Source organism: Podarcis raffonei, chromosome 2, assembly GCF_027172205.1.
Source record: "Podarcis raffonei isolate rPodRaf1 chromosome 2, rPodRaf1.pri, whole genome shotgun sequence".
In the NCBI taxonomy this organism is placed as follows: Eukaryota; Metazoa; Chordata; class Lepidosauria; order Squamata; family Lacertidae; genus Podarcis; species Podarcis raffonei.
The window spans coordinates 85,742,711-85,858,837 of NC_070603.1; the positions used below are offsets into that span (position 1 = coordinate 85,742,711).

The 116,127-nt window shown below is 42.9% G+C and overlaps 1 protein-coding gene across 10 annotated transcripts; it reads left to right on the top strand.

The window, feature by feature from the left end:
• The first annotated feature begins 12,301 nt into the window (after window positions 1–12,301).
• Window positions 12,302–100,127, top strand: MGLL (monoglyceride lipase). Of its 10 annotated transcripts, none has more exons than XM_053377985.1 (9): window positions 19,909–20,438; window positions 21,038–21,176; window positions 44,056–44,162; window positions 78,751–78,887; window positions 83,532–83,642; window positions 86,299–86,388; window positions 93,696–93,911; window positions 95,204–95,248; window positions 95,784–100,127. In XM_053377985.1, the coding sequence occupies exons 1-9, from the start codon at window positions 20,429–20,431 to the stop codon at window positions 95,865–95,867; spliced, it is 939 nt and encodes a 312-aa protein (XP_053233960.1). In that variant the 5' UTR covers window positions 19,909–20,428; the 3' UTR covers window positions 95,868–100,127. The 10 variants fall into 10 exon arrangements, with proteins under 10 accessions (XP_053233962.1, XP_053233966.1, XP_053233961.1 ...); XM_053377984.1 differs by lacking the exon at window positions 19,909–20,438 and adding an exon at window positions 20,766–20,881; XM_053377987.1 differs by lacking the exon at window positions 19,909–20,438 and adding an exon at window positions 12,302–12,335 and having other exon boundaries at window positions 95,204–100,127.
• The last annotated feature ends 16,000 nt before the right edge of the window (window positions 100,128–116,127 follow it).

Consider the following 116,127-nt stretch of genomic DNA (forward strand, 5'->3'; position numbering starts at 1 on the left):
CAGAGGGGGAGTCTTCTGATGAGGAAGACGCACATGCTGGCCCCAGTGGGTCAAGAGGAGCACCCCAGTTTGTGCCCAGGCGGTCATCGCGGGCTACAAAGGGAATTCCACCTGAGAGGTTTCAGGTCACAAATGCGTGGGTTGGTTTCGCACAGTGCGAACCTGAGGTTTGTGAGGTTCAACAGGTGCCTAACAACGATGCCAGGAAGGGGCGGAAGGCAATGGGGAAGGTGTTGAACGCTCAGAAGTCCTCTCAGAACGTGATTCGAGAGGGGGTGTTAGGAGAGGCTCAGAACTTACAGGGTTAAGAGTTCTGAGTGATGACGCCTCACATTCTGAGGGCGGGCATAGAACACGGAAGGGGTGTGGTTTTCTCTGTGTTCTTTCAGTCTGCGTGTTTGCTCCGTTGAGCAAGCAAGATGGGTGAACTGTCTCCAGGCAGGAGATTTATAGCTGTTGTGTTTTGCTAAGGAATAAAGACTTTAAAGATAAGGAGACTGCTGTGTTTCAGCCTGAGTTATTACCACACGATAGAACGTTCCTGCTTCTGCTGCTGCTGTGTTTACTCTGCTGAGTCAAAGGTCCCGGGGGGAAGAGCAGAGCTGCGAAGGGAAGTGTGCCGGACCCCCCGGACGAAACTTGACCCCGAACAGGACTATCCAAAAAGCCGGCAGAGAGGAATTGAGAGAGAATTAAGAGCCTCGGACGTGAGATCCCGAGGCTGAGAGTAGATTGAGTGATGGACGATTATTGGGGATTGGAACCGGGAAAGGGGGGGTGGAGTTTGGGAATCCAAAGGGTGCATAATTATAACTTGTTTTGCTTTTATTTTGTTTTGTTATCTGTATGAGAATTGAGGAAATCGTGGAAGGGAATTTAGGTCGACTTTAGAAAAAGGCTTTAAGAATAAGCACAGATGTATAATTATTGATGTTTATAAGTTAAAATTGGTTTTTTTAAAATGAATGAAATATAAAAAGGTTAAAAATTGGGGACAAGAACTTGTTGAACCAACAATTTGAACTGGAATACAAGAAGGGGAGGTGTGGGGAAGTCAGGGAAATATGTCATTGAAAATAAGGACTTTGAATTTTATGTGTTTTTAAATTTTTTTGTTTTGTTTTTGTTTGTTTGTTTGTTTGTTTTTGATTTTTTGATGTATTATAATGGAAAAATCTTAATAAATATCATTTTTTTTAAAAAAAGAAAAATCCCACCGAAAGCAAAAAAAAAATAAAAAATAACTGGGGAGGAGCAAAGGAACCTGAACACATTCACACAAAGAAATGGTTTGATTTAGCATGATATAGAAACCAGTCCATACACAAGGTTGTGTAGACGCTGCACGTTTAAAGTGTGCCACCCCCAAGAATCCTGGGAATTGCAGTTTGTTAAGGGGGATGGGAATTGTAGCTCTGTGAGGCATAAACTGCAATTCCCAGCATTCTTGCGGGGTGTGTGGGTGTGTGCTTTAAACGTTTTTGAATGTATGGTATGTAGGAGAAACTGTGCTATAACCTTAAGAACTCTGCCAGGGAGTTGCATAAAGCTTTGTTTAATAAACTTCAGTGAGGAGCCTTAGTAAAGGTTCCACAGACAATGGCAGCTTCCCTCTCAGCTGCTTTGCTTATGTAACTTTGTACTGACCACAGTACAAAGTGGTGTCTTCAGAATAGGAAAATGTTGGCATGGGGATCAATTTATGACTGAAGATTAAAGAGCTATTCTTAACTGAAGATTAAGCTTTAAAGATCAGCTCTGAGTAAGAAGGAAAACTGAAAAGTTCTTTAGACTTGTGGAATTAGCTATGCAGACATGAAATTTAATTTTTCTCCCTTGGTTCTCAGAGGTTCAGATCAAGAAGACATCCAATGAGATTAAGGAACCAAATGCACGAAGAGGTTTTAATTTACACCATCCAGATCACTTTTGTTGTACCACTGAAAAGGACTTTCCATATCTAAATTTTGACCTATTTTTAACTAGCAATTTAAAAAATAATATAGAATGAGGTACTTACACTTTTTCTTTAAAAGGATAAGCAATTCTCATAATATTGAAACATATACTTTTATTTCTTTTTACCATTGATTCACTGTAAACATTTCTCAGAACTGAAATCTGTTTCTTTATCAAGATTTACCATTCTAACTAGGCTTGTTATCTTAACGGACTCTCAATAACTCTTTAGTTGTTTTAGCTCACTGTGTGTCTTGTGTTTTCCTTTTACACAAACACAAAATGAGGGAACGAAAAGGAAAAGGGAAAATATTTGCAGATTTGTCTTTCCCCATGACAAATTTATATGTCTTCTTTCATTTAAATAAATAAAAATTAAAGGTAAGTACCTTTTTTCTTGCAAGAAACTGGATTGATTGATTGATTGATTGATTGATTTGCTAGAAACTAGAAACAATCAAGACTGGGAAATCAAGGGAAATTTAGAGTACCGGTGTTTAAAGAAGTATTTTTGGCACACTCAAGGGCTTATGCCAGGCTTCCTCAAACTGTTAATGAACCAGTGCTTACATTCTTACTTTACTCGATATATTTGCTTAATCATGCTTCCTTTGGGTGTGAGATGTATTTGGAGATGCTCTTGGAAAGTCTGGGATCATGCTCAGGCATGCTGAGACTTGGTAGTTGGTTGGACCCTAAATTTTCAGATCCAACACTTGACTCATTTCAGATACAACATATGTTCCATTAAAAGTTCTCTTTGAAAAGATACAGGATCACCTTCAGGCATTTTGGGAGCTAATGGATGGACACTGAGTTTTCACATCCAATTTTGGCATTGCTTCAGAAGCAATTTGCAATATAACACTGTCTCAAAACAAACATAACTGATCTGTAGAAAACACAACCTGAAGAAAGAGACAGTGCACATATTTTTGTAAACAAAGAAAATGTTTAATAAAAATTATTTTTAAAAACTTCTGGAAAACAGCCTAGACTCAGAAACTGGGAACTGTAGCTTGTTAAGGGGGCTGGGAATTGTAGCTCTGTGACAACTACAGTTGTCCAGATTCTTTGGGGAAGTAAACTGCTTTACAAATATGGTGATTAGGTAAAGGTAAAGGTACCCCTGCCTGTACGGGCCAGTCTTGACAGACTCTGGGGTTGTGCGCCCATCTCACTTAAGAGGCCGGGGGCCAGCGCTGTCCGGAGACACTTCCGGGTCACGTGGCCAGCGTGACAAAGCTGCATCTGGCGAGCCAGCGCAGCACACGGAAACGCCGTTTACCTTCCCGCTAGTAAGCGGTCCCTATTTATCTACTTGCACCCGAGGGTGCTTTCGAACTGCTAGGTTGGCAGGTGCTGGGACCGTTGCAGACCTTTAAGAATATTACTGTGGAAATTCAAAGCTTTCTTCTCACTTAGCAAGAGTAGTAGCAGCACAATATACATTTTTGTGGCTATGTAAATATGGTGATTACATAGCCACAAAAATGTATATTGTGCTGCTACTACTCTTGCTAAGTGAGAAGAAAGCTTTGAATTTCCACAGTAATATTCTTAAAGGTCTGCAACCATTCTTAACTCAGTCCTCCCCAGTGCTAGTCACTTCTTACCAGGACAGTGTTCCTAGGGTCTTCAAAGATTTGAGACCCGTAAGCACGTAGTAGCATAAAATTTGCAAATGGTAACCAATGAAGTTGCAGGCCCACGTTACTCCCTTTGGAAATCAGCTATGCACCTCTCAACATTTACAAACTATGTAATATGGGCAAGTTTCAGCCACATTTTCACTATTGTTGAGGGTTTGTCATCTTTATATTATGCAGATGTTGCCTTAGCAGACGAAAAGTCCCACTTCCTGGCTGGGAGAAACAGAAGGGACATAATTATGTTATGATGAGCTGGAAAAGAACGCATAGAAAAATTGGAATGCAAAGCATGATGGATGGTGCTTTTGTCAATTGGGAAGGCAGCATGAGAGAGCCAGCCTGCACAATAATAAAACTTCCTCCACAATTCTGTCCACTTTGGCTGCTGAAATGCGGCAACGTGCCATCCAGCAAAGAATTACAGTTTCTTTCTCTCTCTCTCTTTTGTTATATTAGTTATGTGGGGCTTATAAAGTAGGTTATGTTGACATCATCACCAGTAATAAAAAAGAAGACAAAGCATTAAAAAGGCACTTTTCTGAAAGGCTGGGCTATAAATACTTGAGAGAATTTATATTTATCCATATGAATTTGATATTACAAAGATAATCTGCTTCCTTTGTGGACAAGTGAATAGTATGCTATCCCTGGAGTCTAGGGGGTTTAATTCAAGATCTTCCTTGGTGGCATGACAACCCTTGCTCCCTTGACAAAGCTACTGCCATTTTCAAGTTCCTAAGCTCCATTTTGGGAGACCACAGATAATACACAGTTAGTTAATTAGTCCTGCTTATTTATTTTGCTTGTTAACCTATCTTTAGAACATACAGAAATTATGGGTGCATTTTAATGCGTAATGCTAATTGATGTGACAAAGTTATATTAGAATATTATCAGAAATAATAAATAAAACACTGAAAATATTGCGTAACTGCGGCATGCAACAAAATTATCATTTTTGGTCGGCCCCATGGAGCTTGTCGACTCTCATGCACTGCACACCCTATATGGCTGCCACAGGGTCTTGCATAGGAGACACTTAGCCAGGGTATTGCTGCCATAGCATATGAAGGGCTCAGAAGCCATGCAGTCAGTGCCATACTGATATGCCTTGAAAGAATTACTAGAGAAGATGTATGTGTGGAGCCCTGGTGGGAAATTACACCCAAGCTAAGCAATGGATTCACGTTTGGGGAAGTGGTCGAGTATCTGCTTTGCATGCCAAAGCTCCCAGATTCAATTCCCAGCATCTCAAGTTGTGGCTCAAAGAGACTTCCTGTCTCAAACTTTGGACAGACATTGCCAGTCAGTTTAGACAATACTGAGCTTGATAAACCAACAATTTGACTTAGTATATGGTTGCTTCCTATGTTGCTAATAATAATTGGTTTTGCTTCTTTTTATGCTACACTTTTTCTATCCCCCCTCCCCCAATAAAATGTTAATTATTTATTTATGTGCTATCATCAGTTACTACCTACCCGCCCTTCACCATAATGGTCCAGGGCAAGTTACAACAATGTAGAAACACAATATAAAAATTGGTTTGAACAATTTTCAATCAGAAGTCAAGCAGCTGGGTCTTTCAAAATAGGTGCCAATGGACAAGGCAAAGAGGTGCATTTTCAGCATACTCTTATGTAGTTGGCGCAGTATTGTGCCTAAATATTCTATTTATTCATTGGCATTTTCACCTCACCTTTGCTCAAAAGGTGCTCTGCATAAAAGTATGCATTTTATTTTCGTGTCAACCTGTAAGTAAACTAGATCACCAAGTAGGCGCCATGGCCCAGGGGAGATATAACCCAACCTCCACATAAGCTTTGTGCAAGCAGATCAGGGTGACTGTTGAATAAACAGGTTGTCTGGAGGGGTCATTACACTCTTTAGCTTATTCACTAAATTGCCCATAGGCTTCAGAATGTAGAATGAAAACCTGGTGACATATTGCAGCTTCTCCTGCAGGGGAAAAAGCCTTTAAAATCCCCAAAGTTTTCCTCCCACAACTATCTCAACAGCAGGGAAGGCTGGGGCAGCCTGAAACGGGGGGGGGGGGGAGCTGGACCCTCCCCTTCTCAACTCAACAGAGCAGGAATAGCTCTTTGCTGGAGAGAAGGAGTTGTGCCATTGTCTCACTGCTCCCCCACCCCCCAATCTTCCGGTGTTTATCTGGGGCGGATTAGCTGCCGGAAGATGGAAAGAAAGCCCAGCCAAAAGGAAGACAATGGCTTGGCTTTTTCTGTGAAACTAGCATGGATGTTCAACAAAACTCTTGTGGGCCTGCCACGCTGCCAATGGCTGGGTCCTTTCAGCTAAAAACATACACAAAATTCAGTGTTGTTTTATCTGCTTATGGAATTAGACGGATCAGTGTTCTTGCCAGTCCTGGAACTACGTAGTGCAGGCCAGGTTACAAATGTAAATGAACAGAAATATGTTTTGAAAAACCGCTGTGGCTAATGAAATGATTGACAGCCTCTCCGGTATTCACAGGGCTCCCACCATGGCAACTGGGGAAATGTCATCAAAGAACAGATCTGTTGAACATGTTGTCTGTATCCACAATGAGGAGATTAAGATCTCCCTCCAGGCACTTCATTTAAGTCCTCCTCTGCTCCAGGAAACGGGTGCTGCTCCCTCTCACAGCAGTTGTGACAGCGGGACAGAGAGGACTGTGACAGTGACATCAGAGGCGAGTCAAAACCCGTTGATGGGGAAGGAAACAATCAAAGGCACATGACAGAGCAGGTTTCTAAGAAGCAAAGGTTGTTCAAAGGTGTCAGTGGATACCCTTGGCAAATGAAGTCATCATTACTCTGCCCTCTAGTGCTCAAAACTACAGTAAGTATCTGCCTTGTTTCCCTATGCTGTACTAAATGCTCTGTAGTGCATCTATATTCTTTTGAAAGTGGTACATACAGGATTCCCATGCAAATTCAGTTGGGGGCGGGAGGAAATGCAAAGCATATTACCATAATTTTCTGTGTATAAGACGCCCCCTATTTTTTTAACCCAAAATTAAGAAATTAAGTTGTTTAGCTTTTTGGGGGGTGGGTGGGAGGTCGCTTCCACCAATCGCTCACCCGCCTGCCCACCACTGCCGATTGCTTGCCACAGCCACTGCCGATCACACACCTTGCCGAAGCCGCCAGTTGTCTTCCCACTTGCCGCCACAAACAACCCACCCGTCCACTTGCCACAGCCGCCATTCGCCTGCTCAATTGCCGCAGCCACAGCCAGTCGCCAGCAGGCCTTGCCGCAGCCACCAATCACCTGCCCAATTGCCGCTGCCAATCTCCTGCCATTAATCGCACGTCCCCCCTCTGCATTCACTATCTGTGTATAAGATGACACCCAATTTTTGCCTTTTTTTTAAAGCAAAAAACATTGTCTTATACACAGAAAAATACAGTGTATCTTGTTGCCCCAGTGTGGTTCCGGCTTCTAAAATATTTATAAATATAAATATAAATATTTAAATGAACATATTTATTTATATTAGAACATTTAGAATGTAATATCAAAGATTCTTCAGAAGTTTACTTTGAATACAACCGACCAATAAGTCCTCCCATACAACCTTCATTGAAAGGAGTGGAAGCTACATAAGAGCACATGTTCAACATTGCATAGTTCCTATTATTATTATTATTATTATTATTATTATTATTATTATTATTAACCAACCTTCATCTGAAAATCACAGGGCGGTTCCCCTCGTAAAAATACAAAATGAGAACACAAAATACATAATAAAGGAAACACAAACCAAGAACCCTCCCCCCTTCAACACATTTAAAGACCATATAATGTTAATCAGCCAAAGTTCTGGTTATAGAGAAATGCCTAAATATATGCAATGAAGGTGCCAGGTGAGCCTCCCAGGTGAGCTTATTTCACAAGCAGGGAGCCATTGAAGAAAAGGCCCATTCTTGTGTTTCCACCCCCTGGATCTCTTGTGTAGGAGGCACACAAAAAAGGGCCTTAGATGATGGGTCCAGGGCTGTTCATATGGAGACAGGTGGTCCTCGTGGTATTGTGGTCCTGAATTGGGATTATGCAATTAAATGGGGATTATGCAAGCAAATTTGGCAGTTAGAGCCACTCCCATTCATTTCGATGGAGCATGCACACAAGGCCTTTCCGGCGGATGGTGTCCTTTAATACAACAAAATATAATATTGGATGGGGGAGATATGAGAGACCATTGGCAAAGCTTTAACAGTAAGGAAAAAAGGAAATCTATTTATTACAACATATCAATGCTAAAAATAAAAAAGAAAGAAAGAATTAGGAAGCTGTGAGAATGCCTTGTGGGCATAGTTTGTTTGTTTTTAATGCTCACGCGAAGGGTTCCATTGTGGCATACTGGCATGAGGCACGGAAAAGGCTTGACTGTATGTTTCATGCAGTGTATCTGGACAGTGATGCCAATATTTTGTCTCTTATTCCCCTTCTGTTCCTGGCAGTCACAGTGCAAAAAGGAATTGGTTAGATATCAGTACTGGCCACCCAATCTGCACAACCAACTTTCTGACTTCACAGGGGATGGAAATTATGTCTGCTTTGGAGGAGATGCTTTCCATGTGTTCCCCATGTAGACATGTCATTAGACCCCCAGTAAGAGCTTTACCATTAGCTTTATTGTCTTTAGGGTCAGCTACACCCTGGTAGAGATTCCCTGCTACATGTGTTTCTTGCTTAAGGATAAGGATTTGCTTATTCACTGTATGCTGTAGCCAAGGACCACCCAGCATCTGTTTAAGATAAATGTCACATTCACCTTTGTCAAGGACCACCCAACTATAGATAAATGCTGCCTATGCTCACGATTCTTAAAGTGTTAACTAGCTTAAGTTATGAGGTGCAAGTAGACTTTTTCAAGGCCAGATGCTTTTCAAGGATCCTCTGTCTAGGCCAAGCACTAGAGTGCCTGTTTTGCTCTGTAGCCATTCATATCTGTTGATTTATAGTAATGATAGGATCCGAGAGCAGCTCCTATTTCTCTATATTGTTTTCTTCTCTAGGAATTTATAGTAAAGGTAAAGGGACCCGTGACCGACTCTGGGGTTGCGGCGCTCATCTCGCTTTTTTGGCCGAGGGAGCCGGCGTACAGCTTCCGGGTCATGTGGCCAGCATGACTAAGCCCCTTCTGGCAAACCAGAGCAGCGCATGGAAACACCGTTTACCTTTCCGCCGGAGCAGTACCTATTTATCTACTTGCACTTTGACGTGCTTTCGAACTGCTAGGTTGGCAGGAGCAGGGACCGAGCAACGGGAGCTCACCCCTTCGCAGGGATTCAAACCACCGACCTTCTGGTCAGCAAGTCCTAGGCTCTGTGGTTTAACCCACAGCGCCACCCGTGTCCCTCCCTAGGAATAATATAATATAATATAATATAATATAATATAATATAATAATATAAAATATAATATAATATAATATAATATAATAATATAAAATATAATATAATATAATATCCCAGAGACCTTTCTTTGCTAGAATCCAGAGCATCTCATGGACATTCATGGATTCCACACTTTGTGTAGCCTTGGGTCTTGAACAAGAGTGAGAGTTGGCAAGAGTGAGAAGTAGCAATGACACAAAGAGCCCCTCCAAACACCCTTTCTATTGTGCTTTCCCGATGATTTGTGATTACGATGGTAGTGGGGCAGTTATATGTTTATGCCTGCAAAAGTTTTGCAGCAATTATACTACTTCATTTCCAATCAGTGCATTTAAGTTCCTGTTTACATCTTGCATGTTTTTATACCACAAATGATCCAGATTATTTTTTTTGACCAGCTTTTCTTGTGCTGTAGTGCAAGAGTGTCCTTCCAGATGGCAATAATGTGGTAACATTGGCAAATCATTGCAGAACTAATAAAGCCAAATGATGTGTCCATTATAAACCCACCACTAATGCACTGTCATTGCACTGTTGACATGTTGCAGAATATACAGTAACCACAAAAAGCACCAGTCTAGTGTGGCCCAAAATCCAACACAGTGGTTTTCAGTGCTTTTCAACATTATCTTCTGGGGCCAAAGCATCTGACGCACACACAAAAATGTATTTGTGAATCTGCAGGGTTGATATTTTTCTGGCCTGTACCCATGCTTTGTGCTACAGCTCCTGGCATCCATCCTTGGGTATCAAGAATCATATCTCTTCCAGTAACCTGGTCCTCTCCTTAATGTCCAATCTCTCCCAGGAGACTGGTAAATGACTTCTCTGCCATTTATAAGCAGGTCACCTGGATCATGTGAGCATTTTGGATGTCCCTTTCTCAAGCCACTTTGCATGTTATTGGAGCGCTCTGTGTGTGGGATTTCCCACACACATGCAAATTCCTCCTGTTCATGCTTCATATCCCCGTTTCCTTTGTCTGCTGCTCTTCCTAGCAGTTTCCTGCTACCTTAACTTAGAGACATGGCTCGTTCTTAATGTTTCTTTGTCCTATCCATATTTCCCAGATTTGACATTAATACTGCTTCTTGCATAATTTTTTTCCTACACATTGCCATTGTCATCATCAGTGAAGCAGATCTTCATGCGCCTATTCAGCAGAATTGCAAATGGCTTGGCACATGCATCTGATTAAATCTTCTTCACAAATCAAATTACCCTTCTGCAATTAAAGAGGTTGCTGCAGTGAAGTGGAGCAGAAGGATCTTATAAATTCTATTTACCTGTGGATGCCAAAATGAAGTAATCCTTTGCAAATCCTGCTGTGAATGTGTAGCGGCAGGCACAACACTGTCTTCTCACCCCCCCCCCTTTATGGTCTTTCTCTCTCTCATCAGTCTGTACTTCCCCCACTCATTTCTACTTCTTTCCTCCATTGTTCTCACACCACCTACTATATACCCTGCTCTAATTATATGCAGTTGATTTCTTTCCTCTATTAAAAGGAAACTACCCCCACCCACCCCAAACACCCCTGGCATCACTTACCCTCTTAACAACATACCAGCTTGGGTTCATTGCATTCATGCAGATATAGTGGGAGTGAGATGTGCCGTTTGTACGCTTGAAGGGTTTGATTCTACACGATGCGGCGCAGCCAGTACAGTTTCTTCCAGCAAAGCACTTAAGCACCTGCCTAACACACACAGAAGACGCGAGTGGTCCCATTTGCATTATACATTCCTTTTAAGTAAATGGCAATGTTGGGTACTTAGCTGGGTTAGGCAGGAGTTCTCTCATATTCAAGTAAGATCACGCTCACAGCAAGCCAAGCTCCTTTGATACACACATTACTTTGTCTACAGTTACTCTCTGAATTTGAGAAGGCAGCCACCAAGCCTGATGTATACAGAATCGTACTCTACCTTCCCCTGTTTTTGCTTTTGGTTAATCCAAATAAATAGCATCTCCAAGTTCCAAGCTCACAATCGCTAAAAGCATTTATAATCAGATAGCAGTAATGTGCATTTTATGTGATTGATTGGTTTTTATTTTTAGCTTATCTTTCCTGCAAGGAACAACTTAGGATGGTGGGCATGGTCCCCTCCCCACGGCTTGTTATGGGGATTAAATGAGGAAGAGGAGAACCATATATTCCACCATAGGCTCCTTGGAGAAAAGGGTGGGAGATAAATGCAGTGAAACAAGCAAGCAAGCAAACAAACAAATGTTACATTCACAACAATCCTGTGTGGCAGGTTAGGCTGAGAGAGAGTGACTGACCCAAAACTACCCAGGCAGCTTGCATTGAGAAAATAGAAATAGAAAGAGTTGGGAGTACTGTGTCCCGTTCTAAGTGTCACATATTAAGGATTTTGACAAACTGGAGCAAGTCCGTGTTAGATATTCGTCATAAAATCATAGAATCATAGAGTTGGAAGGTACCATGAAGGTCATCTAGTTCAGCCCTTTGCAATGCAGGAATCTTTTGTCCAACGTGGGGCTCAAACCCAAGACCCTGAGATTAAGAGTTTCATACTTTACCAATTGACATATTCCTTACACAAACTTGAAAATAAATATTTACTTGTCAGGTTGGCAGCAGTTGAACAACAAATATTCTCATATATTCTCATATATGAATACAATGTGTTTCTCTTCCCTGAGTCCAAGAGAGGGTTTAGTCCTTTTGTTTTCAAAACTCCTTCATAGCAGTGCGTGAGTTATTTATCCACAACTTGACTGTCCTCACAAACTCCTTCAGAAAGTGTCTGCTTGAAGTCACCACACTCCCACATGCTCAAAGAATGAACTAATGGAATAACCAGCCAACTGCCAACTGCCACCTCCTTTCCCCAGTAGCATTTATTCTTTGTGAAATACATTTACAATGCAAATGCAATACAGTTACTAACAGTCCAGAGGAAGGTAGCCAGGATAATGATGGGTTTATACACAGGCTTTACTAAGTTGAGAACCTTGGCACTGAGAACACAAAAGAAGTCGCTTGAAACGCTGTGCCATTGTTACAGACTCGCCCACCTTCAAGCATTCATCCCCCTCCTGGGATGTCCCTGGAATAGCCCCCCCCCGCTTCTTATCACTTCCCATTGTCTCCCTGCCCCTGCCCCCGCCCCCTGCCCTAGTGTGTGCCCGGAGGATGGCGACGGGAAACAGTCGAAAGAGGTGGGCTTGTTAGGGGGAGACTTGATAGCTGTCTTCAAGAACATAAGAACAGGCCTGCCGGATCTAGTCCAGCATCCTTTTCTCTCAGTGGCCAACCAGAAAAACAACTAAACAATTGCATCATAAGGTAAACAAGCAAAATTACAACATGAATTAAGCACAAGTCATCGTCTTTAGCTAGGATAGAGGTGACTAGCCTTTTGGGGGCCAAGGGTCACATTGACTCATGGAGGACTCTCTGGGAGTTGCACATCTACATGGGTTTTTGAAAGCGCACATTTTTGGGGGGTGGGAAGAAAAAGCTTTTGGAAGAACAGACTCGCAGCGAGGGATCTGTGGGAGTAGACAGTTGTTATTTTAAAGGATAACTTTCGGGAGCCCTTCAGGAACCTCCCAAAATACTTTTAGTATCACAGTGGGGTTACTGTGAGGGCACTCAGGAAAGAAAGAAAAATGGACAAAGGGCTTGGCATCACGGGGGGTGGGGCATGGAAACAGTCATTTTTTTCCCTTAGCTTCATTAGAAAACAACAAATTTGAGGGTGGCTTGGGAACCATAAAAACTTTGGGGGCAAATGTGGGCCATGGGTTAGCCACCCCTATGCTAGGGCTTCAAAGATGGAGAGATGAATATACCTAATGTTGGTTGCCAATTCATCTTTTCAATATGAATATTGAGGGCTATCACACCTGAAGTAGTTTTGAGCAGGCATCCTGTGATGTACCATTAGAAAATATTTGCAATACCCAAATATAGCAGTATATCCCATAGGCAGAAATGGAAGGGATTCAAAGTGGGGGAAAGAAAGGGCTCCAACCCTTCATTACATGACAGGGAAATTAGAAGTTCTTGTAATTGTCTCATGAGTAAGCCTGTGTGTGGTATGTGTCCAGGAAATAGGCAAAAAGTATTTATTCCTTGTACATATCTCAGAGGCCAATGTGGCTACTTTTATTTCTTACTTCCTGTTTTGTGGAAGATGAGAAAGAGAAGGTAATTTTATTCGCGTAGCAAGTATAGCCACTCCCCCCCCCCCAGTTCCCCGGTGTAATGTAACATTGCCAGAAAGGGGAATGACATTTCCATTATGACTCAATGGAAACTGTCATGTGGTGAACTCCCTTTGGGGAACCAAACCTTTATGTATACCAACAAGCAAACATGACCCTGCTAGAACAATTATATGTAAACATGCCATTTGTTCAAGGCTGCAATTGAAAATGTTGCTGGCTTTAGCATGTGTGCTTCCGCAAAGTCCTTAGCGAGATGCAGCAATGGGGTCACCTGCCTCTGGCTGTTCCCATACAGGCAGAACTGCTTGGAATTCTCAGCAAGCAGCCACGGCTGACCGGGACATCTATATTTTGACATGACCTTGCACAGTTGGGATCCCTTTCTCCTTCACTATGGAATTTCCTCAGGTGGCCATTCTTATTTCAGGATCTAAACCAGGATGCAGGCCGCCAGCCAGCTGCTGCTCATTAATTTCTCCTATGGTTGTGTCAGAGTACAAGAGGTGTGTCTGCAATGGCATTAATCCAAACTATGCAGAGGGTGATTCTGCATTCCTTGCATACCCAGGGCTATCGAGGAAGAAATGGGAAATAGGTATCATAGGATTGGAGAGTTGGAAGGGCCCCCGAGAATCATCTGGTGCAACCCCCTGCAATTCAGGAATAGGCAAGTGGCCTGTAAACAGATCGAACCCGAGACCTTGGCATTTTATTAGAACATGGGCTAACCTAGGGTGCAGGAAGCTGCCATTGTTCCATTTAGTTCGGCCTTGTCTGCATTAACTGGCAGTGGATCGCCAGGGTTTCAGGCACAGATTTTTCCTAGCCTTGCCTGGAGACCCCGAGGAATGAACCTGGGACTGTCTGCATGCAAAGCATGGGTTCTACTACTGAGCTATGGCCCTTGATCCTACCCTGGGAGGGTTTTTGTACATATTGGCATGCATTACATTTTCATTTTAGCACCGCAGGTACTTTATCCATCCGAAACATACAGTAAGCAAGTAACAACTTCTGTTTAAATGTAAGTCTCATTCAGGGCCCTCTCCACTTCTATTGGTGTGCTGTCTTTTTACTTCCTGCATTTTTCAGCAACGGAGCTGATCGCATGGCAGCTTTGATGCTGGTGCATGTGGCACATTCTTTACAGCCTGTATTGTACTACACACAGAAGACCCATACCTCTTTATACCACTGCCGGTTGCAATCCCGGCTGAACAGGGTTATGCACACAGCAGGAGTCATGGTATAATTCTGGGGCAAAAAGGACACCTGCTTTTGCAAGGTATCTGCTGTGGTTGCTTCTCGTGATGCTGGTTTAGTGCCCCAGCTACTGAACTGAAGAGTCTGACATCTGCATTCATGTGCCATTGAACCACACCTTTACTGCCCATTTGCCCAGGATCCAGACTTTGCCTTCCATAGTTGGATATAAAGGCTCCTTCCCTGTTCCAGTGCTGTAGTCTCCAGCACCACCTCCCACACTTTTCAGGTCGGTTCCCTGATCCTCTGGAACTGTGTGAGAGGGCACTAGTTGGCCGGTGGAGGCTCCAACTAGAGGAGGGAATTGGCAAAAGCACTGGGAGCAGAACTCTGCTCAGGTGATGCTCTCAGTGGCAGGAATGAAGTCTGAAACCAACCCCCAGCTTGGCGAGATCTTTTTAGAGCTCTCTGCAATCTCATTTTTGTTTTTACCACCCTGAATTTGCTTTCACAGGAACTACTGATTAACACACATTGTAACCCAAAAGTTCATTGCACGTTTTACATAAATCCGAAAGGTGATTTGACACTTCCTGAATCTTTTAAATAGCACATCACGCAATTACAGCTGGTTGACAAATAAGTCATTTTAATTTATTCGTTTTATTAAAGACATTTTATACTTAAAAGTTTAAAAGGCTCTTTCCCCCATTGCCTGCTGTTTGGAGGCCTCCATTCTGCTTATTGAAGAAATTCATGGACTCCGAAGATGTTACAATATGTGGAAGTCTGTAATTCTGCTTTTTACTATTTGAAGTTTTAATAAAATCATTTTATGTGATTTCATATAAGCTATAAAAGGAGGAAAATCTGCTTTGGATTTCTTTTTTATTATTAATGTGGTTTGAGAGTAGTTTTTCAATTTGTTGTTGTTGTTGTTGGCATTTTCATTTCCTCTCCTTGGCTTTTGTTCCATATTTGAAATTTACCTGGGCACAATGCCTAGTTTTTCAGATACTGTTTACTGTAATTCTTAAGGTGCTAGAGGCTATTGGACATTGATAGGCATCTGAAAGAAAAAAATATATATAATTGGCTGCATTATGAGGATGAGACTGAAAAGGTTTGACTACCCATTTTCCCAGTAGGTTGCATAGAATGTGCTCTAAATAAAATATTCAGAGGAAAGTATGAAACATAATAAAAAATTGTACCTGATTTTATTTTATTTTATAGCTCATGATTGCACTACTTCAACAAGCATCAGGGGATCTTTAGAGGTGCCAGTCCCATCTTATATTTAATCCAGAGACATGCCTGTGTGATTGCCCTCCCATGGTTACTTCAGCATCAGAGTAGCTTCAGTTAATCTTGACCTTGGCAGTTGTGTATTCCAGAAGTCCATAAATGGAACCAAACCAAAACATCCTTACATAATTTTGGGGATGTTCAGAAGGGGTTGGCCTTTACAATTACTTTGGAAGGCTCTCCAAAGAATGCCCCCACTGGAATGTTGATGGCATGTTACTCTGTTGATGTTTCATCTGTATAGAAAGTTATACTAAACAGAATGTAACTGAACTGTGTTTAGACAGCATGTCTTGGCAGAATCATATAAGAAAAAGCAAAGGCTGGCTGAATGCGTGCCAATAAACTACAGTTGAATCATGACAAGATGGAGGTGCTGTGGGCATGTCCTGGCTATGTCCAGGGAGATGGTGTTCAGCCTATTTTATATGAGGTTGCACTCCCCTGACACAGCAAGTTAGCAGTTTAGAAGTGCTCCTGAATCCTCATTTTAATAATGCACATAAGCCTGAAGGATTCTTTACAGCCCAACAGCTTGCTTCTATCATTTCCTTGCTTGTTTTGTGTGAATAATGCTATCCATCTCCTTTGCTTTATATATATTTCTTCTGCAGAACCAACCAATACATAATAAGGCTCTGATCAGCTTTGCTAGTATATCCCTTTGTTTTGAAAATGTGAGCAGCGACATTTTGTATTTGTGAAGCATCCTTGAAAACAGACAAGACATTCTGTGGCATCTCACAGCATTGATTAGCTTTCTGGATTACAGGAAATGGCATAATATGAAGGCAACATTTCAAAATCCCAATAGTCTGTTGGGATTTGGAAAATCTGGCACATGCTCTGAAAGATTCACTTGTTTGACTTGTTTGTTACCATGCCATTAGATCTTCAGTCACTTGAGAGAATGTAGATTTCATGAGCCAGAAGTGTTCAGATCCAGCTGGAGCCTTGGGATTTTAGCAGTTCAAAAATCACTGAAATAATGCAGCAGTTTTGAAGCAAAGAGAGAGCCTGCCTAGGCCTCATAAGAAGGCAGTAGACTATTTTAAGGGCACAATCTAACAGAAACTGAACCCTTTATATACCACTGTTTTTCATGGGAGAGTTTTAAACATGCACATGAAGTCCTCATTAAATCAAAAAGTAATTTTGGCTCTTAAGTCAAAGTTAATTGCCATAAATAACTTTTCACTCAATTTGTTTGTAACAAAGTTGGCCTACATTTTTATTATAGTTATCTGACCACAACTCATAAAAGATGCTCATTGTATTCTACAAGGACTTCACTTTCTAGGATGAAAAGCAATCCTTTAGAGAAAATGGCATCTCCCATTGCATCTGTTATTCTAGGCCAGACTTTGCCAACCTGGTGCCCTCCAGGTATTCTGGATTAAAACTCTCATAAGCCCCAGCTAGCCAGATGGTTGGGGCTGGTGGGAGCTGTAGTCCTAAACATCTATATCTAGATAAATATATGCGATTATATGTTCTGATGTTGAAGTTTGTGATTTGAATGTATATTTATATATTAATCACATTTGTGTGCCACCATATAACATAAAAATTTCTGAGTGACTATCTGTGCTTTTTAATTTTTTAGTGGACTCAAGAGACCATTAATAGTAGCAGCATATATAAGCAGACTTTGTACAGTGTATTCTACATAGATCAACTCAATAATTCTGAATGGTATCTCAGAACAAGCATATGAAGCTACTTTCATGTAGCTGGATATTTGGTCCTTTAACTACCTATGACAACTGGCTGCTGTTTGTCCTTTTGTATGCCATGCATAACTTAATAATAATAATAATAATAATAATAATAATAATTAAACACATTAGAGCCGTGGGGCTGAGGTCATCTAATGAGTTTATCGCTGAGACAGCATTTGAACAGGAGACTTTCCAAAGCTTACACTCATACTCCATACAATTCTGACTGTATCCTCCACAGTCAGGCCCATGTATTCAGAATGCAAAACAAAATCCCTATTATTATTTATGCTTGGCACTATTAATAGTAACACTCATAACTGCAATTCACAATAAATTACAGCTGTGTACCTAAGGTCCAGGAGCTACTCTCAGATTTAGTGCTCAAAATTACAGAGATTGTTGGTGGTGGTGGATTAATAAACCATAAACCGCAAACAATCTACCACCAATTTTACTCAAACCACACACCTTCAAAAATCAGCGGCTGAGAGAGGGTGCCACAAAATGTATTGGGGGGGGCTCTGTAAATCAGTGCTGGTGCTCCTTCCCCTTGTTTAGAATAACTAGTCAGGGATGCATCTAGGCAATGGGTAGGCAACCTAAGGCCCTGGGGGCCAGATCTGGCCCAATTGCCTTCTAAATCAGGCCCACGGACGTTCTGGGAATCAGAGTGTTTTTACATGAGTAGAATGTGTGCTTTTATTTAAAATGCATCTCTGGGTTATTTGTGGGGCATAGGAATCTGTTTATTTTTTCCCCTTCAAAATATAGTCCGGCCCCCCACAAGGTCTGAGAGACAGTGGACTGGCCCCCTGCTGAAAAAGTTTGCTGACCCCTGGTCTAGGCAATTTTAAACTTTGGTCTTATGACCACCACCCCACACCCCTTTTCAATAGCAGTATAATGTGGTGACTCAATGCCATGAGCCAAGTGTGCTGTATTCCAGGCCCTCACCTGCTCATTCCCCTAAATGGGGCCAGATCTATTATGAAACTAATGAACTAATCTTCAGGGTCCCTAATCCTGGAGGGGCGAATAAAGAAGCAACTTTATCCACGCATGTATATAACATTTCCCTAATTTTCGTCTTCCTCATAACTTGAAAACTATAAAGGCATTGGGGGGGGATTCACACGTTACTTTTTCATGTGAGCCAACCCAGTGCAGCAATTTTAATCGAAATCTGAAATGTAGTAGTAAAGTTGTTTTTTTAAAAAAAACAAAACACACACGTGGTGATCTGTCCTGGAGCAACCCCCGTGAAGATGATAACAATGGTTACCCAGGCCTTGTTGCTGGTTGCGAAGAGGACCCCCTAACAGTTCAAGTTGCAGTCCCCCCCAAAAGCTTCAGGGTCCGCCACTGAGCGGGGCCCAGGCCTTCTGCCCTCAGAACCCCCGCCAAGTGGCACCACCTGCCCACTGGCAGCTTTACCCCTCGGGCGGAGGCGTTTGGCAGGTATGCGGAGGTGGAGGCCTCCTTAGTTCCTCCTCGAAAGGCGCCACCAAGGAGGAATAACACCGCGCTGCCCTCCTTGATACCCAACAAGGCGATGCCCTCAGATTCTGGGTTCGGCGCGGGGGAGGAGGAAGAAGGGCTCCGCCCAGGCGCCCCAGGGGAGTCACCCGGCCCCAGGCGTGGCAAGCAAGCCAGGTCTCCCGCTCGTGGCCACCAGTGGGAAGATCTCTCGCAGCAAGGCGCGGGGGAGGTGGGGAAGAGGTCCTTCTGCCGCCGCCGCTCCTCCTCCTCCCCCTCCTGTGCGCCCGCCTGCCCTACCAGAAAGGGAAGGCGTTTATTTCCTCGGCCTTAGAATAAATCCCTCGGGCGCCTCGGCCGCTTTGTAAGGTCTACCTGCCTGCGAACGGAGCGAGCGGCTCCGCGCCTGGCACCATCCCCGGCAAGCAGCCCAGCGCGTCTCGGCACCTGGTGACGAAGCCCTCTCCTCTCGCCCGCCCGCCACAATCCCCGCCTCCACCGCCGCCGCTGGGAAAGGCAAGGCGCGCGCCTCGGCGGAGTTGCGGATCGCGTCCTCTCGCGGCGGGCGCCTGCTTGGATCCGAATCTGCTCCTTGCTCGCTGCTGCCGCTCCGCAACACGGGCTTATTCAGAAAGCGGGTCTCCCCGTTGCCTTTCCTGAAGCCCTAAAACACACAGAGGGCGTGCGGTCGGGGGGAAGGTTGATTGCTTTTCAAATGCAGTAACCCGGTGGCTTTAATCCCCGGGTGTTTGGAAGCAGATCTTGCGGAAAGGAATAGGCAGCAGGGACCCCAGGTATTTTCCAACCGGGGTCGCAGCAGTAAAGACATCTCTCTCCTCCCCCTTCCATCTCTTCCCTTGACCTCGTATTGGCAGCAAAGTTTGAAAGCAACCTGCAGCCTGCCCCGCCTGGGAACTTTCAGTTTAACCGGTCCATGGCTGAATGTTCAAGGTGCCTTTGATGTTTGTGTACGAGCGCGTGTGCGAGTGGGGAGAGAGAGAGAGCAGCTTCTGAGAAGCGGACTGTTGCTGGCTTGCTTGCTTGCTTGCTTCCTCCCCCCACCCCGGCTACACTTTATCACCCACCTTCTTCCTCCCACCAGCCCACACGCGCGATTTGCTTAAGAACGGCGCGGGGTGGGGGAGTGTTGAAATTAGCAAGAAGTGGTAAATTGATTAAGACCAGTTTCCTCCTGCGAGAGAGCGCGCGCGAGAGCACTTGCAAAGAGGAGCGCGGGAGGGGGAAGAGCTAGAGCGAGAACCGATCGCAGGCAGCCCAGCCCCTGTAGAGCACAGGAGCTTGCAAAGGAGGGGTGGGAAGTGAGCATTGCTGCTGGTAGCGGCTCAGTTAGCTGCCGTTTGCAACGGTGAAGAATTGATCTAGCCACTAGCGGGGTGCTGGGTGTTAGGCGGGGTGTTCCTGCGGCTCCTCGGCGACGTGCAAAGCGCTCTCCTTGATTGCATTTGACTTGCAATGCCGGCAAACCGTGCACAGGATGAAATCAGGTTTGTTACGACGTTCTGTATGGGGTTTTCTTTTACCCTCCCTTCCCTCACATGTCAGAAAGGATCATAGCAACAAGGCAGTGTCAGTCACCTCATTACAGTGTCTCTTGTGCCGTTCTTTGGAGATATGTGTGTTGTTTTTTTAAAAAAGAGATGATGAATCTTTTATGCAGCTGGCTTCTTGTATCCATACAGGAGCTTCACAATTTGCACTTGATTGCAGCTAAAATCTTTTTTGTGTGTGTAAGATCCGCTTCCCTAAACTGATGGAAAATAAACACAGATGGGAGATGAGGAGTGGGGGGGACTACAAGCCATAATGAGGCAGTGTGGTTGGGTGCTCTTTCTCCTTTCTACCCTTTGAGCATTTTCTTCCTGCAAAAAGAAAATGTGAGCCTTCAATCTGCAGAGCAGTTGCATGGAGCAGAAGAAATCCAGCCTAGGTTTGTGCATCTTTGGAAAGTGTAAGAGGTTTACTTGAATAGTGCAAGTTGATCTGTGGATTACTCTCTTCCCTGTATTCATGGATTCCTTTGCATGCAGACTCTTTCCAACAATTATGCTTAAAAGTGTCTATTTCCTCTTTCCACACCTTGTAGGTCACTCTTCTAGAATGCCAGAGGAAAGTTCCCCACGGAAGACTCCCCAGAATGTCCCATATCGGGACCTTCCTCATCTGGTCAACGCTGATGGGCAGTACCTTTTCTGCAGATACTGGAAGCCATCCACCCCACCAAGGTGAGCACTGCAAAGGGGAGCGTTTCTTGTGTGTGAATAAATAAGACACCTTTCATTCAGCTTCACTCCTGTTTGTTCTGCTGTACAGAGAGTAGCACAAAGAATGTGTTCTTTGCCAAACAGATCCTTGCCCCAAGCAACTTCACTTCAAAGGCTGTAACACTCTTGATCCTTCAGTATTTGTGATGGAGTAATGTTGCATGTTGAAATATTGCACTAATATAACTATTGGTAAGCCCATCTTGAGTAAGGCATTGCATGCTGTTGCGGTAAGAGAGGAGCTGTCTATTAATCATTCATCCTCCTACTCATTAGAATAGGCCTTAAAAGCAACTCACATGAGTAAGGCTTGGAAGATTGGGACAGTTCTGTTTCTTAACCCAGTGAAACCAAATGCCATGAGAAAAATCAACATGTAAATAAATATGTTAATCAAACACTGTTGCGTTTCAGAGCTGTGTGAAGGTTCAGGTTGCACAGTCCTTACCATTATTTTAGGGCAAGTAAGTAAAAACTTCAGAGCCAAGTTAAAATGGTTATACATCTCAGTTCAATGGCAAGGGTGCCCACATGTTGCACGATTATTTACTTTTCCTAATGGTAGCTGTGTACTGAGATGACTCTTTAGCTTGGCCATAGGGTTCTACTGGAACTCAAGAGCCCTGAAGATAGGTTCAAATAACAGTCAAAATTACCAAATAATCAGTCATTTAGATAATCCCCTTTTCATAATCCCCTGCAGAATAAGGACTTATTGGATATGGTTCTTCAGGAAACATGAATATTGCACTCTAGATGGACTTATGTGGATTTTCCTCATTTTTTGTTATTTCTGTCCTTTTTCTCTACTGAAGCTGGCTTGTTGAATATAAATGCCAGCTCTAGCAATGGAGGAGAGTTACATATAGAAGAGTGAGACTATTGTTCTGCTCTTTGTCTTTTCTGCAGGCCAACAGGATAAGCTCTGTTTATTTTTACATTGCAAGGCAAGAAATCATATTTGGAAAATGGTTACCCAAGGAACAGTAGGGAATTCAGCTTTCCTGTCTCAGTGGATTCTGTAGTTACCCAACTACAGTAGTTAAGCTTTGCATGATGCGACACCTGGCTGAAGACAGGAACATAAAACTTCCATAAAAAGTCCATACTAGACTATGAACTTGTCTCCAGCAGCACTTCTAGAAAATGGGAAGAGCAGCAATGGGGCAAGCACGAAGTAATTGATCTAGGTGATCTTTCCCTTTAGCTTTTAAAGCTATGAAGATCATTGGCTAGTGTTTTCCTGTGAGCCTAAGAGAGAGGTTACAAGGCTCAGTGGACTATTGATCTGACTGTGGACGTTTTATGTTCCTCCTGCCTTCAGTTATTTAGCATATAAAACTTGTGAACTGCTGAAGTTTGGGGATACTAAAACAGTTCTTTGAATAAAAAGGACTCTCCTGATTCTTCTTATAAGCTGCTATCTTTAGCGCATTGTGTCCCATATCATTCATGAAAAGCATCCATTAGCGTAATTTTGTCATCATTCAAGGCCTACCTTAAGCGTTCAACCTTTCACCTAGAAACAAAACCTGTAGAATCCTTGTGCTTTGTTGTTTACAGCATACAGAAGCCATCCTCAGAAATGGTACTTCATTTCAAATGAATTGCTTCAGCAGCTTGCACCTGGGTTTGTTTTGTTTTTGTTTTTGCAACTTGTAAGTCAAGGATGTGTTCATTTTAGAGGCTCTATCCTGAGTCCTCCCAGGGTCAGTGGACAAACCTTACAAGATTTGGAGTTGTCTGTAAAGCATCTACCTTGGCCAGACTTTAACTACATGATCCATGTGGCAGCTCTGCCAAACCTGAGGGTAACTTACTGGCACTGCTTGCCACAGGAGTTCTGGCATCATCCTTAAAGATTTCCTCTACTGAACAAATTGAGAATCAAAACAAGCTGCTTCTGTGAAACCAGCCTGTCACGTATTATAATGCTAATTAATCATTAACTGCCCACAGTGTTCTTCAGTGAGTTGCAGAATTGCGTTCCCCTTTCATGTTTAATTTCTTAGCAAATTAGTGGTGCTCACATGAGTCTTTGATCAAGAAATGAAAGGATGGCAAAGCAGTGAAAGTTAGAACTTGGCATTTCGTTCCTCCTGGTAGCTTGGTGTCTGCACACACCAAGTGGTTAATTGAGAGCAAGATTGCCCTAGTTTTGTGACAACAAAGTAAACAGGATCAGGGCTGCTCACTTACAAGTGGCTCTTAAGTGTGTGGAGCTGTTTATTTTTAGCCTCTGATGTATTGTGAGTTATGTGTGAGAGAGGGGGAAATTGTAGGTTGCTGAATAATAATTTATCAGCCACATCCGACTTTCATGGGACAATCTTGAAATACTAGGATACTTGGAGAAAATGCATTCCTGGACACTTTCCAAAGCATCCTTTAATTCCCTGCTTCTTCTTTAGAAGGACTACGGCTTTTGTCTAATTATTAATGATAAATTATAATAATACTGAGGAAGACCGTTATATTTTGTGACTCTTTTTTGTTTTGTTTTGTTTTACCTTGATCCTATTGAGTATAGCGTTGGACTAAGCGTTCATAAGAAAACACTCTAGAACTTGCTAGGTAGGTTTCAGGCATTTTTCTGTGACATAGCAACTTTTGAATCTTTAAAGCGGCAATTGCTTCACACATACATATCCCCTTGTGAATATAAAAAGAGAAAGCCACCACATGTAAACTTCCCCAACTTGACACACATGCATAGAAACATTAAGTCTCATGAAGTTTAGGATAGAATTCCATGTAGTGTTACGGCAAGTGTTCCATTGGTGCAAGGATTTTGCACGCTCTCCCTCTTTCCCCTCTTGCCTTCCTCAAATCTGCTTCTGGGGGTTCCCCAAACCTCTGGAGTAAAGGGAAGAAAGGAGAGGAAGGGAAGTGATACTCTGGTGCAAGTGAATAATGTCTGAATCTGTGTGGAATTGTGTTTCATCCAGTTGGTCCACATGCCTGTGGCCTGTCTTGAGTGAAATGCTGACTTACCTATATCTCCCCATCTCCCACTATATTCAGTATACAAACCCAGGAGCCAACAATCACAGTGAAAAATTCAATTTTGCTTTGAAGGTGGTGATCACCAGGCTGGAGGCTCTAAGGTAGACTAGAAGTTTTCACTTAGGATGTGGGGTGGTTTTTTGCTTTCACTGCTCAGGTATCTCAACAGGGCGATGCAGATGTGTCTTTCCAATTGCAGAAGCTGTTCAACTTGTTGAACTTGATCTGTGGAAAAATATGTCAAAATCCATTTGAAATGTTATGTTGCAGTCTTTTTGATGTGTAATCTGGGTTGGGTTAATTTAGTCTTGTTGTTTCATTTCTAATAATGAGAGAACAATAATGAAACAAACACTGTTTGTTTTAATTAAAGCAGCACACAAATCACTCGCAGGAAAGTAGGTACAATTACCCAATATAATTGAAGCTATAGCTACACAGTGAAAGAACAAGTTCGAGGTAGTTCAGCAATGTTTGGAAGTTCAGGTAATCATTAATGCAGGAAAATTGTAAACTCTTCCTAGGGGCGGCTGGGTTGAGGGGAGAAAAAGCACATTCCCCTACTATAGGTTTTCAATATTAGTTAAGCCAAGTCTTTCCAATAAAGGCTAGAAAACCCCTGCTTGCCACATGTAGAGAATATACACCTCACATTACAATAAAATACCCTCTTCTCCCCTCCCTCGTTCATCTTGTTGCATTTGGTTTTCTGGTCTTCCAGAAAATCAGTCAATTCAGTTAAGCACTTCATAAATAGCTACATTTTTTGGTGACTGTTTATGACTGCATAAACCATCTGAGTCTCCTGAGTTAAAAATTATGCTTACTTTTTTTGAGAATATGGGCCAGCCACTTTTCCTGTTTAATGTCCTAAAGCAAATCATATACAGTACCATTTTTTGGTTTTTTAAAATGTCTTTGGAAATGGTTTTCCCTTTGAACACAAGCACACACCATTTAAGGTAGAGGCCTGCTCTGGGCCTTAGCTTCAGGTGTAGTAGTAGAGCAACTGAGCAACTTTCAATTTCTTCTGTCAAACATGGAAACCAACAGGCATTGGGGAGAATCATTGTGTAAGGGCTCATTTGGTCATTCTAAAGAAGCAAAGGCCAATATCTTTTTTTGTCCTAAGCTTTTGAAGGATTGTAGTTGACAGCTATTGATATTTGGAAGCATTCCCCTTTTTGCCATTATTTCCATTGTTTTCTTGTTCACCCTGAACCCTTAATTCTTCTAAGTGGGTTAGGCTTCTTTTACTATTTATTATTGCCTATTCAAGTTTCTAGCCCCTAAGTGTTAGTTATGTAGGTTTAGGGAGAGCACTGTTTAATCCTCCTGTGTTCTGACGTTGCTGTCTTACACTGTTTTGCTTGCTGAGTAATAAGAATAATAATTTCATTATTTATATGCCACACATCTGACTAGGTTGCCCCAGCCACTCTGGGTGGCTCCCAACAAAATATTAAAAACACAATAAAACATCTAATTGATATACGGCATTTTATTGTACATGTGTGTGTGTGTGTTTCATAGAATGATTTGTTTGTGTTTGCATGTGTGTTTAATCTCTTTGGGGGACTTTGGTTTAAAAAGCAGTATATAAATAAATGGTAATAAATGTTGAATGGTTTATTTAAATGTAAAGGTTCATCATTGTTTCACCCGATGTGTGTGTCTTTAAGGGGCCAGAGTAAGATAACGAGACCCAGCTTTACAGCTGTGAAACGTAGCAGGTGCTGCTGAGTTGTATTTGATTAAGGTATGACAGCATTTGGGTGTAGTATATAAGGAGCAGCACCTAGCTCTCCCATTACCCTGGGGGATGGGTTGGTGGTTGGGTCTGGTTTGGTTGTTAATGTACTTAGTGTAAAAGGAGTTTTTGTTTTTCTTATTAAAACCTTGTTTAAGTTATTTTTGAGTCCTTTACTTTTTAATGCATGGTCTCCCCAGCAAGCTTTCTGCAGCGCTACCATCCTGTAAACAGCCAACATCTTTGGTTATGGGCCCAGCTGCTGAGTGGATGACTGCATATTTTTGGACTCTGAGAAAGGTTTGAAAACTCCTTCTCCTGTTAGCGTAGTTCTGTGGGTCTGGAAGAGTTCCAGAATGGTTGACCGGGTTCCTGAAGCTGAGAAGGCTCTGGTCTTCCCACAGCTAACAGATGAGAACTATAGTTTATGGTCTTTTCGGGTGGAGGCGCTTTTGACCTCTAGAGAAGTATGGACCTATGTAACTGATGACCCTCCTGACCCTGTGACTAATGCTTGGTCGAAAGGAGATGCAAAAGCCAGGGCGATAATTAATTTGGCAGTCAGCGACCAGCAAGTAGTCTATATAAGAAATAAGAAAACTGCCAAAGAAATGTGGGACAGTCTTGCAGCAGTGCATGTTAGAAAAGAGTCAGCATCTGCATTGACGTTTTTCAAGCAGTTGTACCAGACGAAGTTGCAGCCTGGTGGTGATTTGGCAGCACACTTGAGACGTCTGGAGGCAATACGCGGCGAATTAATTCGAAGGGACATGGACATACCTGATATTCAGTATGTTTTTATCATTCTTTGTTCCCTTAATGAGGACTTTGATGGTATAGCTAGCCAGATATCTGCTGTTCCACCAGCACAATTAACTGTGGAAGGGGTAACGGCAAGATTAATGGGCGAGTTGGACAGAAGGGAGGCTTGTGCCATAAGCACTCCTATTTCCAGAAGTAATGAGGAACGCCATATGCAAACCTGTGGTGATACAACTGCATTTAAAGCTGCCAAGCGTTGTTGGTTCTGCAATAAACAAGGACATTTTGCAAAGGACTGCAGATCCAAAAGAAAGCAAAGTACTCCCAAGCCTGTTTCTGTTCGTCAGTCACGGTTGTCAGCCCAGCAGCCGACATCGTATAGTAGAGACAGAAACGAGCCGCGAGTTTTCCATGCTAGGACAACAGATCGTAGAAGACTTAAACGTGCCAAGTGGAAGTCTTTTGTTGTGGACTCAGGAGCATCTCAGCATATTTGCAACGATCGAAGCTTGTTTATTTCTTTCGAAGAGGAAATTGGTAATGTACATTTAGCCAATTCACAAGTCTTGCAGTCGCTTGGCAGGGGTACTGTTAAACTTGACTCTTTAAACATTACAATAGCGAACTGCATTTACTGCCCGTCAGTGGACAATTTATTGTCAGTAAGGTGCTTTGCTCGTCAAGGCATAACTGTGCGTTTCTTAAAGTCAATGTGTGAGTTTTTCGATGGGAACAAATGTCTATTATATGCCCGGGAATCTGATGGTTTATATAGACTGTATTTTCGCACCTACTCCCAATCGCCTATAAATTGCAGAGCAGCACAGTCAAGCCAGGGGTTGAGGAATGTAAGGCCTCATTCCGGGTGTGTCCATGAGGCGCACAGAATTCTGGGACACCTGAATTTTGCTGATGTAATTAAGACAAAGAATATTGTTAATGGCCTCAACTTAAAACCATGTAAATTCTTTATGCAATGTCTATCCTGTTGCAAGAATAAGATTAAGGTTGCACGCAAGGGTAGGTGCTCAGATAGGAAAGTAACTGAGCCATTTGAGCGTGTACATTGTGATTTAGTTGGGCCACTCCCACCATCATTAGGAGGTTCTAAGTGCTGGCTTACTCTGATAGACCAGTATAGTAGATATTGTTGGACTTATGCAATAGCTGAGAAGTCCCAAGCATTTGAAAAGTACAAAGTTTTTTGCAACTGGGTAAAAACGCACTTTAACAAACCAATTAAGAACCTATTTTCTGACCGGGGCGGGGAATTTGTTTCTGAGGATTTTGAGAAATTCCTGGAAGCGCAGGGGACTACTCATGAGTTATCTTGCCCCCGAAGTCCCTGGCAAAATGGGCTTGTTGAAGTTGTGCAGCGTGACCTACAGGCAGGGGTTAAAACGTATCTGCACGATGCTAATCTGCCCAAAGACTTTTGGGCTGAAGCGCTTAATGCGTTTTGTTATGTTAGAAATCGCAGTTATCATTCTGGTTTAGATGTCACCCCCTATGAGAAGCTATTTAAAAAACGCCCTAATCTGAAATACCTACGCATTTGGGGTTCAGATGTAATTATGCATTATCCCGCTAAGCAGAAATTGGGTGAACGTAGTGTCCAGGGAAAATTAATGGGCTACCAGCAGGGGGCGTACAGAATTTACATACCAGCAACTGGCAAATTTCATATTACCAGAAGCATAATACAAACTGTAAATTGGAATGGAGTTGCTGTCTTCCAAGATACTGATGGTATAGATAATACTGAGGAAGAAGAGGAAGAAGCAGCAGCAGCAGGAAATGGTGCTTCTGAATTAATGGAAAAAGACAAAAAGTCTGTTGAATCTCATTTGTTTGATGATTTAAAGTTAAAGGGACCCAAGGGGAGGTTAGATTCTCTTGAGTTTTCTGACCGTGAGCTTAGCCTACAGGCATCTCTTCAATCTGACAATGATTTACAACCTGAAACTAGTGGTTCACTTAGTCCCATTAAGTCTGAGGAGTCTGACTCTCCTTCTGGACTAAGACGTTCAGATAGAAAGAGACAGAAGCCACAACGTTTTGCATATGAACATTTTAATACTGTGTATGCCAATAAGGCAGTTTTTGAGACAAAAAGCTACAGTGATGTTCAGAAATTACCTTAAACACACCAAACATTATAGGTTGCAGTTTACAACATGGATTGACAAAGGTTTTGAATTTTTCTGCGATGCATCTCATGCAGTGGAACAAAATAATTGCAGGGGTGTGTCTGGTATGGTGTTTTAACGGTTGTCCATTTGAATGGAAGTCCCAGACACAAACCATTATTTGTCTCTCCACAACAGAGAGTGAATTATGTGCATGCGTTCAGGCCACTCGTGATGTAGAATGGTATCTGCAAGTATTTGCAGACCTACAGATGCAAGTAACACTAACAGTAAAAGTTTACCTTGATTCCCAGAGCGGACTTGCTATCCTGTGTTCAGAGACCAATACGCAGCGCACTAGAGTCTTACGGTTACGTTTACAGTTTGTAAAGAAACTAATTGCTGACGAAATGATTGTATTTGAATATGTTCCAGGTGACAATCAAATTGCGGACATTTTTACTAAAGCACTTCCAAAGGTTACACATGAAAGACATGTACAAAGTATGCTTTATGTTTTTGTTCCACAATGATGAACCGCAGGGGAAATGTTGAATGGTTTATTTAAATGTAAAGGTTCATCATTGTTTCACCCGATGTGTGTGTCTTTAAGGGGCCAGAGTAAGATAACGAGACCCAGCTTTACAGCTGTGAAACGTAGCAGGTGCTGCTGAGTTGTATTTGATTAAGGTATGACAGCATTTGGGTGTAGTATATAAGGAGCAGCACCTAGCTCTCCCATTACCCTGGGGGATGGGTTGGTGGTTGGGTCTGGTTTGGTTGTTAATGTACTTAGTGTAAAAGGAGTTTTTGTTTTTCTTATTAAAACCTTGTTTAAGTTATTTTTGAGTCCTTTCTTTTTAATGCATGGTCTCCCCAGCAAGCTTTCTGCAGCGCTACCATACTGTAAACAGCCAACAATAACAACATAATCATTCTGTACCCAGAGAAGGAGGAGTGTGCTATTGATACTTTGAAGGCCGTGCATTGCACTTAGGGCAGTGCCTGAACTCACCTGGTGAAATGTCCATCAAGAGAGCCTACCCCTTTCTTATGTAACTTGCTTATGTTATTAGAGAAAGGGGTCTTTTTAAACATACAATCTTTGAGTAAACTACTGTCTGCCTGATGTCTCTGCGGGTAAAGGAGCAATTTCTGGTTCACCTACAGATCTCTTGTAAAGATAACTGTCTTTCCTTCAGACCTAAAGCCAGGGGTGGTGGCAGCATTTAGGAGAGTAGGATTGGCTCCTAGCCCAACATGTCCCAATGAGTTCAGTGGGACTTGCTCCCTATTAAGTGTAGATAGGGTTGCTATCTGAGTGTCCCTTGTCTCCTACCATCTATTAATTGATGATGAGATAATGATGCTTGTGTTGGATCAATGCCAGTGTTAGTGAAGCCTTGAAAGTAGGGGGATACAAAAGGTTTTTAGCATCTGGAAAGACCAAGGTGTTTACGTATGCTGTTATTTATTATTCAGTCCAGCTAGATTTCTTCCTAATGTGTTTAATCTGAAATAGTATACTATGTAAATTGTTGTGTTAGGCCTGCTGAAGATATTGCAGAGAAGTAGTTATGTGTTTTAGGAGTAGTACATAATTGCAGGCAGGAGGAGACTTAGCACTGGCAAATCAGCACCCCATCCCATCTATATCTCAATGTCATGAGTAGCTTTCAGTCTTTCTTCTTTCCCAGGGAGTCATCTTATCTATTCAGTTCCTCTTAGTGTTACTGCATTCCTCTGCACCATGGCGACTGCCTTGTTAATTTTCAGTGGGACACCCTTTATGATTTTTTCTCTCGACTCAACGATGGAAAAAACCAAGCTTCAAAATAAGAAGATGTTTTTTAAAAAATACAGAAGTCCTGCTTCTCATCTCGCTGTTGATGCTCAAACAGGCCTCATTAGTGCGATAATTTTTTTCCAGTTGCCACAAGAATGCTCCATAAAAACAAATCTGTCTTTGTTTTGCAGTGGGAAAACCCATGAAAGAAGGCAAACAAGCTGGTCCATGAATCATGGTTAATGACACCATGAAGATGACTTGGAACACAGGTCTCTAGCATGACAGACACTGGGAGGTGGGGGAATCCGTGCAGGCAGTCTCCACTTACGGATGCTTCTGCAGGGGCTGTCTTCATGATCACAGAAATCCCCCCATGACCAAACAGTCAGTCATATTATAATTGTTTTGTCTAGAACCATGATCAGATGGTAGCAGTTTCATTTTTTAAATTACCTTCCGCACTTCCCCCCAAAAATGCCCCTGCAGATGGTATTATGTAATGATATGGCATCAATCACATTGGGCCCTTGTAAGGAAGAAAATAATGCTAATGAGTTGCTGACTGAAGCAGTGGCAATTTTGTTGTTGTTAAGGAAAGAATAGAAAAGTGATACTAGACTAGAATCTTCTTCCTTCTTTTCTAATGCTAACCAACCACCACCCCAACATAATAGTAGTAGTAGTAGTAGTAGTAGTAGTAGTGTAAGGTAAAGGGACCGCTGACAATTAGGTCCAGTTGTGACCGACTCTGGGGTTGCGGTGCTCATCTCATTTTATTGGCTGAGTGAGCCGGTGTACAGCTTCCGGGTCATGTGGCCAGCATGACTAAGCCGCTTCTGGCGAACCAGAGCAGCGCACGGAAACGCCGTTTACCTTCCCACCGGAGCGGTACCTATTTATCTACTTGCACTTTGACGTGCTTTTGAAATGCTAGGTTGGCAGGAGCAGGGACCGAGCAACGGGAGCTCACCCCGTCACGGGGATTCGAACCGCCGGCCTTCTGATCAGCAAGTCCTAGGCTCAGTGGTTTAACCCACAGCACCACCCGCGTCCCGTAGTAGTAGTAGTAGTAGTAGTAGTAGTAGTCAAATTTCTATACCACCCTTCGTCTGAGGATCACAGAGCAGTTCACAATAATAAAAAACAACAACAAAGCTGCTTATGCAAGCTGCTGCCATTCAGTGTAGACAGTACTGAGCTGGCTGGACCAATGGGCTGACTCAGTACAAGGCAGCTTCCTAGGTTCCTAATGGAAAACTGGTTAGAAACAAAAAAAGATGCAGCCCTTTTTTGCTCTGCCTTTCACTCTGCAAGAATGCTAAACAAGCATCTGGTGGAAATTCTGACCTGGTGCCAGCTTATTTGCTTTATTCATTTATTATTTGCTTAGGTTGCCCTATAACAAAGCTGTCATAGTGCCTAGCAAGAAATAAAACATTTTAAAATTAATCAGCAATGAAACTGATGTAAAGCTTGGTCCTCCCCACCCTATATGCTAGGTATTCGTTAAAATAAAATAGAACTAAAGGCTTGCTGAACATCATGCGTAGTGTGGCCCTTAGATTTGTGTCCCCATGGAGAACGCTGGCAAAGGGACGTCATACAAGTGGAGGGACAAAGGGCTGGGAATAGGTCCGACTTTCTGCTGCCTTTTCTGTATCCACCCACTGTGAGTGTTTGTAGTTCTCAGCTTGTCTCTTTACTAATAAGGAAAGCAGCAATCCTTTGTGGGCACAGTGTTACAGGGGTTGAACAGGGAAGATGGAGGTGACTATATATAGTGTAGGTTTTCAGATGCACATACCTTTTCCTTTTTTTAAAGGGCCAAATCCCAAATAAAAGATACAAGCTAGCCGCTGATTTCCCAGCAAGGGGAAAACGAACAGCCCACATACAAAGAGAGCTGAACTTCAGTAAATTTTCCTCTAGGAAGGTTTTCTGCCAAGTGACTCCAAATGTTACTTCCACTTCTCAGCTGGAAATTACTGCATGATGATACTGATCAAGTAATGGAAGGAAATGTACCACATTTTAAGTATAGGCCAAGAGCTCACTCTTGCTTTGGGTTTGTCCTAACACTTGTAGTAAATCCATTTGTAGAAAGATTTTGCACTCCGTTAATGCGTATAGATGGTGACGGCCAGATAAGGAGAAGGTGCCAGATGAAAACAAATTGCATGGTTTAAAGATAAGAATGATTAGTAACCTCTTTTAAAGAAAGTCCCTGAACTAGCGAAATACTATATATATCTTAAGTCCTCCCCTCCCCCCCGCTCCCGGGTTTGGAGGGTCCAAGGGTGCAAAATATTGTCCTTTCTAAAAATGGAGAGCAAATGTAATTTTCTGGTCTGTCAGTGCTTTTAGCCTGTTTGTGGGCTGCAGGGGAATATTTTAATAACGTTTCCTCCGTTGTTATTCAGTGCAAGGTTTTAGACTTGTCTGTCAAACATGCGCAGAGACATAGTTTCTTTGTTGTGCCAGGCCAGAGGGAGAAAAAGGTATTGGGGAAGCGGTAAGTAATTAAACTTTGGAGAGATCAGTATCTCATTGACCTAGTGGTACATATGGAATAGTTAAACTTCAAATTAAGAATTCTGCTTCATGCTGTCCATTTATAAACAATAAATGACAGGTCGGCATTAAATTTAGTAGGGCCATGCATTTAAAAATCCTTTGGATTGTAAACAAGCATGTTTTTATCTTTACTGTGAGAGCCTCCAGGCACAGAGGGTAACATGCTTACCTGTGATGGGTGCTGTGCCATTGCACTCTGGGCGGCTCGCAGCATATATCAGAAAATAATAATAATAATAATAATAATAATAATAATAATAGGTTTCCCCAGCCACTCTGGGCAGCTTCCAACAAAACACTAAAATACAGTAACCTATTGAACATTAAAAGCTTCGCTAAACAGGGCTGCCTTCAGATGTCTTCTAAAAGTTTGGTAGTTATTTTTCTCTTTGACATCTGGTGGGAGGGCATTCCACAGGGTGGGCGCCACTACCGAGAAGCCCCTCTGCCTGGTTCCCTGTAACCTCACTTCTCGCATTGAGGGAACCGCCAGAAGGCCCTCGGTGCTTGACCTCAGTGTCCAGGCTGGACAATGGGGGTGGAGACACTCCTTTAAGTATACTGAACCAAGGCTGTTTAGGGATTTAAATGTCAGCACTAACACTTTGAATTGTGCTCGGAAACACACTGAGAGCCAATGAAGAACCTTTAGGACCGGTGTTATATGGTCCCGGTGTCTACTCCCAGTCACCAGTCTAGCTGCTGCATTCTGGATTAGTTGTAGTTTCTGGGTCACCTTCAACGGTAGCCCCACGTAAAGCACATTGCAGTAGTCCAAGCGGGAGATAACCAGAGCATGCACCACTCTGGCGAGACAGTCTGTGGGCAGGTAGGGTCTCAGCCTGCATACCAGATGGCGCTGGTAGACTGCTGCCCTGGACACAGAACTGACCTGCGCCTCCATGGACAGCTGTGAGTCCAAAATGACTCGGAGGCTGCGCACATGGTCCTTCAGGGGCACAGTTAGCCTGTTCAGAACCAGGGAGTCCCCCACATCTGCCCACCCCATCCCCCCAAAACAGTACTTCCGTCTTGTCAGGATTCAACCTCAGTCTGTTTTATGACTTCATTATGAAAATGTTGCCCTCAAATGTGAAAAATAGAGTTATACATGGTGGCCACAATTTAAAGCTACACGGGCCACATGACAAGGTCTGGCGGGCCGGATTCGGCCCGCGGGCCTTGTGTTTGACACCCGTGATCTAGTTCAACACCCTGGAACCAAGCAGAACCATCCCTTCTCAGATCAGCGTGTTCAATCCACAGTATGCTGCAGGCAGAGACAGAAGTGTCACAGAAAGCTTCTTCCAGAAGCTTTCGACAGTGGAATTTGCTGCCAAGGAGTGTGGTGGGGTCTCCTTCCTTGGAGGTCTTTAAGCAGAGGCTTGACAACCATATGTCAGGAGTGCTCTGATGGTGTTTCCTGCTTGGCAGGGGGTTGGATTCGATGGCCCTTGTGGTCTCTTCCAACTCTATGATTCTATGATTCAGAGCATGTGGCTGCAGAATACTCAACTAGTGAGCCCAGTCAGGTACAAGTAAAATTCCCCTCCCAACATTTTGCTGTACCACCTTCTTCTTCTTCTTCTTCTTCTTCTTCTTCTTCTTCTTCTTCTTCTTCTTCTTCTTCTCCCACTTCAGCTTCTGCCATTTCCTGCACACACTTGCTTCTCTGTTGTCCTTCCTTGTGTTTAAGGGAGACCCTAGAAAGCCTAAGAACAACAGTGTTGGATTAGACTGAGGACGCATCTAGTGCATCCTGGCTGTAAGCCAATCCTTGTGGCATCACATTTAGCCTTGGTGGGACTAGTAAAAACAAGCAGAAATTATACCATGATTGCAGATGGAAAGCTGTACATGCATGGACAAAGGCCATGCAGTAGGAAGGTTTTGGGAAGGGCAGTAGCTCAGTGGTGGAGTTCAGGCTTTGCATGCAAAGTTTCCTGGGATCAGTCCCTTGCATCTCCAAGCTGGACTGCTGAAGAGCAGCTCACAGAACTGAACTATTTAGACCAATGCTCTGACCAGGTATAAGGTAGTTTTCCACATCTACACTGTATGATGGGTGTGGGGACCCCTTGGCCCGCCACATGTTGCAGAACTACAACTCCCATCAGCCCCTGCAAGCATGGCCACTCACCAGGGATGATGGAGGCTGTAGTTCAGCAACATTTGGAGGGCCGAAGGTTTGCTGCTGTACAATAGACATGGCATAAGTATAACGGCTACAGTCCATATAGCAGGAGCAGGGAACCTGGTGCTCTACAGATGTCGTTGGACTACTGTCCCATCATCTCTGACCGCTCTGCCGACTGTGGCTTGTGAGAATTGGAGTCCAACAGCATCTGGAGGTTCCCCATCCACAGTACCTGCCATAGAATCATAGAATTGTAGTGTTGGAAGGAACCACGTGGGTAATATAGTCCAACCCCCTGTCATGTAGGGTTAGGCAGTGAGCATGTACTTTTAATTTATGTCAGTAAGATGTACACGAGGGACGCGGGTGGCGCTGTGGGTTAAACCACTGAGCCTAGGACTTGCCGATCAGAAGGTCAGCGGTTCGAATCCCCGCGACGGGGTGAGCTCTGGTTGCTCGGTCCCAGCTCCTGCCAACCTAGCAGTTTGAAAGCACATCAAAGTGCAAGTAGATAAATAGGTACCGCTCCGGTACCGCTCCGGCGGGAAGGTAAACGGCGTTTCTGTGTGCTGCTCTGGTTTGCCAGAAGCGGCTTAGTCATGCTGGCCACGTGACCCAGAAGCTGTACGCCGGCTCCCTCCGCCAATAAAGCGAGATGAGCGCCGCAACCCCAGAGTTGGTCATGGCTGGACCTAATGGTCAGGGGTCCCTTTACCTTTACCTTAAGATGTACACATGCAGAAAATTCACAACTAAGCGTGTTTCCCCCCTGAAATTTTAATGATGCTGTGTGTGCATTCTTGCACATATTTCCCATTTTAAATTACTGGGATATATATGCATATAACTGCGGTAGTATAATCATTTCTATTACTTACATAATTACTATCATTTTCACCATTTGCATCCTCAGTGTAAAGAAGCTGTAGGATACAGCACAGGCAGGGTTAAAATTAGAGGAGTTCATAGGATGTTGAGGCTTCTGCGCAGTGCCTTTTTAAATGTGCTATAATTTTTCTGCCTTCGATGAAAGAGAACCCCATAAAGCACAGCTCTCCTATAAACGAATAACAGCTTGAGGCTTATGCGAGAGTCGTTATTTTGGCATTGTTGTAGGTGTGCATGTATGTTTTGGTTCAGCAGTTGCCAGCTATGCTACAAATGAGGATTGATTTCCTTTTCTGTTTTCAGTTTGGGTGCAGAAATGAATTCCAATGTTCCCTGATTTTTGATCACATATTTGGGGACTTCTCCCATCTCACTGGCTGCTTGGTCTAGCTTAGTTCTATCCATCTACTGGATACTCTTAGTGCTCTTAGTTTCCCCCCTAGAATAATGAACATAGGGTAAAAGGTTACAGGATTGTTTGTGTAACCTCAGTGCAGTGCTCCATGTCAAGAACCAGTTTAAGATAATACAGTGTTCATCTGTTTGTTTGTTCAATTTGCATTCCTCCCTCCATCAGTTCCATTGATCCAAGGGTGCGTTAAATCTTAACACACTGTAAAACAACAAAACAATTATAAGATTGCAGCTCACCATTGCTAGTAGACAGTGGAGTGTTTACTCAGTTCCCCCTGCTGTGCCCAAAAACCTGGGCCAAAAAGGTGTGTTTTTTGGCAGTGCCGAAAATCAGCAACAATTATTTCTGCCTGATCTCAAGGTGGAGGGGATACCATGACTGAAGTGTTGCCTCAGACATGGTCTTCTCTTGTGCCGTTATGCCATGGGCCTCCCCTCGCAGTAGGTCAGAAGTGACCGCGAGACATCCAGCTCAGGAAATCCATTTTCTTTTGGACACTTAACTCTCTCTTTTTCTGCCTGATATGCATGCAGCCATTGTTAACCCTTAAAAAGAAATCTGTGCTGAAGATCTGAGATAATTTCAAGTAAATAGTGATACATACAGTACATACACAATGATACCACTAGCAGTTTGAACCTAAATACAGTTATGTAAAAATAAAGTCCTACTGAATTTGACAAAAATTATTTTTCTTACAAAAGATGTTAAAAAATCTACTTTTGGTATGGATGGGTGGGTGTATGTATGTGGTGCCTTGTATGTATGTACCGTGGTACCTTGTTTTACGAACTTAATCCATTCCGGAAGTTTGTTCTTAAACTAAAGCGTTCTTAAACCAAGGTGTGCTTTTCCATAGCAGCAGGGGGACTCAATTTACAAATGGAACACACTCAACAGGAAGCGGCACATGTTCTGCTTCCAAGGCAAAGTTCACAAACCAAAACACCTACTTCCAGGTTGGCCACGTTCTTAATCCAAGTTGTTCAACAGCTAAGCTGTTCTTAAACCCAAGGTACCACTATATATATTTATTTAACAGGATTTCCATACTGTTCAATCATCAAAGCCTCTAAGCAGTTTACAGAAATTTTTAAGCGTTTTACATAATTTAGGTATCTTTAAAAATATTACTCTGCTGTGGATAGCCCAATTTATTTGTCAGCTTTTAAGGATTGTTGATCAGACGAGTTAACTGTAAGTCAGCTGTGGACTTACATAGCATCTAGCATAAGCAAGAATAGCTGCCAAATCCGTTGCACCCTTTAAAACAACATGAAACCATGACTCAGCCCTTAAAGCACATGTTCTTCTAACAGTTGACTTAGCAGAATTGTTGTATGTTGTATTTCAGGGTTCTTTTTTTATGTTATTTTTCACGTGTCAGTATATGAGTCTTTTAAAAGAGGCCCCGTGAAACATGTGTACTCTGTATCCATGGGGCCTCTTTTTAAAGGACTCGCCCTGTATATGTATGTCTGTGAAATATGGAAGGCTGAATGAAAGGAACATGCTTTTAAGACCCCAGGCTTATGCTTCTCTCTGACACTAAAACAGCAGAGTATTTCCTCATGTCATACCCCCTTTCTCAGCAGAGTCACAGAATGTAGCTGGGCAGTCACTGCTGAAATACAGGTTTTTCATACACTGACGTGCTTATTCTCTATGCAGTTTAAAAATGCACAACTGCCTTTCTCTTTGGAAAGAAATCAATACTTGAAATTTGATTCATGTCACATAGGACTTCAAGATTGTGATTCAGCTGTATGTGATACCACTGTGGGAAACATTCAGTATTTATGGTCACATACATTGCTAGTTTATGTAGTGCTAAAACTGTTTTATGGCCCCAGATACCACTAGTTCAAATTTCCTAAGCTGTTCATACTGCTTTAAGTTAGCTCTGGAAAACTCAAGACTTGGAGAAATACGAATGCAGAGGTAGGAAAAAAAATGATCTTCAGTAGTCCCATACTCAAGAGATATTTTGAACCTTGCACTCTGCTATGGACAATTGAACCTCTTTATTCAATAAGATTTAGCTTAAGCTGTAGCTGGGTACAGGATGGCTGCCTGAATATGTCATGTCTTAATTGGAAGCATGCCACTTTTTCCAGCCGCAAGTAATTTTGAAGCCTGCCCCACATCCCTTTACCAGTTTTTCAGAATCTCAGATGTTTATGCCTCTGTCCTTCTGCACTCTCTCACTCCAGTAGACAGATAGTGCTTTATTGACTATATGGTGCCTTTCACAGTGAGCAGAGTTTGAAATGCATAGTCCAGCTATTTGGAGCTGAGCAGCTCTCTGATGTGGGCAATCGGGAATGCTGAATAGCATCATATCACCCATTTTCTTTAACAAATCATTACTGGGAAATTTAGGTTTGTGGCTATTGTTTAGGATAGCTTGTAATTTGAGCCTGAGCTCCAATTCAGATGTTGACATAGTAATCTGGTTGGTACTGCAGAACTGTTCCCTTGTAGCTGGTTCCCACATAACATAAGAATGTGTAGATACTTCCCACAACAGTGTCACCCCTCCATCCTTGCTGATGTAGAAGGTGCTCACATGCCTCAGTGGGACAATGTGATCAAACTATGCATTTATTGGCTTGGGAGCCAATAGGAAGTGAGCATTTCTGTGCTCACAATCTTGCCTTAAAGATAAATGTATGAATTGGGTCCAGATTGGCTTCTGCAGAGAACCCACACTCTCGCAAGTTAAAATGTGAGTTTGCTTCAGAATCAATCCCCAGTTTTTATTAGCTCATTTCCACACACCCCCAACATCATTTTTCTGTAGGGATTTAAATTTCAAGTGTTCACTCTGCGTATGTCAGCAATGCTATTTTAGAACTGGTCTAGTTATTGCGCTGAAACCTTTCAAGTAAAAGAGGTTCTGTAATTTTCCTCACACACCCTAACATATTCATAAGCTTAAATGATAAGCGCTCTGGCCTAGCACGCCCCCCTCCCACCAACAGACTAGCTCATTAACTTCCCTGTTCTGGGCATGGATTGTGCACATATATTAAGGATTGTTATAAAGGGATCAAAAGGAAAGCAATAATTATTATTATGCATGCATATCAGTCTATGCTGTGGCTGGAGGATAGTTGCTATTAGCTATGAAATTTAAATGAAACCTCCAGAAACAGAGGCAGTATATCTTTGTATACCAGTTACTGGGGGCAAACATTTGGTGAGTGGCGAGGAAAGGGACTGTTGCCTTCATGTCCCACTTTTAAGCTTCTCAGAGGAATTTGACAAGCCACTGTTGGAAACCGGAGTTTTGGCTGAAACAATGGTTGACCACTGTATTTTGTAGTATTTTCCTGTGCCAGGAATGTACAGCATTGGTGTGGATATTCTTTGGGCAGTGAGACCAGTCCACGCTGTAAACAGCTTCTACATCTACACATTACAGCAGCTGTGTGTGGAGCTGTGTTTTCAGCAGCCTCTACGTAGTTGTTAACCAGCCCTCATTTCGAAATGAAAGGAGGCACTGAATTCCATCCTGCATTCATCACAATTAGTGCTGTTTCTGTTCTGCTACAGTTCGGCTCTCGCTAAAACCTATACTGTTCATCTCTCTGTCTGCTGTGGCCGAAACTAGCATAAGTAATTATGTAATTAATTTTATTGGTGTGGGAGGGGGAAATGAAGGGGGGAAAGGAGAACTATTTCCGTAACGTTTATGGACTAAAAAAATGATAGCAAATCCTGCTTTGTATTTGCTTGTGTTGTTTCCATACCTGACTTCAGATGAAAGTGCAAATGGTGGCAATTTCGCTTCCCATTGGAATACTTCAGCATGCATACTCTTGTCTTAGGAAGAGTAATTAAGGTGAATTAAGCATCTTTATTATTTCTTCTGGAGAATATTTGAATTATCCCTGATAAATAGGGTGGTATATAAATTCAAATAATGATGATGATGATGATATAGTTTCTACACAATCCAGTTCTTCCTACAGAATCCTGTGGGCAACAGTGATGAAAAAGGTGAATGCCATGCTAGGGATCATTAGGAAATGGACTGCCAGTAAATCTGCCAATATCATAATGCAGTTATGCAAATCTCTGGTGTGACTGCATTTAGAATACTGTGCATAGTTCTGATTGCCTCTGCTCGGAAAGGATATTGTAGAATAAGAAAAGGCTCAGAAAAGCGCAATCAAATTGATCAAGAGAGAGGCAGCAACTCTCCTCTGAGAAAGTATTGCAGCATTTGGGGGTTTTTTAGTTTAGAGAAAAGGCAACTAAGAAGGGGACATGATAGAGGTGTATAAAATCATATGTGGTGTGGTAAAAGGGCATTGAGAAAAGCTTTTCTTCCACTCAGAATCCTTGAATGTTGGAATATTCAGGACAAACAAAATAAATTACTTCTTCACACAGTGGATAGTTAAACTATGGAATTTGCTTCCACAAGGGGTAGTGATGGTCACCAAGGTTTTAAATGAGGATTCGACAAATTCATGGAGGATAGAGCTATCAATGACTGCAAGCCATAATTACTATGTTCTACCTCCATGGTCAAAAGCAGCATGTCACTGAATGCCAGTTGCTGGGGATGCAGGTGGATAGAGTTCTGTTGCATTCACATCCTTTTTTCAGACTCTCCATAGGAACCTGCTTGGCCACTGTGAGAACAGGATGCTGGACTAGGTGGGCCTTAGGCCTGATCCAGCAAGGCTGTTCTTACGTAACTCACTTAGGTTTGTCTAAGTTCACCACCTAACTAAGGATCCGTGTTCATATTTTGGATAACCTGATAGAATTTTTAAAACCTGCTCTCTTTCCGTTTAGGAACTTTTCTGCCTGGTTCCCTGTGTGAAATGTTAATTCTCATAGGAAAGTGGCAAGTTACAAGCCAAGTATAAGTGCACTTGGCAAAGCTTTAAGACAGCCAATTTTTTTATTGCTCCCTTCTCCTTGGCCTGTAGCAGTGGGTTGAGCTGCCAACCATCTCTCTTAGTTCTGGGGGGGGGGGGAATACCTGTTGATTTTGCCAGATCTGTTGCAAGAGGGCCAAGAACAAGCCCAGCCGGCTCCTTACGCACCTCCAGTGATTTGGCAATCTGAAAATTGCACCACAAGGTGACTCTCCCTTCTTTCACCTCATTAGTATTACAGAAAATGCTCAAGGTAGAGTATTATTAGTGGTGGTGATGGAGAGAGATAGAAAACTCACAATTATACCATTGTGGGGATCCTTTCTCACATTAAGCCAAGCACCACTTAATTGCATTGCTAATACTACAGCCATGGTGTGTTATATAAAACACCTGTGTGATGTTAGTCACGTTGCTAGGTTCAGCAGAACGCCGTCCTACTCACTTGCTCAAACTTAGGCATGTTGTTGGCATATCAGTCATAAATCTATTTACTCCATTCGATTCAATGGAATTTGTTTCCAAGCCAGCATGCTTAAAACTGCAGTCTTTAGGATTTGCTGACTCCTGGGCACGTTTGTTGTTTTAATCCAGTTTATAGAAATTGCAGGTCATTCATGCAAAGTCAGTTTTCAGGCTGTGCAGAAAGCTATTTTGGCTCTGTTACTTATATGAGGTTTTTTTAAAAAAAAATGTGCAAGAGAAGCCTTTCATGCTGCCTGTGCTGGTTTCTTCTTGGAACGTGTCAATTTCAGAGTTTCTTGCTAACAGAGTTGTAAGCATCTGGAGATGAAAATAACTCTGCAAAAGAAGCACTGTGGTTAGTGGGGTCTTGCAGTGTCCAAAAGATGGATGTGTTTCTTTGGCCGTTCTGTAGGCCTGAGCCATCATGGTGAACACAGCCCAGCCTGAGAGGAGCTTAGCAACTGCCTGTTGTCATTTTTTAAAGTCTCGGGCATGCCTAACAAAAAACTCAGGAGCCACCAAATGTGGCTAGTGGTCTGCATTCAGTTTGGTGGGTAACAAACTGTGCAGGCCTGCTTTATAGTGTTTACATTTTTCCAGATGTTTCGAATGGATGGAGTGCTACTGTACTGTAGCGACCAATGAAAAGAGAAAATTCAGTTTGTGATCAGTTAGCTCTCATGAGTCATGAAGCAGTTGTGTGGCTACTCAGGGAGATTTTAACATAAGGTTACCAGATTTTTTTCAATGACTCCGGGGACGCTTTTCAACTTCAATGGATTTTGTATGGGGACTGATATCCGGGGACTGTCCCTGGGAAACGGGGACGTCTTGTAACCTTATTTTAACAACCATTAGCAATACACTAATATCCCCTGTGGGGGCAAGATACCCAAGAGGGTGGTGCTTTTGAATACTTTGGGATGAAACAGATTTCTTAGATCCACTTCGATCTGGATTCAGGCCCGAGTGTGGTACTAAAGCTGCTTTGGTTGCACCAGTGGGTTAACTCAGTTGGGAGAAAGATGGGGGAACACAACCCTGTTGATTCGCCCTGCCCTCTCAGTGGCTTTTGATACTGTGAACCATGGTATTTTGCTTGTCCTCTTAGCAATTTTTTGATAACAGTGTCCATAGTATCATCCTGGACTGGTTCTGTGGCTAACATGGGCATGGTAACAGAGTGATTCCGTTCCTACCTGTGGGGTTGGTTTCAGAAAGAAGCAGCATGGTTCTGTCTTACCTACCACCTACCACTTCATGCTTTTTAATACAGCAGTTTTGGCAGACCATCAGAGGGTTTGGAGTGTACCGAACTCAGTGTACATTCAGCTCTGTTTCTCTGTCATTGGAGGCAGGTAAGGCTGGGCAAGTGCTGAACCAATGTTCAGTAGTTGGCTGGATGAGGGCCAATAAACCTGAGGGGCTGCACTTAAAAGGATATGGGCAGGATTCAGCTAATTAATCCTGTCAGCGGAAGCCCACGCAAATACTTCTTGTGCAATAGGACATCCCCCTCTTTCCCCAGGTGATCTCAAGAAACACCCAGAAATTGACTCAGAGTGGGTCAGGAGAACCCCTGGAACAGCATGTTGGGGGAGCTGAGGGGGATCTTTCCATCCAGCAAACAGAAATGTAATAACAGAACGATCAGCTTAGTTCCATTCCATCCTGTTTCTCCAATTATCACATGCCATGTTATCAGTTGCATTTATATTATGTATACTTTTAATTTGTAAACTGTCTTGAGATGGATTGTAATAGGTACTATTAATATTTTTATAAATGAATAAAAAAATCAGGAGGTAGGAGGGGAGCCCCTGATTATGGTCTCAGTAAATGGATGGGCTGGTATAGAAGAAGGCAGTCTGGTAAATATCTGGGTCCCAGGGCTTTAAATGCTTCAAAACAGCATTTGCAAATAACAATACCGAAGCTTTTAAATCTTGCTCTTTTAAACACAGCTTGTTTGCTTTTATATTCCCTGGTTTCTAAATTGACATATTCTACTTTGATGCTCCATTTAGGGGCCTGGTGTTCGTTGCTCACGGTGCTGGAGAACACTGCTGTCGCTATGATGACTTGGCCCAGATGTTGACGGGAATCAACTTTTTTGTATTTGCCCATGACCATGGTGAGTGCCATTGAAAGAACAGTGTGTGGTTGAGATAGCAAAAGGGATGAAGTCAAATACTCTTCGGTGTTTAGAAACAGAGACCGTGAATTAATTCTAAGCAATGGTAAGACAGCTGATGTGGCTTCACCCATCTGCATTATTTTGTCTGAGTGCCAAATGAATGTGTAATGAAGTTGCTTACATCCAAAATGTTGAGATAATCAAATATGAGGATTGATTGGAATGCTGTTTACATTGTAACCTTTACTTGAGATTGTGTGTGTGGGAGGGATGGTGAAATACAGAGAACGTGTTCTAGTAACATTGGTGCTCTAGGAATGTGGTTCCAGAGTATGAAGGCACATGAGGTGACTGAAACTAGGGAGCTCTGGGTCTGGTCAGTGCCTGACCAGGTAACCAACTGGGAACCACATGAACAGTGCCTTGGGTTCCATGACAGAAGAAAGATGAGATATAAACACAATAACAAAGTTTTGGTGTATGACACACTTGGGTTCTTTAGCTTAGATATGAAGGTTTCAGTTCTTGTTGCATTTGCCCTTCATTCTCGTTGCCCCTGCTATACCATAATTCTAACTATTCTGGGAATTATGGAGACATCTGTGGAAGGAAAATGTTTATGTTTTTGTCATAAGGACATGCACAAAGCCATGCTGGATCATACCGAAGTTCCACCTAATTCAGCATCCTGTTTTTCATAGCCAGCAATCAGAGTCATCTTCTGGGAATCTCACAAGCAGGGCATCTCCCTGGTTTTTCTCTCCAGTAACTATAATTCAGAGGCATATTGCTTCTGGGCCTTGGAGATTCCATAGCATTGTCATGGCTAATAACCATTGATAGAACTATCCTTGCTTGGATCTGTCCTCCATGAAATAGACCTATCCTTGTCCTAAAAATGCATTGTAGCCCTCAGTTGCATAAAAGCCTTTCTGAGTAGCTTAGCTGGGGTGGGAAGGGAACTTTGAAGAAACAGAAGGATCTGTCTCCAGAGAAGAAGTGGGCCTTCTTCAGGCCTACTTTGTTTTTACTAGAACCCCAAGATCTACCTATAAGATTCAGGGTAAAGCACAGCACAGGGTGTCTGTCTTCACACATTTTGAGCCTAAAATTTTCTTTTTAGTACAGAAATGAGCTCATAATCCTGTCACACACAAGTCCACATCTGGTTGGCTTTCTTCATTTCAGCAGTGCAGTTTAGGCGTTGGTGGAGAACAACTTCATTGTTTCCATTGTTAAACAGTTTAGAGTCAGAGACCTTTGCCAATCTACACTCAGATCTGCCAGAAGATCCTGCTTTCCTGTCTGTCCCCACTTGCTATGAAGCCATCTTGTCTTCAAGAAAACAAAACAAAACTTTATATAACTTTTAGATGTTTTTCTCCTTCCTCCCACCCCGCCCCAAATGACAATATTATTAAGGATTTTCTTCTACACACCCAAATTTTGCTTCCTTCCAAAGGCAGAACAAAGTTCTTCCATTTGACTTGTTAATTAGAACAGGCAATTGAGGACAAGTGGGTTGGAGCCAACATCTGTAGTGTGCTGTCCCATTTTAAATTCACACAAGAAGAGTGACCCTGCTTCACTTTGCTCCATTTGCTCCATTCTCTCCACCCTCCCAGTGCTTGATTTTTTCCTGACAGATCCCACTGTTTTCTGGGAAAATTCTCATCTGTTTCTGCAGATTTAAGGAAGGCACGTGGATTGCCATGTCCCCATGTTTGTCTTCCCAAGAAACCCCAATTATTTCATTAGGCAGCCTTATGCTGAAGCCATGCAGCTTGAGCAATTAAGTTCATAATTCCCCCTAATGACCATCTGGGAGTGTGCACTTGAGCTGCATCCAGGGTTGAATATATCTCTTCTCCCCCCCACCCAACCCATGTTAATGACACTTAATGGTGGCTATTATGCTTTGAAAGGTGCACACATTCTGTTTCCTGATCCATCAGGAACCTACAGGGAGAAATGCCTTGCGAAGCATTTGTTTGGGCTCTGCCACTCTTTTGTCTCTCACTAGAAGAAGAGCAAGGCGTGAGGGCTGCATTGTAGGGTTTTGCTGCTGCATATATTGCCCATTCATCTCTTCAGTCACGAGGACTTGAAACTTGCTTGGTTTTGTTTTTATTCTCTGGTATTTGCAAGACTCTGACGATATTCAGTCAATCATACAAAGAGATTTTTTGAAGCCCCAGAGCTCTTCATGGAGACCAGAAATGGACAGTGACTGAGGGCCAAAGTCAAAAACACACACAGAGAGATCAATGTAGCCCAGCCACAACCCCCAAGAAAACTGCAAACAAGCTAGGAAATGAAATGTTTTTAAAAGGAACTTCTCAGCTGTTGCACAACTGAATATATAACATTTTAAAGCCACAAAAAAAAGTACCTTCTTGTGGAACCAAATGGAGGGGAGGGGCAATGGCACACACCTGGCCTCCTGTGTCTTTTCAGCAAGGAGGGGTGGTGGAGAGGTTGGCATTGTGCGAATACACTGGCAGCTAATCTGGTGAGCCCCCTGGTGTGTCCACAGTGCTGACCTCCCCATTTACTTGCCCCTCTTCTTTCTGGTATGCTGCAGTGATGATGCTGCTGGAAGGTGAAGTGTGTACCTCCTGCCCCGCTGGCTGCCTGCCTTGATACATGAAGCATTGACAAATAGGTACGCTAATGTATGACAAACACCAATGTATAGCAAATACTAGTTAATCTATAACAAATACCAAACATGTTTTGACCAAGCATATAAGCATTTCTCTCTTTGTCCATTTTTCATACATCAAGGTGTGTACATGTTTGCATTATAAAGCTTAATATACCAGTATTTAGTTGCACGGTATTTGAGAAGTTCTTTTTTATACAGTTCATTTCCCAACTTGAGGGCCAAACTCCACATTATGCTAAAAGTATTTTTTAAAACTAACATGTTTAGAAAAGACTCAGCCATGGGGGTGAATTGGAACCATGGCATAGCTGGGATAGGGCTCGGCTCTTCTCCTTGCAGTTTTCCTGTCAAAAGTCACTACCCCCCCCCCAAGGGTGTAACACCTGTGGGAACAAATAGGAGCTTTGGGGTGTGATTTCCAGCCCAGGAAAAACAGCAACATGAAAACCCTCTGCACCATGTTGTTGTTGTAAAGAAAGTAATGTGGCCAGTTTTATGATATACCGTATCGGCCTGAATATAAGCCGCACTTTCCCCCCAAATTCTGACCGTGAAAAGTTAAAGTGCGGCTTATATTCACGACCTTACGGTATGCAGCCAGGAGCGCAGGGCAAACAGCGCCAGGAGCACGGTGAAGCAGCGCCTGCCCCATGCGTAATTCCCCATCCCCTCCCCCAAGGTTGGGAAGGGAGAGAGCAAGGAAGGGGAAAGGCCGCGGCAACACAATGCTGCTCTTCCCCCCCCCCCCAAAGTATGCAGCCAGGAGCAGCGAGGAAGGGAGTGGCTTATATTCGGGTATTTTTTTCTTTTCCCCCATCAATTTTAAAGCTGCGGCTTATATTTGGGTGCGGCTTATATTTGGGCCATTACGGTCCGAAGGACTGTAAATCAGCTTTTATGTTATTGTACTGGAAGTTCTGTATTGTTGTTTGTGTGTGTCCTTCCTTTTCATTGGCTGTATTTTTTAGATTCATTTCAAAATAGAATTACACAAAATGTATTTTTTGGCCCTGGCCTTGTTCAGTCTATTAATGGAGACAACTCCTGTAAATAATAATAATAATATCATCTTGAATTGGATCTCAGTGAAACTGATGCTGAGGTATCTGGCCTAGTTTGTCAGGAGCTGGCAACAGCCACCTGTCAAAACTCCTTGTTTCACTATGCAGTAACTCATTGTATGCCCATGCTAACATCATACATTGTTCAGCTGTTCACATCATGCCCAGTAGGTTATCAGAAGGTGAAGAAAGTTTTTATAATGAGAGATCCAAAATCTGTTCTTGGAATATAGTCCTTGGTAGGCCTTTTGTGATGTTAGATAAAAGGGCACTGTAGGGATGGACTTCCAACTTTTTCGCGCCTGCACCATTATTGTAGCTGGAAAGAAGAGCTGCTGAGTTGCTTGTCAGGCCAAGCGCGCCTTTAGGGGAAGGGCTGTAAGTCAGTGGCAGAACATATACTTTGTACTCAAAATACCCCATGTTCAATCCCAGCATCTCCAGGAATGACTGGGAGGAGATGCAACAACTGGAGGATGTGGGACCAGTTGTTCCATGTCTTTGGGAAGGTGTTGAAATATGTCTGCATACCCGTATTCTGGGCTGGGACCATAACAATTGTAAGTGTCTTACCATGTTGACTGGGCCTGTTGGGTGTATCACTACATGATTGGCTACATCCACGTAGGTTACAAATGTTTTGGCTCCTGTGGAGTTCTGCTGTGTGAAACCAATTTCATGCCTTCTGAATGGGAACTGTAGACATGCTTGCACCCAGGCCATTTGCTTGAGTGCCAGGTCTTCAGAAGCCTTCATCCTTTGAGTTTGGGGCTGCAGTTAGGACTTGTGAGGCCTCTACATTTTATGCTTTTGGTTCTTCACCTTCTTCAGTTTGAGACACATACATCTCCAGGATGTATAGTCTATGTTTAAACCCCAAAGAGATGAGTGCTTCAGAGGAAATGGCACATCTGGAAACTGGGGAGGGTGGAAAATAGAAGTAAAGAGGCTTCTGTGGCACTGCGTGATGAGGGCTGTGCTCCCTCCGTATCCCTTGAATGTCTTTTATGCTGGAGAATAATGAATAGCTTTTTTAGCCACAGATGCTTTAAAAACACACACTCAAAAATCCCTTTGAGTTTCCAAAATAATCCATTAACAGTTTGCACCTGGTAAAGCTATTCCATTCAGTTAGTTTATGTGAGTCAGAACACATTATCAAGGCATTAGAGTCTTGGAGATGTTTTTGGATGTGTCACCAAAGCCTTCTGTGTAGTAACATCCCTCCCACCCCCCACAATTGAAAAGTCATGCAGAGGAAAGTGGATCAAGATTGCTTCATTTTGTCACGTATGTGCTTCACTGTATTTTTAGATTTATTTTAAAACACACAGATACAACTAGGAGGCACCGCTGTTTTCTTCACTTATGCAGTATTTTATAATGTGCTTTCCCAATATCTGGGTTTCTTTTGAGGTTCACTGCAGTTGGCAAAGTTAATGTTGCTTGGATGACATTGTTCCTCACTTCCATATGTTCAAATATTTGGATTTATTTGAAGTTGAGCCTTAAGTCTGAATTTATTCATTGTTTCTTTTCTACATTCTTGCAGTCCTTACATCACAGATCTAGTCTCTTAATGTTCTTTCACAGTTTGAGGGATGGTTTTATACAAAGGTGTGTAAGTGGTGCATTTCATGAGAGGAACAAGAGGAAGGGGGGGAGTAGGGGCCATTTTGAGTTAGAGGTCGGAGGGACAAGGGTTAAGCTGTTCATCTCAAGCTCAAGGCCTCCTGAGACTGCTTTTGGTCTGATTATTAATCACTCTGAAAGATAAGGGTGATTTGGGAGGAACCTCAAATGCTTTGATTGAGGCGGTTTTCTGCTGTATACTCATGGGGGTGGTAGAGGGTTGATGAAGGACCCCGGGTGAGAGATAGGGAAATGCTGGTGTCCTAGGGTGAGAGGTTGGGAGGAGAAAGGAAATATATCAGGTGAGAGCTGGAGGGAGCTACTCTCTTCTCTGGGAGGTAAGGGCTAAAAAGTCCTTTTAAGAGAGGACTCCATACAGTATTCTGCTTATTTTATTCATATTTTTTTAGCCACTATTTTATTGTATTATGAAAAACTTTAATAGGAATCTCATTACGAAACAACAAGATGTATATGCCCAGGAAACGATGCATATTAACTATGTGTCCTTTCTTGTTTGTCCACTGTGGGCAGTTCTTATCAATTTTGACCGGATAATTGATTTCAGTAACCTTGTAGCCTACTTCACAACTTTGAAAACTTCAAAATTGGCAACAAGCGTTTTAAAAACAAATAATGTGGTTTTCTCTCAGCTATCGGCAGCTGCTCCTTGATGACAGCCACACGGAAGTTAGCGTTGTGAAAGGCCCAGCATCTGTTTGGCTTTTAATAATAGCAAGTAATCAATAATGAAACATAACCAGATGCTTCTTAGCTCCTTCCCATGAAGGGGCCTGGCCATGGAGTGTTAAAATGCCAGAAGTTTCCATCAAGTGGGAAGATGCTGTCGTATGTCTCTATCCCTAAAAGCTCTCTTTAGAGCAGGAACTCCTTAGACCAAGAGACCAAATGTGGCTGTCCAGGCCTCTTTTTTTCCTGGCCTTTGGGATTCTCCTCATGTTTCACCTCTTCCCCCAGACCACAACCCTCACTGGCCCTTCTTTGCTCCCTCCTTGATAATTTTTGCCTAATGACTCCTGGCTGAAGGAGAGAAAGGGCTTTGTGAGAGTGTGTGTAGAAACTAGCCTACTGTACAAAGTGCAAATTTTACATTTGTTGTTCTGCCCACTTTTGCCTCTGCCCACTGCCATGTGGCCCCTCAAAGGTTGCCCAAGGGAATGGGGTCCTTGGGCTGAAAAAGATTCCTCATCCTTGGTTTAGAAGTTGATCCTGAGGTGCTTCATTTATTCAAGGCTGAGCAAAAAATAGATGGGGCAGGCTGGGCTTTGCAGCATTGCATATTCCTTTACAATACTGAGGACCAAAAGATAAATGTTGTTTTCCATTCACTTGGAAGGTCAGATCAAAGGAAAAAGGAAAGGCTGTTTCTTTCCTATTATTCAGAAGTTTTTTAAGATGTTTGCGACTGAAGTGCACATTTCTTTCCTCCAGAGAGTCCCCATTCTAACCATGGCGTTTTGCATTCCCCAGGAAAGAGCCCTGTCATTAACAAAAGCTTTACTGTTCCATTCTGTTTCATGAAAAGCAGGAGCAGTAGGAATTGTACATTTTAAAATATTTGGGATTCTTCTGCAGGGGCAGGGTTTTGATCTTGAAGCCTTTCAAGGTCCATTGTTGCAGAAAGCAGAGAAACCTTTTAGTGGTGTGTGCTGGTGTGCAGCATTTGAAAGGGATGATTTACAAGAAGAAGTTGAAATGGAGTACGTTTGTTCTTGTTGGGGGTGAGGGGAAGGAAAGAAGTATGGCTAGATATGCAGTTACTGAAGAGTTTTTGGAGAGATTTGTTTCTGGTATGGTTAGGTTGGTTTGTGGCAAAAAAAAAGGAAAGGAAAGCGGGGGAAAGAAGATAATTGTGTCCAAAAATATTATAGGAAAGACATTGTCTAGTACAGGCACCCCCAACCTGCGGCCCTCCAGATGTTTTGGCCTACAACTCCCATCATCCCTAGCTAACAGGACCAGTAGTCAGCGATAATGGGAATTGTAGTCCAAAACATCTGGAGGGCCAAAGGTTGGGGATGCCTGGTCTAGTAGTTTCCCAGTAGAGTTGGTTCCCCGCTGTCCAGAACTCATTCATCCAAGAAGGCATTCATTAAAGCACACTGGGGTTTTTTTTAATCCAGGAGTAATTCATCCCAAATAAACATTTTCCTCTGGTTCTCTTTGTACATGCTAAGTGTGAGGTGCTCTATCTGCCTCAAGTTCCTTGAGAATTGTAATGGTGGGCGAGGAATGAGCACATTGGGCAACTGTGCCATTGAATGAAGGCAACCTCTTAGCATTAAAATCAAATAAACAAAGAGTACAACAGAATGAACATTGTGGTCAATAGCTTTGTGCCCCAATTGGCTCCTTGCGTCTTTATGGACAAACCCTTTCAGCTAAATCCCCCATGCAAACAGAAGTGTAGTAAGGCATGAATCTTTCTAGAGGTCTAGTTAGCATAGCTGTGTTGCTTGTACATAATAAAATATATAGAATACATTGAGATGATGTCTATTCCTTCCATTGTTGACCACAGAAATCCATGTGCTCATTCAGTCATTGCAGCCCTACTACTTATGTGAACTTCTTAAGGTCACATAACTTCTTAACAGACTGAAGACCTGTCTAGTGCACCATTCTGTTCCCACAGTGGCCAACTTTTGGAAAGCCCACAAGCAAGATACAAGTAGAATAGTCCTCTCTTGCTGTGATAGCTCTCTTGATTCTGGAGGTAACCATCATGACTAGTAACTACTGATAGGTTCATCTTCCATGAATGTATCTAATCCTCTTTCAAAGCTGCCCAATTTGGGGTCAGTCAGCACAAAGTGACTTTGTGAATTCCATAGTTTAACTATGTGTTGTGTAAAGAAGTACTTCCATTTGCCTGTCCTAAATCCCAAATTTTCAGTTTTATTGAGCAGTAGTTTTAATTCTTGGCTTAGCTCAGGAAAATCTGAGCATCTCCAGCTTCATAGACCTTGCTTGGTTTTGTATATACTACCAGCAGCAGCTGCTGTTCTTATATCTTGCAAGCTCGAATTGAATTGCATTGCACAGAACCCATTAAGGAAACCAGACCTTTGGTCCTTTGGATTAGATCTTGCAAACGCCATCATAAAAAGGTGAAGATACAAAATTACCATTCAAATTAGATGTGCTCTGACCTTCCTCTACATCTTTTTACGATCTTTGGGGCTAGATGGGGATGCTAAGACATGGCTAAAGCCTTGTTTCATGCCCTGCATCACAGCAGGATAGATTAATGAAGTACTGTAATAATGTTATCCTCAGTTCCTACAGCTATTAGGAATTCAGAACAGGGAGCTCCCAAACCTAAGCTGTAGTAATTAGAATATTTTACCAGCAAAGAAAGCTTTTAGATAGGTAATTTCACAAGCATCTTGGTTGTTTTATGGGAGCTCTGGAAGCTGTGATGACCTATTGGGAATTCTCACCCGCATCTCATCTACCTTCATGAAGAAGCAGGGGATAGGAGGAGAAGCAATTATAAACATTCCCCTTCTTCTGAGGCAGATGACAGAGCAGGGGATCAGAAATAATTTCAACCACCAATCTACTATATCACCGGGGGGGACATAATCCCCATCCCCACCCTAATCAATCTTCTTTTAACTTCTGAAATGGGATAGGGCCATTAAACTGCCAATGATTATGTTTTTTCCTCCCCACCTCAACCCTTTTAAAGTCTTCATTTTCACCTTCCAGCCAAAGCATTTCAAAGGACACGTATTTATGTTGCATTGCACTGTATAATACATTTCCTGCCAAGAAGAGCTAAAGACAGAAGGTCCCTCTACAATAACCAGGAACAAAATCCCATGAAAGGCTAGCAGATGACTCTACAGATTGCGCATAACTTGGTTGTGGTTTTCCAAACAGTTTCACAAATTCAAGCACTCAAGTTATGATCACTCAGCAAAGCTCTGATACCTACTCGAGCTTGGGTGTTAAATCTAAAGAGAGAGAGCGGTATTCAGCTGCCACAGAAATTCCCACTTATGCAGCTGGACTCACCCCCCCCCACCTCCCACCACACCACCCCCAAATCTGCTCTAGGCAGTTGTGGGAACCCCTAGAACAGATTTAGCAGGCAAAGGGGGAGGGGTCCATTGTGGAAGCAGAAATCCTTGCGACAGGCAAAATGCCTGGTTTCATGCCCAGCTTTTGCACCCCAGTTGGAGGTAACTCTTTGTTACTCCTACGTGCAGGGTTGCTACCAGAAAGTAGTACAGTACTTCAAGATTGTTGCTTGGCTTCGTGGCTTTAGGGCTGTTGGGTTCCACAAAGCTCCATTCTTCCCCCAAGCTATTTAAGATCTATATGAAACTATTGAGCACTGCCATCTGGAGATTTGGAGCATGGCACCATCAGTTCTACCCAGTGCTTTTTCCCCTCTAAAAAAATGTTTCAGGGTACTCTCATTTTGACTCAAGAAAATCAGCATTTTTCAGTTCAAATCAGGAAAAATAAATACAGTAAATGGACAAAAGTACAAAAGTTCACAAAATGTTTAGGGTATGCGTACCCCTGCATACCCTCGGAAAAAAGCACTGGTTCTACCTCTCCATTTCTTCAGAATCCAGAGAGGCTTTGAAGATGTTGGACAGGTGTCTGGAGGCTGTGATGGATTGGATGGGGCACAATAAACTGAGGCCGAATCCCGATAAGATGGAAGTACTGTGGTTGATTGGTTTCCGGATCTGGGAAATAGATGCACAACCTGTTCTGGGAGGGGGTGTACTTCCCCTGAAGGAACAGCTTCATAGTTTGGGAGTATTCCTGTATTCTAATTTGTCACTGGAGTATCAAATGGCTTCTTTGACTAGGAGTGCTTATGCCCACCTTAGGTGGATTCTCCAGCTATGGCCATTCCTGGGAGTAGACTAACCTGGCCTCAGTTGTCCATGTTCTGGTGACCTCCTGTTTGGATTCCTGCAATACGCTGTATGTATCGCTGCCCTTGAAGATGATCTGGAGGCTGCAGCTAGTGCAAGATATGGCTGCTAGGTTGGTAAATGGGGCAGCCCAATGGACCATGTGTCACCAGCCCTGAAAGCACTGCACTGGCTGCTAGTGAGCCTTAATTCAAGGTGTTAGTACTAGCATACAAAGCCCTAAGTGGCTTGGGACCCAAGTACCTAAAATACCTAAAAAGGCGCTGTCAGGGGCTCAGGAGCAGAAGCACAGGGGAGAGAGCAAGTAGAGAGCGAAGGAGAGGAATCCGAGGGGAGCGTAGGGGAGTACGACAGCGACCCGAGAGATTCCATGAGCTTCTCCAGCGAATCAGAAGATTCCCAGAAGGGGGCGCCTATGGTAAGGGCAAGGGGGGTCCCAGGGGGGACGCACCAGAAGCAAGGGGCCAGCGGGGAGTCCCAAGGGAGCAGCGGAGGATCAGGACCAGCCCCCCCACCAGAGCGCAGTGGGGGGGAAGAGTCACATGAGTCAGGACCAGCCTCTCCTCCAGCGGGGAGAGAAAATGAGTCAGGGTTGACCACGCCCCCATCGGAAAGTGGGGAAACGGAGGGGAGGTCAGGTCCAGCTAGCCTCCCCGAAGGAGGGAGCAGTGACACAAGTGTAACGGTCAGGAGGAAAATGGGAGGCTGTGCGCGCGCGCCAAGTTCAAATGTGCAGGAGCGCGGGACAGCAGAAAACCCGGATTGGGAGCCAGGTCCTAAAGCCCGAAGGAGGGAGGGGGAAGAGTCAGGGGACTCAGCGTCAGAAGAGTCTAGGAAGGGTGAGACCCCGACTAGCAGGCGGACCCAGAGGAGGAAGGAACAGAGGAAGAGGTGGAGTAAGGCTAGAGTCTTAAACTGGTGTCAGGGGGGAGGAGATTCAGACGGAGCTTCGGCGGTCTAAGGTTAGAGACGTAGCGTTGCACGCTGCGCGTGCGGAAGTGAAACTGAACTTCAACAAAGACTTTTATACTAAAGAGCGAAGCAGCGTTGGTCTTCTGTGAGCTGGGACCTCAGGCAGCGCTGACAGGCGCCTTCCCCAGTATCAACCATCCCAGATCCTGTAATCAGCAGGTGAGGTGTACTTGGTGGTGCCACCACTGACGTGGACCTGTGACAGGGGCTTTTCAGTGGTGTTTCCTCGTTTGTGGAATGTCCTCCCTGGTGAGTTGAGCCTAACCTCCTCAGTATTAACTTTCAGGAAGAGCTTGAAAACACTGCTGTTTACCCAGGCATTTGATGTCTGAAGGACACTGTTCCTGGCAACCCTGAGATCACTGCATGAGATGATGTTTTGACTGTAACTGTTTTACACTTTCCAACTGTAACTGTTTTTAAGAGTGCTTTTTAAAAGTTGCTTCATTGAGAGGGTGTGATATTAATTAATTAATTAAGGCTACATTGAATACAACCCAGATTGTAAGGGAAGGGATAGCTAAATTGGCCTCACTTCTGTCCAGCCCAATGCAGAATAGATTTGTGGACCCAATAAAACTGCAGGTAATACAAAATAAGAACTTCTAACGATGTCCCTGCGTCCTTTTAAACATTAAGTGCCTTGATTTCAAAATTCAGTCTGCTGCTCAAAAGGCAGCCAGCAGGAAGAGCGTGGTGTGGCTGAGGGCCAAGCTACACATGACTTTAGTTGTGCAGGTCTCCTTTTAAGTGCATGACTCTTGGTTTATTTACATGAATTGCCAGCACAATGACCCTGATCTGTTTTGGGACCCTAGCATGAAAGTCCTTTGTCCTTGCTATGGACTTAGTCCAGGTTGGGCCTCCCACAGTTTTGATTTGCATAGAGAAAAAAGCTCCTACTGAATCAAATTGAGGTCCCCCCCCTTAAGTGCAAATTGGAGGTGCAAAGGGCCTGTTTGGGATCAGTTCCACAAAGGAGGTAAAGAGTTAAAGCCCACCCACCCCATCCAGGTGTACCAGTCTGGATCAGGACCCTCACTCTGGTAATTTTTGTGAAAGTAAAATAAACCCCCTGCACTTAAAAAGCAGCTACATCGCTCAGGTGATACGGAGTTATGGTCCTGAATTTGCTACAGCAGCTGAAATGAAGAGGCCAATTGGTATGGAATGCAGTTGGAACGACTTTTCTCGGTCAACATGGATGGGAGCAGCCTTCAAATGTAAGGCTGGGGGAGAGCCAGCATGAGATATATTTTGATCAAGACACAACATTTAAACGAAGAAGACTTTGTTGGCAGTTTGTCAAGAGCCCCAGGCTGTACCTCGCAAACTTCAAAAGGAGACCCTTTGGGCTTTTCCTTTCGAGAATGTCAAGCAGATGACAGCCACCCTTGTCTTTGGAGTGCCTCTTTGTGATTCCACAGTGGTGTGCCTCTGTCCTGAGTCCGGGTATTTTCCCATCCCCTTTTTTTTTTTCAGTTACAGGGAAGTTGAATGTTGTTGGTTCTTCACTTTGCCCAGCGAAAGAAGCTGCATTAGTCTTGGAGGCAAAATCACCTGCAGTTTCTTCCGCTCTGAAAGATGCACCCTACACAGACAAGTGTGCCTTTTTCTCACTGTGTGTAATGCTCCCAGGAGGCTCAGCGGAGCAACATTGTCAAGCCAAGAAACAGCTGGACCACACAGAACTAAAAATAAAAAGACAATGAAGCTGCACATACAGCCTGTGCAGCTGACTGTGGAATGAATTCTCCAAAGACATTGAAGCTAGGAGTATTGACTTACTCGGCATGTCTTAGCTCCCCTCCATTATTTTTGGCACCAAGCTGAGTATTTAGTCCAAGTTCCCAGCTGTAACTACTGGATCAAGCAAGCCTTTTTATCCTCTCACCTAACTTAGAGAATGTATGGATTTCTGACATACTCCCACCTACCATTTGACATTTCATAGATAAAAATAGGAATAATCCTAGAACATGTAAAAGATGGATGCAGAAGACTGATGGCCTAGGAAGAAAGAGTCAGTATTTGGATGTCATTCATTCCACATTTTCAAATGGACTAACATAGTTACAAAAGGTCTGGAAGAAAGTTCATAATCAGATTGTGCACCTTGAATTTGTATGCTAGTTTTTTGATTTATTTAAAGGGGGGGGGATGCGGAGAAAAGCACACAAAATGCATATGTTAAGGAGGAAATGCATGCAAAAAAATCTAAAGCAAAGTGCATGCAGATCCTGCTAACCACATGCTTGCTATCCATAAATTCAGTCATCTGCAGGTAAAGAATTATGCCAGATCCTTGTTAAACACTCTGCAGATTCAGATATCCAAACCACCAACCTCCATAATTCCTTGTTCGTTTGTGCTTCGCTGGTCAGTGACATCCATTTTTAGGGAAAAACCACAGAGAGAGGGAGTGGGGAGCAAGTCCCACATTAGAAATATTTCCATAGGAAATAATGGAAATCGTGGGCTCGTTATATGAACAATTTCCAGTGAACACCTTGTGTTTAGTAAGCGGGACCTGTGTGTGCTAACAAAAACTCCTACATTTAAAATTCACCTCCTCCCCATGGTTAAAAAAACCCCAAAGAAAATGGGATGGAACGGATTTAGGATTGAAGGCATATGGAGCTGAAATAGGCTGAACCATCCATCCTCGGTTCTGAGCGCATCTATCAGTGTGCCTTCATGCTTGGACTAATTCTTCTCCCTAAAAGGAGTCCTATTGAGCAATTCTGGTTTGGAAGTGATATATGGGCAATATTCCAAAATGAGAAAAGAGCTCCTGTAATACTTATTGCTTTCAAAATAAATGTAATCAAATAGAATGGCACATCTATCATTCAAAGCAAATACATTTTGATCAGCACAAACACTTTATTATGCCAGCAGGGTAAAAAAAGGAGCAAGCACCTCAAGAAATTCAAGAACAAGAAGATGGAAAACTATCTAATTTATTCTGTTGTTATAAAATAATTGAAACAATAACATTGGCTATCCCCAGGATGCTGACATGAGCAAATCATTGCTGACATGAGCAAATGGGGTCTGTTGGAATGGATGTGTCCACATTAAAGTTAGGTCCAAAGCTTCTTTTTACTGCTGCAACTGCTATATACTGGGAAGCGTCTGGAAAGGTTGTTTCAAACTCAGGTCCTGCAGATTAGATTTTTGCTGAGGGTTGCAGTCTGTTTCAGATTGGTGCCATCCCTCTCTTCCTGCATTTTGGAATACACAAAGAAGGAACTGTAGTTTGGGCATGGTAGGACATGGTGGGCTTCTTAACACAGAAGTGCCCAAGATTGCTAAATCAGGGTTCATAAACAGGTGTGCAACTTTTCTATTTGAATTTATTGTTTGGGTAGATGGAATCCCAGTGTGCCTTGAACTTGCACCCTTGCTTCTTATTTCAAGTCACCATGTGCTTGCTGTTAATTTTGCTTACTGCTGCATTGTTGGCACAATCAGGTATCTCAAAGTGAAAAAGAAATGTGTCCAGAGTGCCCTAATTAATCTGGGAATATTTTTTTTTTTTTTTTTGCAATTGACTCACATCAGTCTTTGGTTAAATTCCTGGAATGTGTTGAGAAAACAAGTTAGTACATTAGGTAATATCATCAGTTTTTCCCTAAAATAATAGTGTACGTAAGCCCACTGCGATTTGTCTTAATTTAGATTATATCATGGAAGTATCATTCAAATTATCTTCAGGTGCATGCCATGTTTGTATGTGTATGGTGTCTCTCTCTCTCTCTCTCTCTCTCTCTCTCTCTCTCTCTCTCTCTCTCTGTGTGTGTGTGTCTGTGTGTCTGTGTGTGTGTGTGTGTGTGCAAGCAAGGCATTTAAGTCCTTGGGCTGTATTCCCCATAGGAGCAGGCTGGCCTTTTTGTTCTCCAAAGACTTGCAGAAAAATTTATCCCATTCCATATAAACTCTCCTTTGTGTAAGTTGGGATATAATGGGGCTGCCATACATATCCGGGGTCATCAATCAGAAATAGTCTATGAGTGAGATTTCCAAAAATTGCAAAATTGTCTGAGATGTTATATGTTGGAAGTGTTTATTAATTTGCAAATTTCCTTTTAAAAATGGCAAAAAAGCTCAATAACTTATGTGTCTGGATTTTCAATTTTTGAAATATGGTAACCCTAGATCTGATCAACCCATGTGTTTATTAGATTGGTAACATTTTTCATTGACTATACATTAATCCACACATGCTCATTGGTTACTTCTCCGGCCACATCTGTAAGATCAGTACTCAAGTTTCCAGGTAAAGTTTCTTTAAAAAGGAGTTGTCCCAAACTGGGAGGGAGAGGCACATAAAATGTACTGGTCTGTTCCTTCGCAATCTCCGATCATGTGACCAAGTTGAAGTTACAGTGCAGTGTTGAAGTTCTGATCCCACAGTAACACATGTGCAAGTCCTCACATGACCATCAAGTGTGTGAAGTGTCCCTTCACTCACAATAGTATTCAAATTTTGCCACAAGAGTAATGGAGCAGTGGTTGAAATAACTCTGTAAACACGCCCAAGCAAAAGGGAAAGTAGGTTTACTGGCCATCGTTCACTATTTTTTCCTGACCCTGCTCTTGTCCTTATTTTTAGAGGTGAAGGGATTAAAAAACAACAACTAAGGAAGGAGAAGGATTACAGGGGCTCCTGCTGAAGCCTTTAAGATGCCAAAGAGAGAAGCTTTGTTTTTCTTTTTGACACTCAGTCCTGACAAGTCCCAGTCAATGCCTACTCTGGGAGAAAGGATCTCCCTAGGGACAGCTCACCTCCCACATTAAGACCTGCTGCTTCACCAAGAGCCCCAAGGGATACACTTGCCTCAAGGAATTTTTATTCTTTTCTCTTTTTTTGCTATTCTTTTAATTCAGTCTCCAGTCACTTCTGTTTCACAGAACAGCCAAGAGTGGGTCTGCTGTGAAGCTGGCTTGCTTCAACCACAGCAGTAGAGGAAAGAAATGACAGGTTGTTAGTCCTGGCTAGGCTCCTAGTGTATTTTATAATTATTCTGCAGGCATGCGTATAGGGGGAAGTGGATTATTCTATGAGGTAAACTCATCATCAGCTGTTCTGTTGGCTCTTGCATTACAGCACCCTTAAGGTGTTGTTTCAGACACCAGTAAATCTGGAATGGAAACAAAAATGAGGCGGGGTGGGGAGGTTTTGGAAGGCATAAAGCTTTTCTGCGGCTGATCTGTGAACACAGTTCCCTAGCTGCCAGTGTCAAAGTCAAGAGGGATACATAGGGATGTAAGAGACTGCTGATGGTAACAGAAATGAACCCTCCCCATTTTATCCTCACAGCAACTCTGTGAGGTAGGTTAGACTGAGAGTTAGTGGCTGGCCCCAGGATACCAAGTGCGCTTTGTGACTGAATGGGTATTTGAACCCTGGTCTCCCTGGTCTTAGTGTAATACTCTATAAACAATACATCACACTCACTCTCTACCTAATTTGTACTTCCTTAATCGAAGCCAAATTGCAGCTAGACTTAGAAATTCACACTTCTCCAAATCTCATGAAGTGATTTTCTGCATAAAAATGCAGTTGTGGGGGGGGGGTGTACAAAACATAATATATATGGGGAAATTGCTTGCTGAAATGCATATATTAGGAAAAAATGCATACAAAAAGACATGTATTAGGAGAAATCAGCACAAAAAATGCATATGGCTTTGTGTGACTTTTTAAAAGGAAAAAAAATCAACTCGATGTAGAAAGGGGGTTAACTGAACTTAAAGTTGGAAAAATTGGGAAACTGAAAGAAACTGAAATCCACCGATTTATCCATCCCTTCTCTGGATATACACATTTGACAGTGCAATCCTACCTTCTGGTTGTGGCAGTCTGGTGAAAGCAACCTGAGACATAGCAACCATGTTCTGCTCCTGGGGGTGTGGCCTCTCCCACTTTGCAGACTGGTGGATGTGGGATTTTTAAGAGTAAAAATAAGTTGATGTTTTAATGTGCATGATGTGGGTTGGTGTGACACCATGCTGTAGATTTGGGACATTTTTATAAAAAACCTAACCAAAACACACCTGTCGTCTGTATGTAGCATGCATATTTTCTTCAGTACTGGCTTGCTAACCAAATCCCTGATTATAGGGATGATCTGCCTATCTCCTGACTGCGTTTATTCTAGTCGGTTTCACCTTTGCTTGACTGTATCGAACAATGTTATTGTAATCAAGGCTGTCCCAGAGTTGTGCTTGCCGAATCCTAGTAAAACATTGCAACCTAGCATAGTTCTTTGGAAGATGATCAGCACTTTGTAAAATGCTTGCAAAGGAGGTCAGCTATCTTGCACAGTATGTGAATTGCAAATTACTATGGTTACGATCCGGAAAGTTAAGCAGTTTTACATTCTATTTCAGTGGATTTATTTTACATCCATAGGCTTGAAAAAGTGCTTAACTGTGGATGAATTGCACCCTAGGCAGCCACTGCCATCATTACTGCTGCTTACTGCCCTGGGAATCTGTTGAAGGGTAGAGTACAATATTGTAAACAAATATACTGCTTTGAAACATTTCTATTCCACCTTTGGAGATTTATATATATCTATTATAGCCAAGGTAGCTCACACACAAAAAAAATACCTTACAAATGCTTTGCTTAGATCCAGTGAGAGTCATTCAAGGTCCTTAGTAAATGTTTTCTAGAATTTGAACAGCTAATATCAAGACTCCTTATCAGTTGAATCCTTTGCCTCTCTACTCAAAAGTAACTGCCATTGAGTTCAGTGGGCTCACTCACAGGTAAGTGTGTATAGAATTGCAGCCTTTATTTATCTGTTTGTAGAACATTTATATACCTTTCTTAATGCATATCCTAGGGTGGTTCACAATAAAAAAAAATGCACTGTATTTTATTTTAATTGTGAAACTACCACTGCATATGTACGAAGCAAAATACAAAAGACATGAAAAGCACTTAAAAATGAGAAAGTGAGCTACACAGCAGCTTTTAAAAAACGTTAAAAACATTTAAAGCCGGGGAAATAGAAAATCTTTTTGCCTGGCACCTAAAATATAACAGAAAAGGCACCAACCATGCTTCTTTATAACCAGGTTGCCACAGTTTAAAATGCCCTCTCCTTGGTTAACGCCATAACACTTCCACAATAAACAGGTATGGTTGTGAGATCTTCATTGCTTTGAGGAGGGAAGCGGAGGAACCCTCCCTTTCTTTCACTTGGGGGGCATTTGTTAATATAGTGCTGGGGGATCAAAGGAGCTCCCCAAATAAGTGCCCACAGATCCTTGTGGCTCCTGGCTTTAGGATCAGTGTCTCTTGAATGCTTGCTGCCGTGCTCCTCAGAAATGAACCACGCACGTTCACCGATCAATTGCCTTTCCTTCTTGTATGTGGCATTGGTAAGCTGATACCTTTTGTTTGGCAACAGAAGTAGGTCAAGTTAAAGTTTCACTTTACTGGCTGCATAGCTCATTCTTCGATACCTAAGCAACGGTGCTTTCCTGCGCCTTCTGTAGGTGAAGCACAATCTTCTCAATTCCAATTTAATAAAACATGTTGCTTTGAAAGCATGTGTCTTCTTTTGCAGAAGCATGTCAGGTGCGTTTGCTGCAGCCAGAGGCTGAGTTTAAATTCAGCAGCCTTCATTTGATTGTTTGCAGAAAGCTCAGGTATTCCTCAGGAAGCTGTCTTATACTGAGTCAGGTCCATTGGTCTAAGTAGCTCTGGACTGCCTACACTGACTGGCAGCCACTCTAGAGTTTCGAGCAGGAGCTCCTTCCCACTTAACATCATTGTGAATCACAAATTTCCCTGTTGCACTGATGCAAAATGGTTTTGACAGGCAGGGCAAAGCAGAAACAGAGCTCGTGGTGATACTTTTAATAGGTTGTCAATCATTCACACCGGAGAGCGCTTCCCACAGGAAAAAGAAAATTTGACTTTCATCCATGCTGGGGTCACTTGGAGCAACTCTACTGAAGTGCTACCAGGAGTAGAAGCTGGCTCGTTTATCAAATGTCAGTAGATCCACGTTGGTAAAGCACAGTTTACCCCCCACAGAACTACAATTCCTAGCACCCTTCACAAGTAACAGTTCCCATGATTCTTTTTTGGGGGGGAGGGGTGTGTTTTATATGTATGATGTGGGTGTGACTTAATTTGCAAGGGTGGACAGGAGGACATTCATTACATGGGATGACTCCCACAATTTCTATTTTTTCCATGAGAACAGGGAAGTGACCACAACTAATTTGTGTGAGCTTTAAGTTGTAAAGGCCTGCTGCAGAAAGTGAGTCTGCAACCAAATGTTTTTGTGAAAATTAGAAGGCAGGTAAAAGCGGGGCGGGGTTTAGCATCGCAAGCATGTTCCTACTGTACACTAGAGGTTATTAGCAATGTTGCTTTAATAATGGCCAGGTGAGGTCTGATTTGAAGGGAAATGGTTATAGCTCAGTGGCAGAAGATGTACTCTATAGGCATATCCCACTATATCCAATCCCTAACATTTCCAAGTAGGGCTGGAACTGCTAGCTAAAGTCCTGCAGAATCACTTCTAGTCAGTATAGAAAAACTGAGCTGGATGTACCAGTTGTCTGATTCACTGTCAGGCAGCTTTTCATGTTCCTGTGGTATGTGAATAAGTAGATCTTCCTTGACTTCAGTTTAGCCAGGGATCCGTGGGTTAGAGTTTTGGGATTTTTGAAAAAGGGCATTTAAGAAACTGGGGCTTGTGTATTGGTGCTCAGTAATATAAATTTGCATAATCTCCCATCTGTTGGGTACATCTGGCTATACACTGTTAAATCTGAAAATGTTGGGAGGGAAATAAACGGATTATCTAAAATATTGTGCCAAGATTGTGGCCTACACTTCTTCAGAAGATTTAATCCTTTAGGAGTACTACAGTAAATGCAGAAGTGTGAATCTGAGTTTCCCCCTTGTTTTACTGTTTATGAGGACCGTGTTTTTCCATAGCAACAGCATTTCATTAGCGTGATCAGCTAACTGATTTCTAGATCGTTTACTTGCCATGAATGCCTGATTAGGAAGGTTGCTTTTTATTTTTGTATTAGGCAGTTGTTAGTGGTTGCTCACACCTAACACTTCTTGGTGCATTGTCATTTTGAGGAAACCAGGTGATGTGGAATCTAGTAAACCTGTGATGAGTTAAGCTAAGCACAACCTGCAAAACTCTTGCTCTGCAGGAGGTAGGAAAAAAATGACCAGCTGTGAAATGGGACAATTTTGAAGAGAGGATGAGCCAAAATTGTTGAACATGTGCTGAACCTCTTTCTATCAGTGAAATTAATGGCAGTTCCTGCAGTTCAGAAGCGTATCTTAGGGACAGTAGGATGCATCAGATCTCCTACTTTGAGGGTGAAGAGAAAGCTCTGGCCAAGGCATAGGCAATCTCAACTCTCCAGAAGTTTTGAGACTACAACTCCCATGATCCCTAGCTAACAGAACCAGTGGTCAGAGATGATGGGAATTGTAGTCCCAAAACATCTGGAGGGCCAAGTTTGCCTATGCCTGCTCTAGCCTCAGAGAGATTGACCCAGTGTCAAATTTCTGCTCCCTGACAATCCTGGCCTGTTGATGTCAGAATTCCACCATCAGTATAGCAAAAAAGAGTGTTCTGCAGGTGGTCTTGAGGCATGCCTCAGTGGGATTGGAGAAAGGCATGGGTCTAAAAGGATCCATTGCCTTCCTAGTTGTCCAACACACCCTCAAACCAAGGAACGAGCTATTTCAGTCCTGGAGCTAGTATAGTTTCTTCCCTTTTATTTCCTCCTATTGGAAACAGGTTTTTGGAAAGAACAGAATAGTACAAGAACAGTTTTCAGTTACTGGGAAGTTTTACTCCCCCCTCCCCGTTTCCTTGGAGTAACCTTCATTGAACTCAGTGGAGCTTACTTCTGAGTAGACTTGCATTTTTTAAAAAAGAGGGTGGTGCGGGCTAGCCAACAAGGTGCTCTCCATATATTGATGGACTGCAATTCCCACCAACACCAGCCAATATAACCAATGTTCACAGATGGTGAGAGATGTACTTCAGCAACATATGGAGGGCACTGTGTTGGCTACCCCTGGTAAAAAGTGTTCAGCTTTTGGTTGCATTGGGTCCCAGGTCTTTATCATCTGAAGTTCTTGGTGATGGAAGTACGTTTGTTTGCAAACCTGTCGCCATAGTATTAAAGCAACTGCTTAGCATTTGCCTGCTTTCTACCCACATGTGAAATTTGCAGCATTTTATTTAAAAACTCCTATCCCTGTTTAAAAAGAAAGCTTTAGTATTTTAAAATTTGCTTTCTTATTACGATGACATATATCCCATCCCATTAAAAGGATTTTGCCTCCCACCTCAGACATTTCTATTATTAAATTACTTAAGACGATTCATCTCTGACTGTGCAAATTATATTTTTGATTTGTGTGTGTGTGTTTAAGAGAGAGAGAGAATTTGAAAACCAATCAAGAGCTTTGTGCATGCTCCAGTGTACATAAGAAGCTCTTGCACAAGAGGCATCTTTCATAACAGCAGTGGACGGGATAGTTTGGCACATTTGTCCCTTTGTGCACACAGAGCTGTCTCCTGCATTGAAATAAATGCCATTATAATTTAGTATAAGTGTTGTAAGTACAGAGAATGAAGGCTAAGAGATATCTCATACTTTGATCTTTTTCTTTTTTAATCAAAGGCCGGAATTTTAAGGTCAAAGATTCATCCATACCAGCAGATCACACACAGAGATGTAGGGAATGTGCTATTTTTGACAAGCACACAGAGCATAGCAAAGAGAAGCTGAAGTGGGAGCTTTGGTTAGGAGACAATGGAAGTTAGTTTAGCAGCTGAGCCAGTGTGACTAGGCAATGCTCAGAGGCAGACACAGGGCTCAATTCACAAAGAAAGTGTGCTGAATATAGTCAAAGGACAGGCTTTTCCCAGCATCTGGATCAGGCAAAAACTTCCACCCACATGTATCTTACACAACCATGATTTTCCATTGCACTGCTGCTTCATATTAGCTGAAGCGTACTCTCCTGTACTCTCCCAGTGCCTACAGAGGATGAATCTCCTCTCTGTCCCACTCAGGTTTGTCTATTTTAAGTCAGTTGGTCAGGGATTATACTCTTTTCCAGGTCCTGTAGCACCTAGCACAACGTTGGTATCAATGATTAAAAGTGGCAGGAATAATTTTAAAAATAGTAAAAATATTATTCCCCTGTTTAATTCATACCTTTATTCTTCTCCCCTTCCTCTGAGCACTCTTGGATGAGACTGATTTTCTAGATCCACAACTAGTGGGGCTCAGGCCTGAGCATGGAAATGAGACTCCCTTGGTTGACCTGAATTTTGTTGAGTGTGATCCTATTGGTTTTCATTTTCATCTCAGTGTCTTTCAACTCCATTGACCATTATCTCTGTCTGGTCTGATGGGGAAAAAGGAAGTGCCAACTGAGCTGGAGTAGATTTGGACACAAAGGCTGTGCTTGGAAAATCCTATGTCAGCTTATTAAGCCAAGACATGGACAAATCTTTTGACTACACATGTGGTCCTTGGCTGCCTCTTTCAACGTGATTCTCAATTAAGCCATGGTTGGAAGTGAATTAGCAAATTATGGTTTGTGGCATCCAATGGTTTGGTGAGAACCATTGGCAAACCATGGTTATTTCAGTTTCTCTTCCTGAGGACAGCAGTGTAAATCACATTGCTGAACAAACCAGAAATGAAAGTAGACAAGGAGCTCTAAGCCGTGATCTTCTTATTCATTTGGAACAGTGTTAGAAACGGATATATGAAAGTTAGGAGCTAAATTACACCTTAAACCTAGGTTATGGGCTCAACAACAAAATGTCTAGGCACAATTTTTTGATAACAAGAATACAAAGCTGAAAATATTATGTTAATTTTATACATGGTCTGGTCCTTCCCCTGCTCATCCCCCTAATATTCTTAAGAGGGTCTCTTCTCCAGTCTTTAGAGAGTAGCTGGAAGTGGGCAGGCAGAAAAAGGTCCTTTTTTCCTTCCACTCTGCAGTTTTAATCTGAAATCTTAGGTGCAGTACTGCGCCCAGAGCTCAGAAACTGCTCGCGCTAATGAAATTCCCTGTCGCAAAATGCGACTAGAATAATGTGAGTTTGGAACACTGGTTTGGAAGCTCAAACTATGGTTGGGGTTTTAAACTACAGCTAGCACAAACTGTTGTGATTGACTTAAGCAAGAGTTTTAACGCACACAAAACTCAGAAGATACTTTTGGAATATCATGCAATCTTTATAAGCAATCTACTGGGAACTGTAGCTTCTCTCTATATATTTTTAAGCCAGCTGCATTTATTCAACATACTGGGTGAATGGCAGTTGTATTGGCTAGTCATGACAGGGCAAGTGTTTTGAGAAGAATTTTTCATTTAAAAAGAATGCAGAATACCAAGGGTGACAAAGGAGTCATCAAAGGAAGTCTGTGCTCCAGCTCTCTCACAAGGCCTACTCTCCGCTCCTGCTAGAAAACAGAGGATTCTTTCAAGTCAAATAAGAATTCTGTGTTTTCTCTGGCACCAACATTATTTGAAACTCAAACTTTGATTCTGCAACATAAACAGAACACGAGAAGGTACTCCGATGTGCCTCTGTGGAAAACCCCCTCCTTTCTCCCTTGACCAACAGGTCTTACTTAAGCTTAGTAACACTCTTTGAATCAAAACCAGTCAAATGGGTTATATAGAACTCATGAGCAGAGTGAACAAAGCCCCACAGAAGAGCTGGAAATGGGTGAGTTTTGTTGAAAAGGGAATGTTTTCCAGCTAAGCAAGCTGTCATTTGGGACTTAATAGCATGTGCTGCTGTAAAGCACAGCTGCATGGATGCCCTCAATGCCCATGGTGTGAAAACACATGGTGTGATCAGCAAATAATCTACCACCACCACCACTGAACTGCTCTGGCACTGTGCTTCTTGAGTTATTAAAGGTAAATCCTGTGTCCCTACTTATCCTCTTTCTCTCCCCCCCATCCCCACCCAATGTTCTTAGTTAAAAACAACAGAGACAAAATGGTAGGTATTGTCTCTTTAAAACCTGAGACGTGTTGCCATCATGAAGATTTTGTGTAAAGGGAAAGCTGTCAAAGTGGTGCTCATAACGGAATAGCACCATGTTCAACATCTTGAAGCTCTGAAATTGGTGGGAAACACCAGGGGCTGGGGTATGGGCCAAGCGCAGTTCTCCATAGGTCTCTCTATATGTCACTCAGGGCTCTCCTCAGGCCATGTCCCTCCCCATACCATGTCCTCTTTTTCCAGGCCACACCCTCACGGTCCCTGTCCCATACCATCAAGTGCTTCTCGCTTGTCCCTGGATTGTGGTAGTGGTTCTTTCATGCCCAGGTAGAGGATGGAGAGGGGAGATTGTCTAGAACCCTCTCACATTTGAGTAGTTCAAATTCAGCTTACTGGACAAAGGTCACAACTGTTGTTCTGCCCACCTTTTCCTCTGATCCTGCCCAGCGCTGGAATGTGGGCCCTGGAAAGTTGTGCACAAGGGAATGCCTCCCTCAGACCAAACAAATTTCCCCACCCATTCTCTAAAATAACTGCGCTAAAATTATTTCAGTCGGTGGTCTTTATCCACATTGTTGCAGTAACTAGCATGAGAAATTAGCAATATAAAACCCCCAAAGACTTTTTCTCATAGGAGGCTCTGGCAAATGATCTGGACCTTCTCAGAACCAGTTCCAGCAAATGCTGTTAAGAAACCTGGTTCTTTTAGAGAGCATTGCAACTAAGTTCACGAAGCTTACTAGCGCATTGAGAAAAAATGGCCAGGCTACCTGTCCGCATGTAGACACATCGTTGACCTGAAAGAAATGGAGAACAAGTTATTGTGATGTGGGTTTTCTTTATGGGCTTCTGATACAATTGTGTACAATGAAAGTATGTTATTCTCAAGCAGGAGACACTGCTGTCAGGTATTCACTGGTGTCTCTTTTCAGTCTTTTAATGAGCAGCTTGAGGCTACAGAGAGGGGAAAGAAAGGGATAGCCCCATTACTGGCCATTCCCCAGACAACTTGTTGATTATTTCTGGCTATAGATGCTTGCAGGTCAAGCCTCTCTCTCTCCCTCTCGGCTGCAGTCAGATCTGGTCTTGCCAGCTGGCCAGGCAGCTTCCTTATCCACCTGTTTACAGCTTCCCAACCTGCTTGTTCCAGCCTCCTTTGATCAGATTTGTCATCTTAACCCCTGCCTGAAACCAGTTCTTCCTTTCTATTGACCTTCTGTATTATTTCTCTGCCAACCTGCCTCCTAACCCCTGCCTGAGGTGCAGTGCCTGCTCCTGCTCCTGCTTCCAATCCTGCCAGGACATGTACCATCTATGCTCCACCATACATGGCTGTCCGTGGCCCAGCGCTGACTAGTCTGCATGTAAGAAGTCTCTGATCTCTCTTCAGGAAACTCATTATATTCAGTGAACCTGAGACATCCTGGATAGATTTTGTTCTCCTTATGCTGCCTATTAGCAAAGGGAAGAGGCGATAATAGTTCGTTCATGAAGAATTGTGAAAAAGTCACATGGCTTTCCTGTGCATTCCAGTTGAGGACTCATTGTGCAAAAAAGGAGGGTGTATGCCTTCAGCCAGGTGGGGTTGCCTATATTGGCGTGATGCAACGCAACAGACACCTTCATCTGCCCCAGCTGCAACAAAACATCTCTCTCCTGTATTGGTCTCTACAGCCACAGCAGGTGCTGTGACTCTCCAATGGTTTGACTCCACCCCTGAAGTTGTGCTCTTCCATTGTTTCCCAAGGCAGAGGGATGCCAACCTATATAACTTGCAATGTTTTCCAACCGAAAGGCTTACTTTTGACATGACCCCCATATATGTGCATGGAAATATATGTGCATGGATGGTAGAATAAGCCATCCAGGAAGCATTCTTGGAGAACACTTAAACACTAATTGGATCAATCCAGGAATCTAGCCTCAGCTGAAAAGCCAGTGTATGAGCAGGCTCTGAGGACATTCTGAGAAGAAGAAATCATGAGTTGTGCATTTAGCAGAGCCATTCAAAATGCAAAATATTAACCTCAGGGATATGGTTTGCTGTTTTGCAGCCTTTCTATTGCCCCTGATTCTGTTCACTGAAATAATTTGGTGTGGTTTCCCCCCCGCTCAGTTCTGTGGTACTGTTGCCGTTAACAGGTGAACCTTGCCAAGAATGTATCACTCAGTCTGTTTGCTTTAAAAAGGTTTTGTAGAGACTGCTGGTGTAAAAAGGTCATTTATGAAAATGTTAGCAGGAGTTGCATATCTGATTCCCCAAGTCTGAATTTGGCCCCCAGCACTGATAGAAGCAGAGGCATGTCATTTTTCTTACCGAGCTGTTCTATCAGATGGGAATTAATGTTCCTTCTGATATCGGGGATCATTTTGTTTAGCACTGGAGGGGAGGGGGGAACCCCTTGCAATGGATTTACCAGATGAGAGATTTTCTGCTGCACAGCAATAAGGCAGAAATAATTTTAGCCTAGAAAATTGCCTCTTTCCAATTATTCTTCCCACCCCTCCCTCCCAAGACAACAAAACAATAATGTAAGTGTTGTGCAGGCAATAGTCTAAAAATATCTCTGCTCTCCAAAAATGTGAGCCTCGTGGGAGGAGATTCTTCTCAATGTGTTGTACTGTGTGAGGCGGGAGAAGAAAAGTAATCTTGCGAACACTGAAAAGAAATGGATGTTGATCGTGCTGGAAACAAAGATTGTGTGTTCCAGCCAAGCGACATCAGTAATATAAAAAGTAGAACTGATACACGCTTTTGCAGAAAATAGAAGATGCAATGGTAACTGCAAGTGAAAGCCAGCTTTTGCTAGTTTCCAGCAGCATCAGCCATAGAGTGGTTGGTTTTCACCAGTGCTTGTGCAGTTCAGCTTCGGCACACTGACCCTAAATGTGGCTTAGAAGTAGCATGCTGAAAGTCACACATATTGGAGAATTCTTAGGACTGCTTTGCCACAGGCTGACAACTGAACATTGGCATGGACTAGTTTTTGACAGGTTGAAATGGTTAGGGAAGCAGGCCTCTGGGTTTGCAATGAATGGGAGTGGTTTGGATGCATCCAGGTTGTAGATTAATCTGTTGCTTTTTTAGTGCTGTAATGCATTTTGGAGCCTGCAGGCAGGGTACCATTTTTTAAAGCCCCAGAACACCCCCATACTCAAAGCTGGAAGTCAGCTGCACTGCCCATTCTGGCCTTGCAAAAGTTTGAGCCAAGCAAATGGACTGACCGGGGGGGGGGGGGGAACAGGGGGAAACTCCTTTCAGAGGCCTGTTAGTCTGTTGCAGGGGAACCATGAAAGAGTCTTCCATCTACACGATGTTCTAATTAATGCATCAGACCCACTAAAATGATAGCTATGTGTACATTTATGTAGCTCTGCACATGGGAAGAATGAAACCACCCATTGCCTAAGCTGCTCCAGCACAACATGCAAAAGTTGAAGCTTCAACACGTTCCCAGTACTAAACCAGATCTGACCCACTTGTCTCTAAAAATAAGCTATAACCACTTAGTGAGGCTGTTCTCTGGCTGCTCCAAAGGTGCAGATTATTCACCTTCTATCCAAAGCTGACACAGCAGCACTGATGGTCCCTAGCTTAAGGGTAGGATTGCTTCCTGGTATGGAGCTAGGGCGGATCTGTCCACAGATTCTTGGAGCCAAATGCTAGATCCCCAGCGCTGCCAGATTGGTGTTTCTTGTGTACAATAGTGTTTGTTAAAGGGGAAAAGCAATATAGAAATTGTGGTTTGCTTGTTTTTAAAAACTAAACAGCTGCACGTAGACTAAGGCTTTTTAAAGCTCTTTCTTCTGCTCAGTGTTAAAAGATGTTTCCCAGATTGATGTTGCATGTGTCCTTGTGTATGTGCTTGCTTGAGGTGCTTCCTGTGCTCTGTAAGAACAATGTTGACTTTGCATGTCCAAAAGGATGCGAGCCCTTGAATTTCCAGATGTTGAAGAGGTGCCCCGCCCTTGGGATTTCCTTCTTCTTGGGTACAATGGTTGAATTAGCTGTGTTGCTTGTTCCTTGAATAATCAAATACCATGTATTTTGTTAAATCCAGTGTTTCATGTACAAGCTCCACTCCCTTCCTAAAAACCCGTTCTTGATTTACGTGCTTTTATTCTGTGGGGAATTCTGACATGGTCTAAAATAAATGTGTACAGAACTGATCCAGCTGAAACCAGTGGCTAAGTTTCCATACATCCTCCCCTTCCCATGAACTTCAGCTACCCCAAGCTCTTCCTGCACCTACCACCAATGTGTATGTGTTCCATATAGTTCATTGGCATTGTAACTCCAAGGAAGCTGCTTTCTTGTTTATCCAGACTTCTCATTATCCAAATATTTTGCATGGCTCCCAGGCTATCCAGGAAAGAGAGGTCATGCCGCACATATTCATTTTCCCTCTTTATTTAAACTTGAAGTAAACATCTGTACAAACAGAGGACAGAAGGGAATGGGAAAGCTGGTTTGCTGGGTAGAAGACTAAACAAAAATGGTCCTATCCCCATCTCCTGTCTAGCCACTTCTTTTGCTGAACCCCGGGCTTTCTCTGGATTGTCAAAATATTTGTTTACCGTTCAGAGATTTTAGATGACCTGAAAATCACAATTAGCCACTATTATTTCCCATTAGGAAGTAGTGGTGAAATACACTCTTCAAATATCTTGATTTTTTTTAAAAAAAATAAAGGCTCTCTTGGAAACCAAAGGCAAATAGTATGCTCCCTGGTTTTTGTTTTTCTTTTCCCCAAGTGAATTTTTATTGTTTTCCTTACATATTCTTTTCCAACAAATTGTAATAGCACCATACATTCCCTTTGACTCTGCCGAGTCGCGACCCCCCTCCCTCCCCACAACTGGTATATTTATCCTCTTTCCATCACGCACATCATTCTCATATTAGTACTATTATACATTGGAGGTGTTATGTCAATCCTGCTAGTGTCTTGACCTCTTTACAATTCTTCTTTAAATATTCAATAAATTTACTCCAGTTATTTTGGTATCAGGGAGATCCGGGACCAAATAATATGCTCCCTGGTTATGTAGCTTGGATATTCATTTAAAGGATCCAGAAGAGAAGAAAACCTGTCTGATGGGAGCAAAATCTTTGTTCCTAGCAGTGGCCAGTTAGATGCTTTTAGGAAACCTACAGGCCACAAGCAGGGCACAAAGGCAAAAAACAACAACAACCCTTCCCCATTGTATGCCTTCAGCACCTGCAAGTAGGAATGTTGGAGAATTCTGATGAAAGTGGATACAGGAATGTAAATTGCAGGTATTCACCTCTTTGTCCCATGTCCAGAATGAAATAAATCCAGTGAATACAATCAGTATTGCTTTCAGTCAGCAAGCGATTACATTTCATTACGTTTCCTTTGCATTGAAATGAGGTGCATCGTAATGAAAATGTGATTGTCATAATTTATGTAATTAGTTACATAATTTTGCCACAGCGGACTGCAAGACGAATAAGGTCCTTTTGGGTGAAAGATGAACTCCAGCGGAATGGAAACATTGCTGCTTGCTACAGGGAAGAATGGAAAATGCTGCCTTCTTGCATCCCTATCTTGAAGTCATGCACACATTGCCCCTGAACGTGAAGATTCCCTGTAGGCACACAGAATCCTGTACTCCAGGAATTTCTCAATTCCCCTTGCACCAGCTCTTGCACGCCACAATCCCTCTCCCTAGGCCACTTTGGTCACCAACCGTGCTTTGCACCCTCCTTAAGTGCTTTGGCCTGGGTGGAATGTGTCACTGAATTGTGATAATGTCTTGATTTCTAGGATGGAGGGGTGTGTGTGTGTGTGTGGAAACCTCTTACTTTTGTGTGGTTGGAATATAGCCTGCTGTCCATAGGTAAGAATCACAGCTGTAGCTCCACCCTCATTTTGTCTCTGGCCCCATCCACAACATGGCAGTTGCCTCTACTCCAGAAGGTTGCTGATGGGGGAATGCAGCCCTTGGGTTGACAAAGGTTCCCCACCCCTGGTTTATTAGAATATCAACAGTAAGGTAAAAAAATGTAAAGGTAAAGGACCCTTGGATGATTAAGTCCAGTCAAAGGTGACTATGGGGTGTGGCGCTCATCTCACTTTTCAGGCCGAGGGAACCGGAGTATGTCCACAATAACAACAGTAGCAATCTATGCAACTGGAGAAGTGTAAACACTAGAGAGCGGGGAGAGGACTGCTTACTTTAAAAGGAATTAGGAGAGATGAGGCTGAGGCTGAGGCTTCTGAATCCAGTAGGCAATGGAATAATCTGCCAAGTGGTGCAGTAGAAGGATCATCATCTGGTGTATGTAATTAAACTAAGGGAGAGAAGAAACAATGCTAGCAATTATCTCTCTTCTCAAAAAGAATCTCGGAGGAAACAGGAGAGCTGAGTTACGTTTCCAAGTAATCCTAGGAAACTGGATGAAAGTCCACAGCCTCTGCGTACCAAGATACCAAGATGTGATTGTAGCGGCTCCCTCTGAACTTGAAAGATGCTGGAATTAGATTGAATTCACTACTTACAAAGCAGTCAAGGAGGCCTGCTGTGAAGTGTGTCAGAATAAATAACTGCATATGGCAGCTTCATCTTTCTGAGGGATCGTTCAGGTGTTAAATTTTGCTCTCCCTAGCCTTTTTGTTGTTCTTACTACTACTGTGGTCAGACCACGATCCCACCACAGACCACAGCACTATGTTTAATGGAAGCCTTCAGAAAATGGTCTCAGTTACTTAAAAAATGTTTTTAAAATCCTGAATGCTCACAGATTCTTGGGGTGACAGACTTTGAGACTCAAATGGCATGTTCTGGAGCTCCAGTGATGGTGGAGGTTGCTGCAGGTGAGCTCTTCCTGACTTCTATTCAACCAAGGCAGCTCAGTTAGTTTAAGAAAGCAACCCAAAGTGACAGGCAAACTGACATTTGTTTATTACAGGGTTCTGGGGGTGAAGGAGGGCAATGAGGAAATGGATCTTTTTCATTTTCAGCTACAATCCAGTTGGGTACAAGGGGCTAGTATGTTTTGTAAAACTGTTTGCGAGGCTACCTCATTCATGTGTAGAAGACGTGTGGTTGTTGGTTTCCAGCCAAACCAAGGGCAGATCCATGTAAAAAATACGTTTGTTTGCTTGCTTGCTTGCTTGTTTCTCCACTCAGCTATGACCCAGAATCCACATGGCACAGCTGCCAACCTTCTGCATTTCTGTGATTTCCACCTCTATTCTGATCCTAAGTAAACAAAATAAGATACCAAGCTGTGTGTTAATTGGCCCACGAGACTTAAAGAGTCAAGCAAAGTGCCCAGTACATTATCTGTTTTGAGGAGTTGGAATGGTACATTGCAGAACTTCGATTTTTAAACGTATTAAAAATTCACCTGCTTCCCTTCCCTCAGCCAATGCTCTTGCTTCCTACAAATTTGTTGATAATGTAAAGCTGTCTAATGAGCCTGAATTAGTGTTTTAATAGAAAGGCCTTTGTTGTGTCTGTTTTCGAATTCATTTTAAGAGTGAGATCTCACTAGATGGAGGTGTCAGAACTGAAGAAGCACTTGCAGAATTTGTATGAGCAGATCTAGATAAAAACCTGCGGTGCAACAAGAGAAACACTTTATACCAAATGTTCCTCTGATGAGTGACAGAAGTCTCTCAATGATCTGAATTCTTCCTCCTCTCCCAGCTTGGCTATTCAGCATTTTCCCCTTTGGGAATTAGAGCTACAATGAAGGAGCTGTAATTTTGGCTCAGTGATATGGCACCAGCCCACCTATTCAGATCAGTTTATCATCAGTGCTTATTGCTGCTCTAGTTCTGTTCCTCAAGGGATAATTATGGATTTCAATAGTCCAGTGCCGCAAACAATCCTTATCTGGCAAGAGATGGGTAGTGGGGGGGGGCTAATAATTATTTTTCTATTTTTAAGAGCAATGGGCCGTATTCCTACAATTTGCAATCAGTTCTCATTCAGGCTGTGAGCTGCATAAGACCTCTGCTGTACCAAATCAGATGCCTCTGAGATAGTCCAGAAAAGGGGTCAAAAAGCCTTTTGCCACTGTTTCGTCCCAGCAGTGGAGGTGCTTTCAGCTGTTATGGCTAATAGCTGTTGATATACACATCTTCCATTAATCTGTCTAATCTCATAGATAGTAGCCAGCCCTGCATCTTGCTGCAAATAATTCTGTGATTCGGTTTCAGATTCACATGTCATACTAAAACCAGGGATGGAAAACGTTTTTGAGCCCAAGGGCCACATTCCCTCCTAGGCAACCTTCCAGGGGCCACATGCCAGTGGTGGGTGGAGCCATAGGCAAAAGTGGGTGGAGCAACAGATGATAAATTTGCCTTTGTGCACGAAGGCTAGTTCCTACAAAGCCCCTTCTGTTGTTCTTTTTACCAAGCAAGAAGCACTGTTTCCCATCCCTCTCTTAATAATCTGTAGTATGAAATCTGAATTTTTCACTGCTGCCCCATACACAGTTTCCTCCAAGATTACCTAAGAGCATAAGAAAGCAAAGACTTTTCTGGACTTGCAGCCTCTTCTCACAGATGCCTATGGGAAGCCCACAGCCAGGACCTGAGCACAACCCACTTGTGATTCCAAGCAACTGGCATTCTGATGCATGCTGCCTCCAATAGCGAAAGTAGGACATAGCCATCATGGCTCATAGCCACTGATACCCTCCCTGAATTTGCCCAAACCCCTTTTAAAGGCATCCACATCCAGACCCCTTCAATGCATATGTGAAATTAGAGTTTTTTGCCCCATCATGCACCTCTGTACAGTTACTCATACTGATGTTTCTGAATAGTTATCAGGAGATCTGTAATTTTTAATTTATCAGTTATCTTTTAGGGAGCTATTGAGTTTTTATAGAATTGGGTAGGGGAGGAATGGGTTCAAGAATTAAAGCACACGGGCTGCCTATGGATCAAAATAGACGCTACTTGAACTGTAATGACCAGTGTAGAGGGGGTAATTTTCATTGGGACCAAAGAGTGTCAAGAGTGGAGATTTCATCCTTCCTTCCCAGTCCTGATCCCAATGAAAATCACCCCGTGCCACAATTAGCGTGAGAGAAAAAGCTGCCTCCCATTCGTGCCAATGGGAAATGTTCTTCCTAGTACTAATTGTAGCGCAGGGGGTGATTTTCATTTGGACTGGGAATGAGAAGGAAGAGTTAAAATGCCTCACCCCATGTGCTGTGGTCCTGATGAAAGTTGACTTAGCCTCGCCCTCACTGTGCCAGATACTGCATTTAAAACAACAAAACAAAACAGATGTGACCGCTAGCCATGCAATTAAATTAATGTCTGCTTTTGGCTCTGAGATTCCCCAAAGATGATTTCTGAATGTCTGATGAAGGCATAAAATTTCCTTGCTGAAAAGTAATAGACAAAATTCGGAAATGTCATTTTTTTCTCTCTTTCCCCTGCATCTCATATGATATTTAACATCTGCATTTCCCAACCCCCCTAAAGTTAGATTCTAACCCTCAAACTTACAGTAAGAGCTCCTTCCCAGCTTCTGTTGCTCATGCATTTCCTCTTTCTCTGCGTTGTGGATGCCACCCTTTTCATCATTTCCTTAACTGTCAGCCATTTCCTTCACTCACTCCAGTATCCAGGTTTGGATCAAGACATCTGCTGCCTTTGAATCAGAAATGCCTTTTTAGCTGCTCCCAGCACAATCAACATCTCTTTTCAAGCTGAATGCTTTAGACACTGGCAGCGCATAGTTGGGTGCCAATAATCTTTGTGTAATTCCTGGAAATTTTCTTTCTGCGTGCGTTCATATGCAAGGTATTTGTGTAGTCATGATAACTGACAGACATTCTGGCAGGCTGCCAGGCAATGAGTCCCTCACTCTCTGCATCTGTGGGCAGATGCACCCCCAAGCTAACAAGGGAGAGCCACTCACAGAAGCACATTCTGGAGGGCAGCTGAATCCAGGTCCCCAATATTGAGAGCGAACAGAGCTAGCTATCCAGTCGGGGGGGGGGCAGATCTGTTTGCATTCTGCAGCATTAATTGGGTCCAGGCCACGGTGGTTTAGCCTTATGTTTACATCTTCATATGATTACAGCTAACCAGAAAGATGTTTTTGCCATTGGTCATCCCTGACAATGCACAAGAGCTCTTTGCACATCTCTAGCGCCCCCCTTCTCTCTCCATTGAATTTCAGATACGATGCTGCCTCGAGCATCTTTACATTAAAGGTGTTGAATATTTTTGATGTAGCAGGTCACTTTTCCTTTCCCCTCCACAGTTGGCCATGGGCAGAGTGAAGGAGACCGTATGGTTGTGTCAGACTTCCATGTGTTTGTCAGAGACAGCTTGCAGCACATTGACCTCATGAAGAAAGACCACCCAGGCCTCCCTGTGTTCCTTCTAGGGCACTCCATGGTAAGCAGTCCTGCTCTATCCCTCCTTAATGGACTCTCGGCTTCCTACCAAGGAGCAGAGGACACTTTTCCCCACTCTGGTCTTTTCTGTTTCCCTACCCCCTTTTCTTCGTTTTATGTTCATTTTACATGGATAATTGCTAAAAGCAGTAATTGCACCCATAGAGTTACTTGCGAATAGGCATGACCATGAGGGATGGGGGTCACATTCACACACACGGCACTCCCAACTCTTATTTATCTTTGGGCTCCAAAGAGCAAACAGATCTTCCAGAAATGTAAGACAATTGTAAAACACTAGGTGCATTTGGGATATTGTGCTACCCTGTACATTTTCTCAGCCTCACTATGGCCCCCAGTCTTTCCCCAACATTACTAAGCCAAGAACTCTCTCTCTCACTCACACACCACTTCGCAAGTTGTGTTAAGCTGTTTCCCCTCTTACTGTTTTTGGCCAATACATTTCTCTACAACTCAAGGACTGTAGTTAGTGTAACAATGGAGCACCAGTGTGGTGACTAAACAAGCCACTTTGGTGAGCTTTTTTGGTGAGAAGCTGTGAGAGGCAAAGAGAAAGAGAACCCACATGACTGGACACAATATGGTCAAGGTTGAGAGACTAATCAAGCTCAAGGCTGATGTAGTAAGTAGGGAAGACACAACTTTTCCAAAGCTAGGTATGTTTTATTTCTTGTTACTCCATTAATTACTATTAATGGTTAAAGGATGAGGAACTGAAATAAGCCCATTGCCTTCTGGGATGTCCCACTCTATGCAGAGTTATGGCTTTCCCATTCAATTTCTTCTCAGGCACTCTGAAATGTTGGGTAGGCACAGATTCCTTTCTCCACATATGGTTTTGAATAACTGTAAATCAGATGGCAGTTAAAGGAGCAGAAACTACCTAGTAGAAGTCTGTTTGTTCCTAGAAGAGCTAGCCTACACTAGGGAAAAGCTATGGTCAGAGAGATTCAGCACCAGGAGAAGGCAAGTGGGAAAAACATGTGACTGTTAATGTGGCACTTTGAGCCAGAGTTATGTGTTGTCTTTGTTCACAAACCATGCAAGCATGGAAGTTCATAGTAGACACGTAATAATGACCTGGACATCTCTGTGTTCTTTTCCAAAACAAAGCTAGCTCCCCCAGGTGCTTAGTCCCTGTGATTGTGGAGATAAGCTAGAGATAACCTAAAAATTGATAATGCCTCGAGAAAACTTCAGAAACCAAAGTAAATGCTGAGCAGGACTACTTGTGATCTCGGAATGGGAGCTTCAGCATAGCTCCCTCTGCCATTTAACAAAAGAAGCATGAATTATGCAAAATAAGCGAATATATACAAATATGCACAATTTACTCATAACTCCAAATTCTGCTTTCCTTGATGAAGACTTTTTGTTTCCTTATTGCATGAATGGGAATAATGAGTTTTAAAACACAGAATATGCGCAATTATTATATGTTCAATTATTATTATTGTGTATATAAGCAAAACATAAAAAGGATCAGGAATGCAAATACAAAAGGTAGTCTGTTTAAGCCACTTGCCAGACACTTCAGAGGAATGGTATGCCAGTATAGGGCTCATGCAGTTCAACAACTTTCATTATGGGGATACATGCCCTGTTAATCTGCATCTCCAGTCATTAAGGGTTGGTATATTTACCTGCAGTGTTGCATTTGCTTGCAAAGCAAACCCAGACTTCTGACCTCTGAGCCAGATCCCATGGCATAAAACTGGCCCTGGCTCTCTCCTTGCTATGTAATTGCCTTTGCTTGGCACAGCTAAGAAAGGGCTGGAGGCAGCTATCAGCGCAGCAGGAGTGCCAGTGTCCACTCCTGCATCAATAGTAGGAACGGGATAGTTATTCAGTGTGTTGTTCCTTTCTATAGAGTGGCAACCAGTAGGATCAGCTCATTAGTTAAGGCCCCTGGAAGATCTTCTAAGCCAATATGATGCCCCCTCCTTTTATCTAGCATTACTACCATGCTGTTAGCCATCCCCATATCCCACGGCATTATGCTTCAAAGACTTGCCACATGAAAAGTGCATTACCTATTGTTAAGTTTAAAAAGAAAATACTGAGTCAGGATTAGTGGGTACAGTTTTGCAACCAGGGAAATCTGAAACATGAACTCCCCTAGTTCTAAAAGCCTCACTCCCCTTTGAAAGGACCCCTATTAATTAATTCAGTTGAATTTGCCTTAGGAAACAGAGACGACTACAAATCCCATGCTCCCTGGCAGGAAAATGAAAACTTTGAACATGCTCAGGACCATCATTTTTGGTTCAGTAGGGGCTAGGCAGCCTTCTCCTGTTTCTAGAAAGACTTTTCTTTGTTTGGAATGGGTAGTAGCAGAATTCAGCACACAAAAAATAATTAATTTTAAGTTTCTGAGTGTTTCCAAGGAAAGTTCAAAGCAAAACAAAAATGATTTTTGAGACAAGCTGGTTGAGTTCACCCGTTATTAGTCCGAATGCAACCTATTTGAATGAAGATGTTTGGTTTGAAGCTCATAGCATACCTTTAAAGGCAAATTGACTATAGCAATAGTCTGATTCCTAAATCCTCATCAGAATGAAGTCTTACATAGTCTTCTTGTCGTTTCTACATGTAAACAGGATTATGACTCTCCAGCTCCATAGAATTTCAGCAAGGCAATTAATTGTTTGTAATTCCCACTGAGCACTCCCTGCTTATTGGTGCCTGAGATATGCTCTGTCCTGGTTGTACTGATTTGTAATCCAAGATAGCCTTGCCATTTGATTAGTTGAAACAATGTTGTTAAAAGACTGGTCAAATATTAGCCAACAATACTCAAGTATTTAAAGCCTTAGTTTAGTCTCTAATTGCAAAAGCCCCTGTCTCCAAGAAGATTCTAGAGTCCAGTCCTTCACAGGATTTTTAAAGACCACCATACTAGGCCTTCCTCCCCACAGCAAATGTAAAGGACTCTCTTTCTCTGTTGAGCCTAGTTCCTACCAAGGTGTTTGTGACCTGTGCCGCTGTGGTGAAAACTCGCATATGTGTGCTTCATGCTTCTTCCTAAACTTCATGTTTCAGTTCAGACCTGCTTTTATTATTTGTACCCCGCCCACCTGAGTGAGTTGCCCCAGCCACTCTGGGCGGCTAGGATAACTGGGCAGTAAGAATAACTAGGCCCAAATGATTCAGCCTTAGTTCTCAAATACCTCATATGCATAAGGGAAAAGTAGGGGTTTTGGCTGAGAGCTGTGCTCTGAATGCCAAGGTACCTGCAGGCCATTCACACATGAATTTGGCTGCTCTATGTGAGGCAGCCAGTTAGAGCCCCCTCTCAAGCAAAGGAGCCCTACACACACACACGAATTTAAGAAGTGTCGTGCTGGATCAAACCAAGGACTTATCTAGTCCAGCACCCTGTTCTCACAGTGGCCAACCAGATGCATGTGGGAAGCTCACAAGCAGGACATGAGTGCAGCACCGCTCCCCCCATTTGAGCTCTCAAGCAACTGGCATTCAAAGGCATGCTGCTTCTGATACTGATACCAGAGGTTGTGTACAGCCATTGTGACCCTGAGCTGTAGCTTCTGGAGGAGGAAAACCCCCCAGAAAGTTTTAAGAAATGTCTGAATGTCAGAAAACAGTTAGCTTTGCCTGGGTGTGTGTGTTTAATAGCTGAGGTTTTACTCAGTGTCTAGCTGCACAACTCTCTTACTCATTCAGTTTTCTCTTTGTCTTTTGTTGGTATCCTGGATTTTTTTTGGCCAGCCTGTTTTTTCTGCCATCTCCCCTTTTCCAGTTGCATGGCTCCTTAACTCACCTTGTATTTCTCGATAACATACAACCATCTTGTGCCCCTTTGATTGTGTCAGTTCTTCCTCCATATTCTTTACCTTTATATGCACATCAGAGACATCCTTCCTAACCATACCCTTATCTCTTGCACCTTGTTGCCCCACCCCAATTACTGTTTTAAATTTCATAGGTGGGAGGGTAGTAAATAAAGTAGTTTACTGTTCTTATTTCTCTCTGCTAAACTATGTATAACTTGAGATTTATATATGGATGAGCTTGAGCTTGATGTAACTATCACAGAATAGCTCCGTGCAGATTGACAGGATGCCTTCTTTCATATAATTGTGCCTCTGAGTGTTGCAGTGGCTGCAGCAGCACTGGGACCCCCTTTGAAGCACAAAAATTGCTCTGCTGGGATTGGCGGGTGAATCACTCCTGTGATACACACTTGTATCCATGTTATAAAAATTGAGATTGCCAGCTTCACAGGCATTGTGATCCCATGTTGGCACTTCAAAAAAATAGTTGTCAATTGAACTCAGTGGCATGTGAGGATGAAACTCTTATCTAAAATTGTTTTTTGTTGTGTGTAGAAGGAAATTCAAGTTAATTGCTTTGGCTCAATTGTAGCACATCACTAGAGCAAATCGACAAGATACCTGGGTACAGTAACAGACCTGGTTACTGTACTTGCCTATAAAATACTTAGAATCCCTCTTTGCTCTATTAGGATTAATATTCCTGCATTGCAGGGGGGTTGGACTAGATGACCCTTGGTGTCCCTTCCAGGTCTACAATCCTATGACTATAATACTCATTGTAATTGCCAGTGTTTTCACTCAAAATATTGCTTGCTTTTTCATTTCAGGGAGGAGCCATCTCCATCCTCACCGCGTGCGAAAGACCAAATGACTTTTCAGGCATGGTATTAATTTCTCCTCTAGTAGTTGCAAGCCCAGATGTAGCAACACCGATCAAGGTAAAAATACAGGCATAAATTAATTTCCAATACACTAGCTAAATGTCAGCTGAGCTTCACACAGTCTCCAGCCAGTAGCACTTTTTCCCCACCAGTCCTTCCTCTCTGTACATGTCAATTTGCACTAAAAAGAAAAGAAAAGGGGGAAAGGATTAATTTAAGGTCCTTGCTAATTTTAAATGAAATTCAGAGGAAAATTCATGGTCACTACGAAGACTATGGGTCTAAATATGTGTTGGAAACATGTGAATAGCAAAATCCCAGTGGCTGCCTTTTAAGAAAGCGCATGAGGCAGCATTGAGAGAGAGAGAGAGAGAGATGGAACACAGAAACCTGCAAATGGCTTTTGCTGTCACTTTACCTTTACAATTCCCCCCTCCCCAGATTTTTCCATATTTCAGGTTCATGTTTACCTCTGTATAGTCACTATGAGTGGAAGGACACTTGACAGTTATAATTCTGCCTAATGACATATATTTATGTGATTAGTGGGCTTGGGAGGCGAGGTTCAACCTGGTTTGCTTTAGCTTCATAGGTTTAGTCTCAGTATTACACAACAAGCAATTTTGAATTTGCTTGCATTTAAGTGGATGTTGGGGGGGGGGGATGCCCTGAGATTGGAAAAGTAGCCTCCATCCCTATAGCCAGTCCCGTCATCTGTTAATGGTAAGCATGGGAGTATGCATACAGTTGATGCTCTACTCAGACTTTATAATGGTAAAATTTTGATTTTTAAAATGGAGACATATCCTAATCTTCATTATTTATATCAGTGGAATTCAGCTAAGTTTTACTCAGAGAAGATCTATTGAAATGGATACCCCTAACTTGGACATATTCGTTAGTCTACTCTGAATAAAACATAGTTGAATCCCACCTTATTTGTCTTGTTAAGAGTGCATGCAGTGCATTTATATGTACCATCATCTAGATCAGGGTTTCCCAAACTTTGGGTCTCCAGTTGTTTTTGGACCACAACTCCCATCATCCTTAGTTAGCAGGACCAGTGCTTGGGGATGATGGGAACTGTAGTCCAAAAACAGCTGAAGACCCAAGTTTGGAAAACCCTGATGTAGATGGATATGCACCATAATGAGTTAAATCTACCAACCACAACTCCTGGCAGAAGACACTGTGCAGGAACCTGCTCAGATGAGTTCATTAGCTTTTCCTCAGATATTTTATCTATTAAGGTACTTGTTACACAAAGCTGTTTAATTAAAAGCCTGTTGCTTTTAATCTCATCTCCTCAGGCCAGTGCTAGGAACTGAGCCTAGACAAAACACACTAGGCAGAGTATAAGTAGTAGTGCACAAACAAAGCACAGGGTCACATTCATGTCATATATTTAAGCACTCTTATACGTCTTTAATAGTCATGGCACCCCCCCCAAAAAAGAATACTGGTAACTGTAGTTCATTAAGGGTGATAGGAAATATAGCTCTGTGAGGGGGTCTCCTAACATGTAGAAATATTAGTGCCAGTGGAAAGGTGAACTTTTCCAAGTGACTTGAAGTTGCAGGACCACATTTGCATTTCTGGAGAATACATTTATGTCCTAAAATCTCTCTCTTGGCCCATGTGCTAAATGGAGCTCATGAAGCTTTGGTACAAAAGGAGTGTTCCATGGCAATGGCATTTGCAATGCCTGTAAATGCATCTGTGACTGCTTTGATATTTGGTACCTTGGAGAAACTCTTCATTTCATCCTTTTTATCTTTGCTCTAATACAGTATAATTTCCCAATCCATAGCAACTTTGATGAAGGAGGATGAGAGAATGTTATGTGACTGGGCGTACTTAATGGATTTGTACTCTAGCAAGGTCGCACTTTATACTTTGCAGGAAGTATCTCTGGATACAGTATTTGACATTCAAAGAGACTATAAAACAAAGGCCCAGCTATTTGTTTTCTTGGTTGTCAACATTTCCAAGCAATCACCACTTAATTAGAAGGTAATTTTCAAAAGATCAGAGGAGAATTTTAAATATTGGGCTTGATTGCAAAATGCTTTTAGTGGGAGAAAGAAATACATTTTCCTTCTCTTCTGTGGGCATTTGTATGCTCCGGAAGTTCAGACCTTTTGCATTTAACTCCCAGAGGGCAGGTATGCAGTAGATTTCCTTAGTCAATGCCTGCACATTTGTTCTTGTTTATTTGTGTCCCCCTAGAGAATGTGCTTTGCAGAAAGAGTTGCAGCCTAGGCAAATACTGGGTGGATTGCACAGGCGACAATTTGCATTGTAACAGACTGAAATTAGAAGTAAATGGTGATGAGACAAAATTGGACTGCATTGAAAAGTGAAACGCTGCCTCAGTATTAGCTTCTTCAGCAAGGAAGCTTATTTTCCCTGCTTATTTTGGTGCCATGAAGAAATGTAGGAATCCTGAAGCTGGACAAAGATGTGTTGAGGAACACTGCCTGTTGCATCATGCTTGTCCTTGTAAATGGCCGTGGGAACTTTTCCTGCCTTTTCAGTGTATTTGTACTAGAGCTGTTAGTTGGCACTTAAGACCGGATCCTCAGCTGGAATATAACATTGATGTGGTGGTACAGCAACAGAGAACCTCAAACCATTTCTGCCACCTGCCGATCTGGCTCCTGCAATTCTCTTCTTTGCTGTCCAAGTTACTAACTACATTCATCTCCCTCAGGTTTTTGCAGCTAAAATACTTAACATAGTTCTGCCAAACTTGTCCCTGGGATCTATCGACCCAAACGTCATTTCCCGGAATAAGAAAGAGGTGAGAATTTTATTGCTCTTGCAAATCACTGCGGTGTCTGTTCTTGTTTCCCAGTCTTGTCCATTTGTTCTTGCCTCAGCAGTTTGACTGAACTACAAGGGCCAAGTTGCATCTTGGTACAAACTGATGAAATGCCCTTGGAAAAGGGATGGGACCTTGTCTGTATAGACAATGAGAGAATTTCAAACGGCACTTAGGAGGAGAAAATTTAATCCAGCCTGAAATGACTTAATCCTCATATGTTTTGCATCAGTATTGTGAAGCAGGGAAAATTCATTCTGTCATTCTGTGTCCCTGTTCTTCATCTTAATATGGAAGCAAATGGGTTGACTTCATAGTTGCCATGATGCACCAGTGGTGGAGGCTGCCCAGTAGTCAACCTTGCATTTTGCAGTAGCTCTGTAGAAAAGCACCTCCGTGCTGCTTACAGACATTTCCTGAAGCACAGGGTGCAAACCTGCATCTGCAGCCGCTAGTAAAACCAGAGATGTCCACAGCAACTTTAGCATCAAAACGGTGACAAATAAAAGTGTACTTGTTCTTTAAAGGAGAACACAACCATGGGCATACAGGGAGGGGGGAATGAATATAAGCAGAGCCTGACAAAGGATTGCTAGATGGGGTTGTAGTTCATAGTAAAGATCAACTGAACTGACAGGAAATGGCACTCTGGGATTTTGAAAAAAGCAGGAGACTATAGCATGTTAGTGAATGCGCATTCCTACCAGCTCAGATTTCTCTCAGATGCACTGTAAATATACTGAATGCTGCTAACTCGCTAGGTAAGCTGCATTGCAATGATTAATACATGCTGATGGAGCTCTCACCCTGGAAATGCTAAGAAGGTGTCTGACAGCAGAGTGCCAACAAGATGCCAGCAATGCAGCAAGGTTAAAATGCTTCTTAGCACATCCAGCCTGTTGTAGTCAACATTGTCAACAACACTTGTACTTAACAGAGAGGTCCACACATAGCAGCTTAAAGGAGGATTGGGTGTATGTGGCTAAGTAATTGAGCACATGCTCTGCATTTAGGGTCTCAGATTCAATCTTTCATTGAAGAGTCCATGAGCCAGACTGCATGCTAAATTTCCTGTGTTTCTGGGCTTTTCAATACAGGGATGTTTTAACTTAAATTGCTGGCACAGGGGCTTCAACATACCTGTAGCTTGCATAGTAAAAAATGCTCTTATTGAAATGTATGGGATTTTCCATGTCTCCCCCCACCCCCCGCAAATTACAGACACACAGGGGCAATAATCCAGATCAGAACCACAGCAGGTGGCAAAGGGTTAAAGCCTTCCAAATCTCCATGCTAGGGTCCCAGCAATTGGTGTAGAAAACAAATCAAATACTTAAAGGCACAGCTACATAGTGAGTGTAACTTGTAGTTTGCCCTTCTGATAACAGATCTGGCTAGGAAAGATCCCTGCCTGAGAGAGCCTGGAGAGCCATTATCAGTCAGGCTAGACAATATTTGACTAGGAAGAAACAATGGGCCGTCTCTCCAGAAGGCAGCTTTTGGCAAGTGTTCATGGAAGTCTTTCCAATCCTTATAGTCCACATGTGCAATGTATTGGGCCTGTACTAGCAGTAGCAGCTCACATGGAGTGGTGGTGTTGTGTAGCCACCCTCCCAACACTGGCACAGCATACCTGAACAGTGCACAATGGTGTGGGTAGGACTGTACAGATGTTGGGTTGGCTCCACCAGTAAGGCCATGCAGTCCTGCCCCAGAACTGCCCAGTTAACCTGTAACAACACTAGTGTTGGCCAGGCAACTCTGTGATGCTGTTCCACTGCACTGACCACTACTGTTTAACAAATGGCTTTGGAACCAGGAACACCTCTTTGATGTGTCATCATACATTACAAATACCTAGCAATTTGGAAATATTGTCTAGTCTGCCGAGATTAGATTTCTTCTGAAACATTACCCATAAAAGTTTGGACAGTCTCTCTCTCTCTCTCTCTCTCTCTCTCTCTCTCTCTCTCTCTCTCACACACACACACACACACACACACACACACACACACACACAGCTGTCCCCAGTTCCACCTACACTCAGAATCTTCAAAATACAAATTTAGAATCTGCTGGGAACAGCATGGGAATTTGTCTGATATGCACATGAGACTGTATCAGATTAAAAGCCCATCCAGGCCTTTCTAGGGCCTCTTTCTGCACAAGTGTGCTCAAGACACATCTCCTGACACCTATAGGGTGTGTGTATTAGGACCCACCCTATTATTGTGACTATAGTTTGTTTTAAAACGTTTTTAATGCTGTATATTCAGTTGTTGTAACCCAACTTGGGAACTTATGGTGAAGGGCAGATGATAAATTGAAACAATAGTAGTAGCAGTAGCAATATCAGAGCCCAACGATGCAAAAATGCCCAAGGTGAGTCACAGCTGATCTCTGACTCCAAAGTTTGTCCATCTCTGCTATGTGCACCAGAACTTCAAAGCAATTTGAAAACATTGCCGTGTCTGCTGACATTTGGTTACTTTTGAAAAATGACGTATCTGTAGTTTGACAGAAATAAATCCCCAGCATTTTAGTGTCATCTACACTCAAAACCTGCAGAATACAAGTTTAGATTGTACTGGGAACAGCCACTATTTACATGCTGCACGTATTCATCTGCCAGACCAATTTCTAGTCTCTATAAATATCATTGGGATGTCCTCCAAGAATTTCCTGACTTGTTTGTGTTCATAGCAGTTTGGTTTTGCAAACCAGGAACTGAAATGTAAATGGTGGATTTGAGACATTTTGATCAAAAATGTTTTCTTGCTTGTTAAATCTGATGCAAAACTCCAGATGTGTTGCGGTGCAATTTCAAAAGAAAGCAAGGCTGTCACCATAAACTAAAATGTGTTTGATGCAAAGGCTGTGTTGCTATAGGTTTATACTTGGGGGGGGGGGCTTGCCTGCCTTAAAAACCAATAGCCCCTGAATCTAGTTGAACAATCCCTATAGGTCCCATATTATAATGTGCATCTCCATCTACATTAAGATACATCCAGCTGGTTCAGTGGACCTGAGTGATCATTACAAAGCAGATGGGACTCCAGAATCCAACCTTCTCCCACACACCAGTCTTCCCTTCCCAATCTCTGAAAAGGTCATTAAACCAAATTTTAGGGCTGAAGAACTGTATCAGGAAAGGATCAGGATATTAGGAGGAATTCAACATAGTGCTAAGGAGATCACTCCGTTGGTGCAAGCATTTGTGCTTACCTGATGAAGAAAGCGCTCCCCCTGCACCCTGTTCTGGGGGGTTCCCCTGGCCACCACCCCCGAGATGGGGGAAGCCCCGTTTCACTAGCAGTAAGTAGTGGTTTCACTAACAGGACTGGTTAGATGAACCCAGGCAATAGTTTCTGTGCTGGAAACTTGGGAGGGGGTTGCAAGCATCATGATTACTCTGTAGTATCAAAGCAACTCTCAATGTTCCTGTGATGTCTATTGTGTTTTCTTCTTTGTTTTGCTTTACTGTACTTACTTAACCGCTTTTCTACCATAGTTTTGGTTTTTTTATTTCTTTTCATTTATATCCTGCCCTGCCTCCCAAAGGAGCCCAGGAAGGCAAGCAAATCCACAGTTGTTGTTTTTTTTAAAAAAGAAGCATCCTAAAACAGTTAAAAACGGTTTCAATTAAAAAGACAGTTGTGGTTAAAACCTTTATTTCTTCGTGACCTCAGGGTTGCTAGGGACAGTATTTTTCAGTCACTGAATGCCTGGATAACGTTTTCAAATAAGTGCATGTTTATTTATCTTACCACTTACATCAAAGATTAATTTAGTGATAACATGTTGTGGGATTGCCACTGATTACATGCTAGAAAGGGCACATTCTTTTCCCTGAATCACAGAGCAAATTCAAGAGCCAGCAGCATATTACTACTGCTGTTATTGCGTCATTTTATAGCTGCATTTTTTTTAAAAAAAGCATGAGGTTTTCATAAAATTAGTATAATTTACTATATGTTTTAGGAACTTGTTTGTTCATTATGCATTTGAAAATGTGTTTGGAAATAGGATATTATATCCAAATTTTGCATGATGGCTCCTGATATCGAGCAACAGGTTTTTGTCTATGGTTGGTCACCATTTTGACTCAAGATGCCATTCCAGGGCTTGAGGTTTCTTGCTCCTGTCAAGGCACTGCCAGGAGTGAGGGAGGAGTAAAATGGAGGGGGGGGGTGTTGAGCAGCCTAGAGTAGCACACAGCTTGTTTGTGTTAAACAACAGCTAAACGTTAACTATGGTTTTATGTAGTGGATGGGTGAATTATTACATTTGTATCCCACGATTCCTTTAAGGAGCTCAAGGTGGTATACATAGTTCTCCCCCTCCCATTTTATCCTCACAACAACCTTGTGAGGTAGGTTAGGAGGTATGACTGTGATTGGCCCAAGGTCAGCTTCACAGCCGAGTGGGGATTTCAACCAGGTCTGACACTTTAAGCACTACGCCGCACTGGTTTAAGGTCATGTGTGAATCACACCTTTGACTCCATCCTGTTTACTAACATTAGAAGGAAAACACAAGCGTTTAAGGGAAACTGACAGGCATTGAGGAGCATGCATTTTGGGATGAATCACCTCTGCCCATTCTTCCTCTATCCTTTCATAGAGATATGCCCCATTCTACATGGTCACATCAGCTGCCCTGGTCACTAACATCCCAGCAAAAGTTGGTTAGTGGTTTTTTTTTTAAAAAAAAAACACCTCTCTCCTGCATTAGGATTAAAAAATAAAAAAATCAGCATAAAACAAGGTTAGGAAGAAGAAACAAAGAAAATCCCATTAGGCTATTTCCTGGCATTTGTGGCTTTGCATATGAGGGTGGCGAAGGTGGTACGTCATATGAATTTATCTACATTATTTTATTCTGTAGGAAGAGGACGTCTGTCACTCCGCCCACCCACTCCTTTGTGATTTTTCTTCCCCCAATAATTCTTTATCTGTTGCTTTTTCGTCGGGGAAGCAGCTTGAGGCTGGGCTGCCTGCACGTGGTGCTGTGTCACAGCACCAAACAAACAACTTGGCAGCTTTTAGTCTGCAGCCAGTTGCTAAGTAGCCGGAGCAACCCAGCACTTTTGTTTAAATTGGAGGAGAAAAGTCAAATTGGCCCGGGTGAAAATGTCAGAGCACACCCAGGTGCTGAGAAAGGGAGTTGGAAAAATTGCATGAACTCGCCTCAGTTGTTCCGTTAGCCATCTCTTTTCTTCTTCCCTGAAAGCACATTGAACAGGAAGCCAGACCTTTCTAAAGCAAGGTTTCTCCTGAGCAGAAATGGGAGGAGGACAGTGAAGAAGCAGGGTTTAGGGGTCAGCAAACACTTTCCCTCAGAACTTGTGGGGGGTCAGGGAGGAATGAACGAATTCCTATGCCCCACAAATAACCCAGATATGCATTTTAAATAAAAGGACACATTCTACTCATGTAAAAACATGCTGATTCCTGGACCGTCCGTGAACCAGATTTAGATGGCGATTGGACCGGATTCAGCCCCCTGGCCTTAGTTTGCCTACCCATGGTTTAGATAAAGGCAAGGGAAGAAATGCCTTTATTCATACTTGCCTACTTATTTAGAGTGGACTGTTTGCAACCAAGTTATCTGAAATATACTCAGAGTCGCAAAGTGATTTCATGCTCTTTATTCAGCTCATAGTGGTGAGGAGGAATGAATGAAAGTCCCCTCAAAGTATCTGCTTTATATACATTATTTACACAATGGGCTGCACATGATTGGCTAATTCCGGAATTCTACTGTAAGCCAATCAGGTTGTGGATTCACTTCTATCTGGAGCATGATTGGGTGGTTCCTGCCAACCAATCATACTGCTGCATTGTTCTAGGACCAATCAGACTGCTGCATTCTGAATCCTATTGTTCTAGGACCAATCAGACTGCTGCCTTTTGGATCCTATTGTTCTAGGACCAATCAGACTGCTGCAGTTTGGATCCTATTCAACTCAGTACATAACATTATCCCATTGGTGCAGGGACTTAGGGACTTCCACCTGTACAGAAGGATTTCCTTTTCCTCTTCTCTTCCCCCGTCCAGGCAAACAAAATCTGTTCTGGGTTTCCCCACAACCTTCCCACGTACCCTTTAGGCAAAGGGACACAACCCAGCGTTTCTAAGAAAAACATTTCTGTAGGAGAAATAGAGGCACAGGATGACTGTGTGTGTGCCCCACATTTCTCCAATAACACTTTTGCACCCAAGCTGTGTTTCAGTATTTGACTAGAAAGCATATCTGCCTTCAAAAAAATCAAAGCAACCACCCCAAACCAACAAGAAACTGAACTTCCGGCACAAGCAGCATCTCTCATGAGTATTGAGCAAAGTCCATTTCAGAAAAACCATGTTATCTGCTGTTCATACTTATTCTTTACACAGCCGCAGAGATAAGCACTGCCAGGCAGCTTCCAGTGGCCTGAACCTTCAGGAGGGTGCACCACGTACCCCACATGCTGGCTCCAGCCACCCTGCTCCTCTCATTGCTGGTTCACTGGTTTTCCTTTGCCCAGTGCTTAAGCCCAGGTGACTGTGGCTGGTGGCCGCCATTTTAATTCCCCCACAATGCTTTTGGGGCCCCAAGACTGCGCTGCTTTAGAGCAATAGTACATAGAGCTCCAGAGGCATTGTGGGGGAATTAAAACGATAGATGGTAGCATTTGCTGGCTAAACTGGCTTTTATTTTTTGCTGCTACTGTGTCTGCCTTGTGTCCAGGGAAGAGAAGGGCCCCCTTCTGTGCCAAGGGCCACTACAGGGAGAGGGGGCAGCAGGAGCCCCACCAGACCCAGTGGTGGCCCTCTTCTTCCCCCTCTACTGTAATGAGATGGAATGGCTGCCACCAACTGAGGGAAGAAGGAGCTAATCTCCCATCAGAGTCCATGGAATTCTGTGATGAGTCAAAAGAGAAAGGAGGTTGATGCTCTCTTATTGTTAATATATTTGATGTATCACTATGTCCTGCTTAATTTTGAAATATTTTGGAATTGAGATGCTTATTGATACTTTTTCTTGATTTTTCAAAAAATGAATTGTATTGTTTTTGTTGCTGTATATTATGACCTGCTTTGAACATGGTTTTCTGTAGAAGGCAGCATACAAATTAAAACCTCTCATGTGACTGCAGTCAAAACTGAGAACCTTTGCGGAGGCTTCACCACATGAGAAGAGGGCGTCTGTCCATTAAAATGTGCTGCCTTTAAAGCAAGTATCCGTTGAGGAGTTGGTTAAGCCATAAAATGTTCATTCAATGTCCCTTTTATTTCAACAGGTTGACTCTTACACCACAGACCCGCTGGTTTACCATGGCGGCATGAAAGTCTCCTTCGTCATCCAGTTGCTGAATGCCATTGCCAAAATAGAGCGTGCACTCCCCAAACTGACTCTTCCCCTGCTGGTGCTCCATGGTTCACCTGACAAACTCTGCGATATCAAAGGCTCTTATTTGCTGATGGATACGGCACCAAGCCAGGATAAAACTCTCAAGGTTATCTTGGCTTTTTTTTGTAGGATTAAGGGATCGGTGTTTACTGCTTGGCAGTTCGAATGGGCTCCTCTCTGACTGATGTAAGGCACTGTAGAGGAAAACCTCACCTGGGGGAGAGGCATGTGTCAACTTCTCTATCTTCCACAGGGTGAAATGAGTTAAATTCTGGGGCAATACTTAAGTAGGCCTCAGCACATTTATTTGGAAATAAATACCACTGGACGACACCCAGCTAACTTAGAGTAGACCTGCTAAAATTAATGAACCCAGTTAGCCGTGTCCATTAATTTCACTGGGTCTATTCTGAGTAGGGTGAACATTCTATTGATTTCAGCCAAAACACAAGGAAGTTAACATGAAGAGGCAGCAATTAGTACAACAGGCTAGCCAGCTCTCCCTTGATGCTGTTAGTAATGGTGAGCATGTGCAGAAAAACAAAAACAGGGAGTGCAATACCTACTAGGATTTCACAAGCATAAAATATTTAAATTACACTTAATTTTTATTCATTCGATGTTTGAGTGAACATCTGCTCTAGCAATAGGAGAGTAAACAAAAAAGAGGGATAGAATGTATTTTTATCAGGTGTTGATGAGCAGCTTGAAACAAGCTGCCTTTCGAGCCATTTTGAAGTATTTATGAAGAATTACAGTGCATGCAGTGTAGTTTTGTACAAAAGGGATGGTGCATGCTGAAATTTGGCACCTGCTTTCAATCCATGGTTACAAACAGTAGTTATGATAGTTGAACAAGGGAGAGATGTGGGGCTTCTTTTTCAATCTCTGTTTGGTTTTGTGACGCTAGCATTACCACTCTGTGTGCATCAGAGCATTAGAGGAAAGATGACTTGTTAAAGTGCTAGTCTAAAGTGCAGTTCGATTTTAGCAGGCCACAGATGGCCACAGCTGCTTGCAGGATGCGAGGGGGTTATTGTAAGCTTGTGGAGTTCATTCATATGCTACACAGTGCCTGTTGTGCAATCCTAACCCCCCCCCTTGCTGTTGATGGTGGTGAGAGCAGGGGTTTAGGATAGTGTCCTCTTCTCTGGACCTCCACTGGCAGAGAGGAGTTGTGGGTGCCAGTGGTGGTGGGTTAACCTTTGCCCTGGCAGACAGGAAGCTACCACTGTCAGTAGGCAGCAGAAAGCCCCCAAATGGGTCATTTTGATGCATGGTGCCAACATCTTGGGATCCATTGGGTCGTTTTCAACTAAGTTTTACTCAGACAAGACCTGTTGAAATTGATGGGTCTGCATAGCTATGGCTTTGTGCCTTTGTTTCTTCTCTTTGCAGGTGTATGACGAGGCTTACCATGCCCTCCACAAAGAGCTTCCTGAGGTGACTGCATCTGTCCTTAAGGAAATACAGTCGTGGATTAGTCAGAAACTCTCTGCAGCTGCTGAAGAAGCCCGTCACTCTTAAAGAAAAGCTGGCTTGAGACCTTCTTAAATGGTTGTTGGGCTATTCCGGGAAGATATTTTTTCCTTTTCTGTTTTTTGCAACCTCTTTTCGGGGGCAAAAATGTTTCTCTTAAAGGGACTCCTGAAACACGTTATTTTTAAACAGACATTTCCTGTGGCGTTGTGGGGAGGGGGGTTGCCACGCAGCCGTTTAAAGGGCACTTTCTTCCCAGGAGAAAGAGCTATGGGAATGTTGTATCAGTACAGACTTCCCGGCTGGGGGTGCTGCTTTAAGGGACTTCCTTGAATCCCCCCTCAAAGCCCACAACACTCTCTAAACATGTTCTTTGTTGTCCAGGGAGTTCCTGAGGTGCTGAGGTATTTTTTTCCATTTTTTAATATTGCAATAATCTTCGGAATGTTTTAAAAAATAATTGGCATCTTCCATGTCATTCAGTTTCTACTCTTGCCAGGTGACAATTCCTCCCTCCTCTACTTCCAAGGTTACAAAACAGACCCAAAGGGAAACGTCGTTTATCAGATGGAGATGGAGCTAGGAAGGAAGTTAGGCTGCTGGCGGAGTCTCTTCCTGTGTGAATTCAGGCCATGACTGTGTTTAGATTTAGGGTCAGGCCAGGCCGAAAGGGCCTCTCAGCCCTCAGGGCTTTGAGAACAAGGAGGAGTCCAGCAGGCCACAGGAACAGCGCAAGCAGCACTCTAGATGTAGCGCTGTTTAGTGATCAGCCCCCAAAATGACGCCACTGAGGAACAGGACTAACAGAGAAGTCTACAAGCCTTAAGGCGTAGACTCTTAAGCACACAAAAGAGATGCTGGTGATGTTACTTCTGCTTCCAGAAACCAAATCCTTCTTCTGTGCAAGAACTGTAATCTGTAAATACGCGTAGGGGCTGCTTTTCTTGTTATTTGTGTTAACTGATAACTTAAGATGTAAAGTCAAAAGTTATATTTAAAGAAAAATATTAAATATAATATATAATGTCTCTATAGGTCATTCAGAGGTATCTAGAGGAGGAACAGAGTATAGAATGAAGGCAGGGGATGTCACTTCTGCAACGTGTGTCCCTTTAGGGGATTTCCAGGCGGCACAAGTTTAACTCTGCCATATGAATGCAATTGCCACTTGAAAACCAGGGAGTAGCCACCCGTTGCTTTTCCACAGTTCTCACACTCCTATTCCTCCTTTTAATTAGGATGGACCAGACAGAAACAACTTGCCTTTGGGGTAGGGTAGTGTTTGTCTCCCTATTCTTTTATTCTATCCATGGTTGGAAGGAAATAAGGGGAAAGAGTGAAAGAAAGAAGCCAAAGTAATGGAAGAGTCAGGGACAGGAGGCAATTGTAAAAGTTACTGGATTCTCAGAGGTACGTGGGGGCCCTGGAAGCTTGACTAGCAGAGTACTAGGGCTAGCATTTTTTGGCAATACTTACTTGAGGCGGGGAAAATGGGCAGTGCTAAGAATTGAAAAGAGCCACCTGTTGGGTGAAAGTGCTTGTCGCATATGAGGAAGATATTTACGAGGGGCGAGGAAATGGATAAAATGGGCTGTTTATGGTACGCATCTCTGAGGGAGGGGATTTGAGAGCAAGGTAGTTATGTGGAATCTTAATTGCAACAACTTTGGGGTATTAGCTTTCACTGAGACTAGCTGCTTGGCCAGCCCAGACACATCTGCACCAGGAAAATATGAAGGAGCAGCCCATGGCTAGTCAAAAACATGCCACCTAGCTATTAAACAGTGTTTTCAGGCAGCCCAAAATTGCCATGTTTGTTGAAAGTCTGTGTAAAAATGCCCCTCTCCACCCTAACCAATGTGAGGATTATGAGGTGCTGCCAATTTTGCTTTGCAGCAGAATTCATCTATTTACTACTATTTCCCCCTCTAGAATACCCCAGTTAGCACTGCTGAACTAGTCTCCTATTAAAGTGACTTGGGAAGAGAATCAGTTTAAAAGTTTTCCATTGGGTGCCTACCATGATCTTTCTACAAGAGTGCCATTCCTGCTTTTTCCATGCATTTCTGCTCTAGAGGTGTATGGATAGTGGATAGGACTTTATATAATAGATGCCCAGCAGGAGTTTGAACTCTTTTCACCTGCTGGTCTTTCAGCTTTGCACTGGGGGCAAACAACACAACATTCCCCACTGTTGAGATTTTTCAGCTGGACCAGTAGTCTGTGTTGCAAAACCACCCAGATTATGACAGTTTCACTTCCCACCTCCAAAGCCAGTTCCTTTTGGGAACTGTGAAAGAGAACTTTGTGTAATAACAAACAGCCCCCGAATCTAACTTTAATTAGCTCTGATCTGTTCTCTAATAAGGGTGTGAGTGGCAGAAGCTTAACACATCACAAGACCTCAGCAAGAGAAGCACTGTAGGAGTAACAGTCGCCTGGTTTGCACAGACTTTTGCAACTCCTAGCAGTTCATCCAGATTTTTTTAAAAAGCCCCTTTTGTTATAGAATTAATTGTGACCATTTCAGGGTGCTTAAAATTTCCTTTGACAGGCCCCGGATTAATTATTGGTTGCAGATTTTATCAGTCATTTCACATCACAGAGGACTTGCCCTACCATAAGAGCTCAGCTGACTGAACCGGTGCAGCTGTAGTTGTGGCCTGTGGGTTACTAAAATGGAGGCTGGGCTACGGGAGAACAGCATGCTTGCCGTTGCATATGGGTGGTGGGAATTATTTCAGCGGCAAAAGCCCAGTGAATTAGATACAATATTGTTCTTCTGGCTTCATAAGAGGCTTCTTTCCCCGTTCCACGAGCTGAGGGAACAGGCAATATTGCAAGGGGGGTGACTAGCTAAGGTGAATGCCCTTGCATTTATAAGCCTTAAAAAAAAATATCAGGTAAGCTGCATGGATAAGCAGCAGTTGGCACAGAAGTAGAAGCACTCAAAATGCATATTGCACATTAAAACGGCAATCAAGGTGGAGAGTATTCCAAAGATGTGCATGTTAGCTTAATTCTTCACCTATTCAGATCAACTGGGAGTTTAGCCACAGTGTGAGAAATCTAGGTCAATGCTGGCTGCCTTGGAGGAGAAGTGCTTTTTCGCATTTAACTCCTACACACATGAGCACTGCTGTGCTGGCCTCTATTGTATACATGCCCAAAAGAGGTTCTAAGTTCAGTGCCTTTGAATAAATTTGTCCAGAGAAAGCCTGCTGTAACTCCTGAGCTTTGAAGCAATAGATAAAGAGTTAGAACAGACTTCCCCAACCTGGTGCCCTCCAGATGTTTTGAACTATAGTCCCCATCCCCCTGACCATTGCCAATGGTGGCTGGGACTGGCAGGAGTAGCTGTGATCTTCAGGATCGCAGGTTGGAGACAAATGGATTGGAAACTCTATTTATTCAACTGTCAAAGTCATGCATAGGTTTGAAAAAACAGACACTTAATGGGAAAGCGATAGCTACTGTTATTGGGAAAGTGATAGCTACTGTTCGTTCATTTTGCTAAGGACTATGCATTTGGGGAAATGCAGCCCGGAGAGTGAGTTAGGGAGGTTATGTTCCTTTAAGAGCAAATAGAAGTTGGCCACCTTCGCATAGGCCTATTGAGCTTCCGTCTGCCATGGAGCTTTTAAAAGAATAGAACTAACTACTTAAGTATTGCTTTCAAAAAGAGGGAGGGGCAATTTAAATAATACTCATTTGCTAGATGTTGGGGAATTCGAAAAAAGACTTATATTCCTGCTGGGATAGAATAAGCAACAGTTCGTAAACTGAATTGTGCTGAATCAACACCAGTGAATCAACACTCTAAAACAAAAAATCATTTCTGCTGTAGTTAAATCTGTCAAGTCTAAGCTTGCTCATGCTGGGAAGTTGGACTTCTGCAGTGTTCTAAAGAAAGTAACTTGGTGAGCAACCACAGCTGGCAGCCAGGGGCAGCGTTTGGATTGTTGCAGGAAAACAAGGGCAGAGCCACAGGCTGCATTATGGCCATAGCTGTGGCCTCTTGCACCTGCCCTGAGAAAAAAGAGAGAGATTGTAGTGGTGATCTTCAGGAGCCTGCCTTGCTAATCAACATTAAACCAGCTGAAGCTCCTTGGGGCTGCCCTACCTCAGGCCTGCACAACTTGTGACGCACCAAACTGACTATAACCTCGCCTGTAGCCTGCAAAGTCTTCTGCTTTTACAATCCTAGACATGCAGCAGAAATGGGAGTCTTACAGAGTCTCGGACATTGGTGAGTGAGCTGTTATTCAACTTGGCAGGTGACAAATTGCACAGGCCTGCCCTACCTTAAAATCACAAACTAGAGTTCACCAGAAGCATCTACAATTTTAACTTGTTTGATGCATGCAGTTTCTGGGGAGCAAAGTTCTCCAGAACTTGTATCAGCTTCCAGACTGCTGTGCTGGGGACCAACGGAGTTTCCCCCTCTTTGAGAACTTAGTTCCTTTATGACAGAGCAATAGTTGTGTGTAACTAATGTATATAACCGCCATCATATGCACCGGACGTGGCATGACAACCAGCCTTCCCATAACATGTCTGGCACAACGTTTTATAATGAGCCTGCTCTTTTTATATCAGTCACCTTACCACTTTGATGACATTATCTTACCAAGATAACTTATTTTTCCAAGTAATTCCTGTGCCACTGTTTCTGCTTGTTTCATTTGTGCTCCAACTCACACAGTACTAGACACTCAACATACATACACACTTGAAATGCCTGTATTTACAGCGAGGAGAATGTGTACAACTTAGAAACTTTTGAGAGAAAAAGAAAAATAATATGTATATGAACACTAATAAAAAAGATATGTTTTTTTGAGTATGGCATGATTGAGAGCATTTGTACCTACCCAATTATATCAAGAGCTGCAGAGGTGTTTGGTTGTTGCTCTTTTGTAAACAACAACAGTACTTTTACCCAGTTAATATTTGATAAATAAGCCAGGGATCTCGTTAACCGAAGGGGAGTAACTCAGGGACATTCTGCAAATGATAATTCAAGTCTTTACCACGCTCTAAAGACCGGGGCCTTTGGGAATGCAAACCCAGGTTAGAACAGGATTTGCTGGCATGTTGATGGCACTGGATTGTGTCAGCGAGGGCTTTTTGTCTTCCCAGCAATTTAGAGCCATTTTGAAGTGCAGGCTGGGAACACCACATGGGTGAAGACTATAGCGTACACTTTCACATTGTTGAAAAGAAAGAGCATGGGCACAAAGAATAAATGCTAAAATGCCATTGATTGCTCATATAAATGTTTACTCATTTTCCCCTTGTGGGCTTCCCACAGGCATCTGATTGGCCACTGTGAGAACAGAATGCTGGAGTAGATGGGCCAGCAGATTCTTCTAAGCTTATTAGAGCTCCCATGTCTCCAATATGGCGCCTTCATTGAGTATACCTGCCTAGCTTCCGCTCCTTCACTTTGCACCATCACTTCAACCTCTGTCCAGCTTCTGAAATGCACGTACACTTCCCGTGATACTTCTTTCCTCTTAAATGCAGGTGTTCTTAAGCCATTTCATTCCCAGCCTAAGTGAACAAGGCCCACAGTACACCAGAGCTTAGAATCCCAATTATATCCTTTTAAGCTGTTTTAGGGCCTCTCCAAATGGATTTTTTTTTATAATGTGTATTCTGCAACGTCACTGGTGAATTAAACAGTGGTGGATTTATACTGAACCACCCACACATTCCACTTTTTTTTTTTACTTTGCTGTACTGAATTATTGCCTATGGGAGGGGCACTATAAAGCACAACAAAAGTGGGACAAAGCAACCACAACTCTTGAACATTATGGAAAGTTACGAGCATTATGGAAAGTATCAGTAATTCAGCAGGAAACCACGGGACATACTCCCAATTACAAAGCAATATGTCCACTCCAAAACTTTTCCAGGCACAAACTGTGGAAAAAAGGATCATGTATAACCATCCCAATACTAGTATTTGCACAGATCCATCATGAATGCACATTAAAAATGACATCTAGAGAGGCCCTTAGGAGGCTTCTTGCAATCTACATCCTTCGAAACGCTGAACCTCGAACAGCTAATAAAACCTGTTACCAATAAGAGATGCAAGATAGAATCCCCTTTGCCCCCCTGCTGTGCTAGGGACCCTCGCCCTTAATACCTAATGTTTATTTTTGCTAGCATTGGCTGACGCTCGCTTTTAAATATCTCAGCCAGCCATCATATATCTTCAGTAACAAAGGCAACCACCTGTGCTCTAAGAAAATCTCATCATCTGCCACATTTTTGCATCTGCTATCTCCTATCAGGAATCCATCCTAGTATTTTTTTTTCTGGGGTTGTTGAGCTGGGAGGCAGCGAGCCAAGTGTTTTCAGAGAGAGCTTCAGGCTGCCAAGGCAACAGTTCAGTTCCACTGTAAGGTGAAGGGGGGGAGGGGAACTGGAATATCCAAGCAAATTAATTGGGTGGGGTTTTATGACAAGTAGACAGCAGAATGCAAGCATAGCTAGAAGATCTAGCCAAGCCTGCAAGAGGCAACATTTAGAGCAAATGGTGCTTGTGGGTTTTAACTATTTCTCTGTACTCTGAAGGTTTAGTACTTCATAAGTAGGTGTGAGAGACTCATCATTTTGCATGCTGCTCAGGGCAGATGAAAGTCTACTACAGCCAGATATTGGGACACTTGCTTCTGCTGTGAAGCCTGGACATGCACTTTCCTCTGGTGGAATTAATGCAAGGAAGCAGGCAACAATTTGGGGAAAGATTGGGGGAGTGAGTTTTGGAGGCAGCACAGACTCCGCAGACCTCAGTTCCAAATTCCCAGCCCTGTGGGGACAAGATCCAGGTGTCTAAACATATAGCAACAGCTTCACTGCACTGTCAGTCAATCTGCAAGAATGAAGCCAACTTGCTGGCAAGCAGCAAGAACGCATCTTTTCTCTTGAGATCCAACAAGTATGGGGTGCAGTACCCGGTTACTGCTGCACCTGGGCATAAGGCGACAAGCTTGCAAACAATGGTGAGCAGAGGTGTCTCAAGGTACAAACTGGAACTGTGGGCTTGTCCACATTACTTAGTCCAAGTCAAACTTGATTTGACCAGTGGCTAACCTGCTGTGTCCACCCTGAAAGCATCTCAGGCTCCTGATAATGATGTACAAGTTTACAAAGCTGTGGGGCTATGACTTCAGGCCAGCTTTTGAACAGGAGGAAGAATTCTAGCCTCATACATTACAAATCCATGAACTTTTCCTACTTAAACACCTTCTGTCTGTTTTGGACTATCTGCACTCTCAGAGCACCTAGAAGACCTGGGTGGATTAACAGGCTTCTGAAGACCAGTGGCCTGTTTATGACAGATTTCAGGTGGACATATCCTATTTCCATGATGAAGAGAAAAGGAGTGTTCCAAAGCACTACTATCAAAAGATCCTCCCTTGACAAAAACTTGTGCACTAGAGTTAGTGGATACCTCATAGTCTCCACTATACAATGTTGTCTCCCTCTCTGAGGTTTTGGTGATATGAGGTGGAAACTGGGTTCCTTATCAACATAATGTGGAATTGTCCAGTTGCAAGCCATTTGGGGGGTGATGTTTTCCTGGTAATGATTAATTTAGCTTTCCTGAAAGGCTTGCTATATATCAAAGATATGCATGTTTTGTTGAACTATAACCCCACTATTTGGAATTTACCGTGAGGCCATGACCTATAGGCCTTGCGTTCAGTACACTTAGCCAAACACATTGCATTTTAGCACTGGAAGATGACGTCATTGCCCTGTATACAATGATGGATTAATGATTTGCACTCCCTATCCTCATCTGAACTGGCCGTGTATAAACATGAGCATGAAGAAGATAAATATGGGAACATTTGGTCAGCTGTTTTTTTGGTTTTTTTAAAGACTTCTGCATCCTATTTGGTGGTCCAGTATATTTGGGTTTATATCGTCAAAGCATCTTAAATCATCTTTTCCTTGTCCTCCTCTATTTTCACTCAATTCTTTTTGGTTTTTGTTTGAATATTATTTTCACAATGCAACATGCTTTTGAACTGCTAGGTTGGCAGGAGCAGGGACCGAGCAACGGGAGCTCACCCCATCGCGGGGATTCAAACCGCCGACCCTCTGATAGCCAAGTCCTAGGCTCTGTGGTTTAACCCACAGCACCACCCACGTCCCTGATACTTGAGTATCAAAGACAAATTCAAGCCTCTTCACACTGTATGCTTGCCCAATAATAGATTGCAAAGCAGAGCCTGCATGCAACACAGAAGTAGGTGATCTTAATGCCGCTTCTTTTAATGTGAGTTTAAATGCACACAATTGTGCAGTGTACTGTGGCTAATGTCTCTGTGTAAAACATGCACAAATATTGGGTGGAGGGAACGATTTCGAGAAATAAAGCCACATGACCACCCCACACCTGTAGCTAATTCTACAAAAGCTGTATTGATGTTGGCAAACCACTTCTATAAAGTCCTCTGGGTTTTTCTAACTCAGGTTTTTTTCTCCTGTCTGGAACCGGTATTACTGCTATCCCAGAAATGTCAGATGTGGAATTGAGAATGAAGCATGGAATCCAACATTTGCATCAGCATCTAATCAGATGCAGGCTGCAACGTGTTAAGGTAGTATGTTTCATTTGACTTCAAGCCAGAATTACAAATGTTGCTGTTTATCAGGGGATAAATCAGTTTGAGTACAACTCACAGAACAGCTTTGAGATGAAGACAGCATGACCTAGATCTTGTCAGAAATTTCTTGCACTGCAAAGAATGTTTTGATGAAGTCATTTTAAGGTCTGCCCACCAGCACCACATGCTTACTAAAGCAAATAGGAGCCTAGTTCCTTCAGGTATCCTTTGTTTCCACGTACTTCCAAGTTGCACTTCAGTAACAACTGTGCATACGCAAATCTCTCAATTTCAGTTTTTCCTCTGTTTCTCACTTTCCCATTCTTAAGTTCAGTTCCCCATATTTCCACACCTGTTCATGATTTTTTTTTTAGACCTCTTTAGTATTTTAGTGCAAAGTTATTCTAAAAGGAATTATGCTGGTCTGCGACCGTAATAAAGTTTATACCCCTCCTAAAAGGCACATTTTTGCAAAGCAACTTCTTGTATTTTGTGTGTCATTTTCACAAATATATGCATTTTGTACACACTTTTCCCTGGCATATGCATTTTTGAACACATTACTTGGCTGGAGATCTGCATTGCAAAATTCAGCTAAGTGTGAACTTCAAAGAATGGTTGTGTTTTGCTTCAAGTATTGTTTCAGAAGGTGTGAGTTAGGTAGATTTGTCTTTAAATGTGAACATACTCAATTCTTCCTCATCCCTAGTGACAATCTCAGAAGTACAATTATGCTTTCTTATAAAGCTGGTAAGAGACCATGGTCTTCTGTGCGGTGTTGACATAATCAGAAAGTGGAGAGATTCTGTGCATGGTAGCACAAATATTCCACCTATATGCCTGAGAGTTTTTGAACAAGTTCAGAACCTTTATATCAACACCACAAACATTACACTATTTTCCATAAGAGCAAAGTGTTGCCTAACTGGAACAGCCCAATGGACCATCTAGTCCAATGCTGCCTCTAGCAACAGGCAGCCAGATGGTCTAGGAAGCCCACCTGCAGAGAGCATGATCCTGCCTTATTAGTTCTCAGCATCTGGTAATGAGAGGCCAGTAGCAACTGAATACAAAATTTCAACTTTTAGCTGTCATGGCTAATACACATTGATTGGCCTACTTAATATTTTTTAAAAAGCCGTTTAAACTAGCAGCCGTTATCAAATTGTGAGGGGGGGGAATCGCCCTCTAAACTGGCTATTGATCCATTTAATTAGGTGGTCCAAGTTCTAGCATTATGAGATAAATCTATTTCTTCAATCCATCCTCACTGTTCTCAGTCTTGTAGCAAGCTTGTCAAAACGTCAAGCATTATAAGATCACTTAAGCCTTCCTCACACAAGGAAGATCTTTCATCTCCAACCTGATTGTTCTGGATGTCCTTTTCTACGTTTTCTCTGCTTTGTTGTTTTTTAAGGTAGGTTTTAAACTGTGCACCAAAGATTTTGATCCTGAAATGCATTTTATGTTTTTGCTAATTATTTTTTAAATTGATTTTCCATAATTTTAACAATGCCACCAAATGAATACAAACTCAATACAAATTTAAAAGCCCACCCACCCACCCCACATGCATTTTAGTACATCTCCGTAATTGTATGGAGAGTTGGAAATGGGAAGTGTAGCTAAAAGAAAAGTTGGTTTGAGAAACAAAAGCTCTGTAGACCAAGGAACGATAACCACCTTAACACCTCTAAGAACAAAGCAGCGTCAGTAAATATGGCTGCCATTGGTTGAGGTTGAGATAGAAGCCTTGGGCCTTGATTGTATCAGGTGCAGCTTTTCCCAGCAATACATCTCCATGCTGAGAAAAGCGCCACCCTTTTTGCAGCATTTAAAGGCCCAGGATGTCTTTGTTAATTAATAGGATCGCAGACCTACTTGATCAGCGCATTTTATTTTATTTTTGTTCTGTCCTGCTTACCCTAGCACAGGTGGCTTCTTTTGTCCATCCCTTATTGAAGCACGATCATTATAAAGCCCCCTCAAAGGGAAGAAGGAGGGACATGGGAAACGAACTCTTGAAGGGATGAGAAGCAGCCACTTCATTCCCCACCACCACCTGTGCACATGTGAGAGCTTCCCAGAGCAAAGCTTCCTGAAGTGCCTGTGTGTGTGTGTGTGTGTGTGTGTGTACGCACACACACACACACACACACAGGCATGCGCGCACACACACAGACATGCACACACACATGTGCAGAAGCAGCACAGAAGGGAGAAGGATGAAACCATTCGATCCAGGCTTTTCCAGTCCTTTATATAGAGCAGCGTGGGGGGAGCTCTTTTGCTGGAAAGAATAAGAATAAGGGCCCAAGCTGCTTAATTTATTTCCACATAAGCTTCTAATTCCATTCACAGGAGAAATCCTGTTGTAAGCAAATGAGGTTCCTCCGAGGTTAATGGGTTTCCAAGGTGCTGCCTTCATTTCATGATAAACCAGCGCAGGCTTTTTGCGCTGCGAGGTTTGCTGCACGCACGGGCATAGCAGCGGCTGAGGTGGTGCTGTACTGGCTTTCTGCTTCCAACCTTTGCTTTGTCTCTCTCTCCCCCCCCCCTTTTAAAAACTGCTGTTTGAGAGAGCTGTGTGTGTGACAGAACTGCTAAGGCACTGCTGACAGGACACCCAGGCAGCCGACGTTTTCCCAGGGCTGTGGCAAAAGAGCCATTCCCACCTGGCAGCTGTTTAGTGAGGCTCCCTTCCTGGGAAGCTTCCTCTCCGTGCAAGGCCCTGTGGGGGGACATCTGCACGCCTCACAGACAAGATGCCCCAATAGGTGCCTTTGAAGCAGCTGGGGGCAAAGGCTGAAGAGAGCAAAGCTGTTTCTTTGGAGGCACGTCCCAGCCCCCAGCCACTTGATACCAGCCACAACAGGGAATCCAGTTTTATATCCAACATTAATATCAACAGATTGCAGCATTGAATACAGCCTTAAATAAAGTCTCCTTAGCTGGATGGGCTCTTTCTATTCCCTTTCTCTAGTGTATTTTAGCTGTTGGAAACAGCACTTCCTGCAACAGCTTCTGCTTGCAAGTCTTATGAATTGCTGCATATTCCAGTCCTTCGAACTCCTTTGGTTTAGTTAGCAAGATAAGTGTGGTGAAGACTCATCTACTACATATTTTGGAAAGTTGTTTGTTTGCTATGCATTTGGATACACTTCTTAACCAAATCTTGCACGATTGTTCCCAAGATCAAGGAGCAGATTTGACTCTGGATATAGCTGGTTTGAAATTGAGATAGCAGACCAAACAGTTCAAAAGTGCACTGTTTTTGACCACTTATTTCAAATCTGTGCTGACTTTTTGTTTCCATGAATTCTTTATTTTTATTAATTTACTTTTTTACATCACACTTAAAACATAACTCACAACACATCAAACATGTCCCAAATGTGGATCCAGGAATTCACCTTTCGTTATACCTATACTAATTTTCCATGTGCCAACAAGCAGCAGAACACCATTCTGGTCTTGTCACTCACACCAAAACTACTAGAACAGTAGCATGGCTTTGAAGGACTTACACATTAATTTGCAGAGTTAGCTTGGCCACTCTAGTTGTCAATGGCAGAGTGGCTGTAGTATGCAGAGGTTACGCAGCCAGACACTTTGAGTGCCCTAGGAATAATGCATGACTTTTCCAGCACTGGGTAGCGCAGTGAGTGTAGCTATCACAACACACTATTGGGGCATCTGTCAGCGCTGCTCAGGATGTGTTTAGTAAATACAGGGATGGGAGAACTTTTCACCCTCCAGATATTTGTTGAACGAAAACTCCCACCCTTCAATTGCAACCATGGGCCCTGCTGCTGGGAGTTGCCGCAGGTGGGCCACAGGTTCCCCACCCCTGAGTTAGCAGATATATAGTAGAGGAGTGTCCTGATCCCTTGGCCTACCTTGCAGCAAGTCAGTGTGCCAAGTCCAAAATCTGAGGGTCCATCCACACAAGCAAAGTCCAAAGGTCAGGAAACAAGGTTCAGGTCAATCCAAGTAGCCGAGTCTGAAGTTCCACAGTCAAGATACCGTCCAGAGTCAATTCTGAAGTACAGTCCCATAGAGGTCCAGCAGCATCCAAGTCAAGGTCCCTCAAAATGGGCAGTTGAGCAGACACAACACTTCAGCTCTGCTTCCTTTTGCACTTTGCCTGCTGATTGCAGCATCTGGGCTTGATGAGGCTGTGACCCTCACCTGTTCTGAACCTACTCCAGCTGAGGAATCACACACCTCCTTCCAGAGCTAGCGAGCCTCACCTGGCCAGCTAGGGAGCTGGGATGTGGGCCCTTGCCTGCTTTTGCCTCCTAGAGTGTACTATCTGCTGCTCCCTGCACCTCAGAGCCCACCCTCTTTGTGGAGGCAGGGGTCCGTCTGGCTCTAGTGATGGGTCCTTGCTGCTCTGGTTCCTGTGCACTGACCCCCACCCCTCATCATCCTCCATCACCCCGTGAGTACTTCCTACACCAACCTTTCCTTTCCCATCCCCAGCTTACCCCGGTGTGTCCCAGTCCTGGCTACACCCCTCACTAATATCCTTTTCCTCCTTCCCATAGTCCTGCCAGTTCATGTCAGGGGGCATTTTAGTCAGTAGGTACAACTTTCCTCAATCCTGCAGGACAAATTGCACCTGCTGAAATTCTGTCTTGCACCCCCAGCCATTAGGCAGAGAGAGGTGCTTAATTGCTTTGGCTAGAAATGTGGTCATCGTCATTATTGTTTTAAATGTTTTGCAAACACTGTGAACTGTGCTGGAGACAATGTAAATGCATAGCACACTTGCATAACATTCAAGAAACAAGTTGCCTGAATAATCTATGAGCATGTTCAATACGGACCTTTGGCAGCAGAATATTCCTATAAACATGAATGTGTATTGTAGACAGAGCTGGCCATGCCATTAGGCCCTGAGAGGCAGCTGCCTCGGGCAGAATAATCTGAACACCATTAAAGGACAGAAAACTGTCGTGTGTTATTATGCTGCTTGTACCAAAGGCAACGGAGAAGAAGAGGGAAGGCTGTCATTTGGACAATCTCCCTTAGGCACTGAAATATTAAGGTCCAGTCAAAAATGCTTGAGTTAGAATATATAAACAGTATGTGTATATACAGATATCATTCAGCTACTTTCTGAGCATAGTCTGCTCTGGCAAAACTAAAATGCATAGGAACACAGGAAGCTGCCTTTTACTGAACTAGAGCTTTGGTGTATTTAGCTCAGTACTGACCGACATGGGGAGTGGGGGTCTGTCCCATTCCTACTTGGAGATGTTGCAGATTGCACCTGGACCCCTTTGCATGCACAGCATATACTCTACCACTGAGCCATGGCAATGCAATTTGAAATGTGCAAAGATCCACAGGCATAGCGTCAAGTTATAAAGGAAATGGCCCCTATGTGTATGAATGGAATTGCCCAGTGCTATTTAAAGATTGTGGTTCTGTGTTCAAATCAGCAATAGGCAGATTCCCACTTACAGTTTGCTTTTGCATATTTTTAACCCTAATTCCATTGTTTCTGCGTAAATCTATGGTTAAAAATACTTCTCAAAATCTAATCTTTTTTTTAATGTATCTAAATGTGATTTTCTTCCCCCAAAATATGCAAGTGTGCATTTTTAGGCTGAGAACAGTCACAACATCCCAAGGTATGCAAAACCCATTATTCTGATCTGCACATTAGTGAGCAAGCTAAACTGGCCATGGAATGCTTTCGGATATTTCAAATAACTCTGATAATTTAGGGAAACAAAAACAAAAGTCCCACAAAGCTTCATGTTTAGACTGGGGTGGGGAGTCTTTTTGGCTCTGTGGGCCAAATTTGGTAGGTTCCCTACACTAGCTTTTTAGATTATCCTCAAATGCTGACATTCAGCTTAAATAAATTGGGGGGAAAGGGGGTTCTTGGACTGAACTGAAATAATTCAACTTGCTATTTCCTCTGCTTCAAAGGATATAGCAACAGCAGAGCAGAAACAGAAATCTGAATGTGAGGAGGTGGAATTAAAAACATTCATGCTACAATAATAAATTAACAGGGCAATGGTCAAGGCTGTTTTTTTTTAACTATCGTGATGGCTGTTGAGTTCTGTACAGACTACCATTCAAAACTTCTGCATTCTGGAAACACAGATTGCATTGTCAGTGCATCTTGTGCAAATTAGAATGATGTACTATATTTTTATTTTTACTCTTTGGAGTCAAGAAGGGGTTGAACATCTATTTTTCTCAGATGGAAAGATGGTGGTGAAGGGCACTGCGAGGCAGAGGCAGTGGCAAACACACATCACAGCAATTCTCAGGACTACAAAGGTCTTTTTCTTAATTATTGGTCTCCATTCTCCAAGCCCACCTTTCTTGAACGCTTCTCTTTGCAGCTATGAGGATTTGCAACTTTTAAATGAAAATGTGAGATTATTGGGAGTCAGCTTGTAATCGACCAGAAATGCATATTCTGCCCATGTGGTCATAACACATCATGCAGAAGTTAGTATATCTTCCAAACATTAGATGTCCTTGGCTATTTAAATAAGCTTCAAACATTTTTTCATATAGGAGACTTTAATCCCTATGCAAGGAACTTCTCTAGTTGAGGTGTGAAATATATCAGTTTATCTTGTGAAAGTGAATCCCACACAGTTGTGCAAATTACTTAAGCTTGACAGGTTGCTCTAGCAGCCAACATGACAAGTGGGGAGAAAAGAATCTACACCCAATTTTCTGGACCAAAATTTGCCTAACTCAATGTCAGTTGGAAAAGCAAGAGTTATGTGAGCATTTTGCCCTCAGGTCATTTTAGACTAAGTGGTCTTATTACAGAGGCTATATTATATCACTTTAAGCCACTTCAACTAGATGAGTGATTTGCATGAAGCAACTTACAGTGTAGATGACTGTAATTATGCTTCACTACAAAACAAAAAAAGGAGTATAGTTCCAAGAACAAAAACCACTGGATGCAAATGGCGAGCACTTATTTACACAAGCGGCTCCCCACATGGATCAGTTTGGAAGCCTTTCTTCTGGAGATTCAGTAGAGAACTGGAATACAGTGGTACCTTGGGTTACATACACTTCAGGTTACAGACGCTTCAGGTTACAGACTCCGCTAACCCAGTAATAGTACCTCAGGTTAAGAATTTTGCTTCAGGATGAGAACAGTACCTCAGGTTAAGAACTTTGCTTCAGGATGAGAACAGAAATCGTGCTCTGGCGGCGCAGTGGGAGGCCCCATTAGCTAAAGTGGTACCTCAGGTTAAGAACAGTTTCAGGTTAAGAACAGACCTCCGGAATGAATGAAGTTCTTAACCCGAGGTACCACTGTATGTCACCATCTACTATTTTCAGGGTTATGCACTGTTGCAGTAGATTCCTCCAACATTCCCACCTGGCGTCTCACATCGCAGCTGAACTGTGAATGGTGGAGCCATGTGATGTGTGCTCATTGTCATATTCAGATGAGGACAAGCTTTTAGAAAGAATGCCACCCCAAATAAGAGTCTATTGCTCTGGCCAGGGTGAGAAACATTTGGCTAGCAAATGTCATGGGCAACTAAGGCAGATATTTAATGATATAGGTGTTGTTATTTTAAGTAATAGTTTTATGAAGCTTTGAAGATTTTGTAGCACACTGCCAGGTAGCAGCCCTATGAATTAATGGCTTGTAAAAAAAATCTACATTGGCAGAAGAAGAAGAAAATACATAGGGTGTAGTGCTCCTAATACTGCAGCATTTCAGATACAGGTAGGAATAATTGCACAGAAAACTAGTGCATTAAGAGGGGTGGGGGGATTCTTGTCTGCCGACATGCAAGTTTTTGACTCAGAAAGTTTCTGCCATGGAGGATATTTTATTCATACATTTGCTGCCTGCATTCTGATGCAGTACAGCCTAAGGAATGTTGCATGATGCACTTTTCTTTATGAATGTGCAGGTCACCCCTCTTACATCCCCAGCTGGCAGGGCAGGCATCCAGACAGGTGGAAGAACAGTATCAGGGCTGGTTTCCATAAACTGGGAAAACACCCAAAAACACTTAGGAAAAGGGTTTTAAAATTACAACTCCTACCTTCCCCTGAAGCCAGCTGGAGTCAGCGGCTGAGTATGAACATGACCCTCATCTTGCTTCAAAAATTTGGCAGGAGAGACCAGCACACCAGCCTGAGCTCTCAGGCAGTCACTGCTGGAACAGAGTTCAAAGGCAAACAAGTGGCCATTTCCCTCTCTTTTTCTCCACCCTGGGTCTATTACATCAGTGGTTTCAACTAGGGTGCCTTGAATGATGGTCGGGGGGGGGGATGCTGCGGGCAACACTGGCCTCTGTCCCTCTCTCCTTCCCTCCCTTCTCTGATGCCCTCTCGCATCTCTGCTTCCCAAAGGCTTGCACAGCTGCTTGTTGCAGCAGCCCTGGCTACAAGTTCCCCAGGCGAACGGTGCCTCTGGGGCTGCCCTGTGGGGCAGTGTGAGGACGCACCTCTCTTTGGGACAGCGGAAGCAGCTCAGAGACCAGGGGCAGCAGCTTTAGCTGCCCAAAGGATTCCCAAGGAGAGGGAAGCATAGAGGAGGCTGAGGGAAGATTCCACAAGGGAAGGTGTTCAAAAAAGGGTGAGAGGCTGCCAGCTCTGCAGGCAAGGGGTGACACAGCTGGGCTCCTGAGCCCCTCAGGGGTGCCGCAGAAAGAAAGTAGTTGGTCAAGAGAGCCATAGACTCAAAAAGGTTGAAAACCTCTGCATTAGACTGTGACGCATAATGTCCCATCATAATTTAAAAGAACTGTAGGAAGAACTGGACCTTGGAAATGCATAGCATTTTTGTTTTAATTGCCCTACTTGCCATATTTGGCCGATTCAGCAAAAATCTGCCCCGAAGCCATTTTGCAGCCCAATTCCCGGATGTGTCCGGGAAAACCCGGATGTATGGCAGCCCTAGGAATGCACCACTGCAGTCCTTCTGCTCAAGGCAGGCCCTGGTCCCAGAGTAACAAGCACAGCACTGTCTGAAATGTTTTTGTTTAAATAAGTTCACACTTAGAAGCTTTAAACAATACTGAATGCTTAAAAGATACCATGGTTAATTTATTGTGTGTGTCCCTCCCCCCTTTGGGTCTAGCCTTCTGTATGTAAAATTCAGTGCCATAAGCCTCTCTTTCAGGTTTGGCAGCACCTGTCTAATTCTTATTTCCCCAGGCGCTATGTCTCCATTTAGATTTTGGCTTCCTTTCCCTATGCGGAAGATGGATCTACAGATTGCGTTCTTGTAGGGGGATTCAGATTAGCAGCAGACTTTGTACCCAATGCAAATTTAAGATACAAATATGGTAGAGTTTGGAAATAGTTATTTCACATATTTTGGAAGTGATATAAAAATAGCATTGAAGGATGGCAACACATTTCTTACAGTCATTTGCCATGTGAGGAATCTGCGGAGGGGGGCAGATTTTCCCCTATAGGTGGGCCAACTCTTTCTATAAAGGTTTTTCCCTGAAAGAATTACAACAGGCTCACCATGCCTTGTGAACAACTGCAAAACTATCATGCTATTTGATAGAAATCCTAAATACAGCTGTTCAGCACCCTTTCCCTTAAGCCCAGCCCATGAAATATTAAATAGTAACAAGCTTTGCACTGACTCTTTTCAAAGCCCAGAGGATACCAAATCTTACAGAACCTTGTGAATTGTCCTTAAAACACAGAGGGGTAGTTTAACAACTATGTAGTTTAGCACATGGGGAAAATGTTTAAATTCCTTTTAATCTAAGGAAGCTAAATGCCCATATATTTATTTCAAGGAAATGCAACACACACACACATAAATAAAATCACTCAAACTTACCTAGTTATATTTTACCTGGTTGAAGTGGATAATGGGTTTCAGAACATGTGCAGAGTTCCTTGCATGAAAGGTGATACGAATGTGAGAGCATGTTTTGATTCTTAATTTGGGATGATTACAAGGAAACAAATATTGGGGTGTTTTCCTGTCTTTAGGGGAATCAGAGATTAGTAACAGCCAACCTCTTAATTCAGATGAATGGTTGCTTGAACCAATGGTGAGAGAAGTCCCATTTCTGATGCAAATGGTCTAAGGTAGCAAATCAGAACTGAGTCTGGTTCCATCTTCTTAATAATTCTGAACGTACACAACTTGTTAGCTGAGACTAGCTAGAATACCATGTTAAAGGGATTATGCTGAGAATGTTTACTGGAAAAAAACTATCTAGGAGATGCATCTGTTCAGAAGTTCCACAGGTATAAGAGAATTATAGACACAGGTGGTGCCATTGGATTACAATAGAATAGAGAAGGTTTGGCACATTTCTCATTTGTCTTCTTTAGCAATACGGGAACTGCTTCCACCACTAATGCAAACTGGGTAGACTAGATCATGTATTACATTCTGATTTGCCGAGTCAAGCTCCATGTCCCTTGTGTGAGTAGAGGGAGGGGGCAGTTACCTGAAGCCCACACATCTTTTTATCATGCTGTTAAAACCTGAGTGGAATAATACTACTGGCTGCAAAATATTTGGGGCCTTGTCAAGCAAGAGTTCTAGGGAATCAACATTAATAACTGGTTGTGCCAGATGGGAACATGAGTCCTTTGTTTGTTTGTTTGTTTGTTCATACATACCCCATCTTTCCCCCTGAAGGGACTCAAGACCACTTATGTGCCTTATCTGTCTCTAAAACAGGCATGTCCAAAGTCTGTTTCGGGGGCCTAATCTGGCCCGGCGGTCGATTTAATCTGGCCCCCATGGCAGTTTATGTCCTGAGGTAAAATCCTTAAAAAAGCTCAAAAACTTTGGGGTTAAATCCTAAAAAATCTCAACAACTTTGGCCTCACGCATATTCACCTCATCAAATCTGGCCCTCTTTGGAAAAAAATTGGGCACCCCTGCTCTAAAGATTCACCCAACCTTCTCAATGGGATCCAGTTGAGCATCACAATACTGTCTTGAAGCACTCTTCTCAAAAGGATCCTTCAAAAGAGACACCCCATTTTGCAATGGAACAAAATGTCCACCGATATCACTGCCTACCATGATCCATGTTAAGAGAACACATTCTCGGCTTCCCTTGCTTCTTCTTCTCCAGTAATATAATGTACTCTCAGTATCCTTCTTTAAAGTGTGGCTGGGACTTGTCTGCACCTCTGTAAACTGCGTGTCTTATTCCTCCTGCTAAAAAGCTCGTCATACCACTTTCATAATGAGGGAACTAAGTCTGCCTGCCTTCATAGGCATTACACTTTCTTCCCTCAAACAATTTCTTTATCCTCCTGTGACCACTTACTTTCACTCCTGGTCTTCATTCAACTCATGAAGTCAAGAGATTGAAATACCCTTTTAAAAACGTGCCACGTTGATGGCAGCGTTTGAAGTCTCGTGACTGGTGCCCTTTTAAAGCAGGCACCTCCGGCTTATTTAATTATTCATGTTAGTTTTAGCGCTGTTCCTATAAAGCCCTCGAGTGAAAAGACAGCGATAATGGAAGTGCCTTCACCTACTTACCAGCCCACCAACCAGACAGCATCAGCAACAGCACTCTTCTGTTTTACTTTTCTTTTTCTCTTTCATTTGTGTTACTTCCACAGCAGTCTCACGGTTTTGACCTTTCTGAACCACTCAGGTAATTAACCCTCTTCCTGAAGGTAGATCTACTCAACTTTCCTGGTTTTCTATCTATCTATATCTATCTATCTATCTATCTATCTATCTATCTATCATCTATCTATCTATCTATCATCTATCTATCTATCATCTATCTATCTATCATCTATCTATCTATCATCAATATCCCTCTTCCGAAAAATACCAAAAAACAATGAAACCAGTTTGCTTAGGATCTTGTACACTGAAAATCTGAGTAACACCATTTTGGACACTTCATTTTCTGCTAAAAAGGTTAACCAGTGGATTGTCTTAAATCCACCTTGGAGACATAATTTTAGTTAGAACAGGAGGACATAACTTACAAGTGCTTCCCTGAAACAGGGAAAACCATATATCTGTTTCACAGATGTGAACTGCAGTGCCATGCCATTTTTATTCCCGGTTTTTCTCTTCTGATAACTACTGTTGATTTCGTTACAAAATGCTGTTGGGAGACAGAGTCTCAGCTGGGGCCAAGGTCCAGGCACAAGTTGAAGAGTGCATGGCTGGATGAGCAGAGATAAAATATTGAGGCGGTGGGGCAGAAAATATCAGGAGTGCAG

What these genes read in the sequence shown, in the direction of transcription:
- MGLL (XM_053377984.1), top strand. Translation starts at nt 20,857, where the DNA reads ATGGAGCAGAAGAAATCCAGCCTAG. An exon ending in TTTCCCGGAATAAGAAAGAG is followed by an intron (nt 86,389 to 93,695) that starts GTGAGAATTTTA and finishes TTATTTCAACAG; the next exon opens with GTTGACTCTTACACCACAGA. An exon ending in GCCAGGATAAAACTCTCAAG is followed by an intron (nt 93,912 to 95,203) that starts GTTATCTTGGCT and finishes TTCTCTTTGCAG; the next exon opens with GTGTATGACGAGGCTTACCA.